The sequence below is a fragment of the Centroberyx gerrardi genome, chromosome 2, assembly GCF_048128805.1.
Source record: "Centroberyx gerrardi isolate f3 chromosome 2, fCenGer3.hap1.cur.20231027, whole genome shotgun sequence".
Taxonomy (NCBI): Eukaryota; Metazoa; Chordata; class Actinopteri; order Beryciformes; family Berycidae; genus Centroberyx; species Centroberyx gerrardi.
This window is the reverse complement of record NC_135998.1, coordinates 14,208,116-14,352,294: the sequence shown is the minus strand read 5'-3', so window position 1 is coordinate 14,352,294 and position 144,179 is coordinate 14,208,116. Positions and strand designations below refer to the sequence as shown.

The 144,179-nt window shown below is 40.5% G+C and overlaps 4 protein-coding genes across 5 annotated transcripts; 2 read left to right on the top strand and 2 right to left on the bottom strand.

Moving 5' to 3' along the window:
- Positions 1-35,866: 35,866 nt before the first annotated feature.
- On the bottom strand, positions 35,867-82,152 carry nnt (nicotinamide nucleotide transhydrogenase). Its single transcript, XM_071913512.2, has 22 exons — positions 82,099-82,152; positions 80,115-80,330; positions 75,014-75,243; positions 73,340-73,557; positions 72,620-72,707; positions 72,420-72,508; positions 71,737-71,924; positions 69,848-69,981; positions 68,808-68,999; positions 66,643-66,796; positions 64,206-64,367; positions 59,859-59,969; positions 57,634-57,779; positions 57,145-57,340; positions 54,879-55,112; positions 53,606-53,766; positions 50,761-50,940; positions 50,017-50,176; positions 45,678-45,759; positions 43,010-43,128; positions 42,185-42,300; positions 35,867-39,062 (listed from the first exon to the last, which is right to left on the bottom strand). Exons 2-22 carry the CDS (start codon positions 80,266-80,268, stop codon positions 38,913-38,915), a joined length of 3,264 nt encoding a protein of 1,087 aa, XP_071769613.1. The 5' UTR covers positions 80,269-80,330; positions 82,099-82,152; the 3' UTR covers positions 35,867-38,912.
- Positions 82,153-87,597: 5,445 nt separating this feature from the next.
- On the top strand, positions 87,598-95,249 carry ccdc80l2 (coiled-coil domain containing 80 like 2). Its single transcript, XM_071913567.2, has 12 exons — positions 87,598-88,298; positions 88,402-88,490; positions 88,709-88,882; positions 89,131-89,282; positions 89,528-89,857; positions 90,049-90,289; positions 90,768-90,924; positions 91,392-91,528; positions 91,940-92,091; positions 92,618-92,721; positions 93,781-93,861; positions 94,340-95,249. The coding sequence occupies exons 1-12, from the start codon at positions 88,019-88,021 to the stop codon at positions 94,672-94,674; spliced, it is 2,232 nt and encodes a 743-aa protein (XP_071769668.1). The 5' UTR covers positions 87,598-88,018; the 3' UTR covers positions 94,675-95,249.
- Positions 95,250-98,504: 3,255 nt separating this feature from the next.
- On the top strand, positions 98,505-118,088 carry fyb1b (FYN binding protein 1 b). 2 transcript variants are annotated; one of them, XM_071913533.2, is made up of 19 exons: positions 98,505-98,724; positions 104,262-105,276; positions 107,504-107,639; positions 107,770-107,849; positions 108,491-108,513; positions 109,166-109,215; positions 110,024-110,159; positions 110,461-110,620; positions 111,103-111,241; positions 111,386-111,405; positions 111,605-111,677; positions 114,010-114,102; positions 114,675-114,715; positions 115,431-115,512; positions 115,701-115,800; positions 116,846-117,008; positions 117,170-117,203; positions 117,396-117,427; positions 117,587-118,088. In XM_071913533.2, exons 1-19 carry the CDS (start codon positions 98,722-98,724, stop codon positions 117,607-117,609), a joined length of 2,403 nt encoding a protein of 800 aa, XP_071769634.1. In that variant the 5' UTR covers positions 98,505-98,721; the 3' UTR covers positions 117,610-118,088. The 2 variants fall into 2 exon arrangements, with proteins under 2 accessions (XP_071769634.1, XP_078145511.1); XM_078289385.1 differs by lacking the exon at positions 114,010-114,102.
- A 9,785-nt stretch (positions 118,089-127,873) lies between these two features.
- pde6b (phosphodiesterase 6B, cGMP-specific, rod, beta) lies at positions 127,874-141,880 on the bottom strand. The gene is made up of 23 exons (XM_071913504.2): positions 141,722-141,880; positions 141,176-141,487; positions 137,393-137,545; positions 135,774-135,863; positions 135,502-135,642; positions 135,260-135,334; positions 135,070-135,134; positions 134,635-134,701; positions 134,499-134,546; positions 134,218-134,367; positions 133,657-133,800; positions 132,977-133,042; positions 132,602-132,751; positions 132,260-132,367; positions 131,890-131,999; positions 131,402-131,489; positions 130,822-130,922; positions 130,477-130,584; positions 130,324-130,387; positions 130,026-130,100; positions 128,989-129,072; positions 128,448-128,601; positions 127,874-128,101 (listed from the first exon to the last, which is right to left on the bottom strand). The coding sequence occupies exons 1-23, from the start codon at positions 141,878-141,880 to the stop codon at positions 128,037-128,039; spliced, it is 2,577 nt and encodes an 858-aa protein (XP_071769605.1). The 3' UTR covers positions 127,874-128,036.
- Positions 141,881-144,179: the final 2,299 nt, after the last annotated feature.

The window sequence follows — 144,179 nt, the reverse complement described above, 5'->3', positions numbered from 1 at the left end:
TGGGAGAGAACCAAGAAAACACAAAATGAGAGCTTCAAGCTAATTACATGAACCATTTCATTTTATGTATTTTTAACACAGATTTTGTGGAGATTTAATTGACCCTTCCAGTAGAGATGTTTTTTTTTTTTATTATTATTATCGTTTGTTATTTTCAGGGTTTTAAGCTTGAATCCTCCAAATGAATAATTCAATTTTTTTGGTGTTTTGTGTGGATTTTCTTTCAGTTCTTTCAGTTCTTTTAGTACTTACGCTGCACTTGGAGCTTCCACAGTTTCTGGTCCTACGGGGGAACAAACTTACGCAAGCAACTTTGATATCATTTCAGGAAATAGCCCCAACAGTTCTCAGGGTTTCTTCAGGGATAAACCTTGTGTAAAGAGCTATACAAACAATGCTGATTTTGATTTTATTTGAATGACATAGCCATGGCCACTGATGGTAGAGCAGAAATCATCTATGCCTCTCCACATCCAAACAGACAGGCAGGTAATTTTAGACCCTGGGAGAACAAATTGGCCTGTTTCACCCACTCAAGTCAATCAAGGGAGTGAGGGAGTGAGGGGGAAGGGCGAGACAGAGAGAGAGGGAGAGAGAGAGAGACAGAGAGAAGGTGAAAGAGTGAAAAAGGGAAATAAGGGAACAAGATAACGAAAGAGATGAGTGTGTATAAGAAGGAAGGACAGAGAAAAACAGGTAAGAACAGACAAACTCAGCGAAAGAAAAAGAAAAGGAGGGAATAAGAAAATGAGAGGAGAAGAAATCAATCTCTCAATCCTCCCACTGGTGGTCCATGTTCTATTCCCGCTCTTTATTTAATTACCTGGGTAGGAGTGAGATCAGAGCAGTAGTTCAGCACTAGGCCTCTATCAGGAGAGAGAAACAATAACAAATAAGAAATTAAGGAGATGAGAGAGAGAAAACAGAGGAGAGGGATGATAGGAGAAAAAGACAGACATGTAAAAGCAGGCACACGTTAAGAGAACAAGAACAAGAAAACATGACAGAACGAAGGAGAGGGACAGAAGAAGAGAAGAAATGAGGAGAGCTGGTGGTCCGTTTCCCTCTTTTCAGCTATATTTAATTACCCCAGTAGGAGTAAGTTCAGTAGATCAGTAGTAGGAGTAGCAGGCCTTCATCAAAGCAGCAGTCACTGCTTATTAGAATATTATTACAGAACAGCAGCAGCCAGCCAGTGGGCTGATTACTGACTGGGTCCAATGGGAGGCCTCATTTGCCTGGAATGTATGGAGGCTGAAATAGAGAACAGAGGTAAACACAGAAATACCATTTATAGAGTGGACATATTGATGTTCTTGGATGAAAACCTTGTATCCACAAAAAAAGAAAAAAAGATCATGCATTTTTAAATAATTATATAATGGCTTTTGAATGGCTTTCATGGGTTCCTGGAACATGACCTTTTCTCTAACTCTCACTTTCTAAATATCATGTAAAAACTAAATTCAATCAGAAACTGAAAGCAGCACAAATCTGAGTTTTCTCAGCTATGAAACCTACTGAATATATGGAATACCTGTAGGGAATTATGTGGATAAACAAAGAAATACTGTGGCGTTTGTAGAATGGGTGATTTTCTGTCGATCTGTGTAATATAACTTAGCTAAAGAGATCAATGAAAAACTAAAATACTTGGTAGGGATAAACAGAAATATTTTTATGGTGGGTACATTTTCTATTTAAAACATTACATAATATAGAAAAAGCATACAATATATATTATGGCCACATTTTCTGTAATTTGTTTATTATGGAATTTGTATAAACCATATGGAAGATTAAATACAGGAAAGGGCTAAACATAAAATATGGTTGATATGAGCAATTTTTCTGACTCATTTACTTTCATCCAAATATCTATGGAGAGTACACTATAAGCCAAAGGATTGTAGAAATGGGAAGACAAGGTAAGTCACTGAGCCACAGAGTGGATATTTCATGTGTGTTGTTTTTACTCAAACCATCTTGCTTTCCCAATTGAATTAAACCAAAGCTTATCCAAATGCAAAGCTCCAATCTTCCTTTACAGTCTAAACACAGAATAGGTGATCAAAACGCAGGCCTGCTCTAGGAATACTAATTCTATGGTGGAACACAAGTAGAACAGCATGCTGGGTAATTAGCATTGCCTACAGGAATTCAGATCACATCTCCACCAATCAGGACAGAGACTGAACTTGGGTTGATTGGTTGGTTGACTGGGTGAAATTAGGCAAAACGATGCCTATTATTTATTCTCAGATTTGATATGGCTGGTTGATATGGACTCTACTACACAACATGCACATACACACACATCTATACGCATGCAGGCACGCACGCACACACACACACAAGCGCACGTTTGCCTATACATGCATTCACTCGCACAAACACACACACCCGCACACTATCTCTCTCTCTTTAATGCACTCACACACACTCAAACATACACACACACACACACCTGGTGTGGTCCGACCACCGTGACTGAACGAGACGCAAACACACAAATCACAAGCCGAGCAAATATTCATGTAAAAGTTTGATTTAGTACAATACATAGTGGGGGGTTGCACAAATTTAACAAGGTGGCAGGTAAATTGATTTCTACACACTGATACACGTACATTCATTTCTCTCACTTTTTTCTCCAAAAACTAAAATGTAAGTAACAAGGGCAATGCATGCAGTAAATTGTACTTACCTACCCCCTAACAATACATGCTAATTATTTTATACTGGATAAATATTATGTGAAGGTTGTATGCTCTATGTATTTATGCATTTACTCTGTATTATAGTTTATGTACTGTACTATATGTATTTATATTTATTGATGTGTGATGCATCTGACCCTATTTATGCATCTGTATCTGCTGTAATTTAACTGTAAACAACAGCCCAAGTGTAGTAAATGCTTCATGACATTCGGACCAAGTCAACAACAACTTTTCCCTGTTGTCTTATTTTCATGTTCTCCAGACTTTTTGGAGATACAAGCTCTCTTTTGGAAAAGAGGATTTAGTAATGACCCTTTTTAGAGCCAAACAACTGCCCTGCCAGGTTGGATATCCCCTATTTGGCATGTTTGTGCCAGTGTGACTTGGGTCATGAGTTCATCCCTGCCAAATACTGCATTGGTGTCAGGAGTGAGGTGGTTTGGAGGGTTGCTGGAGTTGGCGTCATGTCTGGGCTTTGGGCGTAAGTCCTGGGTTTGAGCCCTGTGCCTGGCAAATGCTATAATACACACCACAGCATAGACTTTTCCTTTCTTGTTCTCTGTCCCCTTCTCTTTCTCTCTTTATCTGTCTCATATATAAAGACAAACTGCATCAGACACAAGCACATAGCTAATATGTGGTGCTGGTGTTGTGTGGGTTCAGGTGTGCATGTGTCCTTGACTCTGTATGCCGATTTGTGGTTGCATACATGAATGTTATACCTGTTTGTGTGTGTATGTGTCTGTGTCTGTGTGTTTGTGTGTGTGTGTGTGTGTGTGTGTGTAAAGTGCAGGCGTAGAGCGAGTCAAGGTTGGCCTAATTGGAGGTTGTTTGTATGTCTGGGAGAACGTGTAAATGATGGAGGTAAGGACAAAATGAAGGAAAGGGAGGGAGCAGGTGGCCTCCTTCATCTGGACCACAGCTGCACGCAGCATGACTCACACACTCCTACCTTGACCACAAGCTGCACACACACACATACACACACACACACACACACACACACACACACACAACACAAATGCTTATAAGCGCACACATGCACATACATGCACACAAAAACACACATACACATGACCGTACGACATCCACACATATAAAATGTATGAGAAACTGCACAGACACCGTGAAACACACATCACACACTCAAATGTATATGTGTATATGTGTATGTGTCACACACTCAAACATGAGCACACACAACACCCCATACAATCAGATGGATATTTTGCTCCTCCACGTCTCTGCGTCACCCATTGATGCACCCTATGATGCCGTGATAAACACACTTAATCAACTAAACCACTCAAAGCATTTGACTGGTTTTTATTTGCTGTGTCATTCCTCATATTGCCTCAAGAAACGGTATTAAGTATTTCTGGGAAAACAATCCACATTAATCCTACATCAACTTCCAAAAATTCCTGTTTGGGTGGAGAAACAGTGCAGCTGAAGAGCAACAAGTAAAAGCTGTGTCTTCCACAATGTCTGTGTCTGTAACTTAAAAATCTTTCTTTATAGGTTGTTTTCACATCCAGCAGGTCCGTCGTGCCGAGACTCCGCTTCTGTGGTGCGAACAACAGATGGTGGTCAGGTAAACAAAGAGTCAACAAGTGCGCATTTGAGTGGAGTAATATTCATTATCAAAATGCCATATGCTTGAAGTGTTTCCCCTACATATAATCTACTGTGGCGGGTCGCCACCCTAAGATCATGACGTGCCATGCTAAAAATATTTTCTTTCTACTTTTTGGACAAAATGGTTTCACTTGGTAGACTAAGCTGCTGTGCATTGAGGACTGTTAGAACCAGCGTTTCTCGGGCGCCACTGCTGAAAATGTGCAAGATTTTTTTTTAAATCAAATGCAGCCTATTTCTGCTGAGACGCACCTTCATGATCAAAGTGACAAATGGCAACGTGTGGTCAGAGGGAGAGAAGCACACAGAGACACTGCCTCCTATAGTGTTTCTATAATCATTCAGTCATATAGTAACTGCTGCCTATAGTGTTTCTATAATCATTCAGTCATTTCCTATAGTAACTGCCGCCTATAGTGTTTCTCCCCCGGAACATGCCGCCACTGTAAGGAAAAATTCTAGAGGAAACACAGGCTCGAGTTTTTATTGAGTAAAAGTAACTGTGCGTGTGTTCACTGGGGCTGTTCCGAACCCTTTTCAAGCTTCTGATATTTGGTGCACTTTGCAGATCGAATATCTGAATACTCTATCTAAATTCATTTGCCAATAAAACAAACCAGTGCATAAGGAAATAAGCAAACAGTAGCCTAATACATTAAAAGACAAAATGACGGTAGGGAAGGTGTGGAGAAAATAGGTAGGCCAACAACTCCCCATAAAATAAATACAACCCAAACGTTTGTTACTAAAAATGAGCCAAACAAAACTAAATAGTACCTCTTTGTCATAAGACTGTGTCCAAATATCAGCCTGCCTACCTGGATATCTGGAGCCAACCCTAACATTAGTGTTTACAGTAACTGGATTGGATTTTTAGATCGACAAAGAAAAGGAAATAATACTCACTTTGGCATCTAGGCATTTCTCCATTTTTTTTTACGATATGTCTCAAACTTTGGCCTCTAACCTACTGAAATAAAGTGAGTACAGCTCCTTGTCCAATTCCATTTCAGCAGTCAACCACCAACTCTGGCTCTCCACTATCTGCTTACGTCACACACAGCGCCAGTAAACAAAAACATGTGAAAACAACCTGTACTTTGTTTACAACTTTGGACATTTTTTTGTGTACTATGATCCTCAACACGATCTCCACTCCTAGAACATCGAACCATGCACTCGTTCTAAAGAAACATCAATCTTCAGCCTGCTACCCCAAAGCAAATTGACTATCAATGTTACAGGTGGTGGAAAAACGCCCTCAAAATACCTAAACAAAATTAAATAAAATCTTGTGTCAACTGCGAAAGCTAAAATGCCTTTCTTTTTTTCTGTGTTGGTAATTTGTTTTCCATCACTTCTGAAATGTGGGCTACGTTGCTTTACGGGCAGCTGGCTGCTCTGTTCTCTTCTCTTCTTTCTAGGGTTCACCAATGGGCTACAGGGCATTTTGCTCTCTGTGTGTGTGTGTGTGTGTAGGTGTGTGTGTGTGCATGTGTGCATATGTGGAGGGGACACGGGGGTGCTTGCCCTCCAGGGCGTTGTTAAGGCCTTTTGGAGCTCAAGCATTTTTTTCCCTCTCATTTCACTTTGATTCCTGGAACACTAAACATTGCGCATGCATAAGCATATACACACATGCACACACACACACACACACACACAAACATACAAAAACACACACACACACATCTACTAGACATGGACGTTTTACTGACAAGAAGTTGGGCAACAACTCAAACTCGCTGTATTCAATTAGATTTGCAAGTGACACACTCGCTCGCCCCCTCTGTCTCCCTCTGACTCACTGGGAACTAGAGAATGTTGCTTTGATTTAAATCAAATTTGGAGGATGATAAAATCAAGAAGGCATATAAAATTCTTAATTTCATGGTCAAATAAATTATGTGGCAAAGTTTTCTTTAATAGGAACTTGAGCTGATGATTTGTAAGCATTGCAAAAGCGTGCATTTCTATCAAACTGTGAAGAGAAAAAATATTTTGTTTTGTTGATTGTAACAATATGAGATATTGATCAGTTAGTTGGAATCAGAGTATCATCTAGTTGGGTGTCTTTAGGTTCAGCAACGTTTTCCCTATGATGTACCGTTTCAAATAATGTGTGTGTGTATGTGTGTGTGTGTGTGTGTGTGTGTGCATGTGTGTGTGTGTGTGTGTGTGTATTTTCAGAGCAAAAGAGGGCTCAGTGGCTGGCTCATTACAATGCCCTCCAGACCTCCTCAGAAGATTCCTTTCCTTTCCTTCTAGACTTTTTGTCTACTTTTTCTTTACTTTTCTACATTCTTCATGGCTTATTGAGATTCCATTTCTTGGAGTGTGTTTTGCCTTTGCTATGGTGGTTATTTGACCGAACTTTGGCATTGCTCATATTCTGAATTCTTAACATGCCCTTTTGATGGTTAGAGCAGCCTAGAATGATTTTTTTTCCCTCTAGTTTCCTTCACTATAGAGAGCCAATGAATGCAATGATTTTGAACTTAGTCTGGCACTAAATCTGGTCAGAAGTCTTGCTGTGTGCATTCACCATAGGTTCAATTTTTTTCAGTTTGGGGACCCAAATAATCTTCTTTTTTCCTCATCCTGCCTCTGCCAGTCTGATGTGGGTATCCACCAGACATAGGCCAGCAGCTCATTCTCCCAACCTATAGTTGAAGAAACCTAAACCATGCTGTCTTTACTCTGCTATAAAAACTTTCTAAGCAATGTCATGTTCTACAGCATAATCATTCAGACCGGTGTGGTGTATATTATCACACAAGCAATAACCACTTATCAACAACATGACTAATGGTGCTTATCCAAGTACCACCTTATCCAAAGCCAAGTGAGCAAGTGTTTTTTTAATTCCCACAGACTTCATTTCCACAAATGAAATGAAAATCCTGCCCATTCACTGAGTGGCATGAGGAAAGTTTGTCGTTGGTGCCATTGAATTTCTTTCCAGAACAACAGCAAATCACATATTTCTATTTATAGTTACCTATTTATTAGCAGCTGTGCTCCCTATGCCAGTACTGTAAAATGCCTAAATGGATGTTAAAATCCTTGCCTGTTATTCCAAAGTTGCTCTTGGCAAAAAAAAATAAAAAAAATAAAAAAAGTTGTGTAAATTTGCTAGGTTATGCAAATTATCAGCACAGAGGAAGTCCTATATAAACCTTTCAGTAGCCTGGGAGCAAATGGCACCCAAGTATTCCAGTATTTACAGCTTGATACAACAATGGATAAAAGGCTATTGATAGCGGATCTGGACACTCAGATTGAATTTACAGATTAAATTATTGATCAAACAAATGTTTTGCTTTTGCAGATGATAACATGGATAATTGTACAATTCATCACAGATACTCTTGAGAAGAATCGTGACACTGAGTGCATCCCTGCTATGAAATCATTTTCCCGCCGCCGCTAGCCCGTCCAACTGCCAGGGGAATGCTGTGATTTCATGAATTAGACAGAGAGAGAGGTGAAGAGAGAGGAGTAAACAAGGGAAAATGTGAGAACTGTTTGTGTGAATGAGTGGATATGAGAGAGAGAGAGAGAGAGAGAGAGAGAGAGAGAGAGAGCGAGAGAGAGAGCTTTTTCTCAGCATAGTGCATTGCTACAGCATAGACGACTGACTGACAAGGCGGTACTGTAGTTTGGGGAGGGAACTCCTGGAGAAAACTCTGTACTGCAGCACCTTTGGCTCCCAGACAACCACTGGCCTCACTGGTGTGTGTGTGTGTGTGTGTGTGTGTGTGTGTGTTTGTGTCTGCGTGTGGGTCTGTCTGTCCGTCAGGTGTGATATCTCGTGATATCTCAGACACCACTGGTCTGATTTTGATGAAACATAGAGGGTTGATGCACTTTCACACTGTGTGCCAGCATTTAAAAAATTACACTGATTGGCCTTATAGAGGGGCGCTATACTTAAAGCTCAAAATTGTTAACTCCAATGTGATATCTCAGACACCACTGGTCTGATTTTGATGAAACAACAAGGGATTATGTATTTTGGCTCTGTGTTCTGGCATTTAAAACATTGAAGGTCAGAATTTTAAACTTTGAGAAGCCCTGACATAAGTCTGACCGACAGCTGTTCTTGCAAATTACACTGATTGACTTAATGGGGGCGCTATAATAAAAATTAAAAATTTTAAACTCAAACAAAATAGCTCAAACATCACTGGTGTGATTTTGACAAATCTTGGAGGGATGATGCATTTTGGCTCTGTTCTGGCATTGAAAAATTGCACTCATTGGCCTGATAGAGCCACTATAATTAAAGGTAAAAATTTCAAGTATATATATTTTTTTTATTTTATTTTTTTCAAAAGGTTAATGCCTTGCCCAAGGGAATGCCAATGGTCGTATTTGAAGGAGGAGAGAGTGCTTCTCATTCACTTCTCCTTTCAGATCTTGGAAGCCAGATGCTACTTCACTGAACTCCGAAGAGGAATTGTCCAGTTGATCCTGCAGTACTAGGGCCTAGTAGCTTTAAGCTAGGTATTATGAAGTGTTAGCTAGGCTGTAACAGGATGTAATGGGGACAAACAAGGTCTCAGCTACCTATGACAACATCCATCTATGGTGATAGTGGTGAAACGGGGTGTTCAAAATCCATTCAAAATCAATCAGAACTGTCAGTGTGCTTTTTTTAGAATAACTCAGCCATAACCTTAACTCCATAACTCCAGCACCGACACATAAACATGTCTCAAACGTTGATTTAACTACAGAAAAATAATGTTAAAAAAGCAATGTTGTGAAAGGAAAAGAAAATACTATTGCAGAGTATTTGGAATACACTTTCCTTCAAAGTAGATAAGAAAGGGTCTGTTTGTGTTTGCCTTAATTTCAAGACTATTTTCTGCACTGACCTTTCTTTTGTTGACAGAAGTGATCTTTGTCTTTATCACGTAAAACTGTAAACATCTCTACATCTCTAACACTTTAATCAAGATAAATGAGAAGATACAAACACTGACATCACACACACTGAGGCTGTTCAAGGAATTTTTGAACAGTAATTGAACAGATATCTTTTTTTATTTGCTTGCCTTCTATTTGTATCTATTATATGCTCAATATACTATTGTCCTGCAGAACCCTTATAGCCTTTTTGTATCTTGTGTCTTTTTTACTGTAACTGTCTGTATAGTAAAATGTCAACTTACAATGGAAACATCAAGCAGTTTTTTCCTGAGAATAACACTGACTTTATTCAGCTGTATTGGGTCGTAAATTGGAGGACAGCGGTCAGCTCCTTTCTGTTCTTATTCACTTCTCAGAATAAGGTTATCTGCCTGAAATCAGTATTGTAGACAGTTTTATCAATATTGATATAATCTCAAACCAAACACCAGTGCTGGGATGGAAAGTTTTACCCTTCCCGCCTCCTTCTATCCCTTTACTTCTTCCATTTCTCTCCTCAAAATGAAAGTGTGGCCCACGCTCAAAAGGCAGGATGCATGTTATGTTAAAAAAAAAAAAAACATTAACTCAGGGGTGAGCAGAGAATAATCTAAACTGTAAGAATTAAAATATTTGAATAATAGACCATTCATCTTGCCTTTTAAGTGCAGACCACAGTTAGTTAAATTTTCCCATTTTTGATCTAGGTACCACTGAGTGCAAGTCAGCTTGTTAACTCAGTTTTAACCCTCACCATATCAATTTCCACCTTAATTCTCCCACCTAGCTCTACTGTTCCAACTCTTATTCCCATCACTCAATCTATTTCCCCCCTCCCTCTCCCTAGTTATGTCACTCCTTCAGCCGCCTCTCAGTGCCTACAATCCTTTCCTTGCTACCTACGTTTCCCACTCCCCTGTTTATATCACTACTCTCTCTCCTTTACCTCCCATTTCCATACCTTCATCCCTGCCTGGCTGTCCGTCCCTCCTCTCTCGCTCCATTTCCCTTATCCCTCTGTACCTCTGTCTTTCCCACCCATCTCTTTCTCTATCACTCCCACAGACCCATCAGTCCTGTTCTGAGTCCAGGCTTGTATATCCATTAGTCAGAGTTATCTTCATGTCAACAGTTCCCCTCAAATATTTACAATAGCCCCTGGTGGGGAGACAGCCAGCCAGGGGTGGGATGATTCACCCTTTGTTAACACAATCACCCCAAAGTACCACTCAGAAACACATGCACATGAGAAATGGGCCCAAAGTGTCCCAAAACATGTTTTGTACACTGAGGCGCATGTCCTTTCAGAACAGGCTTTATACTATGAATTAAAGAGGCGATAGATCTAGTTGAAAAGTAGCTGAAAAGGGCTGAGCACCTGTGTGTGACTGAACCTGGCTGTACATTGGGAACCACTGGGAAGCTCTAGGGCTACCACTTAAAAAACAGACGTGTTCAGTGGACACTGGATTTTAAAAGTTAACTTTCTTATATCACAATAGAGAAGAGACAGTGAGATTGGCTAACATGTAAGAAGACTGAACCACACCTGACAGACATACAGCCTGGAAAACCTCCATATATATTGTACAATAAAAAACATGATTATATTAAGAGTTTTTGATGTTACTGTATTTTTTTTTTAACCATGGGTTAACACAGAGGCCACTGAAGGACCCATAATCATAGCCTGACTTTTTGCCTCATAATCATCTTTGACATACAGTCCATATTAAACTGACAAGCAAAAAGTGTTTAACTGTACCTCACTGTCCCAGTATATTTTGACTGACAGACAGACAGTTAGCCAGAAAGTCATATGGACAGTGAACTATTTAGAAATTCAGATAAACAGTCAGCCATTCATCCGGACAGATGGAAGTCTTGAGGACCCCGCCATTCTCCTTAGCTCAGGGTTGGTGACCTTTATTACCCATAATGCATCACTAACACATTCTTCATTAACCGCAGTCAAACAGCAGCAGTAGCTGTAGCAAGAAAACAAAACTAAACATACACTTTGAAATATATACCAGCACCGGCAGATAGGCCACAGCAGGTTAACCACAGATATGTTGCACCGTAACACTTCCACTTAGGGGGCACTCACTGAGCACATACATAAGAGAAGGGAAAATAACCAAATACACATACATACAAATGCAAATATGCATGTATGACACATGCAAACATGTCGCCATGCACAGACTCAGACATACGTACAAACATACACATACACGTGCACACACACACACACACACACACACACACACACACATCCAAACACATAAATGCACATACACACATACACAAGCAACAAAAAAGACATATTCAGAGTGAGTCACCACAGCAAACCCTGATAGATAAACAAGATGTTGGCGGCAGTGGGTTTATTTGACGTTTCTCTCTCTCTCTCTCTCTCTCTCTCTCTTGCTCTCTCACTCACACTCTCTCTCTCTCTCTCTCTCTCTCTCTCTGTGGTGTCTCTCTTGGCCCGTCTTTAGCCGTGACCTCCTGCAGTATTTGTTTTAGAGTTGGGACTCTGCAGGGCCCTTCGGGGAAACACACAAACACACACATACACAAACGTACACACACAGATGGACACACTCATGGGTGGATGTATGTATTCACACACACACGCACACGCACACATTCACACACATGCACACACACACGCAAACACACATTGCTTAATGGAAGAAGGAAATGTAGTAACACAGTCTGACGTTAGTAAAACACTCCAGAGTTTCCCCGGTGAAATTTTCGGCATATCTCTGTCTCTTTCTCATCGGATCTCAGATATGAAATCACGGGTCAGCCAGTGCTTGAACTTAGAAGAGGGCTTGTTTTCCCTGAAACATTAATAAGTTCTGTCAGTCCTGACAAGCTTCTTTGGTTGCCGGTAACCTAATCATTACAGAGACACGCTTATGATTAGAAGGTCATTCGAGTCCCAAGACTGGCTGTAAAAAGAGAAAGGGATAAATGGCGCTCTCCTCTCCCTCAACAACTACCTTTAAGGTGCCCTTGAGCAAGGCATTGTGTCTCCAGCAGCTGCAGTAGAGCAAGTCAATGGTCAAGAGTATAATACTATGGTTGCAATGGGTGAGTGCACATAGGTTTGTAGCCCTCCGTCTCCCTGCAACCATTCCTCCAGGCCATTGCCGTAAATAAGAATGTGTTTGTAGTATTTGTCTGGATAGACAATGGTAAAAAATAAAAATAAATTAGATGTTGATGATGGCTCAGTGGAAAGATGGATCAACTGCTCCATAAACAAGAAAAGCTTTTATTACATCCAGTAAGGGATGTGGAAGAGAGCTTAGAAACATGTGAGGATGGATGAATAAAAAGAAGCAAAACAATAAGTCAGTATTTCACATTACTGTCATCATGAAGTCATCAGTTCAGTTATGATGATGATGCACCTTCCTGGGTAGTCTTTCAGCCCATGCAGCAATGGTAGTTAACCTTATACTCCATACACTACAGGGTAATCAAGAAACACGCACGTACACACCCACACACATTAGCACATGCACACTCACACACACACACACACACACAACTAATGCACACACTGTCCTGGCCTGGTGATGAGCTGGCATGTGGAGCAATCCATGTGCAGGCTGGGGTGTGAGGGATTACGTTTCAAAACACACCGCCAATTCTGCTCAGAAACAAAGATGAAGTACCCTTATATGGACACATACACTCACACGTGCGCACACACACACACATCCACTCTCATACACACACACACACACGCACACACATCTGCACTAGAAAAAAAGGAAAAATACATCACATTCCAGGTGTGTGGAAAATTGGAATAAACATCCTGAATCAATGTGGGAAGATGAAGGAAAAATAATTTGGCAGCTAATCATAAACATCAGTCTTGCATATGTAGTTGTAAATTGTAGTTATTAGACTTTATTGATAGCACTAATAGTTGCATTTAGATGAGTGCTTAATTATATAAACAAGAACACTAGTTTGGAGAAATTAAGGCTTGCATGAGAGCCAATGTATGACGAAGGACTTTTCTTCTATTTCACTCTTCATTTAGATTAAAAAAAAAGGCATTTTTAAGAGCTTGTAGCTTGGAGTTTGTACAGTCTTCTTCATTATACTCTGGCTCTGTCAGTGTTCATATACTGTACATCCATTCTATGATCACATACAGAGTAATATCATATTTCCAGTTAGTTAAGTAAGTCCAGAATTTGTCTCTTGAAAACATTATCAACAGAGTCATGCCTATCTTGTTTCTAGCTTTGGGAGAGACTTGTTCATTTTGACACATCTAGATTGAACTGCCCAAGATCATAGCAATAACATATGTTGATTCTGTTTTGGGGATTTGGGATTTTCTCTTTAAGAGGTTGGGGTTTGATTCATACAGTAACATTCTGGTTGAGCCATCACCAGTGTTGTAGCTACTGAGACTGGTCTTGCGCTACACTGGTCATTTCAATGTGATTTGTGAGATCTGATACTGAAGCTCACATTGCTATACATCCACATTTGGACTGCAAATGTCTGATATGTGTCTCCTGTGACTATATTTATTAAAATGTGTGTTTGCATTACTTTTTCCCACTCTCCATATCTTTATATTGCTTGTATGTGCATTGTGGATGGCTTGCATCCAGACCATGTTGAATTCAATGTGTGCAAAGTCTGATTTTTGTGCATCCATTAAGTCGCATTGAAATAAGTTTTGAAAATTAAGTGTAACTGTAGCCTTGTCTCAAGAATGATCTTAAGACCAAAAGTTGTGGTCTCTGATTCAATGCATATTTTAGTAGGCACCAAGACAAACCACACTCAAAAGCAAAATCAAATGCACACCACCGGTGCTAGAACGATATTCCCCCTCTCTGAGATTAGTCAAACAGATGAGTCTGTAAAAGAATGAATGACCTTTTGAGGCTTCTGGGTACTGAGGCGTGCATGTGCATCTGTGAGCTTCAGTCCCAGCTTTTTCTCAGCAACTACTGATACACACATATATAGGGAGAGATTAATCAGGCACAGCTGTCCCTCATTGCACAGCTGGACTACTGTTTGCTCTGTACAGTCCCGACCAATGCTCAATTGCCGCCACCATTGCCACATTCCCCCACTGCCAAACTTAGGCCGTGGTGCTGTCTGGCCAACCAACGACAAATGCAAGTCAATGACTGCAATCTGTTGTTCTTCTGACTACGGACCACTTTGAAATTGAAAGACTGTAAAGCCAGATACCAACGAGTGATCTGCATTTTGACATCTTTCATGCAGTAGAGCCACTGCAGTGGGATGTGAGAGGAACAGAAGATTGCCCACTTGATGGTAAGACATGTCTTATGTAGAGCTAACATACAGCACCGGGCAGTTTAACTGCCCTAGTTCCCGGGATTAGACGGCCCCCAGTCCTCTGTTCAATGCATCAGTCTGGAGGACAAAAGGGAGAGAAAAGTTGGGGGAGTTCAGGAGCTCTCCACAAAGGGCCTGTTTCACTCTCTCAAAAGCCAGATGGCACTGCTCCCTCCACCAAACCAGATCTAAGGGACCATTTCAGGTGAGGGCGGTTGGAAGGCTGGTCGGCTCTGAGAAGGCTGGCATGAAGCAGCTGTAGTAGCTGATCATTCCCAGACAGTCTCACCTCCTTTTGGGATTTAGACATAGAACAAGCCGCAATGGCTGCTGTCTTCTCTGTCTGAAGGAAGACTTGCCCACAGCAGAGGTACCGCAGATACCGTACCTGTAGACTTCTTGGGGTTATCCACAAGCCCCGCCCACCTCGGTGACTCCAGGAGAGCCCTGATGATGTCATCTAAGTAACCAGCAGTACATGCCATGAGTCATGAGGGCACAGCACCTGGTAAATGAGTCGTTGAAACATGGCAGGTGCCCCAAACAGGCCAAACAGAAGGGTATAACGAATTGGTACAACTTGTATGGAGTGGAGAACATCATTTTCTCTTTGAGCTCCAGTGACAAGGGAATCTGCTAGTAGCCTTTTGTCAAATAAAGTGTCAAATAAATGTGACCAATTCCTAACCAATCCAGCATTTTGCTGAGTGGGGAAGGATAAAGACTGGAGATTAATGTCTCGATGTGATCCTGCCTTTTGTTGCGGTTCACATGTAGCGGAAATACTTTGTTACCAGTGACATGTGACACCAGTGACAGATTTTGATATGCCATGAAGGATCACAATAGCCTTGTGAAATCAGCCGGACTCGCATAATTACATTGTGCACGAGATCCGTCTGGCCCCAAGCCACTGGATTCAGTTTCAGCTCTGCTGCTGAATTTTAGTGTAATCGATGCAGCGTTGGAATCAGTTTTGTTTGAAATGGACAACATAAAAAAGAATCCTTAAAAATTAATAGAAGTCAGCTGTGAAGGCTTTTCTTAAAGGAGATAATGTTTTAGCCTTTCTTCCGACTGGATTTGGCAAGAGATTGATTTATCAGTTAGCTCTGTTAGTGGCCAAGAAAATTTCCCTGGTCAAGAACCCTATTTTCATTGTTGTTTCACCGTTGATTGCTCTCATGGAGGACCACATCAGTGCCGCTACAAAAATGGGGATCACAGCTATGCAGACTGGCGTCCACAGCTATTCAGACATCCCTCATGGACGTTGCCAATTTGTATTCGGCAGCCCAGAGGCTTGGTTGCTGAATAAAAAGTGGCGGAATATGCTGGCAACGCTGGTGTATCGCAAAAACCTCAAGGGGGCTGTGTTGGACGAAGTTCAGATCACATAATGGTAAAAAGAATTTACAGCTCTTTAGTATACACAGCTGCTAGTTGTTATCAATTGTCAACATGCATGTCAACAAACGTGTAGATGTGGCACCCATTCATTGCGTCACATAATTTGTTAACCTGATTGGGTGAAGTTTCTTTAGTTGCCTTTAAAATAAAAGCATGATGGCAACAACACAAAAATTACATTTAGAGCAATTCTTACGCTTTTCATTTTCCAAACAGACAATCATTTGTAACGTTACCTGAATCTACCGTTAGGCGTAACCCTTTTCTGACTAAATCATACATTATCAAGATAAGGCGGCAATACTTGTGGCAGAGAGCTGGACTATCCAAATATTAATCATTATTTGTTAATTTTAAGATTATTAATAGTTGTTTTTGAAGTTGTGATTCTGATTGCTGATCCAAGAGGAACTTCTTCCCGTGCACCCTCTCTCTGGGATGATATACCTGGGTTCAGGGTTAGGGGATTACATGGATTCACTGGAGTACTGGAGGCAGCTTCGGTAACCCTAACCCTAACCCTAACCCTAACCCTGGATCAGGTGAAGTTCTGGGTTATACCTAACCCTAACCCTGCTGCTGTGACAGGCGCCGGCCAGTGCATTGCCCGGGACTTCCTATCAACTGTGCCATCAGCGGGTGGTGCAGGGGAGGTTCTGGGATATCCCTCAAATACCTAACCCTAACGCTAGTGTAGTGAAATCCATGGAACGGTAGCCTATAAGGTGGCTGCCCCGTTGGTTTGACAGGAGCCAGTTGTGGCCATGGGGGGAGTCTAGGAGCTAAACGATCTTCTGGCTCAAGCGGACACAACTCGTACATCCAGGCGGAGAGGTAAGTGGTGGCATTTGTCATTTTTCACTGTCATTTTTCTACAGTTGGCAGGTAAGACTAGACTAAATACAGTTGAGAGGCAGAGGCCAAGAGAAAATGACAAGAAAGAAAGAAATGGCTAGACAGGCAAGCCTTAAGCCAAGTTGAAGGCAAGGCAGAATGTTGCAAATCCACCAACTCCCTCAATCACTTTACCCCACCAAACACAACCTATCTCAAGGTCACTTATGAGGCTTTGTAGTACATACAGAACTGCTGAGCTGAATGTATCAAGCCAGGACGATCAGCTTTCCCAGTAGCGTATTGTTGTTGAGACCAATGGAATTTAGACAGTACTGGGCCATGTTAACTAGGGATAAGCCTAGATGGAGGTACAGGGTTCTGTATATACGGTACGCAGCAATCATAGTTGGCCTGGTATCAAAACAGTTTGGAGTATAGGAGCCTTAAGTTCCCAAAGGCACCATATTTGAGGAACCAGAGGGCAGTGAAAATTCACAGTATCAGGCAGGAGTTGGAAACCCTGAGACATCAGTACAAGGTGGCACATGAGAGAAAGAAGCTTCTGGTGCTTTGGCAGGCAGAATGACATCAGAGATGCCATCGGAAAAGAGCCTGAAAGCGTGCAAGTGTGCAGCATTTATTTCCAACCCCTTCAGGTTCATTAAGGAGCTTCTAGGGCAGAAGTGGAGTAGTTAGCTGGTGTGCTCAAAGGATGAGACAGACCATCATCTCAGGGAATCGTTTAGTGACCCAGCAAGAGGGTAGGAGTTGGGGGAGTGCAACACCCTGATAGAACCTCCTGGACCGAAAGAAGAGAACTTCAGTGAAAGAACAGAAGTTCAGGATGTTATACACAAGGCAATATCAGGCTCTGCTCCTGGACCAAGTGGCATCCCGTACAAAGTTTACAAGCACTGTCCAAAGATCCTGCACCTTTGGAAGATCCTCCAGGTTATCTACTAAGCGGCAATTAGTGGGGTCCAAACCTATGGGGTAAATTATTTGATAGTGACAATATAAGCTTGATTCATAATTTTGGAAAAGTTCTACATCTCAGCAATGGAACATTTTGGTGGCAGTCCTGTAACTGCAGGTAAAATGGTGCCTGACATATTGGCATTTGAAAAAATTGCAGGTATGTGAAGTTTAGATGGTCTAGCACTGAGCATGATGGAAATCTGCCTCCCTTCCTGGTTGTGCATCTTCGCCATCAACTTCTCTTGTGCATCAATGCCAAACAGTTGCAAGTATCAAAACTCTGATACAAAGATGATGCAGGCAGTTGAAATATGCTGTGTGTAAAATTTGGTGGAGATTAAAGCAACTTTGACAACAGCAGTAACAGTAACAAAAACAACAACAATGGGAAATAACAACAACCATAACAACAGTAGCAGTAACAAAAACAAGCAAGCTCTGTCTTTCTCTTTAGATCTCCATGACACACACTTCACAGCACATCTTCATCATGACCCTCATGCTCCCACTGCAACAGCTGAGGACCATCTAATACTGGTGCTGTAACATACACACACGCAAACACACACACAGACATACATTCACATTGCTATAAACCCACACAGATTTTCACATACTTTCACACATACTCACAGTCTCTCTCTCTCTCTCTCTCTCTCTCTCTCTCTCTCACACACACACACACACACACACACACACACACACACACACACACACACACAGGGAGGTCATGTCCTCTTATTAATAATTCCTATTCTGGAGTGTTCTCTTGGCAGACTGAGATGTGCTACAGTGTGTGGCCTGGCTGCGCAAAAACAGTTTATCAAAGAGCTCTCCAAATTAAGTTTTCATTGCCATTCCAAGGGTGAGTCACTGGACTATCACACTAATGAGGGGTTCCCCTACTTATAGCCCATTTTCTCTCTGCTTACATCCCATTTTCCCTCTCTGTCTGTTTATTTCTGTTTGTTTTTGAGCCATCCTCTCTCTTAATATCATCATCATCATCATGACTCCATTCAATACCACTCAATTTAAGAATTTCATTCACATATGTTCATTCTGCAGCGTAGTGTAATATAATTATCAGGTACTATGAGTCTTTACTATGCACTAACCACTTGACTATGTAATTATTCTTTGAAGAAGGAGCCCTCAATAACCTATACCTATAGGTTCCCCAACAGGTGACTGTCCAGAGTAAACAGAACAGGAGGCTGATATATAGGCCTTGAAAGGCTAGGGGGCATGTGAAACACTACAAACAAATGCCCAGTGGAGGTTGTCTATGGCCTGACAGCAAAATATCACTATACATATTCAGACAACAGGCTAGCATTAACCACACCTTCTAAATATCACCACGTACTAGTAAGAGCAAATACTGGCAATAACCAGGGTAACAAAATGGAGAAGGGGTCCCAGCACTTGCATTGAGCCCTAAAATGCCTTTGCACCCACATTAAGTTGTCAAATAGCCTATTGCACATTGACAACATGATTAAAAAAATCTATAATAGGCCCTTCACCCTACAGCACTAAGGCACAAATAGTTTCAACAGTGGGGGGAAATAAATAAGGATTAACTTATTCTGTATTGTTGCACATGGAGACTCCTTCCTGGGGCAAAATAAATGCTATGAGTATTGCACACATACATAAAATTACATAAAAAAGGCTAATTACAGAAAAGCTAATGTGTGGATACCTTTACATTGTCAGTGGATTAGAGACTCACACTTAGACACTCACACCTATGGACAATTTACCATAGGTGTGAGTGTGTGTTTGTCTATCTGTGTTTGTCTGACTACGTGTTCGCCCTGTGAAGGACTGGTGACATGTCCAGGGTGTTTCCCTGCTTTCCGCCCAGTGCATGCTGGGATAGGCCCCCCCATGACCCTCAATAGAAATAAGCAGGTATGGAAAATGGATTAATGAAAGGATGCATTTAAAACCACATAATTTTCACATGCTACAAAATCAAAAGCTAAAATTAAAAGAGTTTCTACTCTTCTAAGAGGCTATTTTTACATATTTCAACATATATTTATTTTTGTGAGGGGCTTCACTCAATAAAATATCTGTGATGGGAGGTACCCACTTCATAACAACAATGACTGCTATTGTATTGCTATTGTACTGCTCTTCCCTCTAACATCTATGTAGGCATTTGACCTAAATAGCACAAGGGAGAGTTGCATCACATACATTGTATGTATTCATGAAGGAAGTCAGTGGCCATTGATAGGTTTGGATATTACGGTATTCAGTGGCAGCCATTATGCACAATCTGGCCCCATAGCCATTGCTAAGTAATTTGTGCTTGTCAGTGCAGGCTGTTTTTTTTTTTTTTATACCACCTCAATAATGCTATTCATTTTGTCACTTTGTACCACCGCACTCCATTTCCCAAACTGTGCAGACATTAGTCCTGACTCACATGGATTACTGTCCAACGGTCGGGAGCCACAAAAAAAGGATTTGGTGAAATTGCAACTAGTCCACAACAGAGCCGTTTCTGCACTTTACAAAAAGAGCTAATGGTAATACAATACATGCTATACTAGGTCGGCTAATAGTGGAAGACATATTAGCTTTCTCTTGTAAGATATATTTCATTGTCAAAAATCCCAAACATCCTGCAATCAACTCTTATATAGCTGTGGCAAACACACTTAGACCACCAGACATCAAAAGGTCTTTTGAAACTCTGTATACCAAACACTACCGCAATGCAACAAACAGTATGAAAACATGGAGTGGTCTACCATCACGCCACACAGGCAAGGAATAAAACTGACTTTAAAAAGCAATTAAAAACATCCAAGGGCACAGCACCTCTTTTGTTTCTTGTTATTTTTTCTCTACCTGTGATCTGTTCATGGTGCCTAAGTCTATTGTACATTATTCATGGTTGTTTAGTTGCCAGTGTGTTAATTGTTCTATGTTATTACGGTCTGTTTATAGTCATTGTAAACTGTATAGGAAATGTATATATACTGTCGTTGTCTATTACTACCATGTAATGTGATGCTTCATGTTTTGTGTGAACCCCAGGGAGAGGGATCCTAATAAAATGAAGCCAAGCCTGTGAAGCTAGTTCAGGCAGACAACTCGAGTGGCGCTGCAGCTCCACACCAGCTGATGTGTCAGCTGAGCATGCGTATTGCTATCACCAATTGCACAGGCAGCAGTCTGCTGCTGCTGCCTGTGCATCTCACACCCACCTCCACCACCAGCATCCACCATGTGGTCTCTGTTTCTTCATGGTTCCCCCGTTGCATTTGATCTCTCCCTGCTCTCGCTTGTGGCTGGCCTTAAATGACACTTCACATGGACTGATACGAAACAGAGCCATGACACCAAAATAAAATTTGTATTTACATTTTTTCTCTATAAAATGTTCATATTGATTGTGTGAGCTGTCTGATTATAACTAAACTAAACTAAAGTAAAGTTCATAGCGACATATTTGCAACACTTTCTAATTCTTGTGAAGGGATATCAGTATACTGCCCATTGTATAACCTGGACAACTCTTGGCCCGCCACAGCACAAGCTGTCAGTGATATTCTTACTTATACAAAAAACCAAGATGGTAATCTATTATATTTTGGCTGATTAAGGTGAGTGTTATCCACAAGAGACAGGGGTAGAATGGAAACAAAAGAGACAGATAGCAGCGCTCAGCACTGCATGGACTAGTGTTTGGTTAAAGCTATTATTTTCTCCACTTTATTACAGTACATATCAACAGACAGATCTGGATGTGTGTGTGGGTCTGAACATTAATCCCCTCAGTAAGGAGGGAGGTGGCGGAACCTTCTTTTGTTGTGTGTTCCAGAAAGACCTCATCCCCTTCGCACGCTCAGGCAAGGACAAGGCAACCCTATACCCTCTCTTCTTTTTCCATCTCTCCTCCTCCTGCTCTCTCCCCCTGTCCTCCGTGGCACGGAACATCTATTGTCCATCCCTCACACACAGGAATGGAACACACACACACACACACACACACACACACACACTGCCACCACCACCACCACCACCACCATCACCACCAGTGCTTCTAACAAACCACAATGATAAGGCTCAAGTGATGATGTGGGTAGCACAAGACTTTCAACATTCCACCACCGCCACCATCAACATCATCATCATCACCCACCCACAGTGGAGACTGCAATATGCTAGACTTTACTATGACACTTGTCTCTTCCTCATCCTCCTCCCCTTCATCATCATCTCCAGCCTCATCATCATCAACTTCACCATATTTTATTTACCCTGGCTTGCACCCGCTGTTTCATTACATGCCTACTTTTGTTGACTTGTCTTCCACCTCCTCATCATTATTATTATCATCCACAAGAACACTGTGTTTTCATTCACCCTAGCCGAAAGGCAGTATTTTGTGCCAATATTGAGTATCTCTAAATTTGTCCAATTTCATGCTAAGAAACAGATTTTTGGTAATTTTGTGGCCAGAGGCGCTGGCACAGCGGTTGCGCAATGGCGACACAGTTGTAAAAAGGATTGGATTAGGTATAGGTATTAGATAAAGTATCGATAGGTGTGGTAGAAGCCGGCATCAATTATGGCCAATCAAATCTGCTGCTCTCATCCCCTTGAAAAGCAGTGTGCTCTCCTCCATGGCGCACTGACAGTCTGGTAATGGAGAGGAGAGTCCAGACCGGCTTCTCCCAAGAGGAAAGTGTAAGTGACAGACAATGATTCACACATAAACCACATGTGCGTATACAATTAACTTTGTAGTAGAATAAATATTTCCATTATTTTGTTGGTTGCCTGTGGTCGTTTTACTGTGATTAATTACCCATTAAGATAATCATTATTGACTATGTTTATGCGCACACAATAAAGCCACAATTGCCAATACTGAGAGTAAGGCAACTATCAAATTAAGCCATTTACATGTTTGCATAAACTGACAACTCCCCATAATAATTTCATTTACTTACATTACTTATTTCGATTACCCAGAGAGAACTGTGGAAATCAAAGGTTTTATTGCCAAAAAAAATTGTTTCCTGTGGATGACAGATATTGGCAAGAATCAGCCCTTAATCTAGCCCTGTACAGACTCTTCTTACTCACATTATTGCCTTAATTGCATTAAAATTGTATTTTTGATTTGATTTTTTTGCATGTAAACATACCTACTAGTTGAAGAATTTATGTCAAAGAGAAACAAGCAAGCATAACATACAATGAAGGGGTTTCAGCCCTACAGGCTTGAACGCCTAATAATAATAAACATTCATGCATACTTTTGTGGAATCTGATCAAAATGTTACATTCGAATCAATGTAGCTTAAGGGCTTCCCATAGACAACTAGTGTAAACATAATGAATTACACAATAAATATGAAAAATTAATACAAGGCCAATATTAGCCCAGTATATCGGCAGAGTGACATATCGGTCTAACAGGCACGTTTCATCACATACCCACTTCTACTGTATGATCAAACAACATGAGAGCCACTGATCACTGAATGGGCCACCATACAGCTGGGGAGCGTTCAAAGACTCACAGGTAGGTAGGTAGGTAGGTGAGGTATGTTGGCTACTGTTGTTACCCTCGCACTCAAACACCCAAACAGACACACACACACACACACACACACACACGCACAATCTCCCACAAGTGGCACATTCCTTCACTGACATAGCACTGCCCAAACGAGGGGCTCAGGTGTTTCTCCTTTTGTACCTTTACAAACACTAAGAAAAAGACAGAAAGTGAGTGAGACGGACAGAAAGAGAGAGGGAGGGGAGAGGTATGATGTTTTCCTTTTTCTGCCTCGGCTGTGAAACCCCATCCCTCTTTCATTCTCTCTTTCATTGTGTCAGTTGTGCTTTTGTGTGTGCTGCTGATGAGGCCCCTTTGACACTGAAGAGGTTATCCAGTTGATACCTGACTCCCATTGAAATCTCTTTTTCTCTCACACACACTCTCTTACATGCACATATCCACAACCCTCTCTCTCTCTTTCTTTCTCTCACACATAAGCGCCTCTCTCTCTCCATTTCTCTCTCTCCTCTTTGTTCCTATGCCTAAGTCACCCCTGTGCCACCCTAACACCGTTACACAGGTCGCACCACAACAAGACACCGCAGAAGAACTGTCTGAAAACACTTACATCACTGTCTAGAGAGGGAAAGAGGGAGGACAAGAAGAGTGAGAGCATGTGGAGAGACAGAATGTGAGGAGAAGGCAAGAGCGAGACGAGAGACAAACACATACCTGAGTTCCCTTCTCCCCTCCCATCCGCTATCTCCTTTCCCTTCGTTCCTGCCCCTTGTTTCCTCATCTCCCTCGAGTGATGTAGTGCTAATGAAAGATGGGTCAACTACAATCTCCAGGTGGAGATCAAGATCATTTCGAACATCAACCATAACCACACACAGCAAAAAAAAAAAAAGTATGCATTCATTTTCTTCTCTATTTTCTTGAGTAGACCATATTGTCATTTGATTAAGATGTGATGATACCATTTACTGATTCCAAGAATTTCATAAAGTTTCATTAGCTTGAAAAGATGAGTACTATTTCACAAATGAAAAATTAGACACAATTTTTGTCGCTTAAACTGATTTTAGGTGTTTACCCCCCCCCCCCCCCCCCAGCCCCTCCCTCACTCCCTAACAACTCTCCCTCACTCCCTAACAACCCTCCCCACCCTTAGATACAGGATACCACATTCAGTAGGATCCTGTGGGATTTAAGCTCCATTCCAGAGCTTCTTTATGGTTGTTCGTCTGGTGGGATTCTCACGGAAAGCTCCAGAGTCCCCCTCAGATAAGAGGTACCTCGGCTGACAGGCCAAAGTGGCCACCAAGTCATGAGAGAGAGATAAGGTTGGGCGTGGTCTATGTTGCTGCGCTGGGAGTGATGAGACACTGGGGAGTACTGTGTGTGTGTGTGCGTGTGTGTGTTTAAATAACAGCCCGATGACAACTCTTGAAACATATTACAGCTGGCCCATACACCCTCTACCCCTCTGCCTCTCACAACCAAAGTCTTTTTAATACTCATGTAATATATTATTATTATCGGTTAAATTCTTGACCAGGACATTTCATTCTCCCCAAAAGGTGAGATTCATACAGTTACAAAACCTTAAACTGTTTTTAAGTGTTTAAGGAATAAATCTTTTATTATTGCTAGCTAAACACATAGGAAAAGATTAGGCCTAAGCATGTGCCATAGACCAAAAATGTAAGATGTAGAAAGATCTGATCTTTGCAACAAAGGGTTAAAAGTTATAATGTAAAGTAGTTGCTTGTGGGTTTTTTTTTATACTTCTTTTCACTAATTTCCCCAGAGAGTTTAATAGAAAATTTGGTAAGTAGAAACAGACAGTCATGTTAAGTTCTGTAGCAGGAGCATGACAACTTGAGGAATCCTTGTTTATTTGTACTCATTTAGCTAAAAATGCCCTAACATAACCCTAACCCCAGAGTAATTTATGATGAAATGTAAAAAAGATTGAAGAGTGTAAAAATAAGACATCATGAGTCTGGTGATATTTATGTGTCACAGCTGTCTAAATGTCACTGCAGTTTAGGAACGTTTTGCAACAGAATGACTACTTGATTCTGTCCAAATATGTTTAGTACATGGAAATGGGTGTTTCTAATATAAAAACTAATTTTGGTATTACAAAAAGTTACTAATCCAAATTATTATACAATTGTTGTGAAACTGCAATTGCAGTAAAATCAGTTTTAGGCGGCAATGAAAACAAACACAAAGAATGATAGTACATTTATGTTTGTTAGTTCAAACCCTGTACACGATAATAGTTTAACGATTTTGCAATAATATTTTATTATTGTGTCATGCAAGATTAGGCTAAAGCAGTAAACTTAGGTTATTTCAGAATGACCCAAACATTCATATTTAGAAACTATACAACAAACAAAATGTTTCACAGAATAATCCATGCTTGTTAATCCATGCTTGTTTGGTAAGACCTGGCTCTGTCCCTAACACTGTTATCTGTAATGTGAATAAGGCTGTTACACCTGAGAGTAGTAAGACACCTGTCATGATTTCTCAAAGAAGATGAAACTATTATGAGAACATGCATATGGATAATAATGAGATGGGTTTCTGGACCAAATATCTGCAGTGTAAAGCAGGATGTTAACTTTAAATCACCATTCAACCTATTGTGATTTGATTGTTGTCTGTGTCCTGCACATCTCCCACATTGACATTTTTACTGCAACTGAGAGCTGATACTATCTATCTCCTATGTTTCATGACTCTGGAAGCAAACAAAACTATTGTATTATGTCAAAGATGCATGGGAAAGAAAATCAACCAGTGTTTTCACTTCCTGGTTTTTGCACTGACAATTTTTCAAGGCCTTAGTCCTCTTTAGTTGGGGTAAATTGTTCTAAACCAACTGTCCCAGACTGTCTTCGTTACAAATACAAAAAGCGTTGTGTTTATCATATTTGGATGCAGCCAAGACCATATTCTAAACCTATAGGATTAAACTTAATCCACGGCAATAAAAAATGTCCATAAAAGGCTTGAAAGTATACTTTTAAGTGAACATTTTCAAATCACTGAAGTGTCTGGTGATTGAGGTCATTTCTGGACAAGCCCAGAGGACACCAGTATCTCACAAAATCAGCTTACTCTGCAATATGTAGCCTCCTCCTGCCAGAATGGAGGCATGTTGCCACTGACCACTGGAACATCTCTCTCTCTCTCTCTCTGTGTGTGTGTGTGTGTGTGTGTGTGTGTGTGCGCGCGCGTGCATATGCATATGTTCTCATAGCTATGATATGTGGTCATACTGCGCCTCGGCGTCAGATCATCCAGGATCATTAAACATCCAAACAGACCAATGAGATGGGCCGTTTAACAAACGAACAAAAGGGATTGGCTAGACCACGAGATTTACTGTGAACCTCTCAGAGCACTACACACACACACACACACACACACACACATACAGCTGTTCTAGGTCACTACTACCCTATAGATGATCCGTTTTACAACCAGGCTGGACCAAGTTCAGACAATTGGGACTTGCCAAAGTTAGTAGATAGTTTGAATCCAACCTCAGACTAAACTGGTGTGTGCTTGTGCTTTTGTGTGTCTGTGTGTATCTGTGTGTGTCATGAACTACTTTCTCATAGGAAACAGAAAACAAAGGAAGCAAGGAAGCAATTTAACAGATGATACTACATGTAGCATGGGCTACTACCATGATACACCAGGAATTGTCCTTTCTATTCATTTTTAATTTGATGTTCCATATACAATTCTAGTCGTCTTTAGTCAGCGTACTACCTACCAGAGACCTTACTGCCTGCTACCTAATGAGCTCAACCCTACAGCCACTTATTGTTCAGTATTAAAGGAACTACTCTACAACTACCAACTTGATACTACAAACGTATGTGTGTATGTGTGTATGAGACGGTGGGTTTTATTGCGATGGCAAGACTTTGTCCAGGTGCATGTATTCATGCATCCGCGTGTACACAAGCACACATACACACACACTCCAGGGTAGGAATGGGGGGTGTCGTTAGGGCATACAGTAGCAGACAGCCAGGATACCTTGTACACCAGATGTGTCATCGTAATTGTGTGTATGAAGGACCTTAATTGGAAGAGCCTAATGAGTCAGAGTTGTGCTCATAACTTGGTAATTCCTCGTCTAGTAGGGTAGGAATGACTAGGCTATTAGAAAGGTTAGATCAGACATTTTCAAAGGCTGAGATAGTAGGCACCCAATTAGAAAACATGGAGAACCCATGAAAAATATAGCCCAGAAAACATGAAGATGAAGATCTCCTTCACCCTACCCACCATTTGAAAGGTCACCAATATATTCAGATAGCAAAGTTTCTATACATATTCATTAATAGTGTATTTACAAGCCACTTATTATTGCTATCGGTTAACTAGAAGGCTAACAAGTCAAGATAGAATAACAAACAAAAGGTAAAGATATGCATTTAGATATGTTAGCACTAGCTAGCTCCAGGGCTATCAAAGCAAACAAAATCGGCCGCTATTAGAGCCGCTGTACCTGCCATTTTCAAACACCATCAGTTTGCTGTGATCGCTGCATAGCACGCAGGGGACTGCGAGTCCAAGCCAAGTCTTTTGGGGGGCGTGGGAGGGTGCAACTCTGTGGTAGGAGGGCCTTCAAAACACAGCCCCGGCCCGCTCCTGTGTTTTTGAATGCAGAAATCTCAGTAGTGGGTGCAAAGCGAGTTATTTACTTTGTTTCACTCACTACCATTCAGCAACCCCTGCTGATATTTCCTACTAGTCATATTATGCTTCTCAAGCAGAACAAACAATGAATAAATATGAGCAATACAAAAACATTATAACAGCGACAAGTAGGAGTTTCTGTTGCCAAGGCTAGAGAGGATTGCTGGAGGAAAATTGCAGATAGTGTAAATGAGAAAGTAAACAGGCTTATCATTGCCCCATCTTTAAGGCACAGTGGACATACTATTCATTGATACAGTATTGCGTCACACTGAGGCTGTGAAAAGATTTTCCATTCAAAAAGTCGTGAATATTTCCCAGGGCTGCAGCTTTGGGAATATGTGGTGCAGTCTAATACACCAGTCACTCTCAGGAGTCCTACTGTAAGAATTTCAGCGCACTTAATATGCAACAGTAAATTTCATTCATCATTAATAGTCAGCTAAGCTACCTGCTCTTTGATGGAAGCCCTCTTTTAAAGCTAGTGTGGGCAAATGGCCTGGAAAAGCTACAAACGTTCATTAAATCTTTCATATAATAAATCATCAGGGAAAGCAAAGGGGTTCTGCTGGTCTCCAAACACTGTTGCCCTGCAAACAACCTTCTTACTATCTGTTAATTCACTACTATACACGTATAGTTAATAAATAGTATTCTCCTGCACAGTTCTGTTTATTACTTGTCTCATTGATTTGAATGCAAAGTTTTTGTTGTTTTTTTAAATGGAATTGTTGCAATAAAATTTATTTTAATAAATGTGGCTTGACTTTGTACTGTAGATTGACTGTAGATCAGCAACCCACATGATATACAATATATTACACATCATGGTGCCCCCACCTAATAAGCATCACCACATAAAGGCTTTAACAATATACACACACTGGCAATCAGGAGTATGTTTAACTCTAATTCAGGAATTTATTAAATTTGGCAAAATGTAAAAGTATTCGAGTCAATAATCTGCTCTGTTGTTCAAGAAATACTGTATCTACCAGTGTTCAGTTTAATCAGTGATTAAAATTCTTCAAAAATGCCAAAAGTGACTGTGACCATAGAGAGAACAAAAACATTACAATAGAAAAAATAGCGGCAGAGGGGAATGCCTAGGGGACAACCATGGAAAAAAATGCCAATATCCAAAACCAGGCTGGGTGCAACGTTAACCAAACTCTAAGCCACAAAGTTGACATCACACCCAGTAGTGAGCCTCTTTTAGAAAAGAGACAAAAAACAACAACAAAAAGAGTCAAGCTAGCCATAGCACTCTCTGGAACTGACTGGACAACATCAATGCCGAGCGCAAACTACACGACCTGTAGTTTGTTGAGACGTAGTGGTGCGCACATTACATGATGTGGCACAGACAGGGGGTCACTCATTAGAAGATTCTTTACTTGGATTTCGTCGTGAGGCACCCCACTGTCTTGTGAAAACAAATGGAAAATGTGACTGTTTTTTACTGGAGGAGAGAATTTGGAGGAGAGAATGGTTGGGGGGACGCGGGCAGCATCGGTTGTCTGTTCTGCAGAGAAAGCTGGAGGTAAATAAAAATGATATTGTTGTGTTATCTTGTAGTTTCCAACTCTCCCATTTTGTGGTGACAAAATCCAACATGTTTGAAAACCTCTGGATGTCAGAGATGGCTCAGATACTGGGTCAGACTGCCTCTCTGCCCTCTCAAACGTAACGAACTGGTGACAGCCACGCGCACCAAGTTGGCTCCAACATGAAGTTTTTGTCTCAAATCTCATCTTGGACAGCTAAAGCGGGCTTAAAGTCTTATAGTGTGCGCCTGGCTTATCAGTTAAGCCTGCAAGTCCTCAGCAACCCCTGACAACAGCAACAAAATAAAATAATGGTCATTAGCAGTAGAAAAACAACAAAAATATCAACCAGCAAAATGCACAAGCAATGAGTCAGCTCTCAGTCCTAACAACTGCCAAACTCTCCATTTCCGATTCTCTGTGCAGCTCCATACACACACCCCTTGCTCCAGGACAGGCTAGTACAGAATTAAACTTTACAAGTAAGCCACACCAAGCAAACAAGCACAGATCCTGTACAGACTCACGGCGCGTGTGTTCAATTCTACGCACTGAAGCAATGCGACTCGGTTAAATTACCTAATTCCACTAACGTTACTTAAATACCACAAGATGATGTCACCTACCGTTAAAAGTTTGTAAGGCAGCGAAGACGAGTTACTGTCTCCCAATCCCCGTTACTGACTGTGGAATGTTAAGTTTCACGTTTGGTTTCACACCGGGAGACTCTGTGGATTGAGTTCAATGCTGCTGGTCTGCTGTTACAGACATGACGTGATGCGACATCAGGCGCATCAGAGATCGATTTAGATCCACTTCTATACAGACCAACTTTTGATTTTGTGCCTCTGTATGGGAACGCCCTCTAGAGGCCATCTGATGAAGCGCATCATCTCACTAAGTGTTACCTGACTGACTGACTGCCTGCCTGACTGCCCGACCTGAATTTGCCGCGTGATGCTCTCGGCTGTGCCGTGGGAAGAGTCATATTAGTATGTATTCCTCCTTGTGTCTCTGTACCTCCATTGCAACTCTCCCATCTATCTCTGCGTCTCCCAAGTGAACCGTGCACTTTGGAAATCTCTGGGGTAGGTGAACTCAACACACTAAGTATCATATGAGAGTTCATCCTAGCCAGATTTTTAAGCCTATGTTTTTTCTTCCATACCTTAGCTTGAGTGAGTCCAAATTTGATCCTTTAGTATTGATCATTAAAATGGAGTGCAAAGATACAGAATACATTGCCAGAAATGTATTCAAAGCATTCATACCCAGTCTAATAATTTATCACATTGACCAAATGATCTTTTGTCAGTCATCAGTAATTGCTCCACTTGTCCCAGAAATGTAGTTGATATCAGCATGTTTGGAAGTTTTTGGTTGCAAATGATATTGGATTCAGGGGCTTTGCCACAATTTAGGGTTTACTGATTGATGCCTGTGTCCCTCTCTAGCTCTTTACATTGCTATGCACATTGTAGCTGGATTACATCCAGACTACATACAATTCCAGTCACAATGTGAGCCTGACCACTTCCGTATCTGGTTCTGAAGATCTGATAGTGTAACAGTTGGCTGAGATTATGGTGTTTAAAAAAAAAAACCCTGGGAAAACCATGACATGGGAATTGGGGTATAAATGCACACCACAGGGATTCTTGAACTAATTAACTATCAAATTTTCCATACCAGAAATATCGTCAAGGATTTCCACCCCGATGTTTTCAATTTTTGTGGAACAGCTACAGTAAGGCTAAATCAGTTTCAACATCTAGTAGTGTGAATCCCCCCTTAATTTGCATAGGTTGGGTTTCCTAACCATTCAGTGTAAATGTAATTTGTTTCTTTTCATGTTTCTTTTTCGCCCCTACAACTCTCGCCTAGCCACAAGAGCATAACAAACTGATGCTAAGTGGTCTTTGAAGATGTTTCAATAAACATTTTCTTTCTCAGGACTTTGTGATGCCTCTGCTTTAATGACACACATGCACAAACACACAGAGACACAGAGGTACACACACACAGACACCACTCTAAATGATTCCTGCCTTACTTCAGAGGAAAATCCCATTCCCTTGCTTCTCTCCGCTACATTAACCAGCCCCTCACCTCTCCTCTCCTCTCTCCTCATTCCCCTCTCCTCTCATCCTCCCATCCCTCCCTCTCAACAATTTACATCCAGTGGTTGAGAAGCAGCTGGACAATAAAAGCAGCTTAAAAGGACACACTCCCACCATGTTTATGTTAGCCAGCTCTGAGCAGGAATGAAATTGAACAGTAAAGAGGCCGGTTGTGTTGCTTGCTAGCCAGGTTAGTGTGTCTACATTTATCTCTAGCTGTCGCAGTCAAAACGACTTCAGGACAGTCTGGGGCAGACATTATGTGTATGTGTGTGTGTGTGTGTGTCCATGGGACTATGTATGCAAGAGGCCTAGGTCTGGGGGCTTTTAAGACAACCCTCAATAACACAGTTTCTCCAAACAAGCTGTTGGGAAGATCAGATAGTGTCGTTGGGACATTATGGGAGAGAGCAAGATCCAGGATGAAAGAGATTCCTCTTGGCAAGAGCTCTACCATTCTTACCCTAGACCCATAATACACCATCATTCTACCTGTAGTTATAACAAGACCAATGCAGCAGTGATGGATATGGATGGTGGATCTCTTATTTGATACAATTTAACCTTTACTCAACAGATGGTGGTGGTTTGCTCGATGAAAGTAAAATATTATAGTAAAAGCTTGGGAGGCGTTCATTTCCAATGCTGGAAGTGTTGGTGAAAGTAATGTCCTGCACGTTGCACATTATGTGTTATTGATGATAACAAACCTTCTTGTTGAATGTAAGTTAATTGTTGTGCTACTTGCTAGGCAAGATCAGACAGTGTACCAGGATTAGAAGGGAGCGATAAGGGACTCAGAGACGGGATAAAAAGGGTTCCTCCAAACAGTTTCACTGTGCTTACTCTGGGCCCATAACAGATAATTACTCAGCTAACAGACAAATACCAGCAGTTAGCAAGACCAATATATCCATTAAGTATAGGGATGATTAATCTTTTATTTAACATAATTTAAATTTGTATTTGACTTGGATGTTCCGCTGGAGTCTAGGATCTAGGAAAAAAAAGGGGTTGGTGGCAATATTTCAAAAGCCACATTTACACAAGTAGTTTTGAGTCATAATATTGCCATCTACTGCCGTATTCAATAGGCTTGATATGATGTGGCCGGAATAATTTTACAGATGTTTAATTTATTAAAATGTAGCCTATTTGAGTATGAAATAGCATATGGAATCCAACACTTTCCTAAAATATGGTTCAGAACACAAAGTCGGCTGTGGGCATATCTTATATGCTGGTGAGTATGTACATAACAAGAGCAGTAATGTGTTTTAATGAGCCAGCGCCTGGGGGTTGGAGGATTCATTTTTCCAATTTGGGTCCTGAACTGAAAATGTTTAATGATGCCTCCTTTGATTTCAGTCTGTATATGACCATATTGCATGTTGTAGCAGATACTGTATGTGGTCCATGTATTAAACTGCGATTTGGTTGGAAGACATGATAAACAGATGCTGATCCCAATAAAAAGGCTTATTGCCAACAGTTTCATCCCATAGCACAACCACATCCTCTGGCCTCACTTAGACACACACACACACACATACAAACACCACAGGACAATCTAGTCTGATCTGTGGTGGGTGACACATGTACACATCTCTCCAATCACACATAGTTTCAGCTGCACGCCTTTCAACAAGGATTACTTCATGTGCGCATGCATACTGTGTGTACGCTCTCTCTCTCACACACACACACACATACATACACGCACAAACACTCACCACTAAGGGTCTGTGGGTTTGGAGCTGTAGATAGCTTGGAGGGTTTAGGGGTCTGAGGTTGGAGCTCATCACAGAATCAGACACACAAAGGCTTCAAGCTGTGTCAGTAACGTTAATTTAAAATGGACTTCTTGAACTAACAGCACTCCACTGGAAATCCACTAAAAATACTAGTAGTGTAGTAGTGGGGTAGTGAATGGGGGGGGGGGGGGGCAGGATGTGAGGAAGCCATTTTATAATATTGAAACACTCTGTACTGTCATTTCAGGCAGGAGGATTTAAAAATAAGTTAGTTATACGGCAAAGGGATTAATTTTTTTTTACTTTAATAGAATATTGCTGTAACGCGGAGCAGGGAATACCTGAGCTGTGTGTGTTTCCAGTATGATGTTCGATAATTGAACAATATAGTTCTAGTACTACTATGTGGTACATGCTACAAATTTTAAAAACACACTTGCATGTTTTCTACTCATGCACATGCTCATGCACGCACAATGACCTTATCAAACATCTACATGGCATGTCTCACATTCAGAAACATTCACTCACCAAAAACACTTTCCATAAATAATTAAATACCCTCTTCACCAAATCGCATGCAACAGCAGGCAAAACAAATCACGTTTTTTTCAGAGAGTAGTTAAAGGAGAGGCAGGATGGAGGCTTATTGTGGCTGGAACATGCTGGCTATCCTTCAGCGCTCTGGATAAATACTGGTGGTGTGACAATAGACCAGCTTGAGCTGAGCAGGCTGTCACCTCACCACTTATCGGACCTGGGATCTCCTAGATCTGCTGTCTCTCTCACACACACACACCACAAAGACAGACCCTCCAGATACATATGTGCTCAATCCATCGTCAATATCTGCAGATACTATTATACTATTATTTTAAAAAGGGGTAAAGATAGTAAAAGGAACAGCTTCTACATGCTGAACACATTCAAACACACATGCACACACACACACACACAGTTCTTTATAGTTAGACATTTTTCAACCCTTTTTTCTATCTCTATCTCTGTATCTCGCCTCTCCTGTGGGAGTGACAGTTCTCCTCAGATCTCCTCCAGGCTGAGAGCAGATAAGAGCCTGTCTGAGTGCTACTTGTTACAGGATGAAGCCACCCTCATCACACACACATGCAATCCCTTTCTTCATAAATCTATCTACTGTCTATCTACTCTATCTACGCAGGCACCACTCCCCTGCTAAGTACCTCCAGTTCACTCGCCGCTGATGAATAGCAATCAAGTGCTGTTTGTAGGTGAAAATGTCACAGGAACCGATATTTACATTTTGGTTATTATCACAACCCTCATGACAGACTCATGCAATCCTATTCTACTGCACAGTAATACTTGAAGGCGACAGCAGTGGTTTTCACTGAGTTGTAGAGATGCTCGTTGCATGAGACAGAATACAGTTTGCAGGCTGGATTGCATTTGGGGACGCCATGGTAAACACAAACAATCCCCCGGCTGTTTTTAAAAGTCTTATTTGTGTGACTGTCTTTAAATGTCTCCTTGGTAACCATGTGTTGTATTTACACCTTAAGCCAACCACATCCTCGACCATGACTTCGTCTTGAACTCCTCAGCTGCATTTAATTTCCATTTCAGTGTGATAAACTATTTGGAAACAGCCAAATTGCACTTCTAGACCATTTCCTACAGACGGGTTTTCCCAAAACTTTATTTGGCCAACATGAAAAGTTTTTATGTTTTTTTTTTGTTCCTTTTCCTGACAGCCTCAAAGAAAATGTGAATGCCAAGAACATATATTTCTTTAATCTGCTTTGACATAAGTCTTCCCAAGGAGGTTCATTTATGTCTTGTGGACTTCTGAGCGGAGGATCACTGGTATGAATCCCTGTACTGTCTGGGTAAAACAGGGTGGGAGAAGCTAATCAAATCATAAACTAGCTAGTCAACAACTCGTCAAAGTACCATTGAGCAAGGCAGTGAACCTCTAACTGCCCCAGGGAAACTACTTATTGGTCAAAAGTACAAGACTGTAGTACTGGGCAGATTCCAGGTGTATGTGTGCATATGTGTATGTGTATGTGTATAACTCTCCTTCCCCATTGCCGCAAATAAGAATTCAACTGAAAACTTACTTGTATATAGTTACTAAATGAGGTTTTGCTTTTGTTCTTAAAAGGTTCTTCTGTGCTCTTGAGTCTTCAGCTCCCCAAACCAACATTGGCAACATTACCATCAAAGCCTTTGTAGACCTCAGGGAAAACTCATTCACTCACTCATATTCTGCATTTAAGAGTTTGTCAGGAAAGGGACAACAGCTTAGGCAGTATCAGGTGTAAATACAGGTTTATTAGGGATGAAAATGTTCCATGATAAACAATAGAGGAAAAAAAAAACATTCACAGTACATTTCATTCATCTCCCTAACATGGTGCATTGAAATGTCATAAACCTCCAAAGTCCCATATCCCGTATCAAAACATTGATCGCTCTACACAAATAGGGATGTCTCTTTACAAAAATACTCCTGTGGGAAAAAATGATGGTAATGGGGGATACCTTGGCCTCAGTACAATTATCAAAAAGATTTTCCATCTTCCTTAATTTGATCATTATCTCAGTAAATGGCAACAATATACAAATGTGGTGTTGTAATATCTTCAATCTAATGGACTAAATTGACATGCCGCTCTAAGTGTAACAACAATAACCCTTCATGAGTACTAATAAGGTTTGCACCTCTAAACTTGCAAAACATAAAGTAGCCAGCAGTAAACTGAGGTTTGATGGTTAAAAGCTAAATGTTAACACAAAATGAAAGGCAATTGGTCAGGTTTAGGTTACATGAGAAGTGATTGGTTAAGGTCAGTGGAAGAAAACTGGTCAGTTACAGATTCTATGGTAGATTCCATAAAAGGTGATTGGTCAAATGAAGGTTCTATGAAAAGCTATTGGTCATTTTATGCTCTATGTAGAGGTAGGATAGTTGTCATGGTCAATGTATCAGGTCCCATGATGAAAACATCAGATAGATCAGCAGGTCTGGTTCTCCATTCTGCATCTGAACTTCATACAGTACTTGTGTAGATTTAAAAGGACTGAATTAGTTAAAGGAAGACTGCTGACATGGATATCTCATGAACCGTCTTTACACAAAACACTTGGACCAGGAAACTAGCTGTGTTGAGCCGGCTTCACCTTTTGATGACAGAAGATGACAAGCCGGTTTAAAGACTTGCCCCATCTCGGATTCACCATTCAATTTAGTATACTGTGGCCATCCAAACCTGGTAACGTTTCTGTATAATATAAAGCTATTTGGCAATGCAAATGGGTATGGTCATCATTACCTGCATTGTACATATTGCATATTGGATTTATTTTTATTTTTTTAACAGACAGCATGAAACACTGAGGCGAAGATTGCGTTAAAGTCCTTGATTAATTTATTTGAGCTATAACTTGCTAATAATGTCTGACAACCTTAAACTAACACCTGCTTAGCAATAAAAAGTGAAGTGCAAAAAATTATCAAAGGATGATCCCACAGTACCTGCTCCATACTGGTATTTTTAATTTGGTCAGCTCAACTGTGTAAAGACGGTTGTAGAGTTGGAGCTACTGTCATTTTGTGTGTAGTCGGAAATTTGTATAGAATAGGACCGAGTCTAGTTTGCATTGTATAAGGGCCTTAGAGTCTATCCAAACCAGTGTGAAGGGGGAAGGTTTGGCACAAGTTTATGTATATGGCATAAAAAAAAAAAAAAAAAATTCTATTCATAAATGCTTGCTCAATAATGAAGAATAACATAATTCGTAAGTGCTGAGAGGTGGGGAAAAATTAAACCATAACTGTATTGCTTTTAGACTTAACAGTTGCATCATATGATCCCTATCTGTCAGTCAGGTTAACGTTCGGCCTTACTTTAGTTTACGTGCAGTGATCCTTCATATCCCTGTAGAACAACAATGAGGACACACATATTGGAGTGGTTGAGGGCAAGATCAAGCCACATTCACTTTAAAAATCCTTCCTCACCATAAAGGTCAAAGGCTTGAATCATATGTACTGTAACATCTTCACCACTATGTCACACAGGATAATTAAAACACACCTGGGTCAAAAACATCATAAAATCCATTCAATTACCAAGAGTGTTTTGTAGGAGTAGCATAACCTTTACTGGGATTGAAAGACAGCTGGGGTCTTACATTTACAGGTCAAATCACTTTGTTTTATTGTTTTAAATGAATAATAGAGGATATCTGAATGGATTTCAAACAGTGTTGTGATTACTGCACAAAAAAGGCACAGGGGTCACAAAGACACACTCAAGTGAAAAGAAAAAAAGCAAATAGTATGACTAGAAACTGTTTGGATGACTGGCTATGGCTTTGCATACTGGTAACAAAAGCTTCTAAAATATGACCAAATTGAGACTTCATAGGTCTATGATGATTAAGGGCCAAATACAAAAACTTCTCGCTACAGTATAAAACTGGAACTGAATGAACTACTTTACAAAAATGTTGCACTATTCTGCTTTTTCCCTTTTTACTTGTACAGAAAAGGAAGGTATTAAGAGGAAAACACACTTGGTGTGACATAAGCATTCGTTAAGCAAATAGATCTATCAAAGTGAACACCTATTTATCATTCTATAATAATAGCAAACACTAGAGAAAAAGAGGGAGGGAAATCTTTACAGTGAGGAAACGTTAATGCTACAGTCTCTCATTCTCTCATACAGGACCTCTTTCTCTCTAAGGATGAGTTGTAACGGGTCGACTCGGTATCTCCACTATAAATCCCTATTAATTCCAATTCAGCTAATAAAAGGTTTCACTGTTGTCTATTTCTAAAATTCCTTAACATTGAAATTTTACATATCTAACATCTTAATACATCCATATTTTTGATTGTTGTTTTAAATTACTCTAAGTGTTGACACTCAATGTCACTTGCTGCCCAGAGTGTACGGAGCACCTGCACCTGGTTGACGCACCCTCCCTTTAATTTCTATAAACAAAAGAAGTGTCAAATGCATCAAGAGAAAAACCGAACATTCTATACTTAAGCACACTACGACAGTGGGAGCGGTAATCAGCAGAAATCTACTGTTTTCCTTGGCTCCCGCTCCGCAAGCACATTTTCTATGACAAAATTTGTCATTTCTTTCATTTATAGATCCTGGGCAGGGTTTACCGAAAGCATTTTATCTTAATGATCATCTTTGTTCCACTGGCTTACTTACGATCAGACAAAGATGATCTTAATGCTGAGATACTTTAGGGAAACTTGTGCCTCGTTGTCCTCGACCTTCCCCTCTCCACTTGTGCTCTTCATGGAGGACTCTGTTCAGGGCGGAGCCATCTTACTGACTCTGGGTCTCGCGGACCTTGGCTTGCAGGGCATCACAAGTCTTCTTGGCATCGCCTAGCAACATGGCAGTGTTGGGCTTGTAGAAGATGGGGTTGTCAACAGCCGCGTAACCCACACCCAGGGAACGCTTCATCACAACCACCTGGATGGAGGGGCAGACATTCACACAGATAAACAAAACGCACTCTCATTAGAGTCTCATGAGTATTGACGTTTTTAAAAAGGAGTTCTGGGATCTGTAGACTCTCATAACTACCCCAACTCTTTCTAAAGTAAAACCAGAGATTTTTCCCTGTCCCTCCCATTCTCTCTCCCTCCACAACCTCCGTCTACTGACCTTGTATTTCTCCAGACGCTGAAAGATAGTTGGAACGCTGCAGCAGCGGTACAAGACAAACAAATCAACAACTCCGCGGGAAAACCCGGGGAACCAATCGAAGGTGACAAGGAAATGTTCTCCACTAACGAGGTGATTCAGTTCTTGTGCAAACCAAGTACAAACAATGCAGTTCACTAACAAACTCACTCACACCTACACACACACACACAACCCCGCCTCCCTTACATCCATTCTCTTCCTCCCTTTGCTTTCTGCTCCCTTCTGTGCTGATGTGCTTTCGCAACTTCTCTCCTCCTTTCTCCTCTCCTCTTCCCCATCCATAATGCACTGGCCTCATGGTTCCATTTTGGACAAGGGTGCAACCAAAGGTAAATCAGGTAGGCCATCAGCACCAGCAAGAGTGAAACAGGCAAGCAAACGGGCTTATGCAGAGCACACTGCCCTCTTGAATGTGCACAGTGTTTGGGCACATAGGGCATGGGACGGCAGTGTAGCCTGCTGGTTAGGAACACTGTCCTGTAAGTGGAAGGTCTCTGCTTCAATCCCAGCAGCAGCCATGTGTTCTGTTTAAGTGTCCTTGAGCAAGACACAGAACCCCTAAGTGCTCACTCATTGTCAACTAAATGACTAAAATGTTAGGTTAAAGCTTCACTACACTAAGATTTTTATGCAAAAAAACCCCCACCTGAGTCAGAATTCTGAGATTAAAGTCAGAATTCTGAGATTCATTTCAGAACTCATACATTTGTCAGGTGACCCTTCTTCCGTAGGACTACCATTTTAAACTATGCTGCAATTTTTTCACAACTTTCAAAAACGACCTATGCGAATCAACTGAATATGAATGAGAGCCTAAATGTTTTGAATCTTTATTACTGGCGTATCTGCTTATACCAAGCTCCTTGATGTAACGTCTGGGAATCTGTGCTAGCATGGCTAATGTTCTCATACCAGATGTGCCTAACAAGCTAGTCTTCCACTTTATCTCCCTATAAAACCATATGTATAATTCAGAGACACAGGGGAACACGGGGAATAAAAAAAACATGCAATCTATGTAGAGAGCTGTACACATAGACACACGCTGTGTGTATACACACAAATAAAGACATAAAAACCTACAGTCTACACATACAGCAGAATTTTCCCTAGAATCTGTCTGGCAGCGGGGTGTGGGAGCAGAGTAATTTTGGTAAACAGACCTGAAACCCCCCTGGCCCAAATCAGCTCCTCAACCCCTTTGAAAAATGGTTCTTATTTATACTATGGGACAATTATGGGCCAACTAGTATAGACTGATTATACCCTAACTATCCTATATAGTTTGGTTTGGATAAAAAACATAAGGCCACATGATGAATTTTCATTATGTTTTACCTTTATTCTAGCAGTGTGGTGCCACTGCTGCTGAATGAATGCAGTGTAACACATTTTTTTACAAACTGTATACAGTATGTATTTCACATGACATTGACAGTGGTAAAGGACTAAAAGTAGTTTATGCGTTAAGTGTGTGTTCTCACCTTACTCTGCACACATGTGTCTTTGGGCACCGGAACATAAACATGAAGGTATATGAATGAGTATCTGAATGTGTTTGTGTGTATGGCAGGGCTTGGAAACGGGGCTTTTTCATTCGTTTCGTTCTGAGCAGCACCAACATTTAAAAAAATTGTTCCACCCCCATGATAACTTTCCCGAACCGGTTTGAACGGAATTAAAACACAGTTAATAACATTCTTTTTCACCTTTTAAAATCAGGCATGCTTAGAAATCATTAGCTATTATTAACATCACATAAAATCAATGAAGTAAACCAGAGCTGCCACAGCAGTCTGCGGGACCTCTCTGATATTTCTAATGCATGAAATTTAATCTCAGTAAAAAAATGTGACCCCACCATTTCATGACTTTTTCATGACAAAGTTTTGAGGTCATGCAGTAAATGATGAGGGAGTAATAAGCATTTCTCCTTCGGACTGCGCGGTCTCCGAGGCTGCTGAAATGTTTTCTTTCTAATTTCATGCCTTTGCCTTATAGAACCTGGGTTGCTTAGCAACTATTGTTATTTCATGACACTTGCGGGCATAGCATCACCTTCTTTGAATGGAAACAGTACCCAAGGTAGATGACGCACATGGCTTCACCTGTCTAAGTTAGTCTGCCTGGTTCATGAATGCAATCTTTGCTTGTTAGGCTGATAATATTTTTCGTTGTTCAAATGTATTTTAAAGTGTTCACCTGTTGCATTTTCATCAGTCTATAACGAAAATAAATAATACTATTACACAATCGCATAGTAAACATTAGCAGTTCAAATGTTTTCTGCATGCCACCCAGCAGTGACGGAGCAGCGCGCACTGACTGGATGAAGCCCCAGAGTTTGATTGTTTGAGTGTATCTGAGTCAGTTTCTGTGTGTGTGTGTGTCTGTGTATAGTTAGGTGTGTGTGTAGTTAGGTAGTATGTCCTCCGTGATTTCCCCAGGGGGGAAGTGTGTGGAAACTAGTGGGAGCTCTGTATAAATCCCAGATCTCGGAGCGTTGCCAGTGGGATGCTCCAAATGTCATCATTCCACAGCGACACAGTCACCACTAATGGGATCAGGATGGGACTGCACCTGGGACTGTAAGTATCTGTGTCTGTGTGTGAGAGCTTGCGTGTGTCCAAACGTGCATTTCATAAGACCTGTGTGTGTGTGTGTGTGTGTGTGTGTGTGTGCCTGAGCGGGTGAGTATGCATTTCTTTAGATTTGTGTGCATCTGTCAGTGGAGGCCCCTCTACGGGTGTGGACTGTTCCTCCAGTATTCAGTTATGAGGGGAGAAAACAGTCCAGTTTTTGTAAAATCTTCCATCCCTCCTCATCTATTTGGACTTCCAGACACTCGCTCACTATCACACATTCACACGCCAAACATGTCTCACCTGTTTGGACTTCCAGACCTCCAGCACAGGCATACCAGCAATGATGGAGTTGGGATCTTCCTGGGAGGCTGAGTTCACCGTGTCATTGGCACCAATCACCAGAACTAGGTCCGTCTCTGGTTAGACACACAAAAAATAAACATTAAAAAAAACATATCCCCATCATTTCACTTAATTGTTTTTCTCTCTCTTCTTTCTTTCTGCTGAAGTGCAACAATTGACACAGACCTTCCTGTAATTATTTTAATTGGGTAATTTTGTTTCTCCCTCATCCAAGAAGTTTTGGTCCACATTGGTTTAGCTGTTGTGTCCCTGCTGAGTGGCAGTTGCACCTTTTGGGAGTCAACTCCACTTCCTTGAGTTTATGTTTAATGTTTATGTTTAATGTGTGCAGTTCAAACCTGAAACCTTTTGTGGGATTGACTATTGTTGTGCTGCACTGTGTCAATGAATGGACCATCACACAAGTGCATATCCAGCTCATCTTGCACTTCAGCCAAGTTGAAGTCCACCCAACCCCCAGGCATTTGCTATTTTACAATCACAATACATTTCTTGCAAAAACAATTTTATTGCAATAACATTTCATTCAAAAGTAATTTTGCTGCAATAGTCAAATTAAAGCAAGCAGCACTGCAACTGTGTCCCTCGTCATTCACTGCATATTTACAAATTACCTCAATAAAGTAGGCAAATTTCCTTGCAACCTCTCTGAAAAGACACAGCAAATCAAAGCATATTTGGTCACAATAACTATAGAAAAAGTGTGAGATTCAGTTAATAACTTCTCCAGGCTTGTACAAGACAGTAAGGGATGAATCTTACCAGCAAAGTCCTCATTAATCTCCTCCATCTCCAGGACAATATCATATGGGACACCAGCCTCAGCCAGCAGCACATTGAGCTGACCGGGCATACGGCCAGCCACCGGGTGAATTCCAAACCTGAGGGAACAAAATGCTGATTACTAATCAATCCTTAAAAACAGTTCCTTCCACCTACACCTAGTTTTTGACCATTGTAATTTATAAGCTATCAAAGAAAGCAATAATGATTTTCATACTATTTTTTTATTTCCTTTTCTAGCACTTTCTGTTGTCTTTCTTGTATCATCAGTGTTTTTAACGATTTAGCCATTAAATGCGAGTTTCTCATAACTGGCTGCAATTTTCAAAGTCCTTTAGTCGGCAACCATCTTGAAAACAGAGAGGATGAAGGTCCTGCTTTAATGGCTTGGTGCCACGGGTTGTAAAAGGGCTTGAAAAGAAGGGAAATGACAAGAGGATGAGAAGGAGGATAAGATAGGGAAAAGGAAGAGAGGGAGATAAAAAAAAGTGGGACGGAGGAGGCAAAGGATTTACAAAATGAAGGGAGACGGGCTGAGAAGGAGAGAATAAGGTGGAGAGGGGGATCTTGGAAGAGGAGTGGAGAGAGCGGCCTGAGGATATCCACTACATCAGGTTTACGATCACAGTCTGCTTCTGATGCATTACACGCACAGGCACACTTCCCGCTGCACTCTTCGATATGTATTATTGGTTTTGTGTGTGTGTGTGTGTGTGTGTGTGTGTGTGTGTGTGTGTGCATACATAGCTCTCAAACTCAATTAGTCATGTCATGTAATCAGAGTAGGATATTAACACTAGCCACCAAACAAATGCTGGTGAATTCTGGCGGTGGCTGGTACGGTCTACTCTTCCAGCCACTTTATCATGTAACCAACCACCATTTGGAGATTAATTTCTCTTTATTGGGCAAGTTTAGGTGGATGCATAGTGGAGATGGCTACTCAGTTTTGGGATGTATTAGTGACTGTGGCTGGTGGATGAAAACGTTTACATGTACAGGGTTGGCAGTGGGGGAGACACAGAGGCCTTGGTCTGGATAAGGAGAGGCTGGAGTGTGTTGTGCTTCCAAACTTGGTACTATTAATATAGATTACTTTCAGTTCAGTGCAGAAGAATGAAGTAGAGGCTATATGGCGGGATACGACCAAGGAAGAAGAGGAAGTGGAGATGCAGAGGGGATTTATAAAGAAATAAAGGCAGATGTGAAAAGAAGGAGAGTGGGGCTGGGTATTGTTTGGATTTTACCGATTCTGATGCCATTTTTGACACTTATCGATACGATTCTTTCAATTCTTCCTGTATAAATTGTCAGGGGTAAACGACTACATATAGCTTTAGTGGAGTTTGCTGTTGACATTGCTGTGTAGAGTCGCTTTTGCCTCAGAATTACTTTTCATAACAGCTAAGGCACATTTGGCTTAATGCCTTACTTGAGAAAACACAATACAAGTGAAAAAAAAAAAAAAAAATTGGATTCCCATTTGTATTTACCACTATATTGGGTTGCTGCGGTGCAGAACGAGTGTGGAAAATCTATGAGATTATGAGCTAGATATTGGAGTTTTGGACACACAGTACAATCGTTTGGCTTCCGAACACTTGAATTATGCTGTTTGGAGTAATTTTATGGTACATTTATTTTGACGTTTTTGGAACTCTAAAAATAACATCTCCAGCAACTTGTGTTGTTTTGAAGAACGCTGCCACGGAGCTATGCTAGCAAACTCGCTGTATGTTGTTATTGTTTGCGATTGACAGCACACAAAAAAGGTTGTTGCGCAAGAAGCATCCAGCTGTTCAACATTCTTAATGATCGATAAGAGGTATCAATAAGTGTGGTGGCTTCTCGATTCCGGCGAATTTAGGCAATTTGGAACCGGGACTAAATTGGAAGCCGTTCTCGATACCCAGTCCTGGAGGAGAGTGAGTGATGCGTTGAGAAAGAAAGACCACGAGAGTGGAATACAGAACAGAGAAAGAGAGGGAAGTGGAGAGAGAGAGAGAGAGAGAGCAAGAGATCAGGGTGAAGGGGGTTTCTCTCTTTCTCTCTGACCACCCACTTCCCTCTAATCAAGTACAAATGCTCTAAGTAGCAGCAGCTGCAGCAGCCAGGATCAAACGACTGAGGCAGGACAATTACAGAAGCTTCCGCTCTACCTCTCCATCTTTGCCTTCTTTCCCTTTTTTTCATTCCTTCTTTGCACACAGGTCTCTTCGTATCTGCGCTCTCTTGTTGGTATCTTCATCCTGTCTTCTTATCATCCATACTAAAATCTCCTCTCTTCTCACACACCTCTTCCTTTTCTTCTGTCTTTCTTTCCTTCATGGTACAGCCTGTTCTTTGTATCGTGTGAATTTATATTACCTCCCTTCCTCCCCTGAACTAGATCATTCTGTAAATAAACTTCTGTTAGATCAATTGATTGAGTCAAATACATTTGAAAAACTGAATTTTGCCGAGTAAGCCTAACAAGTTATATAAGTACATATTATAGTTGGCTGTTTGTGACCATGTCTTTCACTATTCATTACACGGTGCTCTGTAACCTTGTTAAGAAAAGCACTATACAAAACCAGTTCTTGTACTTTCTATCATATGTGATCAATTGAATCCACGTCAATGAATTAGCTTATCATCCCTTTACCTGACTTTCTTGCCAGCCTCTGCAAGCATCTTTACCAACTCAGCGATGGGATACTGGGCCTTGGCAGCACAGAGTCCATAACCTGAAACAGAGTAAAAACAACAGTTATAAACACCAGGTTAGAATGGATGAACTGATGTTAACTGGCCCAGTTATGGGATAATGAAGCTCAGCAACACACAGACAGAACCTTGGAACAGAAACTTTGCTTCTTTCTTTCTAAACAAAAGTTAACATGCCAACTTCAAAAAAAATATATTAAACAGCGCACTAGTGACTCTACATAGTACTTTAGCTCCCCCCTGCACACACACACACACAAGTCTGTTGTAAAGACAGCAGCCTGATTGGCACGGCGGTCATGTGGTTAGAGATCATCCTTCTACAGGACTACCAAGCTTTAAACCCCTGTGTTCACACTCAAGTAAGTGTCATTATCGCTACTACTAAGACTGTCATGACAGTCTGTCTGCCGTATGACTGGCAGGTCTGCAGAAAACCAGTGTGATCAGACAGGTGTGTTTAATATCAAAAACACTTCCCTTAATTAATACCTCAGATTCCTACTGAGACTTTGATATGGCTTTACGACACTAATGAATGTGTTAATGCCGAGAATGTGTGTGTATGAATAGTTTAAATGTCAAACACATGACCCAGCCGGCTTCAAAAGAATTCCATTATAAATGATCTGAGCATTTGGGAAATAACCAATAAATGTCTGTGGTCTGTTCTGGGTCTGCTTCAGCAGCGTTCGGCTAATCAGGTTTGAGCGTCCAACCAGAATAAGGTCAGACACAGGAGAGCAAACACAGAGTGGTTCTGTCAAGTGTTTCTAATGGGCTGATGAGTTCTAAACAGAACGTTGGGGATGACTGACAGAATGATACATAACAGACAGTCAGAACAGTAAGTTTAGATCCCTTCTAATGATCTGGCTCCATGTCCAGAAATCCTCTCAAAGTAGGAGTTGACCAGAAGGAACGAGATCAAGACAGGAGGTCCTGTTCACTGACCCTTGATTTGCATTCACAGAATTAGTTCAATTTAGACCAAGTTTGAAGGAGCATGGGTTTGCATGTGCAGGGGAACAAAATGTGCCATGTGTACATATTCTCACACACACACACACACACACACACACACACACACACACACACACACAGGATGATAACAAGTGAAAGCTCTTTGTTAACTGGAAATGAAATAAGTGGAAATGAATAAGGCAAAGACACAAACTATAAATAAACTGTAAATGAAATCTGCCAAATACACACACACACGCACACACACCAAACAAGGCTGTGAAAACCTGGATGGAGGGAAAGATAGAGGGTGGGTGACCCTGACATGTGATGATTACACTGAACTACAAATGGGAAAATTCAGTTACCATGATGCATTTCCTAATGCAAATGGTGTATGTGTGTGTGTGTGCGCACACACACACACACACACACACACACACACACACACACACACACACGTGTGATTGCCCCAATTTTGCTTATTTCAGCTAGCTCCCTTGATACGCAGGGCTAAAGCAATACAGTAAAAAGCTTTATAATGCCCTTGGGAAAGGTTATGGAATGACAAACACAATTACAATACAGAAGTGCAGCAGAACAGAAGAAATGAAATTAATCCACACAGACACAGAATAGAAGAAGCAGGAGAACAAGAGTCCTTGAGGATCAATTTGGCATGCACATCAGGTAGAGCATTCAATAGACTGAGCTATTAGAGAATCATTTTATTTGTTCTACTGTGTTTCTTCATTAGGCTTATATCATTATACAAAAAATAATAAACTGCATTTGTATAACGGAACTGTATCCAGTTGTGGACACACACACTCTTAAGCAATTTCGGGTCTCTTTTTTTTTCCTCTCTCTTTTTAGATGAGCTCCCTACCAAAAGGCAAGTGACGCAATTCCATACATATTTGAGAAGGTAAATATCAAATTTCATAAATATCTATAGATATTTAGACATACAAAGACAATCAATTATGAACTTAGGCACAAACCAGAAGTGTGAGCCCTTAGATTGCATTTTGGGTAACACTGTCTTCATGGAGATGCACCGTTTTCATTAAAAAAAATGGACCAAGAGAGCCGAAATACATTAGAGTGTGTGTGTCTGGAATTGGACACAGTTCCGTTATATAAATACAGTTTTTTTATGAGTATTTATTGTATTCTATTAATTTGTTTCTTCTCTTACGTGTTATATTTTAGCACCACACTAGTTGATTTGCATCACATTATCTCCCACACACACACACACGCCCATGCCCTCACACACACACATACATATAGTGTTTACTGGCCTTGTCACAACACTGAGTCAGAATTTGTATCTTGTCACAACACATCAATCAAAGCGACAAGCTTTCAAACTCGGCAAAGAAAAAAAAAAAAAAAAAACTCTACAGGAAGCAGGGTTGACTGTCTGCAGTCCAGCTCAACAATTTAATGGTTTTCTATTTTTTCCTCCATCACAATTCTTTAATTTCTTGTACTTCCAACCCTTTTCTCTCTGGAGTTTCTCCTCTAAGAAAAACAAGTGGACCCAGACCATGCAGAGACGGGCCAGACTAAGCCAGGAAAACGCTTATGTTTATCACGCATAGTCTTAACCGTTTCCCCAGATGTCAATCAGGCAAAGTGACTGTGACGGCTCCAATTAGGGAGAATGGTCAAAATGGAAACAAGGGCAGTGATTGAAAGGCTGAGCTGGGTAACAATACTGGCCTACTGGCTACTAGGCCAGATAGGAGAAATACACAGTTGGCTGGTGTGTGTTATGAAACTGATGTTAGGTTCAGGGTTAGGAAAATATTACCTATAGAAACTGGTTGATATGATGTAATATCATCTTTAAAATTAACATTGTACTTGGCATCTCATTTTATGGAAGTCTACATAACATCATATACACTTTATAGTGAGGTTTCATACAATGGTTGCCATGTGATTCAAGATAAAAGTATCCAACAACTGTAAGACCTACTGTACCCTTCTCAAATTCTACCATGATACACTCTTACGCTTAAGACCAAGGGTGAAAATTTGTTTTTACATATTCTATCCTCCTATTTGCACTGTGTTTACATTCTTCTGCCGCTTCAAATATTTTTTTATTTATCTTGTTGGCTTTTATTTCTAACTGTGATAATGTTTGTAAAACATTTTGAAAAGTGCAACACAAAATTTATTTTTAATTTCCCCTTTTTCTGTTTTTTATTTCCCAACTTTTTGATCTGTTCCCACTTATATTTCTATAGTCTCGCAAAAGTGAAAATAAAAAAAAAAGATGGATTAACCTGTCCTGCGTTCCAATTCTTGGAAGTGGCAGCGGTTTCCTCTGAAGAGGCAGTTTTTGTATATGAGCACTGACTGGCACTGAGCACTGACTGGAATCACCAATTTGCAGGCTGGATGCCGTTAGTCTGTGTTTACATGTTCCCACGTGAGTAAAACAACTCTGTGCTACTGTGATTGGTCAGGAACAATCTAGGCCAAGGACTGAAATGTCATTGGTTCACACAATGATGATTTCAGGAAAGCGGCCCTGAGGAGAATATCATGCCAGTCCCATGAATTGGGAAATTCATATAGTCACATATTTAACAAATGTGTATGAGAATATGAAAATGAGAAATTAATGTAGCTGGAATCAGGCTTCGACCCTGCGCTCTAACCCCGAAAATAGAACTAGAAGCCAATCTTGACCGTAGTATTTAAATTGTCAACAAAATCACACCGTACCTCTTTCCCTCTAATTTTCCCTTGACCTTGAATATATACTACACTGTAGAATGTCTGTTTACTGGGGATTGACGACCACACAGAGACCTGAGAAAGAGTGTGTATGTGTGTGTGTGTACGTGTGTGTGTACGTGTGTGTGTGCGTGCGCGTGTCTGTGTGTGTGGCCACTCTACCATGGCTAGACAATTAGCCTAGCAAAATGGTGATGTAACAGGGGTCAAGAACAAGTTAAATAAACAGAACACACACTTTGCTAACACTGGAAAAAAACTGTGACTGGCAAAGTCAAAGTAGCATGTTTTTCAATTCAAATTCAAGACCTTTGAGGTGTGTGTGTGTGTGTGTGTGTGTGTGTGTGTGTGTGTGTGTGTGAGTGTGTGTGTTTGCGTGAGTAAGATGTAGACTAATCTGCTTGGTGCCCCCTGTATGAGTATCACATTTCCTAGACGTCACTGTGTGTGTGTCAGTGGATTTGAATCTCTCAGTCTGTGTGGCGCAATAATGAACCAATTTGGAGCGTATGTGCTTATGCACTTGTTTGTGTTTATGTGTGTGTGTGTGTTACCTGGAGTGATGATGATGTTCTGTGCCTCTTTGATCATTTCGACAGTCTGATCCACATTAACCTCAGTGTGGGTCCCAGTGATCTCCATGGGCTTTCCGGTACCAGTGGAAGACGTGCCGTAACCTCCCAAGATCACATTAGCCAGCGAGCGATTCATGGCCTGAGGGGGGAGAAGGAAATATTGCCACAACACACCTTTTGCTTTCGTTTCGTTCATTGCGTTCCCGTGGGTTTCTTTCCTTCCATTAAAATGTGGCAAACAGAAGACATTAAAAAGGGATATTTCCTTTCTAAAAACAAAACAAAAACAGCAAAAAAAACCTGTCATATGTGACCTGAGGTTTCATTCTGAAATGGGACCCTCTTGCTATAATGGTAAAGTTAGAGTCCCTCCTGGTGGAGAGGAGAGGAACAACCACAAGAACATGTGCGCTGACCTACAGAACCTTAAAAGCTTTGACTCTTGAACCGGGGTTAAAACCTGCATACTGAGGCTATCTCTTTGACACAACATATGCTAATGAGGCTAGGCAAAGCTTCTGAATACATCCCATAATATTAGAGAGGTTTCACATGTCAAACGTAGTACTTGACATAATGACTGACTAACATTGTGGAAGCAGTGAGGTTGTGTACTACAAATGAACGAGAATTCAAAACAGTGGTGCTGATACTCAAAATAAAAACACTGGAAGCAGCACAACGCTTTATGTTCTGTTTAAATTAAGACTGGGCACTACTCACCACACACATGATGTAGGACAGAATGGCTCCGGAGGACCCGATGAGGGCTCCTACGATGGTCAGCAGGTTGTTATTGAGCAGGAAGCCTTCGGCACACAGGGCCCAACCTGAGTAACTGTTCAACACGGTGATGACCACCGGCATGTCCGCCCCTCCAATAGCTGCGGTCAAGGTTACACCCTAAAGGAGAGGAGAGGCCAACAGGAGAGGAGTTACATAGTTTCATCCATCAGATTCGCTGTTCGATGCAGTGAACGCCACTAGATTATCTGCCCCTCCTCAATAGCAGGCAGGACAAAAGGATTCTGTCTAAAGGAGAGAGAAGACCCCTAATGGAGAAGTGTTGAAAATGATTGAGCACTAACAAATGAGCTGTTCAAGACACCGATGAACACTGTAATGTCCATCTTCACCATACTTCTGCATTCCCACATCTTTTCACTAAACATCTGAGCACTTGCCCTGGTGTGCATGCAATCAGATGAAGGTAGGAGATCTATGGAGCATTATAAAGTACTCAGGTATCATTGGTCCTCCCCAAAAGACCTACGGAGCTAGCTAGCTTAGTAATTTATTGATTAAACCTCACTAGGATGCCTTTAAAATAAAAGGGATCGGTTTCAAGGTTGGGTTGTGTTATGATCTCACCGCATTATTACAGTTTAGCATGTCGTGAACACACACACACATGCACATACACACGCACAATAAGACTAAGCAGGGCCATTAAGCAGGACACTTGATCAAACAATCCAGGGAGGGAAGGACTTGAACAATATAACATTTCCCTTAAAGAAGTGCATTATATTGGTTCATGTGCTTCAAAAACTTTCCTCAATGCTGGAGGTCCCAAAGCAGCACCAAGGCCCTCTCACCAACAGCGCATGTCATAGCATGAGCTGGCCCTGATACCTACCTACCTAACATCTTCATCTTGTGTGTTGTCTTCACCTCACCACCACTTGACTTGTCCCTGATCCATTTCTCTTTCACACTATTGTATCTTCACTCAAAATAAAAACTTTGTGGCTTCATTTAAGTCTGCCACAATCAAATTCAGCTGTTCTCTCTCTCTCTCTCTCTCTCTCATTGGTGTAGTTTTTTTGAACAAGGGCCAACTGTAGTTACCAGAGCAGCAGCAATTGATCCAGACAGATCCAAGAGCGTGTGCTGAATTTTCTTTTTTTCACACAAGTGCGCATATTTGATTTTACTTGCTTACACATCTATTTTTAGGCACTAATGCATGTGAAATGCTTGAACCATAGAGCCCTGTTCATGCAGATAGACAAAAGAAAGACACAGAAACACACAGACAAAGACACACACACACACACACATGTGGATGATATATTGTACTTTTAAGACTGGTTGACGGTGTGGTACACCGTCCATGGACCCACATGACCTCTCATGACACCAGGAACTTCACATGTGGTTACCATAGAAATTAGAGCACTGGAAAGCGTCTCACAATACGACTCATTATTAGTACAATTTTGATAGTATATTGCTGTCGTCGCGTGGAAACCTTGCATCTCCAAAACTCAACTTTTCAGGTACAAAGAAAAACAGTCTGGTTTTTATCTTGACGGCCATGCATTTTTCAGTTTATCCAACAGGTTTTGAAAGAGTTTCAAAGACCCAAGGCCCCTAGAACGTTCTCAATCCATAGAGGAACATGTAATCCTTCAAACATGACATTATACACTTCATATATGACTAAATTATACAATTTATCTGTGCATTCTTATATAACTACTACTACTACTACTACTACTACTACTACTACTACTACTGTTTAGGGGACAAATAGACCAAAAAAGCACATTTCTATTTTTTCTCACTAGTCAGAGGATTTCTGAATTTAGAGAAATAAAAATATAATATATTGGTGTACCAATTTTTTCACCCAGCACTAATAGAGATATTTTCAATGTGCATTACTAATTTCTATATACACAATGATAGGAAATGTTATTAGAGAAATCTGTTCTTCTGTTGATATCTTCAGATAATGACATACTGAAGGAAAATCACACAAAGTAAAGCTAGAAATTCCTCCATGACTGAGCAATAACTAAACTGGCATTTCATTGGCCAAGGAAAAAATATCCACTGTTGGTCAATGTCATGCAAAACTCTGGCACGTCTTCAAAAGAGAAGCATGACTCAACTCCAGCTGAGCCGATTGTAATGTGTGTAAGACGAGCAAGAACCTGGTAGCTTTACAAAGTCAAGCCCGCTTGCCACTCTGCCTGCCAGACTGTTCACAGCTCTCCGCTCACCTCTTATTGAAAATAAATGATTTCCGGGCAGCTATTGCTTCCTGCGTGAGAAGCCTCTTGCTTCACTTTTTTCATTAACTCCTTGCTGCTGTCTCTTTTGGAAGTATTATGCCTTCCTGTCCTTCTAGTCTGTCCCCGGCCTCTTTTTTGTTCCAACTCTCTTCTACACTTCTCCTCCTCCCCGGTGTTTAGAGTGGTCTTTTAACAATAGTATTATACCTTCTGTCTCTCAGCATATAAAAAATCCATCTCTGCAGTCCTTAAACCAATAATGTCCTCACTGGATGCCAAAACACAGAAGGGGAGGAAGAGGGAATGGGTTTGGAGTTGATTCTCTGCAATAATTCCTATTTTAGTGTTTTGTGTTGTATCGTGTGACGTGTTTATGGCCACACTGGAACACAAAAATACACAGTTTCTTTTACACATTAAAGCACAAACCCGACACAAAGGCATACATACACAAAAATGGACACGCGCACATTCTAAGTCTTAAGCAAGTCACATAAAAAAAATCACCCTACACACACACACACACACACACACACACACCGTACCATGATAGCGGAGAGAGCAGAGACGGATCCGAGACAGGTGACGCCCATGGTGTAACTGGGATCCAACATGTAGGGAACGATCCCACCGATGCTAGCCGCCATAAGACCAGCGTTCAGAGCGTGGCGACCAGGGAGCATCAAGGGAGCGCTGCTCAGCATACCTGTATGGAGAGGAGAGGGAGGAGAGAAGAGCGAGACAAAGAGGGGAAGACAGGGGAGTAGAGGAAATAAGTGTTAAGAAGTAAAAAATAAGACCGGCAACAATAATTGTAAAAAGACTCCTACATTTACCATTCAACTGTAAAAGTTGTGTTGGGTATCATTGGGAATTTTTGATACTCCAGTAACCATAAACAAGAACAAGATTTGGTTTCTCATCATGAAAGAATGAAACATTTTGAAGCTTTTTGAAACCTCGACAGCTTCAAATTGATACAGATACCAAAAATTGGTATGGCAGTGATAGGTACAGTTTTTCCATACCCAACCCTCGCTGTCTGACACAAATGGTCTCAAATGGTAGTTATGGAGTGGACAAGAAAACAAAATAATTCACCAATTAGTTGCATGCAACTGACGTGTGTTCAGGGGACAAAAAATGTTGAGCTTACAAATATTTATTTAAGTAGTAAATCCGAAAGGGGGATAGCATTCTGCAACAGTGTGAATACAAACTGGTTTGGTTTTCCAACTGTTACATTCATACTGCCATAAAAGAGATGTAATATATATACATAAATTAAAACATTTATCAATCATTTCATTTCTGTGTTGTAAGCCACCAAAACCCCAAAACAAATAAAACACAAATCAAAGAAACAGACAAAGTGTTAGAAAGAGAGAGCTGTTTACAGCCCTGAAAGAGAACAGTGCCAATCTAATCCATGTCATAAGGTTTTCCCAGGTTTCAAAAAGAGAAAAAAAAGAAAGCGGGAATACTCCCTCCCTCACACTAATGAGTTCCAGTTTTCAGGGAGTGTGTTCAAGTGTGTGTGTGTGTGTGCATGTGTCTAGTGCTAACTAGGATCAAAAAAGGGTCAAAGAACAATCACATAGTGGGCTACATTTGGTTTGGTATGTGGGCAATGTGGTTCAGGCCTTCTCTGTGTGTGCCTGTCACCAATAGTGCGGTCAAAAGTAATTATTACGTTGAATTTAGCATTACAGCACTGCAAGTTCTGTCTCCCTGCATAAGCATGCTGGAAGTTGCTGTGTGTATTTGTGCCTGCCTATGAATACACATACATCTGCAAAAACACTGTGCCTTTCTCACCTTGCAGTTTGCCGTACGCCACCAAGGAGCCGCTGAAGGTAACTCCACCAATGTAGGTGCCGAGGTAAGCTATTATCTTGGTGAGGTTTGCTGCCGGGTCCGTGGCGAAGTGGGGGTACTCCACCATGTATTCTGCCACGCAGGTGAGCACAGCGGCCAGGCCCACCAAGCTGTGGAAGGCTGCTACCAGCTGGGGCAGGTCAGTGATCTGGATCCGCTTAGCAATGCCAAGGCCTGGAGAGGGAGAGAAGGAGAGAGAATGAATGAATAAATGAATAAATAAATCAAGTGCCCTTCCTACGGACGGACATACTATACTTACATTGATATACATGAAAGCAAACACACAAGTCCAGAAATACAAAGACATACACAAAGATATGGACACACACAAGACCGCACAGATGCATGTGTATACACACACACACACACACACACACACACACACACACACACAGCAGAGCAGTCATTAGTGTGCCATCATTAAGCCTAGAGGGAAGACCCAGAAAGACTCAGAGGTAGTTAACACTGGTAGAGGTAGTTAATACCTTGTGATTCACCGACTCGTCTTTTGATCCTCATAGCTACAGGTAGATATGAGTCACCCAATACAAATGCATTTAGTCATCATGACAAGACACACAAACACACACACACACACACACACACAGGCCCGACAGATATACATCAAGGTGCGATATTATTGGTCGATATTGACATTTCACAGATAAACTAGTCCCTACCCGGGGATGCGCGCGCCACAACTCCGCGCAGAGTTGCTAAAAAGGCGCAAAAACAGCGTAAATTTGGGAAAATGGAAAAATCAGCTCCGTCAGTCCCTGCCTATGCCAATGCTCAATGCCCATGTGCAGTTTGAGATTGATTGGCCAACCCGTTGAGGAGCAAAATGGATGCGGACAGACAGACAGACAAAGATTTCCTCATTCTATAGTAGGATTAGCATCAGTATCTATCCCAGTGATAGGTTTATCACAAAACAAAAGATTTTGAGAACTTCACATTTACTATAAAGTAAGCCAAATGAGAAAAAGAAAGAATTCTGTAATTAGCAATCACACTGGATAACAATGATACCAGAAATATAAATCATTATCAGAAGGTTTACTTGGATATCACTCATTTTCTTCCCCAATTATTGGAACTGGACCTTGAAGTCTGTGGGCCTAAAAGACACACACACACATATAATATACTAATTCACACAAACACAAACACACAAACAAGCACAAACACACACACTAGAGTACTGCTGGGAAGTGGGTCTTTCTGGGGAACCAGGTGTTGCTGATGAGGGTTGTTTGGGGAAATTCCATGTTTGTGAGTGGGCTTGCGCCTTGTGTGTGTGTTTGTGTGTGTGTGTGGGTCGCTGGGAGCCTTGCAAGGTTATTGCATCTGGAAAAGCACTGCTGTCTGAATGGATAGTTTAGTCTAGGTTTTGGCTTTGTTACTGGAACAATTAGCATTCAAATGTTCAAAGTGACGAGAGAGAAAGAGAGCGAGAGAGAGAGAGAGAGAGAGAGAGAGCGAGAGAGCAAGAGAGAGAGAGAGAGAACAATTAGCATTCAAATGTTCAAAGTGACGAGAGAGAAAGAGAGCGAGAGAGAGAGAGAGAGAGAGAGAGAGCGAGAGAGCAAGAGAGAGAGAGAGAGAGAGAGAGCGAGAGCGAGGAAGTGAGAGAGTGAGTGAGTGACTGTGTGTGCGTGTGCATGTGTGTGTGCGTCTGTGTGTGTGTGTGTGTGTAGGTGTGTGTGTGTGTGTGAGTCAGACATGATGCTGACCATTTCTACAGACCTCCTGTGTCTGGCCAGGAGTTAGTCATGTTGTGTTTGATCTAAACATCACAGCACACAACACACCTGCTGCGTAATATGGCCAAGCTTGGAATACATGCACACATACACACACAAAGCACACACACACACCATGCAAAAACCCATATACAGTAACGTACAAACACATAAACAAACACAGGCTAAATACTGAAAAACAGACGCAGTCCCCAGCCCCCCTCACCCTCGCACCTTCCAACACCTAACGACTGCAGCACACAGCCAAGTATAATCAGATGACATATTAGGAAAAGTCAGATACATCAGAGCCATGCGCATAAGCAGACTTCCCATCTGCTACAATACAAATTCTCCTGCAGGCTTTCAGAGTTTGTCTCCGTGTGCATGGCTCTGACGAATCTGACTTCTTTATACGTTTCCATGACATAAACAAATGCATCGACACACAGACTCACCAGCAGTGCCACCCACAGCCATGGCGGCGCTCATCTGTGCCAGGAGCTCAGGACTGGGTTTGAGGGCGCCCAGGGTGGCAGCAATCCCCCCTGCAACACCCATCATACCCAGGGCATTACCCAGACGGGCTGTGGACTGGTTGGACAGGCCTGCCAGGGCTCCGACACAGCACAGACCTGAACCCAGGTACATCATCTGGGGAGAGAGAGAGCGAGATAGAATGGATGAGGAAAAGAAGGGGAGAGCGAGCACAGAAAGAGAAAGAAAGACACAATATGGTTTAGTTGGAAAGGCCAGTACATCATCTGGGACATTTAGAGGACCATCAGCCAGTTTATACATAGTTATATGCTGTTTTGCACCAGTTTTGAGGAATCATTTATGACACGGGATCACAAACAGACTTTTGAACTGAATTGAAATTGACATATGGAGGAAGAACATATGAGGCATATCATTAATGGACACACAGAAACATCTTCTCACACCTGTTCGATGTTGTATCCGGCCTGCAGGGCAGCTCCGTAGCCTCCGACGAAGACGCCAGTGGGAAGCATATAGAGGTAGTTATACTCTGGAGGATCAGTGGGACGCTTGAACATGTCCAACATCTTCTTAGTCACCAGGAAACCACCTGGGGGAGAGGCAGAGAGACAGAGAGCAAGAGAGTTAGGGGTGTTGGGGAGAAAGGAGGTACAAATGGGGTTGGGGGCACCTGAAGCGACTGAAAAAGATCTATATTTAGAAAGCAGGTGTTTTAAGACCAACGGCTACAAAATGTGGCCAACCCCAATAACCAATGTTAGGAATTTAATGAGTCTACTTTATGTCAGTATAAATATTTCAAGTAGGAAACCTCAAAAGTATCAAACCAAGACCAGACAGTGTCTGACTGCTTTACAGGGGGAGATCACATTACTGTGCGTTTCTCTCTTTCTTTCCCTCTGGCAAGCATGCACGCACACACACGCGCGCACGCACACACACACACACACACACAGGTGATCCAGAGGCTAGCACCTGTCTCTTTCCAGTTGTTCATCTAATTTTAGCGTCAGACGTTCCTAGTTAAAACACAGAAGTAATAACAATCTGACTATTATTACTCCAGCCCAATCTGAGTCAATATATTAATATGGAGGAATGTACAGTTTGGGTATTTGAACAAAGCAAAGCCAGAGCCCATACTGATTTTTTTTTCATAATATGAATGCTGGACCTATGCTTAGAAAGCTTTCAAGAATAGAAACACATTTAGTATCACTGTTCAAGTCACAAGGCCTGAAACTTCAGAAAGAGGCAAACTGGTAGCAGGTCACCACTTCTACTCTAACAGACTTTTATGATTACAGGTCAAATCACTGTCAATTCTCTCTTGATGATATAGAGCATCTTGGCTTTTTTCGTTTATGGCTTTGGGAGTGACTTGTTTATTTTGACAAATCAAGACTGAACTGTCAAAGATCATAAAGACAGTACTACTTGAGTGGCATGGATTTTTTTATTTTAAGCCATATTGAAGGTTATCGTCTATAATCACGTTTCCTAATGAAGTTTTGCCAGGCCGCTGTCAGAACAGCTTCTTAAACGAGATGCCTGGTGTAATAATGGTAACATAAGAAAACAAAATGCGATGAGACCTGGGACCATAGAGTAACACCGAGATTCTGAGAAACCGAACTAATTCAGCCCGAGGTATCCAGCAGCCCCAGGTGTTTTCCATGCCCTCTCTGCAGCTCATGACCATGGAGACGCAGAGGGAATGAGAGGCTATGGCCAGGGACCTGTTCCTCAAAACAGACACAAAGTCTATGAATTTCAGAGGCTGTTTTATTGGAGCTAAATTTCACTATTGTGTTTCGTCCCTTTCCATGGAATGTTTGTTTTTCTGTTCCCAAGGGTTTATGGGTAGTGCGGTGAACCACTTAGAAATGTGCGTGTGGAACCAAACCCATGGCGAACATCAAAAATAAAATTAAACAACTGCTCCTTAAAAGAAACTAGGTATTTCTATAAATGCTGTGGTATTTTAGCATGCTTTTATTAAGGGGAAAGTTAAGGGAGATCTAAGGAGCTAATAAGTGGTTTTAACAGTTGGTGCATTAACAATGCCACAGGGCCTATTTCCACAAGACTTGTGGCAGGATTCACAGCCTTGCCATGACCCTTAACCCTGGTGGGTGTCCTGGATCTCACACACACACACAAAACTCGGCGAGCCTTTGGTGTGGCCTGAACAAATTGACACCTTGGAATCAAGAGCCTCAGACATCTGAATGTCTTGAATTGAACCAATATGTATCTTAACTCTTCAAATGTCTGCAGCAAAGTCTCCTCATTAGTCTAGCTGTGAGCTACGAGGACATTCCTACGAGAAATGAAAACTAATTTGCGGCCTTGCCCTGGAGGTACGCTGTGTTTCCCAGGACCATTAAGGAGTGATGAGTATTATAATGGCTACAGGAACACTTTGTCATTATAATGGAATTATTAAGGGTAATAGCAGGAATGAATGTGTGTGGTCTAAGCCAGAGCCACTGCCTCTGGTCTGAGCAGGTGGGTAGATGCGGCAGCTGCAGGACTTGGTAAAAAGCATGTTATTGTATAATCAATATAAACACTTCAATCTTCAGCTTAAGTTGATATTTTATTGGCTAAAAGTTGCTATAACTGGCAAGGAACACTATGAGGCGTCTATGTGTGTGTGACTCACCAGCGATGTTGACCGAGGAGATGAAGGCAGCAAGTACAGCCAGTGTGTGAGCAGTAGATGTCGGGGCGTAGCCGCCTCCCATCAGGGACAGACCACCCACAGCCGTCAGACCTGCAAAACACAGATATTTTAGTATTCATAAACCTCAGTCTTCATAATACATGATATGTGACATCAAAAACGTACAGAAAATGTAATCAACCAAACAGTTTTCTCAACAGGATTTACAGGACAGGTCATTGTACTTTTTCTACACCATGCCTCTGTATCTGAGCACCAATTAGGTTTGTTTAATCACCACAAGTGTAGCCATTTTTATAGTTGTCTTCCTAACTTCAGAGTGTTGATATTCATCAAGGGAGAGGCCCAGCTGTGGTGTTTGATTTCTAGTCTGAAACATTTCATCACCGATGGAAAGAGAAAGAAAGGGGAAGATAGCGAGAAAGAGTATCTCTCTCTTACACACGCACATGCATTCTGTGTGTGTGTGTGTGTGTGTGCACACGTGTGTTTACCAAAAGAGGTCCTGGTGGCTTAGGAAATCTTGATAACATCAGTCCTGTAATGACTTACAGGCAGTAAGAGGCAATACACTGCTCCCTGCACGCCTGCATTCACACAGCCTACAGTTTAGGTCTAGCAGCAGGTTGTGTGTGTGTATGTACTGTATGTGTGTGTGTGTGTGTGTGTACACTTCAAGTCAATAGCCTCAGATATGATTTCCAAACAATGTACAGTATGACCTACTCTCACTTTCTTTCAGCTTTCTTCTTTTTGTGCTAACCCCAAGAAAGTCAGCTTTCTAATAATGTCTGTATCTCAGCTCCTAAAAAAACAAATATCACATAGCCATTTGAAATAAATGCCAGTCATCTGAAATGACTGAAATGACAACATGAAACCTTGACTACAGACAACAAAGAGAGCATAAAGAAGAGAGTCTACAGGAATCACAAGCCTTGGAAACATTTGTAGTTGTGTTTGTAGCTCAGAAGTGCCTGACTGCACACCAGGCTGCATGATATGTAAACTCATCAAAGAAGATTTACAATTTCTTTCCATCTGCTAGATGCATAATAATGATTAGCATGTTTTGCTCTGATGATTGAGTTGGCAGAGGAGCCGGTCAAAGGTAATGCTGACCTGAAAGTTCACCATTGCTCACATTTCCACCTAGGGCCCTTTGCTGGATGTGTTTTAGTACAGCAGCTTTTCATTTTTTAGTTGCTGTTTTTTTTTTTTTCCTACCTAGTCTTCTATTTTTTTTTATTTTGCTATTTTGCAGTAACCAACAGCCAAATTGGAAATGGATTCCAAAAAATGTAAACACTGGATGCTACACAATAATTCAGTGCGACCAAAAATGAAATTGTGCGACCTGGAAATTAAATTTGGCCGCACTAATGCGTCTACAAATGACAAGTGCGACTTTTTTTGAGTACCTTCTTTAGATCAAGCATAGCAGCCCCTCTCCTGTTATCTGATCTGTTCTGGCCAATCAAATGTCAGCTTGGCCTTTGTTTACTTCAAAGCTCTTTGTTTAGTTGGCTAAAATCAGCAAGGCTTCATTTCCAGCTGGCTTATTTTAAAAGGTCATTTTTGTTTTTAATACTGGCAATGCTCCCAAATCGATCACCATATTGATGTTATGAGCCTTGGAGTCGTGCATCAGACAAACCTATCTCCACACTTTGTTTCACTTGGATTTAGCACTGCGCCAGTGCAAGAGAAAGGAGCTTTGCTGTTGTATGTCATCCAATCTGGTAAACAGGATTAAACAAACCAAGCAAACCTGATAAATGGCCTTGTAAGATACAGTATTGTGGCCATGTGTATCAGGATTTGCATGTTTGGTTGACATATGACTCTAATTTTGAAATTTGGTCCGCACGTGGTAGAGGCTGTGGATACTTGCACCTCGGAGTTGCTGAAAATGGCGTTTGTATGGTAGGGCAAACAGTTAACTTGGACATGGAGTCTGTTTCTGAGACATTCAAAGTGAATTTTAACAATAAAATAATGCTTTTTAGTGTCTATTTTTTGTTTGGGCTATGTTTAACTCAGATTATTGACAAATGGTATCCAACTAAAACAATCAACAGTCTTTGATATGATTTCCTAATAGTTCCGACACAATATATAAGCAATTATTAGATTTATAAATTTGGCAATAAACAATGTTTAAATGACATTTAAACATTGTTAAAGCATTTACGACTCATTCATGAACAATTGAAAAATTGATAATTTTATTAGTTGATGGCTACAAATGAACTGACAAGGTGAAGGGGCATTGTTAAGCCAAGACAGTATCAATGAATTTGTAAAAACACACAGGGTCTATTTACACTGTTTAGAGATCAAAGGCATGCCTGGCCACCATAATTTACAGATTTGCCAGACAGAAAGCCGATAGGTATCAGTGGACCCAGGGCTAGAAAGATAGAAACACACACAAAAACATTGGGTGGCATAATCCCACTTGCGCATGTAGGTGTGTGTCTGTGTCAAACGCCACCTACCAGGCTACAGGCAGCGTGTAACAGTGAATCAGTGCTCTCAAGTAGATTAAAGCATTTCTGTGAGACACCAGATACAAAGACGTACTTCAATGAGACACTGAGTATAAAGCCAGTGGCTTAAGGATTTAAGATGACCCACCACTCCGAGTCACTACTAGTTGTAACACTATAATCTCCCCATAGTGAATATAAATGTCCTTCACTCAACCCCAAATTCCAATACGATTCCCTAATGTCTGTGTGTGAGCGTGTGTGTGTGTGTGTGTCTGCGTGTGAGCGTGTGTGTGTGTGCGTGTGTGTCTTTATGACGCCTGGCACAACAACTATAGAATTCCATTGGTTTCAATGTTTCCGTAACCGCAGTCAGTCAGTGACAGGAATAAAAAGGTGCTGGTAATAGGGACACGCCAAATACGCAGGGAAAAATACCTGGACAGGGAGGAGAGAGAGGGAAAGGGGGATGGGGACAGAAGGAGGGCAGAAAAAAAGGGGAGCAGACAACAGGGAGAGAAGAACGGAGAACCTCCAAATGACCCTTTATATGGTTTAAAATTTTGTAGCACATTAACTTCTTTTATTTGTGGTCTCATAAATACTGTTGATGCATTTTCTATGACGATCCTATGAAGTTTATACTACAAATAATTCCCTATTTTGTAATAATTAACATCTTCTAATCTCATCCATATGTAATATGTAAAATGTGTTTAAAGCTTACAATAAAATGCACTTCATGCTGGAATAAATTTGACAAACTTGACAGAGGTGCAGATAATGAAGACAAGATGACAGAAAAGGAGGGATAAAAGGACACAGAGGATGGAAATGGTGACAGAGGGGGAGACAAGGTGGTGTAAAGAGGGGACTGTGAAGATCGGGCATAGGTGTGACTAATAAAGCTTTCTGAGAGGAAGTGAAAACTGTCCATGTTGATTGTTACACCGCTGGGCACCACAGCAGACCTCTGATGTCTGGCTGTGTGCATTAGTAAACAAGCAAAGGGCTTCCCTGATGCCAAAGATCACCGACGGTGTGTTACTTCCTACCCCCGTGTGCTTTTAAGACTGATCAAAGCCATGGGAACGCACACATGCGTGCCACACACATGCACTTACTTCTGTAACCTCTTAACCCCTTAGTGTTAAGCGGCAGGTAACAAGATGGCTACAGAAGACTGCATTTGAACATTTTCAAGCTTGGGTTGCTCATAAATAACCGATTGCTGTCCATCACGTGTGTGTGTGTGTGTGTGTGTCTGTTTGTGTCCGTTTTGGTTGAAAAGATGCTATAATTACATTGCACACCAGAGAAACTGCTTCACATCCAGGAACTGGCATTTAAAATCTCTGCACTTAACTGAGTGGGGGAAAACCAAATTGAGCAAAGCATAGTTTGGTGTTAAGAGCATTTTCCTCTAAATGATGATGAGACACGCTGCAGACTATATAAACAACACTTAGAGTCCTGTGATGCATCACATTGTTAAAGCTACAATATGCAACTTTTTTTTACCATTAAATGAACAATAAGTAAATCAGAAATATTATACCATATCAGTCTGTGCCTGTCTGTGACCCGTGTGTACACTCTGTTTGCTTGAAAATGGCTTTTCAATAATGTTCGGGATTTTTGGGCATATACCATTTGCCCAAAAAATGCGGTGAGCTACGTTGAGGCTATCAAGGTGAAACTTCATAGAAAGTCGTAACAACAATGGCAGAAAGCATTAAGAAATGAAAGCTCCATTCTGCTCTTCAGGGTTTTAACGCGAGTAAAAGCTGAACTCACTCACCCCACAACACACACATACGCACGCACAACTAACCTGAGATGGCATTGGTGACAGACATGAGCGGAGAGTGCAAGGCGGGAGTGACTCCCCACACTGTGTGGTATCCCACGATGCCGGCCAGGCCAAAGGTGGTGACCATCTGAGTGAAGGCAACGTTGGGAGCCGCCAGACCGAGACCCACCAGGGTGCCAAAACCTGGCAGAGAGAGAGAGTGGGGCAGAGTTAAGGGATGCTGTTAAAGCAAAACAGGTTTTTCATTATCTAAAAATAACTGATATGAAGAGGATTACAAACACCAATAGGAGAATGCCAATATTAGGCTTAACTACTAAAATTAAAGCAAATAATGCAAAATGTCCACCCTCTGCACCCGTTGCACACCTGACCATCCTGGAAGGGGGATCCCTCTCTAAGCAGGCCTCCCCAAGGCTTCTTTCATTTCTTTTTCCTATTGTGGTTTTTGTGTGGTCAACATGCCAGGAGCTGAAAGTTAATATTCCAACTCCAGGAAAAAGTGCAGCTCTTTATTTTAGGTTTCTGTAGCAACATCAGCAACCACAGCTAGTGATTCACCAAATCATCTGCTGAGTGCTGCCTGCTTGTTTTATCTTTGGCAGCAGTGCTGGCAACTATTTAGAGTTTGGTTTATACGTAAGTGAATAAGATTTTGTTGAAGTCAATGTTGAACCACACATGTTTGAATTGACTGTGGTAGTAAGGTTTGGAGGCCAGCTGATGGCCCTGCTCAACATGTGGTGGGGATCCTTACTGGCCTGCAGATGGCACTGATTGATTATTTAGGCTAATAATAATAATAATAAAAAATAATACAATTTTGCCTTTTTTCCCAAGATTTCATGATAAAGTAATCTTTAGTAGAGTTATCTTTATTCCATGTACTTGATGTTTGCAAGGAATCATGGGTAGTGTTATGTAAAGACACTTGGCTGCTTGTGTTCCCGTTTCTAAGCTGCATCCATCCAGCTAGAAATAGCGCAAATAAGACTGGATGTAGGGCAATTTTGCCCTCAAGAATTGTAAAAACGCTGAAACACATGAATTATTATTGATGAACACAAGGGTTTTATTTTAAAGGTTGTGACTGGAAGACCCATTTTTCATTCTAGCTGGATTGACAATGGTCTGTTCCTAGCAGCAGCACTTGAGAATGTGTTTTGGATTTTATATATTTTTGTATATCTTGCTAATTGTAAGCACATTTTGGAATGTATCTAATATAGTAAGAACTCTACTATGGTACCCATGTTTCTGTTTCTTCAACAGATAGTTAATGCTCAAAAACAGCTTTGTCTGGTTAGATGTACAAGACTGTAAACTAATAACATGTAACATATTTTTACTCCAAACCCTTTGGTGTATCAATAAAAGGTGTTGCTAAAATATTAGAGCTGTTTGTATCCATGACAGTCCTAGAAAACACCTATAATTATCAAATTACATGCCAACACACTCACAGCTGACAAGCATGTAACTAGCACTAAGCAGGTTTTCACTCGTTGTAAAAGATGTTCCCTTAGCACAGCAGTAATAAAGCAGCTAGCTACAGTAGCTATGTGGTGGGGTTAACTAGCAAACTACCAGTGCACCTAAACAATGTGTGAACCACATTAACTGCATGTGGTGCGCTTACACAGAGCGGTGTGCAGCACCATGGGAACCACTCACTGCAGCTCTACTTCAAACAAACACACAGCATGAGATTGTTTTTACAATGCACACTTCCTGACACTAACAGGGTGTCTGTGTGTGTGTGCTTGTAATCTGCCTCTCTCACTTCTCGCCTCCGGTGCACATTCCAGCAGTGACCTAAAAAGCTGATTATTAACCTAACCATCACCTTAATGCCAACCAAGGCCTACTGCTTAACCTTAACCATTAACATCTACGAAATAATGAACCTTGTTAATCAGCAATTTTCTAAGACGGAGCTATTTTTGATTTAGCTACTTAACCAGAAAGTAGAGCTGAAAAATTTATCAAAAAAATTGAAATTGCAATATGAACTTCTGCAATTTCCAAATCGCAGAAGCTGCAATTAATTGCTTAAGAGAGAGCTACGTCCAAAATGGATTTCTAAACAAGGAGTTCCAGGTAATCTTTGGTCCATGAATCAAGTACAATATTGGTGAAAACCTCAAACTCAAACTCAGTAAATCCTGCACACTGACATCTATTTTTTCATTTTATTTTTTTTTCTTCAAACAATTTTAAATATATGAATATATTCTAAAAAATATATGACAAAAAAAAACTTGTGATGATATGAATCGCAGTTTAAATCGCAATTGCAACATTCTGCCAAATAATCGCAATTCGATTTTTTGGCAATATTGTTCAGCCCTACCAGAAAGTCAAAAACCAAATGGCAGTAGCCTTTGCTCTGAATATGGCTGTATTATAGATAATCTGTACTTAGCATCTACATTCAGCTTCATCTGTAATAACTAACCTCCGGTGTAAATGCCAGCACTGGTGAGTGTGGCCTTGAAGGGAGAGACTTGTGCTGCCTTCTCTTTCGCCATTTCCTGGACACTCTTGGGTTTAGGAGGAGCTGCGGTGGGCAAATTGTTGGGCTGGGGAGCGGGGAACAGGTTCTTCCCATCCTGGAGGTGGGATGGGGAAACACAGAGGCAGAAGGAGACAGGGAAGGAGAAAGATAGAATATGGGAACAAAGGACAGAGAGAACAGGAGAATGAGACAGTGTAACAGAGACAAGGGAGAAATAAGGAAATATAAAAAAAAACATGAGAGACAGTTCACTTAATCATTCCTAATGATCAGTATGAGCAAGTATCAAATATTATTGGCTGTGGATGCTGGGAACTAGTAGCTGTCTACACATTATGGACAAGAGAGAATTGTTAAAAAAGGGTGGTGGGGGGTATTCATAAATTATATGAACAATATCAAAGTACATTTATTGAGAGCTAATTTGATCTCTGCTTTTAATCCCCGTTTCCATTAACTGATGGTTTACAGTGACCTCTGTTGCATACATAAATCTGTGTAACATTAGACTATGCTGTCAAGATCAAAGTAAGACAACTAATGGTCAGTAGGGAAATAATAAATATCTGCATTTCAGCAGCATTGATAAATGATGATGCATGACCATTATTATGATCAGATCTGGGTTAAGTTACTATCTGGAATCTATTCTTTTACCTTAAAGAATTAACGCAGCTTGACAGAGAGCGAACAGCACATTATAACAAATCAAATTTCCCCCAAAATATCATGTTGATCTGTGATTTAAGACATGTGGGTCCATGAGAAAAAGGGAGTGAAAAATCACTCACCAAAAAATTGAGGTCAGAGGAGGTATTCGACCCTTACTATCATTCATTTATGTCAACCAATACTTCATGTGAATATCTTGTTTAGTATTAGGCTAATGAAGGATCGCAACAAGCCCCTCTACAAAATTAATCTGAGGGAAATTCTCTTTTCATTTACCCCCGCAGTATGAAATATATGTGCATAGGAAGTTATGCACAGGACAACTGAATTCTCAAACAGTGTAGGCTACTTTTACGAAGGACAGAATGCTCTTGTAAGACTCCCTGTCTGTATAAAATTGTGTCCCTAACATCACAATAGCAGCCTTTGTAGTCCCACATCAGTCCCACATCAGTCCCACATCAGTCCCACATCGTTAACAGTTGTTCAGAGGGAATTTTGACCTACTTCCTCTAGAGCAGGAGGCCCATAGGTAAAGCAGCAGTAGACAACTAATTTGGTGACACATTTTGTAAAACCAAGTGGAATTAAATTCTCATGAAATACATGCGAAAATAAATCCTTGATTAGAAACATTTGTGTTTTTTTGGTAACATGACCCATAGTCGGACTGTCCAACTTAAAGGAATATGGGTATCATTTTCAAATTAAGTTTAATCAGAAGTGAACATGGATACCAATGTTATTAAAAAGTGAATCTATCACTGTTACAATCAGTAGTCCCATTGATCTCATGCTTGCTTTCATTTGTTACAATATTGGGAGTTTTGGTTACAATTATATGCAAAATCTCAAGAATTCCTTTCCAATACACTGAATAATTGCACTCCAAAAGCAAAATCAAGGGGAGAAAATGAAATTTGTCAAAAAGAAGCAACTCATAAGGCCAAAAATGGGTATATGTTACTGCAATCAGAGGTCAACCAAAATAATGGGTAATCGGTGAATGTGAGTGCCAAATTATAGCAGACTACACTATAAGATTGTGAAAATAAATACTGGTGTTCAATGATGTAAGATAGTTCTGCGATCCATTAAGAATTCACACAAAACTGCACTTTTTTCTATTAGGATTCTGGTAAATCGATCACTTATTTTAGGTATTCAATCATGAATAATAATGTTTGGGGATATTGGGGGGGGGCAACTTTTTCCCATGGGTGACTACAGCTGAGAGAAGGTCAGCTGTACGTTAGTGACATCTAGTGGCTGTGATAGGAACTTGCAGGGCATTTTGGATGTTTCCTCCATGATTGTGTGGCTTCTGGCTTCTGTGAAAAATGTTGTGTAATCGTAGAATTGTGGAATCCTGTTGCTGTTGCATGTGAATGTATGCATGTCTGTTCGAGTGCTGGCCACATGAGACCTCGTACCTGCATGACAATAGATCCCCTGATGACGTGATCCATGGTTCCATAGTCGAACTCTTCCTTGACATCAAAGAAAAAGTTCTCCTTGCTGGGGCTGATGGCCCTGATCAACTTAGTGATGTTGTTGGAGTACAGAGTACTGGACTGGGTCGGCAAACGGCTGGGCAGGTCTGTGAAGCCGATGTGGGTCACCCCCTACGACAAATAAAACATAATTATGAACTAATAACAGCTACTGTCAGCGCTGATGGCTTTGATCTGCTTAGTGAAATTGTTCGAGTACAGACACTTATATTAATCATCCACCACAGCCTCAAAAGACAAACACAATCAACATAAACCACAGAAAATGCATCCTCTAAGGGTGTGGAAAGATTAATTTATAGATAAATAGAAACTGTAAGCACACACACACACACACACACACACACACACACACACACACATCTGTGGTGCCTGCAGGGATACACAGACACACTGTAAACCTTATGAAAATGAAACTATGGACCAGGTATCACAGACTCCACCGAAGTGCGGACGGAGCTTTCAGAACAGTGAGGAGGGATTCCCAGTTAAATTACACTCTAATATCCATTCTATCACCAATGAGAGGCAGGTAAGTGCACTTTCCTTGGGAATTAATTTTATATCCAATGATGTCCAATGTCTGTTTTGCAATAAAGACCAGCCTGAAAAGCCACCTTGCAAAAGCAGTGGCAGAGCGGAGGGGAATAGGCCTTGACATTACACTTTTTTTTTTTTTCATATTTCCATCTGTTGTACATCATTTACAGACCTTGGACTAAATGGTTGCATAAGGTATAGACTACATTTTCTGTGTAACCTGGCGCACTACTATAAGAGACTTGTACATGTGCAAAGTGGCATTAAAGACACAAACACATTATAAAAGTAGCTTAAGTGTGCTGAAATGGGTGGGCTGGCAGCTAGACCTACCCAGAAACATTTCCCAGCACACTCTCTCTTTCCAGAGATGTGTATTTTTGGTAAGGATATGTGCGTATGTGTGTTTGTGTCCTTACATTGTGTACTGACAGATCCCCAGGTACTGTGGTCTCAATGTTTCCGCCAGCCTCAGCAGCCAAGTCCACCACCACTGACCCATCTTTCATGCTCTCTACCATCGGTTTGGTGATCAGGATGGGCGCCCGCGTACCTACAATTTTAACATGGAAATACAGACATCAGGGAATTGTGGGTAGGCTGACAGCCAATTCCATGCGTCTCTTATTTGTCACTTGAGCATTACGTTCATGCTCAAACCAAAAGACTAAGGGTGAGATCTGTCTGAATCAGTAGACTTCTGCCAAGTATCTGTAAGATCAGGTTACCTTAAAATGTATCTTGAGTGATCGGATAGCAATCCAGAAAAATCGAGGAGTAAATGCACCCAAGACACATTGGGGACGGATTAAAAACCGATTAAAACTCGGGAGGTGGCTGCAAATTAGCCAAGTGTGAATAGAAATCTTTCTCCAAGCTACATATGTAATCTCCTCCCAAAATGTTATGTCCCCAACTGAAAAGAAAAATAGCACGCAGTTTTGTTTTGATCTAAGCAGAGCTGAGGAGGCAAACATCGTCAGGCGACAGGCAAAAACCTCTACCATCGGTTGGATATGGATGAGACTAACAGCTGGAGTACAAATGAAACCAGATGTTTACTATCATTGTATACAGACAAAAATACTAGGCTACAAGGGAAAGCGCAGGGGGGATGGCAATCAGATTTCTATCTGGCTGCCTAAGACGCATTTTTGATAACAAATGTAAATGTAATGTGGATAAATCGCATCTGCATACAATCTGGATACTAATCGCATGAAATGCCAGGTGTAAATGGGGTCATGGATGCATGCATGCTGAAAAGTTTTGATGGGAACCATATTTAGGACCATTAAGAGCTGTGACTGCATTCCCCAACCTTTACACAATGTTCCCACCATACCCTGATGTAAAATTCAATTAATTTTACATGACTTTCCACAACCAATTCGGAGCACTTCCATGATCTAAACCAGTGGTGGGAAACCATGTCCCATGGAGGGCAGAGAGTCTGCAGGCTTTCATTCCAACCCAAAACTACACCAGGTGATTTTACTGATTAGTTCCTCCTCTGAAGTTGTGTTCATCAGTGAAATCACCTGGTGTAATGTTTTGTTGGAATGAAAACCTACAGACTCTTGGCACCTCATGGCACATGATTTCCCATCACTGATCTAAACCAGTGGTTCTCAACTCTGGTCCTCAGTCAGGACCCAGAGTACTGCTGGTTTTCTATCCTACCAGGTAGTTAATTGCATTCACCTTGCATTGTAGGTGTAAAGCAGTCCCTGATTAGATGGACAGCTCTGGGTCCTGGGATTGAGAACCACTGATCTAAACAGTTTGGTTTTCACTATAGCTGCTGTGGAGGAGTGGCCAATCATCTAACCCAGTGAATATATGAAACATGTTGTAAAATATATTCTGGTAAAGTGAATATCAGGGAATTTGTCAAATTCATTGATATTCCATGACTTGCCCAGATTATTTCTTAAATTCCCTGAATCTCCCTGCTTGGAACACATGTCTCACATTCCATGATATTCCAGATATTCCATGACCAGCAGTGAGAAGCCTGTTTACACGGCCTCCAGTTTGGGGACAGTCTACATTGGCAATGTGTGGGAGAGCATGTGAAGGCATGAAATAGAGAGAAATAAAGTGCATATGACCCACAGTAAGTATTACCACAAACTACTGAGTATATTTGATTGTAATTGACATTCTTCCATATGCTATTGCCATTACAGCAAAGTGCTCTATATAGTGGAAGAGTGAGCCACCATGTACCTTTCACCTTGTGTGTTTATGTGTTCACACTGGTGTGTACACACATCAGTGCATGTGTCTGTGCTTCTGTGCATACCAGGAATTAGAGCAGTGCTGATGAGAATGTCCACGTCCAGACACTGTTTGGCAAACAGCTTCATCTCAGCCTCTATGAACTCCTTGGACATTTCCTTGGCGTAGCCTCCCTGGCCCTCTCCTGACTCCTTAAAGTCCACCTCCAGCGGCTCCGCGCCCAGGGACTTAAACTGCTCCAAGGCTGCAGCTCTGGAGAGGGAGAAGACGGGGCGTCAGAGGTGTTTTCTTGGCAGGCCAGTAGGAAAGGTCTCCGACACAGCATGCGGACACATGCCACAAGTGACACTAAAAGTCTCCATTCTCTCAGATTTTCAATGTAGGGGAAATACTGGTAGAAACAGTTTAATGTCCTGCTGCATGAACAGAGCATAGCGAGTCATACGTTGCACAAAACAGTCACAAAATGTAGTAGTTAGAAAGCTTAATCCCCTTCCTATTCTTTGATACTTAGATCATCCACTACTATCATTTCAAGTCAATACATGCTGCTGTCGTCATCTAGTGGTAGGGTAGAAAACTGTTTCTACTCTCATTATTACTAACTGTATAATCTGGTGCACAACGGTTGAATGAGAAAAAAATATATATATATTTATACCTTATGTGTGTGTGTTGGGCCCCATTTTATCCATTTTTATTTACAAAATAAATCTTTTTTTTTTTCACAAAAATCAGAAAACATACCTGGTATCAAAGCCTCTGACAATGGCTCCCATGGCCCTGGCGGTACCAGCTGCTGCCAATCCAGCCACCCCACCTCCAATGATCAGCACCTATTGACACACACAGGTTAAAAGTTAAAAACTGGCACAGACACATTCACACTATGGAAACACACACATATGCGCACACACACACACACACACGCACTCCTACAAACACACCTTTGCAGGTGGCACTTTCCCAGCTGCAGTGATCTGTCCAGTGAAAAAGCGACCAAAGCTGTTGGCTGCCAGCACCACTGACTTGTACCTGAAAAGACAGAAGTGAAGAGAAAAAAGAGATATGGAATGATGAAGAAATTAAAAATGTCAGTCATTTCAAAATCAGTGAAGCAATATGGACATATTATATACTTACATATAAGAAAAACAAAAACAAACACCAAATATACATGTGAAAATGTTTTCAAAAATGTTAATGGGATATATTTTAATACATGTACTGTATATGCATGTGTGCATCTTGGTCTTGGATCTAAATATAATCCGTGTTTACACTGACTATGCCAAGTAGACATTCAGACTGCCAAGGCAGACATGCCTGCCTGTTAACAAATTAAAAGATAGATAGATAGATAGATAGATAGATAGATAGATAGATAGATAGATAGATAGATAGATAGATAGAGATAGGATAGAGCTGAGAGATTCTGTTTCATTAACAAATACTTCATTTGTCAACTACTAATGTTTTGGACACGAATATCCAACAAACACATACAGTACAGAAAAGATAGTGAATATGGACCATGCAATGTTAACTGTGCATCAATGTAGAGTTTATATGCGTACATGCCTGTTATATGTTTGTAGTTTCATGCATCTCTCTGCGCCCCCCTTCTTATCTATTCTAAGCATAACTGTGTGTGTGTCTATACTGACCCTGCGATGTTTGCCATGGAGCTCAGTGCATCAAAGCCCTGGGCAATGGTGACCCTGGGCACTTGGTCCATAGCCAGGACAGTGGCCTTCTTCTGGGACAGCAGGTCCATCAGCTCAGGGTTCTGAGCTGGGTAGATGAAACTGACCAAAGTGGCCGCTTCCTTCATCAGATCAGCCTCATGGGCTCCCAGTGTCGGGTTGAACATGGGAGCGCGCACCTGGAGGCAAAGAGGTTGGTTGGAGATGTAGGGAGAGGAGGAACAAGGAGGAGACATAAGAGGCAAAGAATGGGCAAAATATTGTCCTAACAACTCTAGAACAGCTAGAATGTTTTAATAAATCTTTGTGGCCTCATTACGAGTGAGAGACAGAAAGAAAGAGAGAGAATTAAAGACAGTGTTAAATAGGCCAGAGTACTGTGTGAATCTATCTGCAGAACAGTAATTCCACTCCATGTAGCTTCACTGAGCATTGTACACTTTAAAGAAAGTCCAGGAGATATAGCTAGAGGGTGAATTCACAGTTTCACGCTCCTCTCAGCAATACAATACTATCCAATACCAGGACGTCTTTGACATCTTTAATGGGTGTAATGGGCCTGGGCGTACCACTCATCCGTTCCATAGCCTGCATGTCTGATGCCAGGACATATTTCAAACCATTCATTGTTGCCCTAGCCTGAGTATACCAGCGGTCCTTTCACTTTTCTTTTTCATTCCTTCTCTTCTCTCCCTCTCTTCCCTACCTTGACCAACACACTGTATACCAGAGTGTCTGACATGTTAAATGTTGAGCCTGAACCATTCATTTACCTGCCTTCATCACCGTGTCCAGGATGTCTTTGACATCTTTAATAGTTACTCTAGACTGGGATAATTGTTTGTCCTTTCCTTCACTCCCATTTCTCACTTTTCCTCTGGCCTGTCAGATGCCAAGACATATTTTACTTTTTTAATTCATTGTTCCATCCCCAACACCCCCACCCAACACCCACCCTAAATTTGTTCCCACTTCTTTCCTCTCCCTCCCACCAGCTCTCTTTACCTCCTCTCCCCGCTTTAACCAGCACATCAGACTGAGGACACCCATTATGTCTAAAATCTTTGCTCTGGCTTGTGCATACTATTGACGAACCCCCTTCCACTCCTCCAATCCACCCTTCTTTCTTTTCTTTTATTCACTTACTTAACCTTTATCCAGAGTCTTAAGCAACACCCTGCTTTTCATTGATTTACCCCTCTCCTCTTCCCTCCCTCCCTCTTTTCCTACCTTGACCAACATGTCTGACGGTAAGACATGTTTGACATCTTTAATTGTTGCTCTGGCCTGGGAATACTGGTTCTTTCCCACATTCGTGTTCCTTCCTTCTCCCTCTCCCACCTGCTACCTTAGGCAGCACATCAGATGCCAAAGATCTCTGCCATCTTCAAATCGTTGGCCCACCCTGAATGTGTCATTACTTCTCTCCTCCCATTCATTCCTTCCCTTTCCCTCTTCCTCCCATTATCCCTCATTCCCTCATTCCCTACCATAGCCAGCCCATCAGATAACAAGACATTTCAGACATTTGCAATTGCTGCTCTGGCAGGGGCATACTAATCATCCGTCCACCCATTCCCCACCCATAACCAACTCATACAACTGCAACACATCTTTAACATCTTTACGCCTTACCTTAACCAGCACATCAGATGCCAAGACATCTTTGACATCTTTAATTGTGGCTCCAGCCTGGGCGTAGTGTTCGTCAGGGAACTTGGAGGACTCCCCGGCTCCAGACTCCACGACGACATTGAAGCCCTGTTTGATGAGCGCCTGGACACCGGCTGGAGACAGCGCCACACGACGTTCATTCTGGAAAATTTCCTTAGGAACACCAACTGTGATTTGTTTGTATGGAACACCTAGAAAGATAAAAAGAGACGAGGTGAGACAAGTGACAGTCGTTTCATTCACTCATTTATTAATTCTGCCATGCTTTAGACTGATTGATGCAAAGTTAATGGGCCGTTGTTTTCTGCCTTGTTTATATAGGTTTATTTGTTTGTTCATTTATGAGCTTTTTTCAAGTCATTTCAAATCGATTTTTAAAAGCGTTAACAAAGAGGTTTGTCACAGTGTTTCAGTGTTCTACAGGATATAAAAACAAGAGAGAACAAACATTTCAAACATTAGGGTATGAGGAATGTGTGTGTGTGTATATGAATGGGTTTGTGTGTGTGTGTGTGTGTGTGTGTGTCTTGCCCTAATGCTCTCAAAAAAATCCACACACACTCAAACTGATAATGATTAAAGCTTTACCCACACCCAGATATTTAGTTAATTCATTCATCGTTCATTCATTCATTCATAATCGTAACAATGATCCATTCACATTCAACAGCTTTATGACTGGAGAAGTAGGAGATAAGAGATAAGCTTTCATTATAAAAATCATAAGACCACAAAGACCTTTGAGAGTTATTATCTGTGTAATAAACTACTGTCACACCCTCAATAAAGTATGTTTTCTCCTGACTGCATGCATTGTTGTACCAGCAATAACACAGTAGCACTAAAATTACATTAAGAAAGGACATGACTATAATGATAATAAACTTTATTTATATAGCGCTTTTCCAAACAACTGTTACTGTGCTCTACAAAACAAATGCATAAGATGAATGAATGAATAAAAGAGTGGATAAAAAAGGAAACCAGACAAAAGGAGACTTACAAAATTACACCAGGGATAAAACGGGACATAAAACAACATCATGTCTGGACTACAGGCTTAATGCTGTTGGAAAGGTTTCCCATGTTGTCTTGAATCTGGTTGATGCAGTTTGGGGAGCCAGATAGAACAATCTCAGACTTATTTTTGTGATGGAGGAAAGTCTGGGACATCCAGCACTTCAAATCTGAAAAGCAATCCTTGAGGCCACTAGGGAGAATGCATGTGCTCCCAAATAGATATCCACCTACTGTATATCAAACCAATGAATAAACTTCGCAAGCTTAAGACTTGACCGGTTTACACTACTATTACCTACTCATGCCCTTTCAGATAGATGACTCTGTAGTTTCAAGTAGAAACTCCTTGAAAAACTACACAGTGAGTGGAGTCAAAATTGTGTTTACCATAAATATATCCACTGGCCTTTCTAAGCAGACTGACTAGGTCAGTGTCGTATGATAAATGGCCAACACGGACATACTGTTATTCATTACCAACCTCTTCTTTACTGAAGAACTTATGTTTTAGAAAGGGGCAAAGATAGTGAGATAGTAAGATACAGAAACAATGTAGTTTGAACTGCAAAAGGGGCCAAGTTCCCTTTGTTGTCCAATGTATTTGGCATGCATGTAGACCTGATTCAACATGTGTGAGAACAAGGAGCTCCAGATGCAGAAAGTGATAGCGAAAGCACAAATGGGGAGAGAGAAAGTCAGAAAGACAGGAGACAACTGAGCAACAAAAACAGAGACACAATGAGAAGGACAGAAACACACAACAAATAGACTGGGGGGAAAAAGTTCAGTGTAGTGCCTCAGTATTCTGTGTGTGCTAGTGACAGGCAGGTCACATGTGGTGTTGGTTCCTATGGAAAATTCCACTGAAGCCCTTTCCCACTGTCTCCTCTATAGATAAACACAGGTGCCTATGACAAGCTGTCTTTCCTTTCACCATGCTGGGCTGACTAGAAGGAACTTGTCCTCTAACAACTTATATCCTAGTGTCCACACCACACGAGGCTAAAAACACTAGTATCTACAAACTGTCCCCCATCTTTTGCTGACGACACCCTTAACACCGCAGCTAGCGAACAGCTTGAGAGTAAGAAAAGTATTTAATTCAGAGTTGTGCAACCTCTCTTGTCTGTCCTATTACTGAGCAACAATTTAGCTTAATTTAGTATCAAAATGAGGAAGGTACCAGTAGAAGTACAGAACCACCGCCCATGAGAAACTGACCAAGTGAGCTACAAGTGACCCAGATTGAAAGCACTAATACACAGGCCTATAGAGAAAATAATCATCTTGTATTTAGACTCTCCATGCCTGTGTACTTTAGCCTACCTGCTGATGTACTGACACACAGATAATAATAATAATAATAATAATACCATGACATAACCTATGAACCTCAATATCTAGGTTAAAGATAAAAGTGTGTGAAGTCCAGTTTCCTTAATAACAAAGTTTCCACGACTAGGAATATCAATCTGGTGTCCATGACCACATTCAGTTTTTATGAGCAGTACCTCTACTTTTTTCAGCCAAGAAGTCCACTATTTACTGCACAATTTTTCAGTTACATAACACTAGTCCGACATAAAAACATCTACATCTAGGTTAGACATGCTTGTAAGTTTGGCAAGGCCAACAAAAATCCAAGTTCATAAAACCAGTCACACATGGAATCAGCATCAACATGTCAAAACTAATGAGAAAACTTACAAGTCTACAGGCTTCCTAGAGGTTAAAGTATAATCAGGCCTATGTTAAGTGTGTGTAGTACTGAGTTCCTCGTCTCCACTCATCTGTCTGCTCTCGGGACTACCAGCCTGCCAGTTGATACTCTGTCAAGAATAGACGCTGCCAGCTGCCACTGGAGTTAGCCGACCTGTAGGAATGTCAACCAATGACACTGCAAGCCAAGTCGCCAGCAGTCCTCAGACACCCACCTACACACACAGAGACTTGGACCCAGCACATACAGACATAAAGCACCTGCAACCAGCTGATACTGGCTTTCACAGTACACACACACACACACACACACACACACACACACACCTTCTGCTTCTACAGGTTTGGATACAGACCGAGGGCATGGAAAATGGGGAGTAATGCTCAGGGGCTGCATTATATTTAATGTGACCTTGGGACTGGGAGCAAACACAGGTAACAACAATCTCCCCTAAAATAATGAAGAGTTCTGAGCTGAAGGCAAAACTATGGGGGCAAACTGACTTCTATTTGACTTCTATCCATCTTCTATTTTGTTGGTTTTATCACTATTTTGCCTGAACAGTGCATTTCTCTTTGCTCAACAACAGTTACAATGTATGCTGGGATAGACTCCAGCCCCCTGTGACAAAGCAATAAGTGGATAAAGAGAATGAATGAATGAACAAATGAATGAATGAATGACCAACACTTACACCTTGTTTTTGACTGCTAGCATGGGTTTGGTGCAAGTGTATGACAATGCACACCTAAACTACAGGTCCTGGTGTTATCATGATGCCATCACTACTGTATATTTACATAACAATTCCAGCTTTATTGTATGTATAGCTATTTGCCAAGGATGACAAGGACAACGCTATTGATTGCCATATTTGTCCTGCAAGCATTTGCTGAATACCTAAGATCACACATCAACACAGAAAGACAAAGAGAAGATTTGCTGGTGACGCGCCACTTAGCACCTCTACTTTGCCTGCAGCCATTAAAGCGTCATAGCGCCTGACGCTTTCTATCTGCCCAGGGCTTGAGCTGCAGGTGGTGGTGCTATCATGTTGCTATCAGTACTGCACAGTTACGTCACAATACCAGATTTATTATATGTATAGCCAGTTGCCATGCGAGTGTGAATTCAGTGTCTTGAATTCACAGGTCAACAAATCACCAAATGCTCCACAACAGATTTGAGAAGTTGTAATCATGGAATTGTGCTACAAAAGTATATTCATGAAAAAAGATCAACATGCAAGTTCTCAATTTACCTACTATGTTTACCTACTATAATAACTTCATAGTGACCTTGCCAAAACATGTTTAACTTGAACAGCATAGAAAAACAAAAACAAATAGTAAAACAAAGTACACAGACAATGCCAATACAGCTCTTGCTTGCATAGTTGAACAGAATGTAGCATGTAGAGTAATGCAAGCCTATCTGAAATCCATATGGTGAAATTAACTGGCCACTAACACCGTCAGTCACAACACTAGTAGCTTCTAGCTGGTAACTATCAGTCTAGCTAGCAAGCAAAGTAGAACAATATGGTTGCAGGAAGTAGCTGTTGTTGCTGATCTCACCACTAACAACACAGTAAAAGTGTTATCCAATCAATTGTCCTGACACACTATCAAATGTTAAGGTTTGAGACAGTTTTGTTTACTCTTGGACACAGACCAGGCAAAAATTAACTTTAGGCATTCTAAAGAACAATCTTGAGTGTCCTAAATCTATTTTATGTCTTCCCTATGACATTGCAGCCCTGTTTCTTTGAAGCCCTCCTGGGTCTGTATGCATGCAGTATTTTAGGATAGCTGAACTAATTTGAGACCAGTTTGGGTGAAGGTTGCATGGTCATGTGACCTCAATATCCTATATTAGTGCTCATATTTTAACCCCTTGATCACACTTCATGCATCAAATGTGTTGCTCTCCACTGAAAGTTGCTGCAATGCAATGCAAATGTTACATGCATTGGATTTATTCTAATGATGTGTTTATTAAGCATGTGTAAGCTAAACCAAATGAGTTATCATGTTGTTTACACTATCTCTTATGTTTGTGTTGAAAACATTTATTTATTAAATCAAAGTTATTCAAAAAATAATTCAAGAGAACTGATTCGAAAGAATCAAAATTATGTCGCAATACTACAATCAATAACAACAATTGATCAGTTTCATCTCAATAAGCACACAGCTTGCAGCAACATAAATTCATTACAGTTTAAGTGTGATTGTGGTGTTAGAAGCTTTCTGTAAACGGATCCTGCTGTTAAGAGGCAGCTTGCTGACTAAACAGGCGTGTTGTTGTCGGTTGTCTTACCTGGACTGGCACATCGTCCGAGAGTTTGCTGGGTCCTGAAAAAGCGCAAGCACTGCGATTTGACGGCGCGGGCGCTCTGCAGCTTCGCACAGGAAACCCCACTGAACACTGGGGCCGAGCAGCTGGTCACCACAACACGCAGAAGGCTCGCCATGGTGCACACACACCCAACACTCACACACCAGGAGGAGCTCAACTAGACAGACAGCACCCCTCCTGGATGGAGGGGGGGTGGAGAGGGAGAGGGAGAGAAGAAAGGGAGGATGGGGTGGGTGAGAGGGTGAGAAAGACAGAGAATAACAGGGTGAACTTCAATGCCAGCTTTTGCAGCTTTCCCACACCTACACACCACACCAGCTGATCACACACACTCACTATCACATTGCAAAAATATAGAAGCACACTGCAAGTTCCACAGGAATGTGTCCCTATACCCTTGCTGAATGCAGGCACAAGCAGACACTTATGACCTACATTTATGCAACAGGTCACATCCATGGAGGCAACACCTTCCCGCTAACCTGCCTGACCCACAAAGCACATGACACACATCGCTGTCATTATGATTCTGTCTCAGCCTCACACAGGCCTGGGCCTATTTTCATTCAGTTCAATGCAAGACCATGAGATTCATTTTGGAAATTTTGAAAATGTCATTAAAAATAACTATATTACATCCCTGATAGTTAGCATAGATCAACATCCACAAATAATGGATAACCAAGGCCATAAAAAAGCCCACTGAATAACTATCTGAGGTGGCATACAGCTTGTGGGCTATGTTTGGTTTGAGGGGAGATAATGGTTCTGGTATAGTCTGGATCAGGCTAGCCTTGTGGGGTTCAAACTAGAATTGACTGGCTGGCAAATAAGCCTGCCATGCACACACTAGTATACAACACAGAGTAACAGGCCATAAAGTAAAAAGGTCAAAAACAAACTGAACACAGTGTCACATATAAAAGCCTCTTTTTTGAAGGTTGACTTAAGTTTTTGTGACATGACATCAAAACCACTATTTATTTGAGGCTGTTTCTCACTAGAAAAATGGACTTGCAGTAGCAAAATAAAAAGGTCATGTAAATGCCATTGTGAAGAAAACTGAGGTAGGCTACAGTGCTTTTAAAATCAATTGGGCCCCGCTTAGCCCACTAGTAGAGTCCTGCAAATTGCAGCCTTGTTGACCTACTGGGACAACTTGAATGTCATAAAGCCACATCACATTTGGCTCAGTAAAAACAACGGGGCTGGACTGTTAAGCATTTAGCATGAGAATGAGTTGAAAGAGACAAAGAGAAGCTAGAAACAAAAATAGTCTGCCTCGTCGTGCTGTGGCCATGACTTTAATTTCATGTCAGACCTACTTTAAAAAAAAAAAACTGAAGCTACCACGTCACCAAGAAGTGCGGCTGTCCCAAAATTTAAATTATGAAACTTGAGGCTGGTTCGCACAGATGCATAATGTTAATTATTTGCTAACCGTGTAGTCACGTAAAATTCTTAACAGATGCACCTTGCACACGGCATCTGCACGAGCTTGTTTGTCCTGAATGTGCCAAATTACGCACAGGACTGAAGTGGTAACGTTAACGGATTTTATATGACTAATAAACTCGATCACTTTCACACCAACCAGTGGCATCATTCAGAGACCCAATAATCTAATTTAAGTCTCGTGTGTTTTTGGTAAGCCGTGTGTTTGTCAGTCAGACAGCACCAGCTGCCCTGCTGGGACGAGATTTATAAGGCGGGTACTACTGGCAGCTGTTAGCCGACCACTTCTCTTTTTTTGTCTCCATTGACTGCAAAAAAACTAGCGGAGGAAAGCTAACACAAGCTAGCGCGCTAGCTAACAACAAAGGGCAGCATGCATGAAGCCGATACACCCCAAAACACTCCCTATATATGCACAGAAACGTGAGGTCAAATTAATGCATGGTTAAAAGTGAGAAAAGAGAGCCTGGCGCCAGATAACACAACTGACCTTTGCAGACAGTCCTGATTCTGTGTGCTGTGCACCACAGGCGAACTTTCTGTCGACCCGGAAGATATCAAGGGAAGCGGCCGGCAGGAATATTATTGGATCATATGAGATGCATCATAGGATATCCGATGTTGTTGATGTGCTGTCATTTACGAGCCGAGGCAAAAGTCATATAAATAACTTATTTATGCCTCAGTAATAATTACTTTAGCATATTATGAATTGATGATAACAAAAATATGTATGTTCATAATTTATATTTTACGCCCACTTATAAGTTGCCAGACGTAGTATGCACAATGTTGCATTAAAAACTTGGGTGCTATAGATAAATAAATAACTGCATATATAAGTAAAGAAACTGACAATGAAGCACTATACTTAGTACAATATGTGTGCAGTGGCATTTGTTTATAAGTGTATCATATTGGACATTTTATTCCACAAACTTCCACTAAGGGGCGCTTTTGTATCATTTTATATCCAGCTATGCGCTGCTGTGGGGAAAAATACAGACTAAAAAACACTGCAATTGTGATTTTTTTTTTCTCTCTTATTTGAATTGAAAGTCTCCATCAATTCAAGTCAAGTTGTTTATTTGTTGGTTGAGTTTCACGACCCTTTAACTCTGTTTTTCACTGGGTGTCAATAAGCAAATAAGCATTATTTGCTTCATTCCTGAATAATTTCCTTTTAGACAAAAACTTACATCCCATAATGCAAAAATACATTTCACTTAGGCCTATACTTCAGAGTATGTTTTCAAATATGTTTCAGATATGTAAAAAATGTTCCAAAAATATTTGATTACATCTAGAGAAAAGGTGTTGGACACTGGAAATACATGATATGATATGATATGATATGATATGATATGATATATTACATGTTTTGGCCTTAAAATACAGCAACTGAATTCAAAAATGTATGTATCCAGGGTTCTGATTCTGTAATAATAATTATTTTCCACCATTTATTTTCCACCTCTTTTTTGCATGATCTGTGCAATTGTGAGCCCACAATTAGAAATGTAGCACTTTGTGTTAAAAGTTTTGCACATTGGAATTTGGTTGTGAAGACTGAGCCAGAGTAATTACTGTAACACAGCTGAACTTTGAAGACAGTCCTGATTTTATAATTGAGCTCAGAACCAGAGGCAAACTTTCTTTTGACCCAGAAATGAAGAAGACGGTCATGGATTACTGTTGGATCATATTTGATGCATCATAGAATATCCAGTATTGTTGATGTGCTGTCATTTACAAGCCATAAAGTCATAAATCACTTATTCATACTTCTTCTGCATATTATGAATGAATGATAACATTTGTGTTCATAATTTATAATGTATGGCTGACCTAATTTGAATCACTCATAAAATATTAAATGTATTGTATGTAAGAAAATATTATTATGTAGACAATACTTTGCAGGGTAGTCTGCTTGTAAATTCATTCTATAGTATATATTTCCACTAAGGGGCCTTTCACCATTTTATATCCTGCTGAAACTCTCAGAAATGCCAGAGTTTGATTAAAGGAGGATTGTAGTTGAAGTTTTAAGTTTTTAGGGTACCTGCAAGTACAGTATATAGCACATTTTATACATCGGATAGCCTATGCACACCTATCAGCCAAACTACCAGTGAAATCTGATATGATGGGTGACGTGTGGTCATTGAAACAAAGACCTCAAAAAGTGCTTGAAAAAAAAAGAGCCAAAAAGAGCAAACATGAAGAAGCAGATGTGAAATGCCTTGTTTGCTCTGTGAACTTTATTTGCTGAAAATAAAAATAATGGTGAAAAAGAATATTAAAAGAAAGTAGTACACTGTTTTGCAGTGTCATCTGTTCAGAATTTGTTCACTGGTGTAGAATTCATACATCTCCACTAAGGGGCGCTTTTTTACCGTTTTACATGCATGCTCCTTTACACTCCAGTTATGACTTTTTTGTTTGTCTGCTGGTGAAAATGTAAAATATTGATAACGCATTTATGATTTAGCACAATTAAAAGAGCGTTATAGCTGAGGTTTTAGGGTTTTAGGGTACCTGCAGGTATGTAGCATGTTTCTGGACGTTGGATAGCCTATTATGTTTATCAGCCAAATTACCAATGATATCTGATATGATGGGTGATGTGCGGTTATTGAAGTCAAGTCTATCCCCACCTCCCCACCACCATAACCCCACTTAGCTGGAGTTCAGATCTCGCTGTGTTTGCCAGGATAAAGATCCTTATTGTATTCAATTATCAAATCATGCTGATAAGAGATTTTGAATTTGACACTTCACAATCCAACCAAAATGCAATATTGATAATTTTCAAGGTACCTGGTTCTTAACAAGCGGTCTATGATGGCACATGCAAGTAGCCTAGTTCCTCCAATCCTGATGTTTTTACAACTTTGGTGCAACTGAGGTACAAATTACGCTTGTGTTTTTAGTTAATAGTTAACACTGACTGTGGTTAAATCCCTGAGGCAAACACACTGGGGGGGCTCTACTCTACACACAGTGTGTGGGTTTTATTCCCACTGCAGGTCTTTGTTAATGAAAAACAAGCACTGACACTCATCCTGTGTTGGATATCCATACAAGGTCAATCATGTATTATGCTCTCTCTCTCTTTCTCTCTCTCTCTCTCTCACACACACACACACACACACATACACACACACACACACACACACACACACACACACTCTCTCTCTCTCTCTCTACTGGTTCATCTGGTTCTCCTTATCAGGCTCTGAGAGAGGAATGTGTTGTTACGCCTGGACCTCATTTCAGCTTTTTACCCTAAAGACAGTTCTTCTAATTGCGTTGGATTTGCTTTGCTCTTCTTTGATTTTCTCTTTCCTACCTTCTCTTTCCATTTCTCCTTCGTCCTCAGTGACACTAAGACTATAAATTTTACTAACCTAGTTTAGAGGTCAGAAGGCAAGTGGAGTGTAATGCCCCTTTAAAAGCATCCTTTCATTTCAAAGTGAACAACACTGTGTCACTGTTTCATCGTTCTGTTCTGTAGATGCAGGTGTTATAAGTTAATAAGTTATTAATAATTTGCATATCCATCCTTCACACTCAAAACTCACTTCCTCCTCTTTCAGGCCATCTGTCTTTTCCATGTTGTTAAGATAGTGAATTGAGCTTTATATATTTATTAAGAGCTTTATTGTATTTCAGTTTGACGCTTCACAATGCAAACAAAATGCAACTTTGATCATTTTCAAGGTGCCTGGTTCTTAAATAAATACTAACTCAGAATTTATTACCAACTTAGAAGCAGTGTGCCTTCACACGAAACCTGGAAACATGTTTTCCTTTGATCCAAGTCTTAATCAAACTTTTTACGGCTGGAAAGTTGGCAGTGTCTTTTGTACATAGACATCAAACACCAACACTTGGACTAATGGAAACCCTTTTTTTTTTTTTTTATCCTGTCATGTCATTTGGCTTGTGGATCTGGGCCCACATTCAAAAAGAATAGGAGTAGAAGATAGGATCATGGTTCATGCCCCATTCTCATATGAACTTTATTACAACTCACTTGGTAATGTGATTCTAGATAAATGCTGCTCTCAAATTTATGTTCTTTGTTTTCAACTTTATGTTCTACTTTGTATTCTGAGATACTTTCATCTTTGAATGAGTTATTGAATTGAATTCAAGTGAAGTGAAATGTAATAATAAAATACATTTTGTTCTGTATGATTACTTTTGTTTCCCTTTACAATAACTTTTGTAATGTGTGTTTGGTATATATCCAAGAAAGCTCTAAATCTTGGACACTGATGCAGAGATTATTGGCAAGGAGCAGCTAGAATTACTGAAGCTCCCTGCTGTCACAAACACTTCCTTTCCTTTTTATTATTTACTTATATTATTTCTCAATTTTCTTTCACAATAAGTATTTTGCAAAACTGTCTTCCCACAAAAACCTTCCATCTTTAATTCATAGGGCTCATAATGAAAGGGTTACCAATAGAGAAATAATAGATTTTACTGAGGAATTATGTGCTAAAAATACATTGATATATCCGTTATAATATATCCATTATAATAATCTCCTTATATGAGATTATGAGGAGGTGGCAAGAACATTTAGCAATTTGTCTGCCTGCTGCAGACATCGAGGATCAAACTTTACACCGACTCACATCTGAACTGGTGTAAACTTGTTGCACTGTCATGTTTGTTAGCTTGTCAAGGTTGTTTATGGTTGCTGTTGTTCCCCTTCATTTAGAGGCTGTAACCCCTGCTGAACAGACGGCTTCAGGCTGTGCTGCTCTTCACCTTTCACTTTTCCTCCCTCTTTCTCTCCTCACTCACTTTTTAAGCCCTTTCTTATCACTTTCCATATGTGAGTGAGTTGTAGAACAGTTTCTTTCCATCATATATCTCTCTCTCTACCTCCCTCTCCTCTTCCCTCTCTACTCTATACTTCCCCCTCTCATTTTCCTTTATCTCTGTGGTTTCTTCTCCCTCCCTCACCTGTGCATCTTTATTTCCCTTAGCTTGGGTATGAATCAGTGGGGATGAGTGAGGTGACCTGCAGCAGTAGTTTGTGATTCATGTCACTCAGGTCAGAGCCACCTGGTGTAATAATGTGAGTAACGTGACACTTTATTGATCCCCATAGAGAAATTATCTTTTCACTTGCGCCCTTCCTGCAGGTCAGAGGTCAGAGGTCAGGAACAGCAGCCTTGGAGCTGGTAGGGATTCAGTGTCTTGATCAAAGACACAGCAGGGTGGATGCTTGTCCACACTGGGTTCTCCCAGGTCACGTCACCCCCCCCCTGCTGCCCTAACCTATAATGTTATGTAATGTAAAGGTGAGTGTATCTGTGCATGTGTGTGCAGACACTTGTTTGCATCCTGCTTGTGTTTCATGTGCATTTTGCAGGGGTTTCAAAGCGTATGTGTATAATGTGTTTATGCGTGTTTATGTGCAAATACATTGTGTGTGTGTGTGTGTGTGTGTGTGAGCGTGCGCACTTTGGTGTCCATGTGTGAACTGTGCAAATGTGGCATGGGTGCGTACATGTGCATTGTGCATGGGTTTTTAAGTTAATATATGTGTTTATGTGCATTGATTTGCATGTGCGAACTGTGCACATGCAGTGTGTGTGTGTGTTTATGTGAGTGCTTGTTTTCATATTAAAAATGGACACCACAAGGGCCAGCTGTGGGACAAAGCAGCACCACACTGAGCGAGAGAGAGAGAGAGAGAGAGAGAAAGAAAGAAAGAGAGAAAGAGAGAGAGAGAGAGAGAGAGAGAGAGAGCAAGAGAGACAGAGAGAGAGAGAGCAAGAGAGAGAGAGAGATTCTTCAGCATGAAAGTGCTTTGAAGTTAAGGAAAATTCCAGGAGTTTCCTGTTAACGAGGCCGGGGTATAATGTGAACCAGGAGTGTGTGTCTGTGTGTAAAGAGTGGACCATACACACAAACTCTCTCTCTCCCCAGTCAGTCTCTCTCTGCTAGAGAGAGGGGCCGACACCACCGCAGTCTCATCTGTATGCCGTTGCCCTCCTTTCCCTGTGGGATTCATTCCAGATTCGCTCCACCTGTCTTCTTAAGGATATAGACTGGGCTCCAGCTTTTCTATAGGTTTTTGGATTTAAGGCATGGAGACTTCTCAGCTGGGAGTTCAGCGAGTGAAGTTCTAGAACTTAAATCTTCAGCTTGTGTTCTACAGTGGGTTCCAGATTCTGGAACTATATGGAATCCATCTGGTCCCAGCAGATGCAAGACCACTGCCTGTGACCTACCTTGCGAGAGCAGGTTTCTGATCTGTTTATCAGCGGTGATACAGCGCTACACAGATGTGCTTTGCCAGAGGAGGATTTGTAAATTGCTGACCAAAATCCAGCTAATCAATAAACCAACCAGTCAACCCAGCCGCAGGTTCAAAGAGGATGTCTCATTTGTATAATTCCCACTGGTCCCTGCTGTTGTTAGTTGCTCTGTGGAGCTTCTGCTACCCAAGTTTGCTTGCAGCCTGGCCGGGGAAGGGTCGAGGCCAGTACAAGGATCACTTGGACCCTAATGTAAGGGACTGGGGAGACTATTCAGACCTCCCGCCAGCACTGGGACATGGGCTGGAGCTGGACCAAGACAGGGAGGGAGAAAGCAGGGGAGTCGAAGAGCCATCATCAAGCCTGGCTCCGGAGCTGGATTTCCTGGCAGACTTTGCAGGTAAGAGAAATCTATCTATCTATCTATCTATCTATCTATCTATCTATCTATCTATCTATCTACCTATCTATCTAATCCCCCGTCTCACCCCATGCTCCCTCAGGTAAGAAGCGATTGTGGGTGATAACAGCCCCTTCCCACAGTGACCACTACCTCCGTATGATGGAGAAACAACTGGAAGACATGGAACAGGTACTGTACTGAGACATTTATCAACCACTGAGCTGGAACCTCTGCACACTATGCACTCTTTAGATTAGTAGACAGTAGATTAGTAGTAGAGTAGTAGATTAGTAGATTCCTTTTGTTTTGGGAAAATATTAGATTGGACGTGGATTTCGCTAACTCTTTTTGTCATTCATTCTCTCTATCTCTTTCCCTCTCTTTCTCTCTCTCTCTTTCTCTCTTAGGCAGGGCTGAACTGCCGTCTAGCAGAAAGGGACACCTTCATCATCACCATCATCCAGAACGCCATGATGGAAGGCAGGATCCAGAAAACAACTTTCCAAGGAGACGCCACAGTAGAGAGCCTGGACCCTGACACTGTTACCAAACTACTGCACTATCTAGAGCTTACCAACCAGGTAACCAGTTAAACTGACTCCTAACAGTCTGATTCACTTTGATTGCTTGCTTTGGTAGCAAAAAACATGCTGCCTACTTGTGATTAGTTTGTAAATCCAGATGTTTGTGACATTAATATGCTGGTTTACTGCAATTACAGTACACAAATTTATCTTTTATTGAATTCAAATTGGCCAAACATTGTGTTTCTCCTTTGTGGGTTCTTTACTCTTAATCGGCCCTTTTGATTCAACACCAACCAAATCAGGAACAGGCGTTTTCCATGTTGGTTCTGAAGAAGAACCTGCGGGTCAGCGAGCGGTTCCCTTACCCGGTCCGGGTCGAGGCAGTTTTGGAGCTCATTGATCAGTTCCCCATGAGGAAACTGGAGAAGATGACCAGGAAAGGCTCCCCTTTCAGGTGTTCTTCATTGTATTATTGGATAATTTTAGATATTATCGATGTACTGATGGACATTACTATGCCCATTATTTATTTTGTTAAAAGTTTCTATAACTTGCTTACTTGTAATCATTCCTGCAACATGTGGATGTATTGTATGTCATTTGTTTGATTTTATTATGCAAATGTCTAAATAAAGTGTGTTGAGATACTGCAATGTAAAATCCCCTCTGACAAAATTCCATTTAATCTTGTTTTATCAGGTGTAACGTCACCAAAAAGAGGGTTGTGGTGAAAAAGAAAAAGATGAAGAGGAAGATGGTGCTCAGCTCTCAGAGGCAAGGGAACGTGACGTCTGTGGTGGCATTAAATAGAAAACCTGCCATGGACAAAAAAGCTGCTCTGAAGAGTAAAATCCAGGATATTCTGAGTGGGCGGTCAAGGTTTGTTATCCGTAAGGCGCCTACTGTGGGATCGACAAGGGGAAAGGACTCGAGCAGTAGCAGGGCCACTTCCAGCACACAGGAGAAACAAAGGACACACAGTCCTCTGGATAGAGAGTCCAGGACCAATGAGGAAGTGAAGACCAACAGGTGCCAGTCTTTCATATTTTTACATCCATTTTTCAAATATAGCAAAGGGGAAGCTAAGGATGTTTTGCTTGAGTTTCACTTAAACTCTACTTCCATATTGTGTAATCAAGTGGTATACCTCCATGAGGTCAAAGATGCATTTTTAGCAATGAATGAAGTCATATTTTATTTTATTTTACATTCTATTCTAGGCATGACTCCACTGTGGAAGGAGGAAAGAAAAGACAAGGAGCGAAAACCAGTGAGGATAAAAAAGAGCCGGATATAAAGGAAGACTCGCAGGAAAAAAACAGCTCTAAGAAAAAGGGCAAAGGGAAGAAAGGGAAGAAAGGGAAAGGAAGAGGAAAAAAGTCCAACAGAGAGCCGAGTGACAAGGATAAAGCGGCCCTCAAGGAGTTTTTGGAGAGTTTAAAGGGGAAAAGAAGGCTGATGGTGAGAGCCAAAAGAGTTTTGCTGTATCTAATCAGCCCTCTACTTCTCCTTTTCTTTCCTTTTTATCCTTACCTACCTAACTTCTCTGTCTACCTGTCTCTTCTTGTATCCTGTGTCTGTCTCTTTGCTTCCCTATTGCTGATAACTTCCCTTTCTCAATCCTGCTGTATAGTGGGAGCCACTGTAAATGTCCCCCCTCTTTCCATCTATTAGCACTACAGGATGTTCCATATTTAAAAAGAAAAAACAGCTTGTAGATGGAGCAACATAATATAATATAATAACATAATAAAATATATCTGTACTTGGTCAGCACCTTCCTGTCTATCTCTATGAGTGTGATTTATTAGCGTGTTACAGTTACTATTTTGGAATTTCCTGTTACATCTCTGTGTCTGTGTTCGTTTGAGGAGGTGTTTGTGTTATTGGCCAATCTCTCGTGTGTGATGTGCCTGTTTCTGTGTTGCCATGGTGGCAGGTGATCTCAACACCCAGCAGCGATGCAACGCTGTACGTCCAGCAGAAAGAGGAGAACGAGAAGCGGCACTGTGACTTTGCTGTCAGGAAGATCACCTTGGCAACCGTTGTGGGTGAAGGCAGAGACGCCACGCTCACCCTGCAGCACTACCAGCTTGGTAGGGAGTGGAAGTGTGTGTATGTGTTTGTGTGTCTCTGTGTATGTGTGCCTATGCTGCTGTACCTTTGAACACTTGCATCAAAAACATGTTTGTGTGCATGTGTTGCGCGGTACTTATGGTATATACTCCTTAAGCCGTGCAGAGCCCCAAGAGTCCTGCATAAGGGAAACTGTATACTAGACAGTACGTCACACAAGCATGAGACAGCTCTACATTGGTGTGCTGTATGTCCACATACCAGGAAGTAGCCTGCTGATTTTCAAAGTGTAGTGGCTAAGTCAATACATGCGATTCTCTTCTCTCCACCACAGCACTTTTTAAAGTCAACATAGTTTCACTCAGTTTAGTGATGCATATCCCCCACCCTCTACTTGAGCACCCAGCAAGCGCTAGCTCACTTGTTGTGTATGTGCACATATTCATTTATATATGTATGTGTGTGTGTGTGTGTGTGTGTGTTGCAGACTCAGAGCCCCGACTCAGTGACGTCCCGGAGCAGTTTTCAGATACAGACCTGATCTCCCTGCTGAGAGCAGAGCTCGGCCTCTCGTCCTCTGACCTCTTCTCTATGACCGTCACAGACTATGACATCAAACCCAATGTAAGGAAGTCTTTCTGAATCGTTGATTGTCTTTCTATTGTTTTTTCTTTTATTTACCCAGGGTATATTCATCTATCCTGCCAAGATTTTCCAAGCCAGTCCAGCGGATCAAACTGGCAAAATTTCCTTCAACAAGTTTGTCTCTCTAACCTCCAACCTACTGCTGTATGTGAGGTGCCCAACCTCACATACATAATTTAATAAAAAACCAACCAAGATTGTATTTCCTTTATCAAAAAAAAAGAAAAAAAGAATCAATTCATCCCCACCATAAACAATAGATTCTAAAGTTGTGAGGTAACCCAACATTTTATCTCCCATCATCCATCTTTTTAAATCACCCACACAGACTAACTGTGTCTTAGTTGTCTAGCTGTGTTTGTTTCCTGATTAGCTTTATCTGTCCCCCAGAGAGTGTTTGAGGCTCCTCCGTCGACCCCTGCTCTGTTTGACTACCTTGACAACTTTCCCTCAAGGCGGACAGAAAAGGAGAAAGAAAGGAAGACTCCTCTGGCCTGCTCCAAAGACCAGCAACAGCCTGGAGCTGAGAATTCACTGCTCAGGTATTTCACTGCTACCTGATCTTACTCTGCCAATATAATTATGTATAATTGTGTATGTATAAGTAGCTTTTGGGGCCTATTCAAAAATCAACAATCGTATAAAGAATATGGTTCCTCCACATTCCACGCAACTTCAACCTCTTGATCTTTTTCTCAGAAAAAAAGTAAAAATCTTGTTACAACTAAAAAACCTGGCATGTTTTCAGGATGAATGCAAAACACTACAACTGTAGTTTGGGGCGGCATGGTGACTCAGTGATTAGCACTGTCGCCTAACAGTAAGAGTGAGGATGGGAGACTCTTAATTAATTTCCCATAGGTATGAATGTGTTTTTGCCCCGTAATGAGCTGTCAATCTGCCCAGCGTGTCTCCCTGCCTTCCACCCAGTGTCGGCTCCAGCCCCCTGCAACCCTGAAAAAAGATTAAGCAGGCAGAGAAAATTAATGAATTAAAGGCATGGGTTTGACTGATCCACACTACAACAATGAAAGTTACATATATCACCGCGTTTTTATGTATGTTTAGGTTCATGTCTAAGAGGCGACTGCTGCTCATCTCTGCTCCCTCTGAGGATGACTACTCTTTCCAACAGCAGCTCACTGCTCTCAGTGGACAGGAGTGTCACATGGGTCAGTAATACACAATCTATTGGATAATACACTGTCCTTTTGCTCTGTGCTTTTTGGTGCAATATAGCTTTAAAAATGCATGGGTTGTCCTCTGTCAGATTTAGGTCAGGAATGTAGGTCAGGATTAGGTATGTCTGGAAACACACACACACACACACACACACACACACACACACATGCACACATCTACACACACCTACACACACACACACACACACACACACACACACACACCGTATTTCAACCAAAGCAGTGTCATATGGACATAATGAAGGACATATAAATGTAAAAGAAACTGATAAATTGTTATTCAGCCACAACTAGGCATGCAGGTTGAAGAGACCTGTTGATAACTGTTAACAGGGTTTGAAATTACTATTTTGGTTCACTAGCCAATGTGGCTAGTGGATGCCAGGGCACCCAGCCACTAAGAATTTTCACTAGCTAAAACATTTTTTTCCTAAAATATGAAAAAAGGATTGCAGATAATGTAACTGCATGCATTTCATCGTCTATAATAATAATGATAATGTTGAACACAGTGTATGACAATGCATTTTATTTGTATCAATGCATTTTTATTTTATTACTCCACCATTTGTACAACTATTTTATATTGCCCAAGCATGCAATTAATAGAGTAAATAAACAACAACACAGGAATTGGAAATTGATAAGATCAGTGAGTTACTGAAATGAGTGACTGACGTGAGACAGTGAGCCAGAGAAGCGGGTGCAGTGTGTTCAGTTCAGCTAATTTGTCGCTAGCAACAAAGTCACCAAGTTGCATGGAAACAGTGAGCAAGGCAATTTGATACCGAACTAAAAATTGTGCATTTTTTGCATGCAAGAGAAAGAGGACACACCAATCACAGCCTCAGTATTGGAGAAGCTTTGTGTCCATACAGAAACTAGATCAGAAAACCTCAGCTGTCAAAGTGGCTAGCAGAACTGACAGAGTTACCTGCCACAGCCATTTTTTATCCACATTCTGTGAGTTGGTGGGTGTTAATTTCAATTCCTTATTGCTAAAATAAGTAAGCTTTGGTCTGTCCTCAGGCATACGGCACTTTGCCATGTTGAAGCTGATGGGAGCTGGAGCCGGAGCCTCAGGAACTGTGGAGCTCTTTCCCCTCAATGGTGAGTCGGAGTAGATACATGTGGGGCCATCCAGCTACTTGGGGGGTACAGCTAAGTCATTAGCTACCTGTATTTAAGGTTTTTATTCTTATCATTTTATAATTTGTTGGCAGTAGCAACAGTCAATATGTTGACATGGATAACCTTGTGGTTAACAAAAATAAAAAAAAATGTTTTGATTTGTTTCAATGCAATGTTCTAAATGTCACTCTAAATATGATAGTTAGATGAGAATCTACAAGAGGACCACTATGTAGTATGTGAGTTTCTTTTGGGTGGTATATCTATATATTGGAATGATGTGCAATATGTTGATTACTGAATACACAAAAATGACACTGAATAAAAAGCAAAACCTATTGCATAATTTCCCTAACAATAGTCAGTTAAAAACATAACAATCATGAAAAGGGAAAAACAATAACAAGCTTGTTCTTTCACACGCTGAAGTTTCCATTCCCCCCCGCTCTTCTTCCAGGCCGTAGCCAGAGTCAGGTTGAGCCCTTGTCCCGTGACATGGTGAACAACCTGAGGGAACAGCTGAAGATCAGTAAGGACTACTTCAGCATGCTGGTTGTGGGCAAGGATGGTGATGTCAAGGCCTGGTTCCCGTCACCCATGTGGTCCCTAGATAACATCTACGACCTGGTGGACTCCATGGAACTGCGGCTGCAGGAGGAAAAGCTGCAGAGGAGCCTGGGGATCCACTGCCCCGAGGACAGGGGAGGAGGAGGTAGCGAGGGAGGGCATTACCATGGTTACGATGAAGATGGGGCCGATGAGAGCTACCTGTATCACCGGACAGAGGACTGATGAGGACTGAGGAGGAGGAGGAGGTGGTGGAGCGAAGAAGAGCTACCTAAACTCTTGATGGGAGATTGAGATGGAAATATATGAACAATTTAATAGAATGAATTACACATTCTGTAAGCAATCTAATAAAGAAAGGCCCATTAGAAGTTATTGTGGTAGAAACAGCTGGTTTAGGGTGATAACCTCAAGAATTCATCTTCAGGACTCACAGCTTTTAATTTATGAAATCCAAAGAGATGATTATGATGCATATATTCGATATAAGAATGATTGACATGCTAAAGTCTTAAGGAAAAATATGCCAGCGTGGTCCATACAACAGCTTTTCAGAAAACCTGCTGCTCTGTTTAATGTTTGTTGAATGCAGCATCAATGGAACAGGAAGAATGTGCTTCCAAGGCCAAGTAGATTGTGTCTTTTGGCAACACTTCTGTCCAAACTTATCCAAACAACTTCTCTGTGTGAAATATACAAGCGGAAAGTCACTCTGTTGTAATACTGCGATGTTGAAACTGAAATTGTATGTACTTCCATTTTTGTCTCTTTTTTTTTAATAACCAATGTTATTTTCTTTAGCTATGAAGTAAACATCTGTTTTTTAAAGAGTTGCAGTCTGCAGACGCATTAGGGGCAGTAAAACAAAGAGCTATTGATGCTGGACTGTGTGCCTGCCTCAGGACACGCTTTTATAACTGTTATTCCAACAGCATAATTTAACTTGACTGCAAACCTTTTCAGCTGTTTAAAACAAATACATACCCCAAATATATCCAAGAATTGCCCTATAACTTCCATTATCAATGTAATTCATTTGTCCCATTAGAGAAAATGTGGTTTGCAAACAGTTTTTACCATTGAAACACATGGAAAATCATTATAAACCATACAAACAAACATCAGTTCATAGCACCAGAGGGAGGGTCATTCATGCAGCCTAAAAAGTCACTCATGAGTTCAAAATACAGATTTCTTATACAGGCACAATAGCACTTTTCAAAATCCATTGTTATATATTTTGACCAATGTTAAGGTCTAGAAAATGAACTATGTGATAAATACCCATGACATGGCAGCACCATTGTAATCCTCAAATAAACTTGTGGACTGGATTCTGGTTGTGTGGGAACCGAATCCCACAACAAAGTTAAATATTGTTATCAAGACAAGTAAACATATCAACTCTATTCAGCGGCAATCTTATCAGTGGCTGTTTGGATATGAAAAGATAAGAGAGGGATACGGAAATGCACTTAGTTGACTTACTCTCAGACTTAAAAACATTTCAACAAACTCTACAGATGGACAAGCGCTGCTGGTATCGCCATCTTACCCCGGAGTGAAGAAGCTGTTGTCTTTTACTGAGGATGTTGTGTGCAGAGAAAGGGGCATGTTTTATGTTTGCAAAACTCTTTCTAATTTGATTTTTCTATATCATGCAGTTATCAAGAAACAAAGGTAGGCTTCTCATTTGATGATTCAAGTACATTCACTTTCACTTTTCACTTTCACAGAGTTCCACAAATAGACCTGTGTGAAGCAAAGATGAAAATAATCCTCTTCATGTTCTGACATTTATTACCTGCCAGATGTTAATTATAATACTAGAAACATCTTTAGTGGTAGTGACTTACTGAGGAAGGGGAGATCTGGCTGTTAGCATTAATAATAGTAATAATGTTGTGTGGTATGTCAAGGGGAGTGCGATGAACTGAAAGTATGACTCTGACCTGGATCACTGGGTCTCATTCCCTTTAAGAGTGGGTCTAGACAGCAGGGAGTGAAGGAGTGAGAAGAGGAAAGGGAACGTAGAAGTGGAAGCAAATAGAGAGGAGGATGATAATGGAAGTGGGGGAGAAAGGGACTGAATTGAACCCCCAAACTTGGCAGTATTGGTGCCACGCTAATACCCAAAGAGCAACACAGGAGAACGCACAGTAAAAGATTACAAAGGAGATCCGTGAGTAAGAAAAGAGAGGGAAAGTAAGGAGAGGAGAGAAAAAAGCAAGGAGAAAAGAGGGGTAGGGCACAGGTGTAGTGGTAAAACTGCTGATCATCCAATCTATTTCACAGCTGATTTCGGTAGAAGGGCACACTAGATACCCAGACAAATGAGGCGGGTCTAGTCTGTAGACCTGGGTATGCCTGTGGCTACACCACTGAGGTAGAGAGGGAGTAAAGGAGCAAAAGGGAAGGAGGCAGAGAGAAGGAGAGAAAAGCAGGGAGGCACACACACACACACACACACACACACACACACTAACGGGCTTAAAGAACCGATGTTCCCAGTGTTTGAACTTTTGGCAGTCTGGTAGGTGGAGCATGTTGGAGTGAGAGAGAAAGCCTCTCTTAACCCTTTATGAGCCGGGGTGCAGCCACAGATCATCAAGCTCTGCCCTGCTGGTCACTGTGAAGTCCAGGATAAAGACTAAAGCTGACTGGACCTTTACTGTCCCAGACCCTAACAGTTGGAATGCTATATGCTTGAGGGTCTTAGGCTGGTAAAATCAGTGTCATAGTTTAAATCACTTATTAAAATATAATTTAAGAGGCTTTTCTATAATTTATTCCTGCCTACTTCATTCCCTTTGTTTGTGCTTGTTTCATTTATCTTCAGCTCCGTTCTCAACTCATGTCTTGCTGTTTATTTTGGGGGATTTTATTATTTTTTTATATATATATTGTCTGTACTATAACTCCGTTGGAAGTTCTATACAAATAAAGTATATTATTTGGCCAGTTTCTTTACTGTGATATCCATTATAGCTGTAGCTTAATAGGCCTATTAAAAGTCATTATATGTGTATGAGAGCTGGGGTGAAAAGTGCAGGTGATGGTCGGAGTTAGAAAATATGTATTTATGCTTTTTCTCTACTTTGTCCAAACTTGACTCACTATACCATGAGATACATTGCAAATCTAGGTTACAGGACCCATCACTGTACACTTTATAGTTCAGTTGGTTGGACATCACTTAGGATGCAACCCTGGTATATTTTTATTTATAAAGCCATCCTCCTAAATTGCCTAAGTATATTAATTCTACATTTTTGTTAACACACACAAGGCACAATCTGCAAATCAAATAGAGTCTCCATTGTAAGATACCAAGTGTTCGTACAGAAGGTGCCAAGAAGAGTTTGTCTTATTTTGGTCCATGGTGCTGGAATGAGCTGCAGAACTCTCTTAAACTTGAGTCACTTTTGTGCTGTTTTTGTCTTTAATGTTTTTGTTTTTTATTGTCAGTGCTGCCTCTTGGCCAGGTCTCCCTTGTAAAAGAGAAACTGGGACTTCCTGTTAAAATAAAGGTTACATAAAAAAAGGGAAAAACATTACCAAATACATTTGACCAAATTTGACCCAATATACATATGGACAAATTCAGTCTGAATCAGCTGCTTCGTCAAACTGAATGGCCATTAATATTCAGTAAAATTTTTGTCTTGTCACATTTTTGTTTACCCAAGAGGCAGAACAATTTAAGAAGTTATGGTAGTGTAAAACATGGTTGCTGAGGAATCATTTTTGTCGACATAATTTTTCTGTTGACCTGCAGCTAAGTGAGCGAGTGTACCTCATGTTAGTCGTTGAGTGGAGAGGGAAATTGCAGGGAGTTTGCCGGGGACAGGCAAATCCATGAGATCAAAACAGAGAGATAATAGAGGCTGTGACACACACACACACACACACACAAACACACACGCACACACACACACACACACACACACACACACACTAGAGGGGAAGTTGTCAGTTGTAGATACATAGTTATGTTACCAATAGTACTGTAGCACACACATTCTCTCTCTCTCTCTCTCTCTCTCTCTCTCTCTCTCTCTCTCTCTCACACACACACACACACACACACACACAAACACACACTCACACTCGCTTTATCACACACTTGTTCTCTCTCTCACTCACTACCTCTATCTTTCTCTCTTCGACAGCCACAGAAACTCATTCACATATACAAACACACTCTCCACCACTTTCTCTGGGATCCATCCCCCGGTCAGACAGAGACGCCTGGGATTGTTGTCCTCCATAATGGTGAGTATATCGCTGTTGTTTGCTAAAACTATCCAACCTAATGACTTCCTGAAGAAGAAATACGTAGTGATATTTCTTTAAAGGCAGAAGATCTTTGTTCCATTCTTTTTCATTTTCAGTCCATTGGCAAGACTGAGTGAAAGAAAGCCGTACGAATGGAAATCTTCACTATGCTTCAGCTGGCTATCAATGTCTAAAGTCTTTGCAAGGTGTATATTGGCTACCAATGTATGCAATTATCTCCAATGTGGCTAAATCTGGCTTGTTTGGTTTCCCTTGTGTAGGTCAGGTTGTAGACTACATAGATGTAGACGCTGTAAATTCAAAAGAGCTAAATCTAAAAAGGGCTTTGGACCTTTTCAGAGATGTTTTTCATAATATATGAAGGGCTGTTACAGTATTATTGAGTGGTGATAACTAGTCAGGATGGCTGCTGCTTGAACACCTGTTAATTTGCAGCAGTATTATGACTGCTATAAAACTTAAGTTGACGGTCAGTTACTGGGGGTTTGTGTGTACGTGTGTGTGTGTGTGTGTGTGTGTGTGTGTGTGTGTGTGTGTGTGTCTTTCTATTTATCTTTCTGTCTGTTCATGCAGTGGAATGGCCGAATCACTCATTGTGATTCGGCTCATTTGAAAGTTTTCATTCCAAAACACTAAACATATATACGTATACAGTATATCAGTCATTTTACAAGAGTGGTTGTGACTTTTTTTTTTAAATCATGGATATCTTTTGTAACAACAACTTAATTTACTTAGTTATTCATTTGTTTAAGCGGCAGATGATTTTGTCATTTCAGAGATCACAAATAGGCATTTCAATATGTAGCTTTTCTCAACATGTTTGGGGAAGTTACTGTAGACTAGAGACTAGAGAGGAAAAGCTATTCTATTTTTATTGTGCTCCTGCCACTAACAGTCCTTTGGTCACTGGACTGACTTACAGGCGCTATCTCACTGTTTAAGGCCCATTACATTAAGTCAGTAACTCTGTTGGTATTCAAAACATACTTCAACACATTCTCTGCACTTAGCGTGTAAGTATTAGAGAAGTCACAGTAGGGGCAGTTTTTTTGGTTGTTGTGTCAGCTAGATTGTGCAAGACAACTGTGGCCTCCATTTTTTCACCACAGTGGAAATAAAAATCATGGTTCCTCTTTGGTTTGAGCCAAAGATCCAATTATTTTCTCTTTCATTTCTCAGCAGGTTATCGGACATGTGCTTAATTGCATCGCATGCTTTGCTTATATTTACAGTCAGACAGACAAATTTTGATTGGATCAAACACATTTTGCAACTGTAATAATATATACATTAGTAATAGTGCACAGTTTTAGCATCCATCCATTCAGCCACAGCAGATATTTCACATACTGAGGAACACAGTATGTCACATTAAATATAGTCAACTAAGACCTGTGTATGATTCATAGCTGGCACCAATACGTCCACATTACTACACACCTTGTGAATAGTACTGTAGGTCCATCAAGTAACTGGAAGGCCACTGGTTCAAATCCAGATTATTAAAGATACTTGAGGTGACAGTGACTCTCCCATGAGGACACCTGTGCCCCTGAACAAAACACTGCAGCCAACAGCAGCCAGCACTGCAAAACTGTGGTGCCCTCTGCTCCCCAAAACTTTCCACAAATTGTTTATGCAAAATAAAGGTAACTTTGTCAATCAAAACAAAACAAAAAAGAATGGGTTGTATACAGGGTAAACCTACCTAAACTCAGTTTACCCACCTTTTATATGCAATTTAGAAAATATAGTTGATTTTTGCTTATATTGGTGGTGGTTTGCCTGATGATTACTGATTGGAGATTATAGTTTGCCCATCATTTTATTTACCGCTACATCACTGGTCGTATACTATCAACACTAATAAGAAAATAGATGGTGGACAGCTTAGTAGGTTGACTATCTATTACATTTTATCAAGACAAATCACTGTCTCTTTTCTCACTGCCTTTAGTGGTTCTATTGAGTTCTGACTAGTTTCACTTGTTAAGGTTTAAATAACAAGAAACAATACCTCAACAATCTGTGAGAGTGCTCGTTTTATTTGTTTTGACCCTCACACCAAGATAGATACAGTATTTTACAGATCACAACTCATAGTACTCATTGTTTTGTTAGTATTTCCATAATTAGATAGTATGATCAGGTTTTCAAAAAAATACAACTATAAATCAACTATTTGGAGAAGCAGCAGTTGCAACTGTTTGGAGGAGAACTTATTGGGTAATTTTTTAGTTTACTGCGGTTGAGAAACAGAAGCATGATGAGGGAACTTTGCTGTTTCTTCTCCTCTGAGTTTCAGCAACAGTCTGGTTTAGCAGGCCAAATTATGCCACAGCTATCAGATGCTATAGGCACCATTAAGCCTTGAGATTATACCCCCTTTCCTCTGACCTTATTCTGAAATTACACTGACTTGTCCATCACTCACAAATATCCAGTTGTGGCAGCATTATGATATAATGCTAATTACATTAAGATAGTTCCTTTTTTATGCTTTACTGGCAAGTGCATGTTGTGTAAGTGTTACTGTGTTGAAAAGATTCTGTCTATAGATATCCTAGTTTCTGTGTAACACAGGCCTGACGTTCAGCCATTCAGCTTCACTGGTGTACTTTCCCATGCTGTATAGTTTTCCTTTGCTTACTGCTCTGTTGTAGGAACGGCAGTGGCTGTGTGCTTTCGCTCTTATCTTTACTTCCTGCTATGGGGTTGCTGCAGTGTCTCTAACTCCATTCAAACCAGACTCATTAAACTGGGTGTGGCTGCTGCTGCAACTTAGTCAGTCTACTATATGGCCCTCATTTACACAGCTCAGGACAAAACTTGCCAAAACTTGTGGATGCAACTTGAGGCTTATGAAAAAACTGCCCCATATTGGATCATTCTGCACACCTCTGGGTGCTCAGAGCCTGGGGCAGCTTCCCTTTCTGGTAGTAGTCCCTCTCATGTCATATAAATCACCGGTATAGAGTGTTTTAGGGTAGTAAAGCCATTTAACTGCAAAAGGCTTATTGCTGCAAAGGCTTATTAAACTCCAAAACAGGCGTACTGTATATATGCCAGCTAGATATTAGCTAGGCACCAATGAGTTTTCTCTCTCTCCTTGTTCATATAAATAGCGCACTAGTCCCACTCCTCTACTACAATAAACACCACAAAAACACCTCTTGTTTACTCAGGGTGGAGCATTTGCATGAGGGAAATACATGCTAAATGCTAAATGCGTTTATAACGCTGATAAGCCAGCAGGTGGATGCAACTGACGTCAGCTGGTGGTCTGAAAAATAATAAGGCCCTTCATGTTACCTGTTTCCTCCAAATGCTCACAAGGAACTTATATGAAGCGTTAGTTCAGGCAGGACAGGCAAGTCATGTGCGCCACATCAGCTGAGCCAAACAAACACCAATCATGTTTGACAGATCAACAAGGTGGTCTATTTAAACTGCCAACCCATCATTCTTCTCTGTGGCGCCTACCTGCCACACGCTGCTGTTGCTGGTTATGCTGCTTTCTCTGCTCTGTTCTCTATAGTCCTGAGGGGGGTTTGACTACGCTCAAATCTTTAACGTGCTGGGGCCAAATACAACTGATAACCATTTGTACATAATGGTTTTACTGTCTGATGAGAGAGTTCCTTACTGAACTAATTAGTTTATGGTTGCAGTAAAAGAGTCACCTGTAAGCGTTCTGACATTAAAGTTTATCTACAGTACATTATTATTGAATATTATATTAGAATTTCCATTAAAGTGACAAGTTTTAGGTGATGGAAACCTATTTTGTTTCCAGAGATTCCTATTATTTATTTATTTATTCATTTATTTATTCATTTATGCAGTCCAATAACTCGCAGATTGGTAACTTTCTTCTTGGTGACGCATAACCAGGACAAAAAGAATGGTACTGATTGGCCCATGGGGGGGCTATCATAAGCCCTAGGCTCAGTCCTGCTGCACAATTAATAGTTGAGATGTGACTTGGCACCGATATCTATCTGGACATGGTGATGATTTTTCGTCTTCGTCTCATGAGCCGCAGGTCAGAATGACACAAAACATGGCAATAACAGTTATTGGGTAAGCCTACTTAATTTGCGAAAATCTAATGGATCTGTCCAAAAATGGCCAAGTTATTAATCTATCAATTTTTTTTTATTTGCACAAAAAGTTAAACCGACTGTGAAATCATGACATAATGATCAATCCACTTAAAATTCAACAGGTTGGTCAGAAACATAATTTTAAAGAGATCTAACAAGTCACATGTTGATATGTTGAGATTTGAAGAAAATACAGCCATTTGAACTTATGTTGTGATAATTATAAATGCTGTAATACCCATATTTCCTTGCAGGGGAATTAGGGAACTCTTTGTCACTCTGTGGTAGGGTTAGGGTTTTATATTTTCCCCTTGTAAGGACACAGAATCTAAATTTGTTTTTCTTTTCAAATATAACATTTGCTATTTATTTATGTTGTTAATTCCAAAAATCCCTGCTTATTAAAGCAGATAGACCAAATGTGAGGTTACTAAATACAGGAATGTGGTACCGGTTCTCATCTAAGTAGGCTACGTTGTCCAAATAAGACTTAGCATGTCAGACGAAAGGGCTTTTATTTTGATAAAAAAAGGGAAAGAAAATGCCTGCACACTGGAATGATGCTCTCATTGCTCTCTAGTGTTTGTAGCAACATTTTGACCTCTGTTGTGCTTCATCAGTTTGTTTGGGGTGTCCACCATGCATTGTACAAATTTCCTATTTACATCAACGCTGTTATTGAGTAATCGCACAACCAGGTTCTCTCGCCAGGTGAATTAATGGTCACCATAACCATAATGTAATGAGTAATCCATTATATCGATACAGTGGTTTTTGCTTGTTTGTTTAGTGAAGGTGATAGAGGGTAAATATTAGTACTGTATATTAGTACTTATCAGCATGAGAACACAGGGATAGTATACAGTTGATTCAACTCTCTAAAAACCTCTGCAATTTCTTTCTCTGTTTTCACTAGAAATTCCCTTTGGGAATTAGGTAATCATAGAAATGAATAAATTTTTAAGAGGCTCCAGATCAGAGATTTTTTTGTCAAATCTCTGATCTGGAAATCAGTTGCTTATAATTGAACCTGTCTACAAAGATAGAAGACATCTCTGTCAATCTTATGAACTGTGATTCTTGTTGTTGTTATTTATTTTTATTCCACTTTTGCTTTTGGCAACATTTTCTATCTGTTTTTGGATTCCTGTATATAGAAGTCATTTCTGATTCTGACACTAATAACACATCCTAATCATATTCTTATTTTATGTTAAATTTTGTTTCAGAATCAATTCGTAGTTATGCACAGATTCAGATTTTGACTCAGTTTTCTATATTCTATATTCTATATTCTAAATTCTGATTCTGATTCTGATTCTGATTCTGATTCTGATTCTTATTCTGATTCTTATTCTGATTCTTATTCTGATTCTGATTCTGGTCCTCTCTCATTCCTTCCAGGACAACAAAGCGGATGTAAAGGCCATCATGGCTCGCTTCCAAACTGGCGGGACGAATGGCACTGAGGAGGATTCTCCCCCTGCAGTACGCACCAAACCAGCCCTGCACCCCACCTTATCCTCCGGCCCACCCCTGCACACAAAGAAGCCTGTCTTGGAGAGCCTCTCAGGAAGCGCTATCTCTATTCCCCCAAAACCCGCTTTCCTGAAAAGTACCATCTCCACCAAAAGTGCTCCAGAGGTACGAGAGTTGCCCAAAACAAAAGCCCTGGCTAGCAGGTTTGAAAACACCCAGGAAGACACCACTGGCAACAGCAAACCTTTGATTGCTAATAAGCAGCAGTTACCGTTCAAACCAGCTCTTTCACAGGATGCTGAGACTAAAAGCCCGATACATAAACCTCCCCTCCACAAGCCGTCCCTCAGCTCTACCCTGCCTGACTCCAAGCCTGCCTTTCCTAAACCATCTCCAGGGGTCGCCTCCAACTCCAAGCCCAGCTGGGTGAAGGACGACAGTGGGGGTGCACCATCCATTTCTAGCTCCACACCACCTAAAATACAACAAAAACCAAGCAGCGCTGTTGCAAAGTTACGGGGGCAGAATGAAGAACGGAAAGGAGCTAACATGGATTCTGCAAACAAACCTTTACACACAGCAAACTCTGCCGTTAAACAGTCCAACTTCAGGACTGCTCAGAATGTCTTCAACAAGGACAGGGACAAGACTGACCAATCAGATGGTGACTCGAAAGGAGAGGGGGCCAACAAACTGCCCCTCAGTGCTAGTAACTCCACCCCTCCGCTCAAGCCTCCAGCCAGTAAGAAACCTAGCTTTGTGAGGAGGCCACCAGGCCCCTCTGCTCAGACCAACAGCATTAGTGGGGATGCCACTTCAGGCCCAAAGCGCAACCCCCTCCCCAACAGTTTGGCCTTGGGCCCTGCCCCAGCCAAGCCCAACCGACCCCCCAGAGTCAGCCTGGAGGGTTTCAGACGAGGTGCCGAGGCCTCTGATGACGGTGAGTTGTTTGTCAAATTACTGGCATAATACAGTAATAATGAAAATTATTATTTTGAACAGATTATCTGTTTTTGTTCAAATGGATTGGCAGTGTCACAGTGGAAACGACAAGATTATTTTAAAAACTCCTGCCTAGACTTCACCCTCCGCTCCTAAAGTAATTCAAAGTACTGCTTGTGAGAAGATCTAACCTCAAATCCAGTGAGACAGTGAATATCAGTATTGATACTAGGCCCCCCTCAAATCCATTATCACTTTGTTAGTCATGCCGGTGCAATACATCACGACATTGCCTGTATAGATCTGCCTGGGCTGGCCATGGGCACCACCAAAATATGTTTGATCAATCAATGGCCCACAGAATTCCTAAGCCTAAATGTATTTTTGATCACAATTTCAGTGCCCTTATTAAACTCCAGAAAGCATATTTTGCTTCAGTAGAAAGATAAACTTCTCTGCACAATATAGACAAGGTGGCCCTTTGCTCATTTACTTGCCTATTTTCACCTACTCTGACCAAAACCCCTTACTCTTTGTGGGCCTGTGACATCTGGAATGTTAGACAAAAAACCCGATGGATAATCCCAAAAGTGTAGAGTTCAAAATGAAACCATTGAGCCATGATTAGGGAGGTAATGGGAATCATTTAATGAATTGAAACAAAAAAATTCAATAACCGTATAACTGCTTTTCAGTATACTGTAAGTATTTAAGTATAAGCATAAGCACAAATAGGGCAATGTGTTGAACAACTGTCAACACACTTTCAGGATTTCAGACAGTTGGAAAGCAGAGAGGAGGAGGCATGCAGGGTAGGGAAGTTACAGGAGAGAAAAATCTGGCGGGGTTTGATCGTAGACCAGCAGGGACACACATGTGTCTCCACAGGCAGGAACCACTCAGCTACATCTGGACACACACTGTATTTACAAAGTTTGATCTCCAGGCATTCGATTAAAGTTTGGTACATCTTTGGCCCCCTACTCTTGATCAGAGAGCCCCACCAAATATAATGAATACACAACTGTAAAGGTGTCAGTATATTTGTTCCTACAATCTTTCCAAACTCAGTCAGCCTCCACTGTCGTGAAGTAGAAATGATATATAGTGTTGTAAACAGTTAATGCTCGTGACAAGCTGGGAAAGGGGTTCCTCTTATTTTGTTGTTTCAAATGTATTTCCTTTATTATCACTATCTGCGCTATACAGAACGGCTTCTCTGAAGACATGTGAGAAGTGTGAAAACGGGTTGCTTCACAAGTTACCGTGGTTTCAGTGATGGTGGCGGAAATTTGTAGCCCTATTTGTTTTACCAATTGTATACGTGGATTTAATGGGAATCTACACGTTTTTTTCTCACTTACTGTAATCAGACTTCTTCATGGTGCGTACATGATAGCTACTTAGTCGGTGACAACCCCACCATGGTATGATTTCACAAATACACACACACACACACACACATGCACACACACATGCACACAATACCACTATGAATCCAGACAGAATCATTCAAAATACCTGTAAAATACCAGTATCTGCATGGATTTGCATGCTGTGGTCTCGATAGGCCGCATTCTGTACAAAATTAGTCCAAGTTACAGATGCTGCTGTAATTAGGATCAGATGAAAAACCAAAGTCACAGAAACATACTTGGTTCCTCTAATTCCCCCGGCCAAGTTCCCTGTCCAGTTTCTCCCCCCTCACTGTACCCTCTGACAGCTGAGTTTGTTTCACCACATGGGGAAGTAAGTTCCACCAAACAGGGATAGTTTCTAGTGAGAGGCTCTGTTTTTAGACACACATCTGATCTGAGTTTAGTTTCAGTTTGAGGGAGGTGAGGGCTGACTGTTGGCTGACAGTCACCCTAAAAAGCTGGCAAATATTGGAAAATTGGGGCCCAATATGAAAAATAATTGATCACTCAGCTATTCAAAACCTGCTTTACATAATTATTTGGAAGGTCTGTAATGCCTTCAACTGGGGTTTCTCTCAAGCTCCACACACCACGGATACAGTGTCTTCGTTTTGTGTCTTATGTTATTTTAGACATAGAAAATGAATACACACACACACAGACATATATTCACACACACACACACACACACACACACACACACACACACACACACACACACACACACACACACACACAAGACACTCATACAGGGGCACAGACACCTTAACTTCTCTACTCTCATGCCATGTGTTTGTTGTGTTCAAGGTCCTGGCACCTTGAAGAAGGCCATCGTCCCAACTCCCCTGGCCTCTCACCCCAGTAACCATAGCAACCACGTGACCCCAACCCCACCCTCTAACCCTCCAGCTCCTAGTCTACCCCCGCGACACCCGGGGGCCATGTGAGTGACACACACACACACACACACACACACACAGAAACAGAATACGTATTTTGTAGACAAATGTGTTCCTCCTTATATGCAAACACATTCTGTACAAATTTGTTTGTTTCCTGGCTGTGTTTTTCAGAATCCAACCAGACCCAGATGAGAACTATGATGATGTTGGCTTGATGAACAGCCCTCCGCCCCCGCTGCCACCCTCCACAGGTACTGTAACACTCTTCCTATCCTAAAAATGTAATGGGGCTTATAAAGGTTGTTATGGTTATCGTGCAGCAAGGCAATGGCTGTTTTCAGCTTTTTACCATCACAGGAAGACAGAGGTGTAATGCAGAACTGTGTACCCTATTTACATATTAGATGTCGCACACACACACACACACACACACACACAAGGAAGAAAGCACATTACTCAGTAGATTATGGCTGGGCCAGTAGTCTGCTTTGGTCACTGATACCAAATGAAGCTAAAATGACTTTTTACTTTGGGTTGGTTATTTGAACGTCCTTTGCTTTGTATATATTGGTTGACGCAAACGTTTGACTTAGGGCTTGTTCAGACAGGACACGGAACAGCCTCTCTCTCTCTCTTTTTCCCTCTCTTTCTCTCTCTTTTTTGCTTAAAATGTCGTTTTTTGTCAGTACTTCAGGAGTTTAAGTTAAGGTCTTGTTTTGAATACTGTCCATTATGTAAGCTTTCACTGCCCACTGAATGGCCTATTTTTGTTTTACATAATGCAGAAAAATAGGCGGATAAAATGCCTAGGCAGTGAAGTGAGTCAGATGGATGAGTATTTCACATGAGTCAGATTCTTTTGTAATGATGATTCAGTGTCCCTCTTCTCCAGGTCATCCGAGTCAGAGGGCAAAGGTGAGACTTGTTAAATTACACACATAAATACAGATTTGCATGCAGGCACTTGAACACACACACACACACACACACACACACACGCACACAGACACACACACACACACACACACACACACACACATAAACACATATAAGTGTGCATCTGCACTCACACAGACACGATTTGGATGGATATTTCTAAATATCTGTAATTTCAGTGTGTTCTGTCAAGATAATCTTTAGTTTGATAAGATTAAGGTTTAATGATTGCAATGATGAAACTAGGTCATTGCAGCAGGATATAGTAAAAACATACAGCCATGAAAAATAGAATATAAATATAAATAAGAATCAAGCAAATGTGGGTATTGTAAGCATACTCAATTGACAATTCCACACCAGAACATATTACTGTAAGTATTGATGTACCTGGATAAGAGTATGAAAAAAGTTTGGATTACCACATTAAATTGGTGTGGAAAGTAGCACCAGTAATCCAGTAATAGCAGTAAATTATTTATATATATATATATATATATATATATATGAGAAAATGAAGAAAAGAATATATGAAAATTACATCATACAGTATATACACAATGTTCATTATTACATATGAAACTAATTCCAGTTTTTACTGATGTTTTTATTAATGTCTTCACTAATCCAGGAAGAGCCTGACAGTGACGGTGAAATGTATGAGGATCTTGATGAACGATGGTGAGAGAAGGAGCTGTTTCCACCAATACCACCTAAACCTTTTAGCTTTACCTTCCATGCTACACCTGCTCCAAAACACTGGAACTAAGTTGTCTTTAAGTGTGGTTTGGATTCAGAATAATTTGCCTGTTTATGGATAAAGTAGTAATATGCTTATTTAATGAGCCTGGTCCGAGGCTTAGTCTCTATTTGAGTCCAACGCTGAAAAGAGGAAACCTGCTATACACTAACTTAGTCTAACTTAGTCTCTACAGTATGTCCTTCACTGACACTTACATTGTAAGCAATTGTTTAAGGCATGCTGTGGAGTCAACGATTTATTTCTGCATTGGTTTAATCTCTATTCAGCTGTTCCCACCAGCGACCTTACCTTCACCAACACCGCTCCCTGGTGGTTGTTTTTCAGCATTACAATAATTCACTGATTCTCACTCTCTTACACTTTCTCTCTATAGATGAAAATGAAAGAAGCAGAAAAAAATTGGAAATAGTAGGCTGGCAGGGTACACACATATAGATTTCTCTCAAAACCCTATATTTTTAGATCATTAGAGAACCAAATCCAAGCATCCATTTTGTATTTTTATAGCGTATTAAGATATTAGCCATGTGGACATTTAGATATTTGGACAGTATTTAGACAGTTTCCACTGTCAACACACTGTAAAATGGTTTGTAACTGTTGTCTTGCTAGCAAGTTGTATCTTGCAAGTCCATGTGTTTATCTATCACTGTTTTCTATCAATCTTTCACACACACACTCACTCTCTGTATTGCTCACTGTCTCATGCTCTCCCTCCCTCTAAAGGGAAGCGGCCGACATGAAGGAACAAGAAAAGAAGAGAGAGAAAGAGGAGAAGGAAGAGAAAAAACGACTGGAAGCTGAGAGGAAGGAACAGAAGGAACGAGAGAAGAAAGAACAAGATGCCAGAAAGAAATTCAAAGTGAGTGAACAAGACTGCAACTGTTAGCTAAACTTGTTCTGAGGCCCTGAAAACACATATAACTAATTTCTGTTTCCTGAGCTCTTTCATATCCATCTTCACTTTGCACATGTGTGCGTTTGTCTTCGTGTTTTTAGTTGTATTTTTGTCCTTTGTTGCTCTGTAAAGGACTTTGTGACAAACCTGTTTTGTTAAGTCACTTAAGCAAATACATTTAATTTGATAACTACATGTATTTTCTTCACTGTGTGTGTGTTTTTGTGTACGTTTGTCTGTGTGTGTGTGTGTGTGTGTGTGTTAGTTGGTCGGCCCCCTGCAGGTGCTCCACAAAGTGAAGGCTCGTGTGGACAGCCGAAGCACTAAGACAGACGTGGCTCTGAAGCAGGGAGACTGGGTGGACATCCTCCGAGTCCAGGGCAACCCAGAGGGTAAATGGTTGGGACGGACACAGGACGGATCCTGTAAGTTCTCACCTTGGTCCCTCATCACTCCCTGCTCTCTTATTCATCAGTTTCTCCCCACTTCTCTTTGTCTTACCTCAACATCTTTACTGTAATCTCCCTTTTTTCTTCCTCACTGTCCTTTCCATCCTACCTGCAAATATTGGATATAGCTGGTAATTACACTTCCTATTCCTCAACCCAGTTGTTTATCCTTCGCCTATTATAACACTGAATGAACTTGCTGCATCGTCTCATCTTTTTCCTCCTCTCTCATCAACCATTCTCTTTTCCTTTATCAGTTTCTTCCATCTCCCCCTTTCCCTCCTCCATTCATTCCTTCCTCATCTGCTTTGTCCTGTTGTTACTTTCTGGCTGAGCTGCAAACCCGGGACTCAATTATAAGCAATACATGATTTTTTTGTTTGACAAGAAAACAATAACCCCTGCATGCATGTGAATGGTAACGTGTGTATGTTGGTGTGTGACTGTGTGTGTCGCAGTTGGCTATGTGAAGACTACTTCCGTGGACATCGACATCGAGAGTTTGAAGAATCAGGGAGCTTCTCTTCCCACCCAGCAGGACTATGAACCCGACATCTACGATGACATAGATTCGGCCTCTCAAGACAACTTTAACAGGTACGAGGAATATGAAACAATATTTTCTTACAATGAAAGAGAATCTGCCTTGATTTCATTTTGTTTCTAAGAATACAGATAACCTGGACTGTTACTAAATGAAGCAGACTTTAACACTTATATCACAAATTCTTCTCTCTACAGTGGGATCAAAGGACCGGGAGGTATGCTTCAAAACCTAATACAATGATAGTTTTAACTTTGAAGTGACTTTCTAAGTAAACATTCTTTACATTCACTTCAACCCAAAGAGTTTTACTGAGATGAACAATATCGCCAATCATGTGTTCTAACTGTAATTTGGCAGCGTGTTGTATCTGTAGCTGTTGTAGCTGTAGTTTCCTCTGTGTTGTTGTTCTGTAGTGGTTCTGCCCCCGCCGCCCGATGAGGACGGAGAGATCTATGATGATGTCGTTGATCCAAGCCTGGATGTCAGGTGAGAACGGATGTGTGAATGAATAGAGAACAGGATGGATTTACATTTACAATGAATGGATGGATGGATTTACAGTACATAGTCATTTAGCGGATGCTCTCTTCCAGAGTGACTTAAAATGAGTCCATCATTAGAATAAGCTTAAAGACCCCATGAAGTGGCATCTTTACTTGACATAATGCAGTGAGGGATCGTTCAAAAGTCTAAACCAATGGAATATCTGGGAGAGAAAGGCAGTTTGATTTGATGGGAGGGGTGCCGAGGGGCGGGATTGTTCAAAAATCTGACGGTTTTATTGGTTGGAATTTATATTTATGCCTACTGGTGCAGCATGAGGTCACCATTAAAGATACACTGTTTTCCAGGAAGTAAAAGTAATGGGAGTTCATCTCATGGGGACTTTAAACTCCTAGATCACCAAAAGTACCAGCACAGAATACTAATGCGTGTGTGGGTCAAAGCCACAGCAGCCTGACAACAGATGTAACAAATATTCCTGTGTCCCTAGAATAATCCTGTATGATAGTGAAGTGCTAAGAGCTAGAGACCTTAAGAAACAAGCTTGGAGCCAAAGGGGCGATTTTGGGCGAATATGAGTATTATATATCAATTGAAAGGTCTCAGTGAGATCTTTTCAGTGCCAAAAGGACACAACTGAAATTATGACCCATAAGTTTTAATTAAACAAAAACTGAAAGCCGTAACAGTAAAAGTAGGGTTTTGTTTGCTGCCAAAAGGGCGTAACTGCACTTACGCCCTTTTGACACCAAGCAAAACCCCACTTTTGACACTGAACAAGCATTGTGGGTAGAGGATTCTAACAGTACTTAGGTCAACTCAAAATGCATGCTGACGTAAGTAATGCTAGCATGGCAGCATGATCACATCATTTTTAGTATCCTATTCATATCCTAATTAATATTCTAGGTCAATATTAGATGAATGTAAATATGTTAATATTCCCATGAAATACTTAGGGCTATAGATTCAAAATGTTATTTTATAATGTTAGGAGTGTGAACTGGTCAAGATGAGCTCTGGTAGTAAGACTGCTGGTAGCTGAAGTTCTCCCTCAGTGTTATGAGGAGTTTTACAGGTCATCAACAGGTGATGTGTCCTGGGACACATACAAAAATGTATTATACTAGCAAAAGAAAAAAAAAGTAGTAGTTTAGAATCAAAAGTAGTTTCTTATGTCCATAGAGGTTTATTAAAAAGGTTTATTAAAAGTTTTTAACAGAAAAAATGTATCAATCAATTTGATATGTTCCATGTAGCCTACAATTTTAAAGGCCTTGGTGAAAGTTGCTGAGCATTACTTCAAGATAAAGATATTCATTCTGATCTTGTTTTATATTTCAGTGTTGATTGAAGTGTAATTGCTAGATCTGTATTAAAATGAATGTGTTTTACAATTGTTTACTTACATACGCTCATATTATGCATGGCTGTATTGGGACAATGTTTGTGCCAAAAAGGCGTATTTCACTCTTTTGCCATTTTTAAAAAAGTTAACAAATATAATTCAACTTAAACTATAGCAGTATTGTTTTTATAGTAATGCTCAATCTGATAACACAAAAAGTTAAAATATTGTGCTTAGTATGTGGTAACGGCAGCTGATCCAAGTTTGATCAAAATTTGTTTTGGCTCTCCTGTAAAATCTACTATAACGCACTTACGCCCCTTTGGCTCCAAGCCCTCGATTTGTGATAAAGTGCGACCTGCTTGGCTCTTGGTGAAGCCAGCATGCAAGACAAAATAGTAGTGGTAAATTGACTCACTCAGGATTAGAACCTGGGCTCTCTGGCTTAGTAAACTTATACTTTCCCAACCAAAACTCAAAGTGATGCACCCTGGCACCCTTTTCATTTTTGGGAGAGTTTATGGACATTTTTGGAACCGACTTACAGAGTGACTTATAATAGCTGCTGGTCACAAGAAGATAGAATGTTTTTGTTTTTTTCTTAGGAGGATTTAATAGTAAGTAGAGACAGAAGATACAGGAGAGGGGAATGTGATATGATATGGATGTATGGAAAGAATGATGGATGAAATAGTATAATAATTCTGACCTACAAGGGTGATGATGCTGTAGTACAGGTACGGACATAATATGAATGACATCATGTATTCATATTACACATGCATGTAGTGTGAGATGAAAGACAAACTATTCACATGCAACAGACGAAGGAAAGGAAAATGACACTGGTATATGTATGTGGATGAATGAGAGAGATAGGAATGGAGAAAGGTGTAGAGGAAGAAATGCAAAAGGGAAAGAGAAAAAGAAATTCAAATCTTTTCATCCTTGATTGGCCCTCTGAAGCCCTTCTAGTCCCCTGGACCCCAAGTCTACTCCTAAGTCCCGTGGCTTCCTGTGGATGTTTGAGAGGAGGAAACCTCCTGCCAGCACTAATGAGTAAAATACACTCAGTAGTAAGACTGATCAGAGATCTACTGTCCACTGTTCTAATCCTTAACCTTTCAACCTTTACCAAGCGATTGCTTTGGGATGAAGTTGCCCTTTAATGTTGAGGGTGTCACTTCTCCACTCCATTCTCTCACCCCAAATCAGCATCTGGGCAACTTCACCCCTTTCTCAATAACCTCGAAGGACTTTAATTGGCAAATTGATCACTCCCTGACCAATCAAACAGGCTGAAATCTAACTCCAGTGTTGAATGGTTGGTTGTTGAATTACAATCAATGTTGCTGATTGTTAGTCAACTTACTAATCATCAAAAGTCATTTGCATGTCTGTTAATTGATGTATGACTGTTGATTTAATCGGAAAATCAGAAAAGGAATTATCTGCTAACAGGCTAAAAGCAAGTTAAGTGCACTCATTAAATATGTGATGATTTATTAATATAATTGTGAACTTGTGCTGCTGACTGATTTGAATCATCAATGCCATTAACCCACCTTTAACAAATGATATTGCAAAAATTATGTTTTAACATTTTAATCTTTATGCTTTGTTCATGTCAGAGTGCCTCCACCCAGCCAGTTCACTGCAGAGGGGAATTCAGGTATCATTTACTTTTATAATACTATACTATAATGCTTTGAGTGGAAGTTTTAATGAAAAGAACACAGGTTTATTAGAAAAAAGACCAGAAGTAAGTTGAATCTTTGAATCTGTCCTCCCTTGGCTTTTCTTTTTGTTTCTTTAAAAATACAACACACACACTTGCTGGTAGGAATCAAATCCCCAGATGGGCTAAAGAAATCTGAGGTGCCCTAAATTACTTTTGAAGTGCCCTTGAGCAAGGCACTGAACCCCCAACTGCTCTCCAACCCTCCCTCCTGCAACTATTACAATTGCTGTATAAAATTGTGTTCTTGGTTAACTTGCCTGAGTAAATAAGGTCCCCTCTACACCTGGCATTATTAGACGTCTTGTATCGTATTGTGTGTAGATATAATTTAACTGGATTACATTCACACCTGACATTAAAATGGCACACAGTATTAAAATTGACAGTAAACACCTCATCCTGCTTGTTCCCCACCCACATATACCCACACAATCCATTTTTGACTAGTATGTTACTATCCAAGCTTGTAATTTATGTGGTCAAATGTGTCCCTGACCACCTCTGGAGAAGCTTTGGTTGACTGCATTTCCATCTGTGTTTTTTTATGTTAATGTTTGCTGAAAATTTGATGTTAATGCCAGGTTTAAAGGGGATCTTAAGAGTTAAAAAATATCACCTCACTGACTTTCTTTGTGTGTTCCCATAGATCACTCAGGAGCAGTAATTGATGATGATATATATGATGATGTTGACTCTCAAAGCTACCCTCCTCTTCCACCTCTCAGCAGGTACCATGAAAACAGCCTCAGAACAAATCAACCTTGGTGCAATGAGCAACTGTGTACAGTAGATTCATGATTCCAACTGTCAGAGGACATTTTTTGGGTTAAACATTTTACTCAAGTCTGAATAAATTGGATTCTTTTAGTTGTCGGCATCCCCCTTCTCACTGCAATATCTTTATTTCCCTCTTCAGCCTCCCAAACATGAAAGCCAAATCCAAGAATGAGGACATCGATCCAAAGAAACAGAAAAAGTTTGAGAAAGAGGAGAAGGACTTCAGGAAAAAGTTTAAAGTTTGTCTCTCTAATCTGTGATCATGTTTGTTTGTTGTTGTTGTTGTTGTTTTTTTTATACATCCTTTATGTATTCAGTCCTCTGCCTCAAACTGCCAGGATCACACTTAGGCCCATATTGATAAAAGCCCACAGTAACAGGACTGTAACGCACAAAATCTGGTAATTTGAATTTATTCCTAAATTTTACCAGAGCTGTGATTGTCATGACGCAGTCATATTACTGGAAGCTTATTCTCAGCGATAGCACAGGTGACAAAATTAATTACAACATTGATAAATCAAAATGTTAACTAATCATTACATATTTAACAACCACTGTGATTATCCCTGCCTGTGTGAGCTGCAACAAGCCATGAGTGATGACTGACAAGATTTTATTATTTGGTCAATACAAATTATTAGCCACACTAGCCACACAGATTAGAGGGAACATCTTGAATGCTCCCCCTTTTTTTTTTTTTTTAGACATTGCGTCCAAAGAAATTTCTGGTGATTTTTGTTTGAACTTTGCTCTCTGTTATTACGGTAAAATTTCCATATTTGGTCTCATTTAGGTTAAGGGATAGCAAGTGCTGCACCTTGGCCAATTGTTGCACATGCTGAATGTTTTCTTTATCTTAATCAGAAATAATCAATTCAAATACACTGTCTGACTAGAGCAGATGGTATTTTTTGGTGTGCATTGGTGGCATTGGTGTGCTTGCATTGTATGTGTTTCTACTTATGTGTTGATTATGCATGCATAAATTAAAACCAATGTAGTTATCCCCTGTTTTTGCTACCTGATGAACTTTTAATCAATGAATTAACAAAAGTTTATGTTGTAACAACAACCAATAGTCACGATCTATTTTCATTTCATTTCAATATGTTGGAGTCACAGAATCCTTGCAGCAACACAAGTGCATACAGTCTGGTGCTGGCATTATACTGGCTCTCTGTAACATCTGAACAGGACAAAGCAATTTGTTTTGTTTCTTCATAGTCAAAATCTTTTTAGTTACTATGTCTTTTTTTTTATTTTTTTTTAAATAAATTTCAGTATGACGGGGAGATACAGGTGCTGTACCAGGTGACCATCAATCCCACATTGACTAATAAGAAGTGGAGTGGGAAAGACTTGGCAATCAAACCAGGGGAAATACTTGATGTTATTGTTAAACCTGTGGACAACAAACTGGTCTGTCGGAATGAAGAGGGCAAGTGTGAGTATCTATGTATGTATGTATGCGTGTATGTATGTAGGCCTATATCTATCTATCTGTCTCTGTCTTTTCGTACATATTTTCTTTTCGTCGGTACGTCTGTGTGTCGGTCTATCTGCCTGAGATGAAGAAAAATAATAAACTATCATATTCTTTTCCAGTTGGCTATGTTTTGACCAGCCACATTGTCATGGAGTAAGTACAACACACAGACACACACACAAACACACACACACACACACACACACACACACACACACACAAACACACACACACACACACAAACACACACACACAGACATACAGAGAGACAGAGAGACTAAACAATATGCTGTTGATGTGATGCTGATGTTCTACATTGATCATTTTCTCTTTAATTGTTTCCAGAGATGCTGATATCTACGATGATATTGGAGATGGTATGTTTTGAAGTTAAACACCGTCCAAAATACTGAGATGAAGTTAATCGTTTATAGGAGGTTATGCTGTTATGTTGATGTGAAGACACATTCAGGAGCTGAAAAAAGGTGTTTATTCTATTGCAAATCTTTATAATCAATAATATAATTTCTTTTCAGATTCCATCTATGACAACGATTGAAAAACTTACTTACTGTCTTGCAATGGCTTTATCAGTCTGTATGTTTTATATCTTTATTTTGTATATTATTTATTTTGTTTATTGATGGCATATACTGCTTACTTTACTTACTGTAAGTCATCTGAACAATGTGATCCTTCTATGTATTGTTTCTTCAAAAAAAGAAAAACAAAACCCATTGTTTTATGTTGCTATGTTAGTTGTAACATCAAAGATAGGGAACATTTGTTGGAACAGCAGTATTTGGATATCTCTGTTTGCTTTTATGTTTTCTTCTTTCATTTTTTTTTTCCTTTTGGATTGGCTCCAGATTTGGTTCTGCATTTGCCAGCAGAGTATATAAAGTCTTGTTTTGTCACGAGAAATGTGTACTTTTATTCATTTTGCATTCATGCTTTTCCTGTGGCAGTAGATGTGATGAATTGAAATTTGCAATCTTAAATGGGTGGATAAATGAATTAAATCAAAGTTGTAAACTAGTTACTGCTTTGTCTGCTAATTATTGCACATGCCGTAATTGGTACATGACTTAACTATCTGTTAAGTGTATTTGCAAAGCGAACTGAAATCTTAACAGTTGCTAAGATAACCCTGGCTGCTTTGTCTGATTTGAGCATAAAACAATTAATGTAAAGATCCAACATGTAGACTAAAAAACTTTTACTACCAAAACGCATCTGACATACTATGTACACACAATCAGATTTGGAAATTGTGGTTGATTTGTGAACCACACCCTAAGCTACACATGTTGTGTGAATCCAGTTTACTTAAGACTTTAGAGAGAAATTATTTTGGAAAACAATTTCTTTGTAGGCATATATTTAAGGAAATCTATGTGTTCGAGTTCATGTATCCTAAGACTTAAGCATATTTCAAATGTTTAATATGCTAATCAAAGTTGAAAAGTATTAGTAATGTAAAGTAATAGTCCACCAAAAAAAGAAAATGTTGTCATTACCTACTCACCCTCATGTCAGTCAAAACACAGGTGAAGTTTGTATGTCCACATAGCACACAGCAAGTTAGATAGCACTGCTCAGTATCAGCCTTCTCCAACAACTAGTGGTCAGGTCCTTTTGAGTTCCGAAAAGATCACAATGACCATACTCCACACAACTCATGCATCATAATCCAAGTGTTCTGAAGACAATGACTGCACTATGGGTCCAAAAGTCCAATATTTACCTTGTTCCAGCCAAGTATGTATCGACATTTCAAATGTACCCATAAAGTGGTCGACCGACCGACCGACCGACTGACAATAACATCCATAGATCCCCTGCTGTCGCTGGGCTATACAAACATTGAAAATGCAAGTGCTTTGTCTGTGTCTAATCCATGACAAAAGCCACTGTTACACACAACTATATGCCTTTATTCCACCATCAATATCATAACATAAAATCTTCACATCAAAATGAACAGACTATATAAGTTAAAGCCGCAATATGCAACTTTTTCAAATTAAAACAATAAATAAACAGGATATATTATATTAGCAGTGCACGTCTGTTTGTGACCCTGTGTGTACATGCCAGAATCCCCTGGTTGCCTGAAACTGGCTTTTCAGTGACGTTGAGGACACTGAGCTGTTATTGAGTAGCTCAGATGTGGACATGAAGGTGGAGCTAGCAGCCACAGTGCAGGGAAGTCATACCAACAACTAGTAGAAAGCAGTAAGAAATTAAAGTACAGCAACACTAACATTGGCATTGTTTTTTCTGTAACGCCCATGATGGCTTATTGCATGCTGGTTACCTCAGCCAGATGCTTTTCAAGGTAGACAGCTCGGCAAGATGAGTGACAAGTGTTGGAGCGTGAACTTGACCAACTGAGGAGGAGCGCAGGGCAAGGAAAGACGTTGCTGCCTCAAGGCAAAAACCTGCATATTGTTACCTTTAAGATAAATGATTCTTAAACATTACAAGACTAATATCTTAACAGAGCTAATATCTTAATGGCACCCATATTAGAGGTGTGGAAAGAAAGAAATTAATCAGTATGGCAAAGGGGATAATGTTTTAAATAAGTTGAAGTAGTTAAATAAGTTGAGATCCACCATAAAAAATGTCTTTTGGCATGTATGCAATCACATTAGTCCCGTCTCACAGCATATTAGTACTCATAGGCATGGGGCCTAATTCCTAATTGGATTCCATGTTCTTAATCTGATTACTCAAAATGCCCTTCTGCATTATTCATAACATGAACTGCACTTGTTAAAAGCTGAATATCTCGATCTTACATGCCTGTCATATACTGTAAATCACAAGCCTACTTTGATTTTAACATGTGAACATCAACTATGAAGCTGTGAGCACCTGTCCTAGTATCATTGCCATGTAAAGAGACATTAAAGGCATACTGAGCAGGATTTTCAACCTTGAAATAGCAACATCCAAAAAATTCTTCCAACATATTTTACACAGATGCTGTTGAAAAAGAGTATGAATAGCTATATTATTGTGCAGATGCAGAGAAAGGTATTTTTTCTACTGGTGTGTCAGCAGGCTCAAGAGAAAAGAGCTCAACAGTCTGCGGTGTATGGCCTTTAAAAAGTGCTGATACACCTGTCTGAGGGAATAGCACCCATAACCATTGCGAATTTGGGTGTTTTGGGGGTAATTTAAACTTTTCAAGAATTCCCTCTTGTTCAATAAAAACCTTTTTCATTAAAGTGCTGACTCACTAGTATAATATTGTAAGAATAAAGACTTGTTTTATACAATATGTTCCTTTTAGATACTGTGTTAGAAGTGGAGAACCATTTAAAGCAGGCATGGGGACCTTATTTAAAGATTCACTGATGGTTCTGAGGACCCTGAAAGTGGAAGGACAGAATTAGATGTTCATGTAGATCTTCTTGAAATCCATCAAGGCTTGCGAATCACAAGCATGCATCTGTTTTTGCTTCGGAATTGTTAGCGATAATTTGGGCATTATGGTGGGTTGAAGATGTTAGACCCAATTTTACTGTAATATGCTCTGATTCAGGAGCTGCCTTGATGGCTTTTTAGAGTAGTACATCAGAAGTTCGACTTGACCTTATTAATGAGATTCTAGCATGTCTTGTCAGAATTGAGAAATTTGGTTGTGAGGTAGAGTTTCTCTGGGTTCCAGGACATGTAGGGGTAGAGGGAAATGAAAAAGCTGATAGAATAGCTAAATATAAGAAATTGAGGAATTGAAGGCGCCACTAGGCAGAGGAGAGTGCCGCAGTATCATCAAGCAGGGACTTGAAGGAGTGGCAGGAAAAGTGGAATAAGGAAAAACAGGGAAGACTATATTTTCCAATACAAAAGTCTGTTAAAAATACAAATATTTACATGGGAAGGATAGGAAAGGCACTGTCATATTGACAAGGTTAAGGTTAGGGCATTGTGGGTTAAATAGCTGTTTGCAGGTAGGCTAAACATCCAGATGGTCTGTGTGAATGTGGAAATTCTGGAACAGTGGTTATAGCCTACATGTCATGCTTCATGGTAAAAGGTATTATAAAGAGAGAGGGACTGTTTTCAAAGAATTGTCAGACCTGGGGTTTGCTTCTTTTTCTTTAAAACTTTCTTTGGCCGAGGCAAGAACCATCAATTAATTGAAAGGAAAATATTACATGTCTGGCATGTGGATGGCTTATATCAGCGACTATGAGGACTTTTGTAACTCTGACCGGTGGAGGGCGGTAATAAGCCTTGAAGCATCGAAACCGCCGAAATTCGCAAACGAAGAAGTTCACTTCCTCAATCCTCATTTGACAGCATCAACATGGTTCCTCCAGTTGCAGTGTCGCCGCTTATCAAGGTAATAACACAAATTATATGACCTGAAGAACTGTCTTAAATCTGTTTTAAAACATTCAGGCAATGGAAATTGTAACTTTCGTCTCAATTCGTGCAGCTGTTAGCGAACTAGCTGCTAAATGCTAGTAGCAGCATGCTAACGGGTGTTAGCTAGCCAGCCGGCAGCTAATGACATTGACAGGTTTTACAGGGGAACCACACACATCACAAACAGTTGCAACTGCAGCATTAAATGGCATCTTTCACAGCTGTTGGTGGATTTTGTATTTTTCATCATTGATCGTGTGCAATGGGTTTATCGTTTTAGCAAACTGCTGTCTGCTTTAGCTGCAAGGTCAGAGAGAAAATTGGATCTTTGCCCATGTTGCGGCTAATGTAATGTAATGAGCTAACTACATTACAGCTCACAAAATATAAAGACAGAATTGGGAAAAGGCAGCAAGGTGCTGATTCTCAGCTCAGAGCGACAGTGACAGAAAAATGTTGAACTCAAGTGGCAATCTTACATGAACACTACCAGAGAGTATAGTTTAGCAGCTTAGCTTACTGGGCTGTTAAGCTACAGTTGACTAACAGTTAAGCACAGTTGACTTGCTAGTCATATCTGTTATGGTGAATATTAAGTTTGAATTGTTCTGCTTTATTTCAGACGGCCAGATGGTCTGCCTTGTTCCTTGGCGTGTTCTATGGCAAACAGAGGTTTGGTAAGTTGGTGTGTGCGCATGCGCCAGTACCTGTTTCTGTGAATGTCCAAACTTCAAGGGCGTCAGTTAATGAAACTCAGACAATGGTAAAGTTGCCTGAGGCCTACCAAACATGATAGATTAAAATCAGTTTTGAAACTCTTTTCAGTTATAATAGATTAAATTTGTAAAGACAAATAAAGTGACAAAGTAAGCTCACAAGACGCAAGTATGAAATTGCCATTCTTGCTAGCTAATTGCCATTCTTAAAATCACATTTTGATGGGCAAACAGAAAAACTTGAAATGAATGAGATTATGGTATTTGCTTCAAAGAAGTCTATAAAGTATATGAAAAGTCATTCAAAAGCGATTTCACAAAGTGTCAGGAGATCAGGCTGGCTGTCAGAACCACAGGCCTTAAAGTGGTGGTCAGAACGGTTCTGTCTGTTGAAATAGACAGGCTGCATTTGTAGAATTCCTAGGAGTTTAATGTGGGACGAATCAAAATAATTCCCACTGGCAAAATTATTGCATAACTACAGTTAAAAAGTTAAGATGGGATATGGGGCACAAAATGGTCATGGGGCTGGTTGAATCAATTTGGAAATTAATTTTAATAACTTGCAGTATTAATTTCACAAGTTACAGTGCAATATTAAATGGCATATAATATACTAATGCACTATTTGTGTGGTGAGATGTGTGGAATGCACTTTAATCCACATACTTACAGTATCTCCTCATTTTATTCCCCTGACATAGAGTACATGAGCAAATTTGATGTTGCACTTCACATAGTTGACTTTACCAAATATGTGCAATCAGCATGAAAATATTATGTGAAAGCAGACAACTTGAATTGTGTATCAACTGTCAGTTCATTTGAAACTTTGCCATATTGTACCATCTGCTGTCCTAAAGGATAGGCTAATTCTGGTTATTTTCAACCTGGGCCTTATTTTACCAGTTTTTAGTTAAAATAACACATGTAATAGTTTCAGGTCAATCTGAAAAATGGATACAGACAGGTCTCAGTGCTGTGTGAGTGTAATTGTCTTGAGAAGGACATGTTTTGGGTGCTTTTTGGTTCAAGTTTTTTAATTTCCCTTTTCCCTGTTGGATTTTATTGGAAAGCAGCGCTCTCCAATATAATCCAAGATACGTAATTCTAGTGAAATAGTTGACAAAATGCATTAAATCTATCTACAATGCCTGGAAAATTTAAGAATCAATTTTCTCCAGGCTAATAGAGGGGCTTGTAACAAAGTCAGGTTCTCCCAGTATTTGTCAAAAATGAATGTGGCAAGAACACAGCTTTACTACACTGACCTGTAGTGTTGTCCTTCGTTGCTTCCATTTCTTGTGGTGCATTTTATCAGCGAGTTGGGGTGGACTTTGAAATAACACACCACAAAACAGAAATGGTTCATAAGCTCCAGAGTGGAGCTCCATGGGTTTGTGAATGATGTGGTTGTTGCCTCACAGTGGCACATGCTGATAAATCTTATCTACATTTTAAAAGGTAGGCTGTATGACTGAAGCTGTCACTGTTCATGTCATTTCCAACCTACGTATAAGTGCAGTATTACAGTATTACCTTAAATTAGCACCTAACAGAATTAAGATTTAGACAGGAAATAGACAGTGAAGCTAAGGTAGTGGCAATTCCTCATAATTTTTTATATGAGAGCTATTCTGGCCAGAAGTGCATAATTGCCCATTTCACTACAACAGGATGATATTTTCCCATATCCAAAGTTTTGCCAATATTCCATATTTCTGCCCTCTCATGATCCATGATTGCAAGGCAAGGCAAGTTTATTTATAGCACATTTCATACACATCGGCAGTGCAAAGTGCAAGTACGATTCTGATGCTTTCTTACCCTTTTCTTCCTGGTTTCATGAGATAATCAACAATGACACTGGGTCACGCACGTAAACAAATTTAATTAGATGCACCACCGTCCTAAGGCCTAGAAACAGGATGGATATGATACTGGAGAACCTGTAAGTGTATTAGAGAAGGCCACTGATGTCAGTCCTGTGCTGGATGATGCTTTGGGGCATAAACCTCTAGTATAGATACAAATGTCTAGAAATACATGTGATTGCTGTCAGCTGCACTTGGTAATCTGTTTTGGAATTATTTTGACGAGCTGCAGGGGGCCCGCCATGCACTTTGGTCCAGTGAGCTAACGTATGGCAACATGCCTGACGCCCATGCTGAATTGACCTTACCCCATCTTACGCTTCCTGCACTATACTAGCTATTACTGACCAAATGTACAACTTGGTGCTACCAACAGCATTTGACAATGTGAAATAGACTTAATTTAATTTAAATCCAGATGTTCCACATTGTATGCAATAAATATTACCCACTCTCCTTGGCCAGATTTTCATTTCATGGCTTACACAAGGCTTATTGTTGGGCTCTGCCTTGGGCCAGATTTTAAAAATTCCAATATGATTGTTATGAAATGCTAAGAAAGGCTACTTCCCAAACCAATGTCACTATGAACATAGAACTGAAATAAAAATATGGATGATTGGTAAAGATATTTGACCAATTGTGTTATTGCCTTTCAGATTACCTGAAGCCCATTGCTGAGGAGGAGAGGAAGATCGAGGAAGCGGAGAAGAAGGCCAGAGAGGAGCAGGAGCGGATCTACAAACAGCTGTCTGAAGGTAACACAGGCACACAGTCTCTCTGTTTCTTTCTCTATCAGTCTCTTACAAACACAACACTTTCATTATTGCTGTTTATCCTGACAATACAGCATGCCATTTCGTAGGATATTGACAATGTCAATAAAATGTTCTAATTTTTATTTCCCCTCTCTGCAGCAAATTCCGACACCATCCTCAAGTGAACTTTCTCTGTACCTGTACCGTTATGTTCTGACCACAATAAAAACAATCAAATTATTTTTCATGTAATTTAAGTGTCCTTGTTTATTCATGGTTTTGCTGGGGGTGCGGGGTTGACACCTTGCGTATTGGTTTACTAGAAAAGTTCAAACCAGTTGTAATCTAATCAAGTTCTGGTTTTAAAGTCATTCAGTATTTCAGTTCATTCTTACAGCGTAGCCTGTTAGTTGCATGCTGTGCAAAGAAATCATGTTTTTTGTTTTGAGCACACTTTTTATGACTATAGCAGTTGTGTGTATGTGTGTGTGTATGTGCGTGTGTGTGTACAGTATGTATTTGTGTCTCTACCTGTCCTTCAATAGGAGATGAGCATGGTTGTAATCCTGGCCTAATTTAGCAGCAATCCCAGGATTGGGGTCAGGGGCCAGTAGCAGAAAGTGCAGTGTGGACAATACTGTTCCCCCTCAGCGCTCTTGTGTGTTGTGTAATATTGTAATCTTCGGTATGAACTGTACACTCAGTTACATTCTCCTGGCTACTGCATTGTAATTATGATAGTAATAATTATTTACATAGCAAGTCTCTTAAAGTGACAAATGACCTAAAAAATAATTGTTACAAATGGCTAGTTTGAAAGGAGAGGGAATGCACTGATCTGTGTTTAGGACAGCAGGTACATTTTGGCTACATTTCATTATGCTGCTTGTGGTTCACAAACAAAATTAGTCTTCCAATTGTTATGAAACATTATCATGTTTAGATTAGGGTTGACCGACGTGTTTATGCCACCCATAACCCGGAGGTGTTGGGTATAAAGTGCTTAGAGTTGGTGAGTATTGGATAAGAGGTTTTGTTTGCCGGTGAGTCATCAGTAACTGCAAACCCTGGCCAAGCCGTAAGAAACAAGTTACAGTACATAGGCATTTCGGATTGTAGGTGAATGTCAGATTCAGTATGTCAAACAAAGTTTATTTAACTCACAAAGCAATGTTTTTTGGTGGGCAGGTTAATTGTTTTAGTTCATATTTTCTTTAAATTTTGCATCAAGCAATAATTCAAATCCTGAGGATACAAACTCCATGTGATATTTCTTTGAGCAAAAATCATTGTGTTACACCTGAACAAAAAAGTTAGAAAATACATTTGCTTTATTTGGGTCATCATTGTAGATATGGAGTACATACAAGGCAAGCTTTAAAATACTGACCATATAGTAAATTAAATCTACTTTTAAAATGGTAAGGGTTTATCTGCAGCATGTAGAGTAAGGTATATTTATTCCCTAATATTATAATACAACTGATGCACCCATGCTTTATTCCATAGATGGAATAGTAAGAATTCAGAAAATTAGGTATAAGAGATTACTTTCCTCTACGACTCATTTGCCAGTGCTAGGAAAATTAGTCTGTGACTAACTTTAATACATTATGCAGTAAGCATCTATATGTCATCTAGAAAAATAATATATTATTTTGATATTTACAGGAAGGGAGGGAATATTTACAAGTCATTACAAGGAGCCAAGTTGCCCCTGTTCCCCACTTTAAACAGGTCTGTTCCTTTGGAGCAAGATGGTTATTATTTTCTGCTTTGTTTGCTACAGTTGGAGAGAGTCTGTTGGTCCTGCCAGTGTATTAGGCTTCAAAGAAGCGGGATATGTAAATTAACAGAGTGAAGACCACTGAATTTAAGCTTTAAGGTGAGGTCCAATCAGATTCAGTTCATAATAAGGTTAGATATGTGAACAGAGATTTGATCCATATACAAATTGAATTAATCAGTCTTATCTGGAACCAACCCATTTCCTGGTAGTAAATTGCATTCAACCAATCTTTCATTGGGCGTTATGTAATAAAACGTTTGGATCATTTTCCTTAAATATAACATCCTAGGCTACTCTCTCAGACACGTACAGTATAAAGGCATCATGAATAAGCATCTACAGGCTTGTCTGCTGGCAGTAAAGCTACATGCAACATGTATAAAACATTTATAGAAAGCAACCATCATTTTTTAAGAATATGCATCTTCCACTGTAGCAGCGCTGAGCTTACCTGTTATGGCATTATCTATTTTTGGCTGTCTGCTGTCAAGGTAAACAAACTCTCATTTGTAAATGGTGAATGACTGGAAGGAGTGAACATGAAGTTAACTGACTAACTTTTTGGAATATATGTACAGCAGTTCAGTAGTAATTGTTGATACTACAGTCAAAGAATTCTCTGTATCTATGTTTATATGAAACCCTATAACAAATATTACAATAATGCACAATACACGTTTGAAAAAGAGCTCCAAACATTTTGTACACTCTACAGTGGCTTGGGCTTACCAGTATACAAACAATTATTTGTTTGAAATCAAATAATTAAATGGAATATAGTATACAGTACAGCATGTCCACATTTACATAATATACATGGATGTTACAACACAGATATACATACAAGTTTTATCTTCTAATTCTTAGGAATGGGGATAAATATCTACTTTAAAGAGCCTATGGAGAGAAATATAAAAGTTTGTGGTCATTTGTACAGTTGAGAAATATGACCCACAACAGACAAACACACACACACATGCACACCAGACATCTATTCACCATCGGAGCAGACATGAATCAAAAGATAAGGAAATAAAATGCAGCCTATTTCAAGACAGAGGGGACTTTGCCATGAATGTAATCTGAAAGTAGAAGTCGGGTGATGACTGGTTGGCTCTGTGGTCTCTCAGTAACGCTGTTCCAAGGCGTGGTGGCTCCTGCCCTGTTCTGTAGTCAGTTTTCGGCTCACCTGGATGGTGTCCCTTATGGGCAAAACAATGCTTTCCTTGGTGCATTCTTTCTTTGTTCAGGTTTTTCCTTCTGTTCAGCACCAGCTTTCCTCAAGAAATATTACGGGGCTGTGCATACACTCTTCATGTTGCCTCCTTTCTGCCTTTACTGCATTCAGATTTTTTCTTGGCTGTGAGACGGACGAGCTGGCTGTGGTGCTCGGGTAATTCTGGTGTCAGTCCGTCAGGTGCCTTCCATGTGCACTCCCATCATGTGCACAGCTCTTGGGTCTCTTAGCACACTGAGCAGGTCTTGGAGCCTGAGCCTCCACCGCCGCCACCGGTGTTGTTTTGAGTAGCTGTTGGACAAAGGACACATCAGACATAATAGTCAATATACTGTATCTGAAGGTCAGGAACATTTTGGAATTAAACTTAATTCTTCAGTGTTTGTGCTTTTGCGGCTAATTTCAAGATCCTTTGAAAACACAGAAAAACAAAGCTGAAACGACAACCCAATTGTAAGTTTTCTCTCATGTAGGTTCATCATTCCCTTGGGTTGCTGTTACTTGCTCCATTTGAGTCACCAATTGAAATAGCCACCATGTGATACAAAAAGTCATGCAATGAGAGTAAGTTTAAGCAAACCATATTGTCCTGCAATTCATTACACAATTGTATGATTACTTCAAAAAAGCACTGCACCTTTAGTGGGTGCGGCCGCCTCTTTAGCAGCCTTCTCCTCCTCTATAGCTTTGAGTTTGGCCTCATACTCTTCCTTTTTAGCATTCCACTCCTTTCTGTTGTTTAGGATGCCATCCAGCATGGGCTGGATTGTTGGGTGGAAGCGAGAGAACTCCTAAGAAGGGTAAAAGACAAATTAATGGTACAGTTGTGCTCTTTAAATGCATTACCATGTCTTAGGGGAAAGCTGAACATAGACAGCTTGTTGCCACAACTATGCTCCACTGAAAAATAATGCATGAGTATTTAAGCATGGAAGAAAACTTTAGCCCAGATCAAGCATGTCCAAAATTGCACATAAATAGTAAAATGTACCATTTCTACAAGTTCTGTCTCTGTATGTTCTACCTCTGTATGTTGGTGCTTCTAATAAATGCTTTGCATTAGGTCAACTGTGACCACCATGCAATATTTAATTCATCAGAAGACCCTCAAGTGCACCAGTATCTACAAATTAGTAGAGCAGTGGCAACTGTGATCAAAATGAAACGATGAACAGTACCTTGTAGACAAAAGTGCAGACGAAGTCAATGAAACCACATTGTAGCTTGGGGAGGTCTGCCGACTTGTTCCTGTCCATCATGGGCTAGTGGGAGAGAAGGAAACAGGCTTGAGGACTATCACACACACATACACACACCATCTTAGCAGCCCATTGAGGTCAATGACAGCAATTGCTCCTCCAGGGGTTGGGAGTAGGTGAGAGTTAATGCTTCTGGTGTTGATGGCATTTCATATGGCTGTGGAGGTTGATGTAAGGGCCTCGTACTATGACGCAGATCAAACACATGCACAGTCGTTATTCCAGCAGTGCAGAGATGTCTCTGAGTGTGCTTCTCACAGCTCCTTTGTAATGTTTTGTTGTAGATGTTGGACCCCTTGGGCACAGGTGCACTGCCAAGATGCTTTGTCCAGAGACAGGGGTTCCAGGCGTGTGGGGTTAATTTTGCAGAGCTTCACAATGTCCTTGCAGTGGACTTGGAAGCTTTTCTTTTGTCCTCCAGAAGAACACTTTGACTGGTAATCATTTCTTCTTGAATATACCCATGAAGTTAGCATCATTACACTTCCTGACTGCTAGTTATCAGTGAGCAGTCGGTGTAAGCGCCATGTAAGGAGACATTCCTAGATCTGGTCTTTGATGGGCTGGGAGCGCATCAAGGTTTGCGTGGGTCAAATTGGTTTGTTTGAGAGAGACTGGAGAGACTGGACAAGAGTGATCTTTGGACTGCTCAAGCTTGACAGAGTGATAGAAACCCTTTTGCCTGTGTCCACTTTGCTTTGGATCACATGCATTAAATTTAAGGTAAAAACGCATTAGACTTAAATCACTGCACCAAGTGTGTCATATCACTCTGTGATTAGAACCACTAGACTCCCACACACACACACACACACACACACACACACTCTGTCATGAGATGAGTGACATGTACATGTACACAGACATGTGCAAGCATGCTCATACACACACTCACCCAAGCGTTTTCACACAAATACACATAAATACACATACACTACACAGATTTCTAAACTCACAATGGGTTGTTGTTCCAGCACTGTCCGCTCCAGGTCTCCCTGTTCCCAGAACTCTGCTGCTACCAACAAGGCAACCTGAAAGACACACACACACACACACACACACATTTAAGTTATTTTAAGCGTAGCAACTCTCAATCACTCTCATGATGCTCTGAGATTGTTGGCAATCTCTTGTGACTATTAGTCGCTAGGGGTTGTGTTGATTTATTTTTTGATTCATTCATCAATTCAGTCATTTATTGATTTACTGTTCATTTAGCGAGTCATTCATTCATTGAATAGTTTCACTTCTCACCTTGCTCTGTACCTCCCAAGGCTTGGTGATAGCTGACAAGTCACATGCGGTCATCATCATTGCCCTGACATGGAAAAGATTTAGAGATTTAGGCAACGTAAAAGAAGAAAGAAAGAAACTGAATGTGTGAGGGTGCATGCATGTTGTACTCACATGACAATCTCTTTCCTTGTGGTCTCTAGAGACATGAAATCAACCCACTTCTTCTCTTCCTCATATGTGTGTGATAGGTCCACAATCTTCTGGAACATGGTTCTCTTCCTAACAAGGAAGGAAGAGAGGGACTACAGTTTGACAAAATGAAGTCTAGATATTTTGATATTTATTTTACTACTAATCATTGCATTTCACAAATTTGTATATTCACAAGACAGGTTAAAAATGGAACAGAAAAGCAGGGTTCAAGTAGGAAATAGAACCCCAAGCAGGAAGAGAAAGTGGAAGAGTGAGAGATGAGGGAATGAATGATTAAGGGAGCGAGTGAGGCATCGTACTGACTTGAAATAAAGAGCCAAGTCAGTGGCGATGATGGCAATGTCCATGAGGTGAATCACATGTTCTGTCTGCCGCCTGTTGAGGTTCTGGTAGATATTCAATGTCTGGTGATGAGATGACCAGAGAGAGAGGGGGGAGGGGTGGGCACGAGTCATAGTTAATGATTTGATGATCTAACAAGGAAGGTGTTTCAGGCATGTCCCGTGTACATGTTATAAAGGGTTTGAACGTTAAGCTTGATCTCAATTCACAATTGCAATATACCCAGAATTTCTTCATAGGAATTTATTGGGGACTGGCCTGGTTGTGCCATTTGGCTCCCATCTCCAAATCTGAGTAGTGAGGAGAACCTAGCGCTAACATGCCGAGACATTCTGCATTTATTTAGCCTCCACATGAAAATAAAAAAACCTGGCAATGAGCTCTGCAAGTGAGGGCCTAGTAATATTCCTGTATCCCAGGACTAAAAGTGGAAATTGAGAGCATGTTCATAATATCCTGTTGGATTCCAAGGAAGCCAATGGTTATCGCGTGTAGGCGTTGGTTACGTTTATTTACTAGTTTAACCCCTCTCCATTCTCACCTCATCATTCAAGAGGAACTTGCCGAACTCTAGATGGTGCCGTTCCAGGATGGAGGAGCCATGCAGCTTGGCCAGAGGGTTACCTGACCTGTTAGGGTAAACAAAATTCATCAAAGTGATATCTACAGGATTAAACATAAACTCAACTATGATCATTAAAGGCTTACATAGCGTTGAAAATGTGATATGACATCATAGTGTCACCCTTTCCAAATGTATGACCACTAAAAAGTTGGAAAAATTACTTCTCAGTGGAAAAAAGTATCTTCAGCCATTAATACATTTAAATGGGAGGAAGTAGGTGTGCACATATAGCATACAACAAAATCCCAAAACAGATATAAATCCAGGATTATCTTTAATTACATGATTGGAATCAAACTCACTATGTGATTAGACACTCTTTCTTGCCTCCACTAGCATCCCAGTGCAGATAGAAGATGCTTGTAATTGTAATAAAAAATTAAAAGGTTCCCAGTAGTACTTACTTGACCTGGTACAGGTTGTTGGTCCCTCTGTGGTCGATATCATGGAGGAAGCCTGCAGTTATCATGGCCATCACCTCCAGGTCAGTGTAGTATCGCTTCAGCAAACCCGTCTGAGGACACACACACAAACACACACACACACGTACACTATAATCATTTGGTAGTCCAACTCAAAAGCTTTAGTTGCTGCCAAAGAAAATGCACAGAACATCATGATACATTGCAGCACAGATCTACATGTTGTCAGATTGGATAGATAGTCTCATGTTTTGTTTTTTTAGGCTTGCAGACATGAAAATGAAAAATACCTGTAGAAATTGAAATGGCCTGCAACTGTAAATACAGTGAAAAACAATACACAAAGTAATACCGTTAAGAGTGTGAACATGGTCTGTCCCACATTGAAGCCATGACGCCAGTTGTGGTAGGTGATTTTCCTGTAGCCTTTACTGACTGAGTACATGAAACGGACCAGCACCTGATCAGAGAGGAGAGGAGAATAAAGTTTATTTAGAACAGCTTTTAACAAAACTGGTTCATCACAAAGTGCTTTATAAAGTACAGACAGAAAAAAACATCACAATTTTAAGATATAAGGCCTGAGCTTGTCTCTCTGTGTGTGTGTGTGTGTGTGTGTGTGTGTGTGTGTGTGGGTGTGTGTGTGTGTGTGTGTGTGTGTGTGTGTGTGTGTGCGCGCGCGTCTGTGCATCACCTCCTGGGGGACCTGGAACTTCTTGACCACCCCAACCTCGTAGTACATCTGGATACCACACTTGACCAGCTCCAACTCTGTACAGTTAAAGTCCGAGAAGTGGAACTGATAGATCTCAAACTTCTTAATCATCCCTGGTAGGTCTTTTTTCTAAAATGGGAGTAAACAGAATAGAGCAGAAGAGGAATAAATAAGCAGAAAAAACAACCCAAATGTAGATTCTGTACAGCTACAATACAATACATAATTCATTTCCTATCCCAAAATTGATTACTAAAACAGCGCAAACCTTGCCTGAGATTGTACAGAAATGAAATGCCAGTGCAGACACATAAACCTGATAGAAACCAAAGGACAGCAGAGGTTTAGTATTACCAGGATCTGTAGGAGTTCGTCCTCTTCACACTCTCTGGGCTCGCAGTCGTACTGGTCTCTGGTGTTCTGGGGGAGACGAGAAAACCTATGAGGTCGTTTGTATCGACTGATAGTCATCATAGAAGACACTCATCATGTTTCTTTCTAGTGTCAGTTCTGTGTTGATACTGAGGCCATCGCTTCAGCTTATTTGAATGTGAAACAGGCGTACTGAACAGTCATATCGTCATACAATGCTTGTGTCAGCTGGGGGCCAGACCACTTGGTGATAAGGTAGGCTAACCATTACTTAAATAAAATCTAACACGTAAAAACATTAATTTAAAACACATCCGTTTCCTTTTCCTGCCTGTCATCTTCTCAAACATCAATTTCATTTTGATTGGTGTTAATATTTAAATGTAATTCAAACTGGGATAGACTGACAAACTAAATCAGGTTGAAACATGATACAGAAACAATTCTAAATGAATTTCAGTTTATATCTTCACCATGGTGTTGCAGGTCTGTTCAGTGAATGAAAGGGTGAATGAATAATTCTTAAAGAGAGAATTCTTTGTCAACCTCAAAAGTAAAAAAAAAAAAGGCACCAAAACAAAGAAACCAGTGATTTTTTTTCAAACCACTATTTCAAACAACTGCCAATTTTACAGCACAGTAGGTCCATTGTAGGCACTGACCAGGATATTCTGAATCTCATCGTCGCGGCATTTGACGTGGTAGAGCACCATGTCCTGAGCAATGTCTTTTCGATTCTCAAGCTTGTTCATCTTGTCATAAGTATCCGTGTTCAAAGCTGACCAGCCCAGGAACTGAGTCAACGCCTGAGGGCAGAGGAAGACAGCAGCAGAAGATCAGTTTCAGCACAGTGTGTATCTGAGGAGGCTGATGATCCTCCTCATTTTTTAAACATTTATCTTAAAAAGTAGGTTGTTTAATCTTGAGTATCTTGAGTATTGATAGATACATTTTTATGGCGTAACCTTTTACCCTGAAATTTATGAAGCCCTGTCCTCAACTTATTCAATCACCAGCCTCCTTTGATATATATAGAAGTCAAGTATTCATAATGATAAAACAAACTTATTGCATCACAGCTTATATATTTGATTTCATATGTTTTGCATGTCATCGATAGTAAGGCGCTAAATAGTGAAATAGAGCCACTCAGTGTACATAAACACCTCCAACAAAGCATTTGTTTATGTGACTGAATTCAGTGTCAGGTAGAGGTAAATCACCTCCATGAGCTGCTCATCCTGTTCATCAAACGGCTTTCCATCTTTTCTGTTGTAGAAGGTCGCCACGCCGACTATCTCTTCCTTCTTGTTGACGATTGGCAGGGAGAGAACATTTTTTATGGTCCATCCACTGCTGTCCAGTGGCTCAGTCTGAAACATTGGAATAACAAGCAAAAATAGATGATGATAGATAATATCTGCCTCTGTCAGATAACCTGACTGGAATTTGTAGGTTAATTTCTATTTTCTTTAGCGATGTTTGGCCTTTTTGAGTCTATTACCTGAAACTGGAACATCTCCTCAGCCGCTGCGTTCATAATGTTACAAATCTAAAAGACAAAAAAGTAAGAATCATTAATATGGTCCAAACCAATCCATATTGAAAAGTTTATAATAAGGGCATGAAAAGAGACTCACAAAACCGCTCTCAGCAACATAGGTAGGCAGGCCGCTACTCAAGGCCCAATGGTCTGCAGGGGGACTCCTGTGTGGCAGATGGACAGGCAGACAAGTTAGCAGGTATGTAGACAGATTGGGCCCAAAGTGAGCTTTGGGCTACTGACCCTTTGACTTGCCATTCACATAATGCTCTCTGATGTATTCATTGATGCATTTTTGTGTTTAGGATTTTCATCTGTCTGTATCTTCACTTAAAATGGAGCAACATATAAAAACAAAAACTAGACGCTACCTAAAAAGCTACTCGTTCCACCCTAAAAAAAAACCGTAAGTACCATTTGTTGATTTATTGATATTTTGTTCTCATATTAATCCATTGGGCTTCTATTAGATCTACATCTAAAATGAATATTCAGGCCGAATCAAACTTTGAAATTAAAAAGATTCACTTACGGTATTACTTTGATGTCTTCTTTTCCATGCAATATATAATCGATCACTTTGTAGAATATTACCTCCTGTGGAACAAAAGAAGAGAGAGAAAACAATTATAGAAAAGACCAGGTGCAAGAGTGGAGAAAACCACCTCATTTGCACCAAACAGAGCTTTTATATTAAATGAGTGATGCGTAGATAAATTTACCCTTCCATCAGGGGTCACAGGGCCAGAATAAGGTGCCTGCTCTCCCATCAACACTGGCCAGATGTCAAAGAACTCCTGGAGGGACATGGACACAAAAATACAGAAAGAAAATCAGCACTCCATGGTAATAAATGCATGAACACGTTAATAATATGAGGATATTACAGCCAAAGGCACAGGAATGCATACACAAGCAGGCACACACACAAATACAGGACCACACACACACACACACTTCGTACCTTCTCCTTCGTCATGTCTAGTAAGCCAACAGAGTAGCGGTCACAGTTGAGGTAGGCTCGGACTGTGTACAAGGCTTTGTGGAATTGTCGCTCAATGTCTGTCAGCTCTTCAAACACCTTGTTGGCAGACCACAGCAACAGCTAGGAAAGAAAACATACACATTCACACAAAAGCATTTAGACCACACACTCAAACATCACATAATTGTTAAATCTTCTATCAGACCACATGCAGGGAGGCGTCTAATAGTGATAAGTGCAGCAAGCCTTACCTGTCCTTTACGTGTCTCACAGTTGTGGAGGTAACTCAGGTGAAAAATCTTCAAGTTCAATGTAGCAATTTTCAGATACTTTAAGAAAAGCTAGAGGGACAAACAGGTGAAAAAAAGACAGTATGAGAGCACGATATTACTGGGCTATTGCAAGGAGAATACAGTTAATGATAGGAGGACTTATGATTAAATAAAATATATGATGCAATATAATGTGGTGATATCTGATGATATAGGACACAATACAATACAATATGATATGATTGGGACATTTCATGACAAGGTGTGCATTTATAAAAAATGTACAGTTTGTGGACTAATAACCACCCAAAATTTCCCATCCGCTTGGGATAGGTCAAACAATTTGCTAGTTACAGAAAAATAAGTAGAGTAAGTAATCAGTCCTTGTAGAGTAAAACATTATTTGTGCTTTGCTCATTTCAGCCAGATAGTCCCACTGTAACCAACACATTTCTTGGTAAATGCTAAAGCAATGCTAATGGCTAATGGCTCAATGCTTACTTCTTGGAAGCACATTCATTTAGAAATATGACATAACTACTACATCAAAACTGTGCTCATGGTGACATTCGGGAGGATAACAACACTTCTGACCAATAAAACCTCAACGAAAAGAAACACGAAAAGCTTTTTGCAGATGATACTTATTTATGCCTTTAAGCATCTTTCCTTCTTTAGTATATGCTGACTGCCAGATTAATATGCTTTACTCCTGCTGGTTACGTTCCATACTGAACGGACGTCACCTCATCATAGGCCTGGTTCTACTGTGAATGAGTTTACATAAAACAGTACAGTATTTGTTGGGTTCATGTCCTCATACACTGACTAATAGCGACACTCTGTTATGAAAGTTATCAACCTGCCGTGGGTCTAAGTCCATTCTAACTGACTCATCTCAGGCTTATTTCCTTTTTGAGGCTTAGTTCCTAATTAGGATGACATCATCATACCTGATGGATTAATGACCTGATGTAGTCAACAAACTCTGGCGCCCCTCGTAGGGACTTTAATAATCTAACAGTCAGCTAAAAGGGAATTCCCTCCTGGCTAGTGATATACAATCAAACGTACAGTGATCTTATGCTGGTCATCTGTTATTGTTATCATCATAACATGGTTTGATAGAAAAGTCAATAAAGACTCAAAACCAAAATCTTACAGTCTGTACTTTCTTCTCAAGTCAGTATCAAAAATAGACATGCTTTACAGTCGTTCCCGTTCCCTATACTATGCTTTTGACCATATATGCTAATTTGTCAACACATTTAATGTGTTTAGTGAGAAACAACTTTGAGTATTTTTAATACAGATTGTAATTAACACAGATGGTGGACAAGGTCTCAGGAAGTGCTGCCTAGCTGCACTCACCCCATTTGAACCTCCTCTAATAGAAGCTCATCTCCATCTGGGTGTCACTGTAATCGACAGTATATCTGGAATTTCCCCCTGGCCTAGTTTTGGCAAGTCTTTGGCAAATGAAGCGTACACTACACTGCTCCATTCTGAGTTCATCTGTGTCTGTTAGCATGTGTGTGTGTGTGTGTGTGTGTGTGTGTGTGCTTTAAGTATTGGTGCCGGTGTGATTTGTGACTCACATCTTCATCCTCAGCAGTGAAAAATGGTCCTGAGGTTTTGTTGAGAGCCATGATCACCGCCACCATGTCTTTGCCGTTGAGGATGGGCGCAGCCAGAATGCAGCGTGTCTGGTATTCTGTGAGCTCATCGACGAACGTGCTGAAGTACTGATTCTAAATGACGGCAAATACATGTTTTAGCATATAGACAAGTACTATACACATGTACACAAGCAAATACACACACACAGAACAATGTTTACAAAGCACTGCAAATGATTTCATGGTGTTATATCTTTAAATATAATTACATGAAATGAATCTCTTCGACTAGGTATTTGTTATTTTGTTTTAAATATACAGTTTCTCCTAAAATAAAATTTGCCTATCATATTTCAATCCTGGACACTTTAGTTAATATATATTGACCCAAACCGGGGTAATTCTCTAATTGTCAGACATTTCATGTCCTTAGGATATATCGCACATATATTTTTATTAAAATGCTTTTTTATTTATCATGCATTATCATCAATACCATCATTATGTACTATAGTAAATGTCTTTTTTTTTTTTTTTTAAATGACCTGGGTATCACTGATAACTTTTTTGTACCTGTCTATTTTTAATCACAATAACCATTAGCAAAAGAAAAGAAAGTTGTAAATTATTTTCATCATTTTCCTATTATGAACATGAGATAATCATGACAGACAGGCATTCTCACTGGCAATATTCCAAACATTAGGTGTCAAACAACAGATTTTATAAATGGGTTAAAATCAAAAATCTCCCCCCCCCCCAAAATGTCCCAAAAACACATGAGCTGCAGCACATGATGTTGTTTCCTCGGGAAGAAAACACTACTGGACTGTAAGGCATGTTCTGTCTCATTTTTCTTAATATTTGTTACAAAGTAGCCTACTGTCTGACTCAAGAACAGATTGACATTTTATCACATTTTGATCAGTTATTTGTTTAAGGCATGCTTTGGAAGAATACATATATTTTTTTGTGACATTTACTTTTTTCCACTCAGTCACAAAAGCAAAATGACCCGTAATTATAGAGTCAGCCAACTGTTTCCCCAAAGGTTGACCCAAGACTCAAATCAATGATTTCATCATCAGATTTGAGGGTTTGGATCCAAATGCGTTTTAAATAGCAGTGATAAAGGATCTGTATCAGAAAAAGTGTGCCCAGCTGTATCTCAGGAAAATCACCCTGGGTGGGTGGGCGGTGTGCATAAAGGGTTCTTCCATTTATTATCAATGAAGTCGCTCCAGAAAATGTTCTTGATAACATGTCAGGTAGCAGTCTCTCTCAAAACTAAAAGCAAGTGAGGCGTCACGCACTGAGAGGGACTTTGTATGTTCACATATGTAGACTGAACTGTCCAAGTTCATATGTGTGATTTCCAATAGGTACGACTTTCATTTTAAGCAGTCTAAATGAAAGGTGGACACAAAATTATGATTTCATTAACCGTTTTACATAATGATCTCAGTTGACACCCACAATGCAATATATTTATAGGCAGAAAGGTGCTAAAGTGGTATAATATATTGTGGTATAATATTAGCATATATTTGTTTATATGTACATATACAGTACAAACATACTAGACATTGCATTGGATATTCTTAAAACTTGCAAATATGCAAATATTTGCTCCATTTTCTCTGTGGACTGTATTATATCTAGGCAGGCATCAGATTCCTGCTGACCGCTGACTAAGTGCGAGAGGTGTCTAATCCACAGCTAGAGCAGAGCCTGATGGGATATGGAAATAAAAGGATTATGTCTGACAAGGGGATTTACACGCTCTCTTAGTCAAGTATAGATACAAGTTACTAACTCTTCTTTAACTCATCTACACCTTACATAAATGTTGGTCATGGGTTTTAAGCATACAGTAATCAATAAAAACATGCAAATTTAAAGAGGCCATGCCATGTTATATCATCATAACCTTACATCTGTGCAGTTTGATATATGATAATGCATGGTTATCATAAAGCTTACCTATTTGTATGGAATTATGTTGTATTTATACAGTTTGAGTAGGTAAGCTATATCTACACAAACAGTCCCCTATTTCAACTTTGGTGTCCGCTATCCCAATATTGTGACCCACTGCACGAAAAAGAATTTTACAAAAACAACAGAATTTATGCACCTGCAAATTATTGATAATCCCCAAATAAATCAATTGTAATCTACATCAGCAAATACACGGAATGTGATTTCTAGATTGCATTTATTGTGTACTAACAGCCAATAGTGTATCTGATGTAAATGGGAGTGTATAACGCACAGCAGACCACTGGGGTAATGTGGGTAAAAATAGCACACGCCTAAAGTAGCACACGCCTTATCCGTCTTTGAATTTACATCAGTGATTTCCAGTTTATCTCAAGTAAAAATCATTTGACAGTTGGCCCTTGTCTGTCTGCCTTTCTTTTTTCCAGACTGCACAATTAAAACTCTCCCAGATGAAATGACTAATTCAGTCATCAGGGACGCCTTGACCCTGTTGCATTCAAATGCGAGCCATCGGGACTTGTCTATAGGCAAAACACCAGTTAAAACTTGACCTACATCTATTTCACTTCTCACAACATTTTGTCATACTGTAGGATTACTTTTGGGAAGAAGAATATACGTCGTATTCTTTAAGCAACATGCCAGCGCTCCCAGTTTTCTGTTGCCTATGACAGGTGCACTAGGAAAAGCCCCAAATGGCAGTGAGAGGTAACAGTAAATTTAAGTACTTCAATACCAAGAAATCATGTAACATGATGTCAGTAAACTGCACACAGCAGCTCCATACCAAAGGATACTAAAGGGATGAGAGAGGAAAAAGATCTAAAGTTGATGAGTCTTTCTCTGGACAGAGCACTCGCTCACTGCTGTTTAGGAGACAGTTTGTATTAGCTTATAAATTTTGATTAACCTCATCCTGTGTGCTCAGAAGATTTTTATACCCAACACCAGTATTATGTGTGGGCAAATAGGCCCAATCAATGCCTCTTAGCTATTCTAAAATCACCTCTCATGCTGTAACCTTAACAATGCAATGGGTCATTTATGCAAAGAAATCTGATTGGCCAAAGATGTGTTCTAACCATGCTGGCTAACCATGCTTTATTGGTTATTCTAGTTGTAACTAAGGAGCAAGTTAGCAATCCTTCTACTTTTTTCCCTGCTTTTTTTAAAATCATGTATGTATACTACTTTGCAGGAAACCTTTCAGACAGTATCATGCATTATCCATTGTATAAAAGCCATAACAGCCTTCAGGATACTCTGCTGTATTTCTGGGTACTTTGGTAGCCTACCTGGTGTATTTGCTATAATGTAACTCCAGTACACAAATGTACACAAATGTTAATACTGATTGAGATTTTTTTGCTTGCTTGCTGGTCCTCCTCTTCCAAAACAATATATTTTGTTGGTTTGTCAACCTGTCTTATATGACATTGTGTCTCTTACTACACAACTGAATAAATTGATGGGCAAACACTGCTTCAGACTGAGTGTTCATGTGAACACATACTGCTACCATATAATGTAGTAATACCACATGTTGTATCTTATAATGTGAGCTTGGAATTATAATGTTCTAGGTGACTTTTTGTTTTTGTTTTTTAATCAAAATTGAGTTGTTAGATTTTTAAAAATATAGATAGTATATAACAGTTTTTCCAGCTGGTGTGTCAAATCTTGTAGCTCAGTATCTCAGAACCTTATATTTCCAAGCTCATTTGTTTTCGTTGGTCCATGTTTTCAACTTCCTCTTACCTCTGAGACATTTTTCACATTAACAGTCTTCTTGGTCTGGGCCACATGGCCGACTATTCCCATGTCCAGAGGGAAGACAATCTCGGAGTCTGGCGGCACCACGCAGTCGTCCAGCTCTGAGTCTGTGCTGACATTGAAGAGCCTTGTGGCGAGCTCTCCGATACCGTTCCTCTGCCGGTACATGAACAGGCTGCACCGGTCAGCATGGATCAGCGCGCTGATTCTCTTCAGGATCTTGAACACCACCTTTTCCATGTTAACGCTCTCCTGCATGTCTTTGATTAGTTCAAACATCATTCGGCTTTCTTCAACCTTAAACAGGAGAGAACAATAGCCACACTAGTAGAATAGATGAAAATTGTGATTTTAACTCATGCACCTGTAGAGCGGATTAGGACCTATATACAGTATATAGAGGTTCATTAGGTTTCAGGCAGAATATTCAACCATACAACAGTTTGGTCAGTAGTCTGGCCTCTTACATCTGATGGCTCTTTAGGCCTTTTTTTTTTTTTTTACTGATAACGAAAAACAAAATCCATTTACCTGACTGAGCTCTTGGAACTGGCTGAAGTCAATCTGTGCCTCTGGGAGTCCTGATGCCTTCGATATGGAGCCTGCCTTCATCTTCTTGGCAAAGTAGGTTTTAGCAAACGCGGGGTTCCCATTGAGGAACTTCTCCACGTCTTCCTTTTGCACACCCATGCTTCCTTCTCCCTCCTCTTCTCCCGAACTTGTTTTGTCTTCTCCCTCTTCAGGTCAAGGATGAAGCTCCTGCTTGATCCAACACTGCTCTAAACGAGCTACCTCCAACTTCTCCAAAAGAAAAAAAAAACAAAACAAAATGAACAAACACACGCACACTCACACACCCAATAACCTCCACCAGTTCAGCCTCTAAAAATCAAACAAAATCTTACCCAATTGGTACACAGAATGGGGGAGTACAGAGGTGGACACATTCAAATGCAGGTAAAACGTAATCCCCCTGTTAGTGGGATGAGAGGACGGGTGAGTGAGGGAAAGCCCTGAGGCGGAGGAGGCAGGGGAAGGCAGAGAGGGCTGAGGGGCTGAATCCAAACAATCCTTCTGTCATCAGCAGATAGTGCTGAAGGTTAGCAGGGATCTACCTGTGCTAAACTGATCAGCTGATCATCTAGTACGGGCCAACTGATCCAGCCCCAGTGTGCTTCAGTATGTTCAGTACCCTTGTCACCCTGCAGACGTAGTTTGAAATGTCTGCACAGCCTGATCACAAAAAGGAAACCAGACCACTGCAGCACTGTTCAGCTCATTTTTGTTTACATCAGCTGTGAAAATAGGTGCCGAATTAAAAGTATGAAAGAACAAGCTCTCACACAAAGGCTACAAGATTCAACAGGCTCCTGTGTAGCCACATATTCCTCTCTTTCTCTACCAGGCGTATTTATACCTGCTGCACTAACTTTTAACACACTACATTTTCAATTCAACAGTTAGTGTTCAAATTACAACATGTAGGAGGAAGGGATCAAATTGCAGTAGCCTCTGTAATTCAGATAAATCTCGAGATATGAGAGTTTTAAATTGTGATGTGGTGGACTCAGATACAGAATGTGACAAAGTACAGATATACATCCATGACTTTTCCCCATCCTGTCATATTTTTCTGTACAGTATCTTACTGTATCATTTTGTTATATATCTTCCACAGTATATTATTATCTCTCTCTCTCTCACGCAGACCTACAAGCTCTTTAAGTTCTTATTAAACAAGGCCTCCTCAGGCATAAGCCCTATTTAGTTAGGACACTAGCTGATTATCTCAGCACCCCAACTCTCCATCTTTCTCTTCTCTGCTCTCTTTCATTCAGTCTATCTACAGCACCTTTCAATGTATCCACAGCGATAACTGTCATTAACAGATGTTAAAGTGACAGGGGATCAATGGCCAATGTTCACAGTATGCTGACAGACTGACGTAGCCAGCTTATAGCTAGCTACTAATTTTACATTCATGAAATGATACTGTCAAAAACAGACACACACAGAAAGAGAGAGGGTCTGTGTGAGAGATGTGGTGTGCAGTGTAAGAAAATACCAGTAATCCTTTCATTCAGAGCAGGGAGGACCCATCTATAATAAGGTTCCATAACCACCTTAAACAAAAGGTCAAATAGATAATCTGCTGCCACAATAATAGATTACGGCAGGTCTAGAGTCTGTGAGAGAGAGAGACAGGGAGAGGGAGAGAGAGAGGGGGGAGAGAGAGAGAGAGAGAGAGGGAGAGAGAGGGGAGAGAGAGAGAAAGAGGGTGTTTGGTTGGTCAGTTTGATAAGAGACTGTGTTATTGACTTGGTGTGTACCTGTGTCTCCCATGTAGGAACCTAAACATCTACATATCAAGAGGAACCACCTCTGGCTGGGCAAGTTATTTGGGATTACTAGGGCTTAGACAGGCTACACTAACACACACTGCTGTGCCTGTCGATGTGATGCAAACTGTAGTAGCCTGGCATGTACCAACATCTATGAGGATACTTTTTGGGGGTTCAGTGAATAGTGCATGTGTAGGGACAGCAAGCCAAAGTTGGTCTTTCTTGCAAGATTTTCCTAATATTGATCTGTTATTACAAAATCTGTATTACATCGTGGATTCATTAAAAGAACCAGCTTTTGCTGACTATCCCAATGCTTTCATTATTGACTGTTCACATATTTGATAGGTGTCATAAGATGAATAAGACTCAAAGCTTTTACAGTCATTCATTTTATATAACTGTGTGATCCCCGTTCCACCTATCAAGGCAAAATACCTTTAGACACTTGATGCAACAGCTATTGTTAACTATAGGCCCATCTCCAACTTACCATTCCTCAGCAAAATACTTGTAAAAACAGTTTATTCTCAGCTTAATAACTATCTAACATCAAACAGCCTTCTAGACACTTATCAATCAGGTTTTCGATCTCACCATAGCACAGAAACAGCACTTATCAAAGTTGTGAACGATCTGCATATAAA

Bases quoted from the DNA above. Each gene is read 5' to 3' on its own strand.
- ccdc80l2 (XM_071913567.2), top strand. From the start codon at position 88,019: ATGTCTCATTTGTATAATTCCCACTGGTCCCTGCTGTTGTTAGTTGCT. The intron at 91,529-91,939 runs GTAAGGAAGTCT...TCTGTCCCCCAG, and splicing joins ACTATGACATCAAACCCAAT to AGAGTGTTTGAGGCTCCTCC. The intron at 92,092-92,617 runs GTATTTCACTGC...ATGTATGTTTAG, and splicing joins GCTGAGAATTCACTGCTCAG to GTTCATGTCTAAGAGGCGAC.
- nnt (XM_071913512.2), bottom strand. From the start codon at position 80,268: ATGGCGAGCCTTCTGCGTGTTGTGGTGACCAGCTGCTCGGCCCCAGTG. The intron at 69,982-71,736 runs GTATGCACAGAA...TTAAAATTGTAG, and splicing joins CAGCACTGCTCTAATTCCTG to GTACGCGGGCGCCCATCCTG. The intron at 50,177-50,760 runs GTGAGTAGTGCC...CTCCCCCCTCAG, and splicing joins TGTCCTACATCATGTGTGTG to GCCATGAATCGCTCGCTGGC.
- fyb1b (XM_071913533.2), top strand. The intron at 110,160-110,460 runs GTGAGTGAACAA...TGTGTGTGTTAG, and splicing joins ATGCCAGAAAGAAATTCAAA to TTGGTCGGCCCCCTGCAGGT. The intron at 110,621-111,102 runs GTAAGTTCTCAC...TGTGTGTCGCAG, and splicing joins ACGGACACAGGACGGATCCT to TTGGCTATGTGAAGACTACT.
- pde6b (XM_071913504.2), bottom strand. From the start codon at position 141,880: ATGGGTGTGCAAAAGGAAGACGTGGAGAAGTTCCTCAATGGGAACCCC. The intron at 141,488-141,721 runs GTAAATGGATTT...CTCCTGTTTAAG, and splicing joins AGTTCCAAGAGCTCAGTCAG to GTTGAAGAAAGCCGAATGAT. The intron at 134,368-134,498 runs GTAATAGACTCA...CCAATGTTTCAG, and splicing joins AGGAGATGTTCCAGTTTCAG to ACTGAGCCACTGGACAGCAG.